The 144,179-nt window shown below is 45.1% G+C and overlaps 1 protein-coding gene across 1 annotated transcript; it reads left to right on the forward strand.

Annotated features, from left to right (window-relative positions):
- The first annotated feature begins 9,319 nt into the window (after positions 1 to 9,319).
- On the forward strand, positions 9,320 to 109,432 carry LOC124802622 (uncharacterized transmembrane protein DDB_G0289901-like). The gene is made up of 3 exons (XM_047263511.1): positions 9,320 to 9,428; positions 92,777 to 93,079; positions 109,054 to 109,432. The coding sequence occupies exons 2-3, from the start codon at positions 92,812 to 92,814 to the stop codon at positions 109,167 to 109,169; spliced, it is 384 nt and encodes a 127-aa protein (XP_047119467.1). The 5' UTR covers positions 9,320 to 9,428; positions 92,777 to 92,811; the 3' UTR covers positions 109,170 to 109,432.
- The last annotated feature ends 34,747 nt before the right edge of the window (positions 109,433 to 144,179 follow it).

Below are 144,179 nucleotides of genomic sequence, written 5' to 3' on the forward strand. Positions count from 1 at the left end.
CCAACAGGGTGGCCACCGGTGCCTTTATCTTGGCCTTTGAGGGTGATGTCTTGCCCGAGAAGGTCAAGGTGATGGTTTACCGTTGCGACGTCAAGCCATACGTGCCTCCCCCGATGCGGTGCTTCCAGTGCTGGAAGTTTGGGCATATGTCCTCCCGTTGCCCATCCAGCGCTACATGTCGAGATTGCGGACGCCCCTCTCATCCTGATTCTCCATGTGCACCTCCGCCTGTATGTGTTAACTGTGGGGAGCCCCACTCTCCATGCTCGCCGGATTGCCCCGTTCTTCATAAGGAGCGGAAGATCATGGAATTTAAGACCCTGGACCGGCTTACTTATCGAGAGGCTAAACAGAAATATGAAAGGTTGTACCCTGCTTCCCTTCGAACATCTTATGCTGCAGCCACGTTATCGTCGCCCGCACGGGCGACGGTTGTCGCTTCATCTGTGCCGCCTTCAGTGGGCCCTCGGGGCCATGTATCTCTGTCTGCCCCCCTCGTGCCTGGGGGCAAGCCTTCGTCTCTTGCCCCCTTAGCAGTTGGGGGCAAACCCTCTTCTGTCGCTCCCCCCAAGCTTACTTCGGGAGTGACATCTGCTCCACAACCGGGAGGCTCGATTCCTCCCCCTCCTTCTCCGGCGGCGTTGCCTCCGCCGGTTCCTCTCTCACGGAAGGGGTCCCTCGGGGCTCTCCCTTCCTCCGTTTCTTCTCCTTCCCAGCCAGATGTCAGCCAGTGGCTGAAGGTTCCGCCACCTGCTGGTCGTAGGGCTTCTGCGTCGTCGTCAGCCTCCGACGCTCCTTCAGAGAAGCTCTCCCAGCCCTCTCACCCTAAGGGCAGACGCGAGAAGAAGGAACGGAATGTGTCCAAGAAGAAGGACGTTCCGGCGGTTTCAGCACCGCCTGCTGTACATAGTCCTGGCTCCGGGGATGAGGTGGAGATCCTCGCCTCTGCCGCGGATCTCGCCCTCACGGAACCCTTGGGGGCCTCTCCTATGGACTCAGCTGACTCTCCCCCAGTGGCGGCGGTTGGCTCTGAAGCGCTGTCTGCCTCTTAGTCGCATTCACGCCCTCCCAGTCCCTTCCTGCTTCCATTCTCCAATGGAACTGCGGCGGTTATTTCCGCCACCTGCCAGAGCTCCGGATGCTTCTGAGTGATTCCCCTGTTCTCTGCATTGCTCTGCAGGAAACTTGGTTTCCTGCACTGCGGACCCCCGCCCTTCGCGGTTATCGGGGATACTATAAGAACCGTGCTGCCTGTCAACGAGCGTCAGGTGGGGTTTGCCTCTTTGTTCACCACTCTGTCTGTAGCTCGCCAGTACACCTTCAGACGCCTTTAGAGGCAGTTGCTGCCAGGGTTGAGCTCTCGCCGGCTATTACTGTATGCTCTGTTTACATTCCTCCGGATGGGGAGCTCCCCCGCCATGTCTTGGCTGCGCTGCTGGCTCAACTCCCGCCACCATTGCTGCTTCTGGGCGATTTCAATGCCCACAATCCTCTATGGGGTGGGACTGTCTCCGATGATCGCGGTCGGGCCGTGGAGCATGTGTTGGCTCAGCTCGACCTTAGCCTCTTGAACACCGGTGCTCCCACACATTTCAGTGTGGCCCATGGCTCGTTCTCGGCCATCGATCTCTCTATTTGCAGCCCTGGACTTGTCCCATCCCTCCACTGGAGGGTACATCCTGACCTGTGTGGCAGTGACCATTTTCCCATCTATTTGTCACTGCCACAGTGTCATTCTTCTGGGCGCTTGCCCCGCTGGGCTCTCCACAGGGCTGACTGGCCAGCTTTTACTTCCGCTGTAACCATTGCGTCTCCCCCACAGGGTGACATTGACGAGGTGGTCCGTGTTTTCACCACGTCCATCATTTCGGCGGCCGAGGCTGCCATCCCCCGTTCCTCTGGCCTCCCTCGGCGGAAGGCTGTCCCCTGGTGGTCGCCGGAGATTGCTGAGGCTATTCGCGACCGTAGGCGGGCTCTCCAGCGTCATAGGCGGCACCCGTCTCTGGAGACCCTCATCGCCTTTAAGAGGCTCCGTGCCTTCGCCCGTCGTCTTATTGCACGGCGTAAGCAAGAGTGCTGGGAGAGGTACGTCTCCTCCCTGGGCTCCCGTGTCTCGTCCTCGCACGTGTGGTCCCGGATCCGGCGGATTTATGGCTCCCAGACCCCTATGGGTGTCCCTGGGCTCTCCTTGGACGGCGCTGTCTGCACGGACGCTGCCGCCATTGCTGAACGGCTAGCCGCGCACTTTGCTCAGAGCTCTGCTACTGCATCCTATCCCGCCGCCTTTCGCTCTCTAAAGGAGCGAGCCGAGCTGACGCCGTTCTCATTCCACACGCGTCGTTTTGCAACATACAATGCTCCTTTCAGCGAGAGGGAATTCCTCGCCGCCCTCGCCGATTGCCCTGATACAGCACCAGGCCCAGACTGCATCCACGCGCAGATGCTGAAGCATCTCTCCAGGGACTGCCAGAGACACGTTCTCGCGATATTTAATCGCATTTGGAGCGAAGGCGTGTTCCCGTCGCAATGGCGGGAGGGCGTTATTGTCCCCATCTTGAAACCCGGTGCGGACCCACTGGCGGTGGACAGCTATCGTCCCATTACCCTCACCAACGTTTTGTGCAAATTGCTCGAACGTATGGTGGGGCGGCGTTTGTGTTGGGTCCTTGAGTCGCGCGGTCTCCTCGCTCCATCCCAGGGTGGCTTCCGTCGGGGCCGGTCTGCCGTGGACAATTTGGTGCGGCTGGAATCTGCTGTCCGTATGGCTTTTGCCCGACGTCAGCATCTTGTTGCTGTATTTTTCGATCTGCGGAAGGCGTATGACACCACATGGCGGCATCACATCCTCGCCACGTTGCATGGGTGGGGTCTTCGTGGTCGGCTCCCGGCTTTTCTTCAAAGCTTTTTATTGCGCCGCTCTTTCCGGGTGCAAGTCGGTGCCACCTCTAGTTCCTCTTATATACAGGAAAATGGGGTCCCGCAGGGCTCGGTGTTGAGCGTCTCGTTATTTCTAGTGGCCATTAATGGTCTGGCTGCAGCAGTGGGGTCGTCGGTGTCTCCTTCTTTGTATGCCGACGACTTCTGCATCTCATTTAGCTCCACAACTACGGGAGTCGCCGAACGCAGGTTGCAAGTCGCCGTTCGCAAGGCAGCATCATGGGCTCTGGCTCATGGTTTTCAGTTCTCTGCTGCCAAGACTCGGGTTATGCACTTCTGCAGGCGTCGGACGGTCCACCCTCATCCTGACCTTTACCTCGACGGCCACCTGCTTGAAGTGGTGGACACTTGCCGCTTCTTGGGACTCGTGTTTGATGCCCGGCTCACATGGGTTCCTCATGTTACTCAGCTGAAGCAAAAATGCTGGCGGCACCTCAACGCCCTCCGCTGCCTTAGCCACACGTCTTGGGGTGCAGATCGCTGCACGCTACTGCAATTGTACAGAGCCCTTGTGCAGTCCCGGCTTGATTATGGGAGCCTGGCCTATGGGTCTGCGTCACCCTCAGTGTTGCAGTTGTTAGACCCCATACATCACTGTGGGGTTCGGCTTGCAACTGGCGCTTTTCGCACCAGCCCCGTGGACAGTCTACTGGTGGAGGCCGGGATTCCCCCGCTGCGGATTCGCCGCCATCGTCTGCTCGCCGACTATGCTGTCCACGTACATTGCTCGCCAGGCCATCCCAACCGTCGCCTGCTTTTCCCTGCCTTGGTCCACCACCTGCCCGAACGGCGACCTCGGTCTGGGCTTTCCGTAGCTGCCCGTGTCCAGTCCCTGCTGTCAGAACTGGGGTCATTCCCTCTTCTGCCTCCCTTCCGGGTCCGTACACCTACGCCTCCCTGGTGTTTGTCCCGGCCGTCCGTCCATCTGGATTTGGCACAGGGACCTAAGGACTCGGTTCCGCCTGTGGCCCTCCGTCGCCGTTTTCTTGCGCTCCTCGACTCCTTTCCGGGCTGTGAGCCTGTCTACACTGATGGTTCCCTGGTTGATGGTCGCACTGCCTACGCTTTTGCTCACGCTGCCCATGTTGAGCAACGCTCCTTGCCGGCTGGCAGCAGTATTTTTACTGCAGAGCTGGTGGCCATCTTGCGAGCTCTTGAGCATATGCGTTCCTTCTCAGATGCGTCCGTCGTCATCTGCAGTGACTCCCTGAGCAGCATTCTGGCCATCGACCGCTGCTATCACTTGTCTCCTCTGGTGTCCTCCATTCAGGAATCTGTTTCCGCCATTGCCCGTTCTGGTCGTTCGGTGGTCCTGGTTTGGACGCCCGGTCATGTTGGCATCCCAGGGAACGAACGTGTAGACAGGCTGGCCAAAGGGGCGATCGACGCCCCGGCTTTGGAGATCGGCCTTACGGCTCGCGACCAGCAGCTGGTGTTGCGCCGTAAGCTGAGTGGGATGTGGGCTGCTGAGTGGCGTGGCATGACAGCCCCAAATAAACTGCGGGCTGTCAAGGAGACGACCGATGTGTGGCGTTCCTCCTTGCGGGCTTCTCGCAGGGACTCGGTAGTCCTGTGTCGGCTGCGCATCGGCCATACCTACCTGACGCACGGCCATCTGTTGCGTCAGGAGGATCCCCCCTTGTGTCGGTGTGGGTCCCGGCTGACGGTCGGCCACATTTTGCTGGAGTGTCCTCGACTGCGCACACTCCGGCAATCTTTTAATCTCCCGGGCACTTTGGCTTTGGTTTTATCTGACGATGCCTCCATGGCTGATGACGTTTTAAATTTTATCCGTGGTAGTCCGTTTTATGGTTCGATTTAGGGAGGTCCTGCGCCTTTCCCTTTCTGTGTCTTTTGTCCTTGTGTCTGTTGCTGTTCTGGTGTGCCGTGAGATGGTTGGCTCTTTCCCCTTTTTGTTCTCGTGGTCAGTCAACTAGTCTCCGGCCATCTTCCTTTCTTCTGTTTCTTTCTGCCTGGTGTTCCTCTGTCCTGTTCTTGTCTTTAGTGTTTGTTGCTGCATTTGTGTTCTTTTAGCGCCTGGGGGGACGTCTCCTCCCCCTTTGGTTTTTATCTGCTCCTTAGCTTTTCGGCTCGCCTGATTTTGGAATGGGGGACTGATGACCTTCGCTGTTTAGTCCCCCTTAAACATACCAACAACCACCACCACCACCACCATCAGCGACCTTGGCGGGTTAATGTATGGTGCGGCATTGTGGGAGGAAGGATAATTGGCCCCCATTTTATCGATGGAAATCTAAATGGTGCAATGTATGCTGATTTCCTACATAATGTTCTACCGATGTTACTACAAGATGTTTCTCTACATAACAGAATGGCGATGTACTTCCATAATGATAGATGTCCGGCACATAGCTCGCGTGCTGTTGAAGCGGTGTTGAATAACATATTTCAAGGCAGGTGGATTGGTCGTCGAAGTACCATACCGAATTTCTTCCTGTGGGGAAAGTTGAAGGATATTTGCTATGGTGGTCCACCGACAACGCCTGACAACATGCGTCAGTGCATTGTCAAAGCATGTGCGAACATTACGGAAGGCGAACTACTCGATGTTCAGAGGAATGTCGTTATACGTATTGCCAAATGCATTTAGGTTGACGGACATCATTTTGAGCATTTATTGCATTAATGTGGAATTTACAGGTAATCACGCTGTAACAGCATGCGTTCTCAGAAATGATAAGTTCACAAAGGTACACGTATCACATTGTAACAACCGAAATAAAATGTTCAAACGTACCTACGTCCTGTATTTTAATTTAAAAAACTCACCTGTTACCAACTGTTCGTCTAAAATTGTGAGTCATATGTTGTGACTATTTCACCGCCGTCTATCATATAGCGAAAAAATTGGTGCAACTAAAACGTTCATATTTCTTTACCTACTACACGAGTATGCAATAAAAATGGGGGTTCCTATTTAAAAAAAGAAACGCAGTTGATATCCGTTTGACTTATGGCAGCGCCATCTAGCGGGCCAACCATAGCGCCATCTGGTTTCCCCCTTCAAGCTAGACAAGTTTCGTTGTTTGTAGTTTTTTCGTTTGACGGTTATTGATGTTTGGCCCGGTCACGATCAATGGACCACCATATATATATATATATATATATATATATATATATATATATATATATATATATATATATATATATATTTCTGTCTCAGTGACCTCCGTTCTTCGTCTTCCCTCTCAATTAGTTTTCGGTTTAGAAAGTGTAACGATGGACGAAAATTTTTGATGTAATGTAGAACCAATGCAGCAGCAAGAGCGAAGCTTTTGTCTACAACGCACTTATTGAGTTCTGAGGACGCTTATAGCATACTTAGATAAACTTTTGGGTCACAGAACCATCCGAGCACACAGTTTTTGCTCGACTTCAACAGAAATAGTGGCCTTAACGCAACTGTAATTACTTTTGTACAGCGAGTATCGACGATTTGTGAGATGGGTGCAATAACGAAGGATCTGTAGCAGCTGCAAATAGAAAAAACTATCCGGGGGTATGGAATGTTCTTCCTCGTATTAAGACGAGCCGGCGAAACAAAAATTCTGGCGTAGACATACAAATACTTGTGCGCTGCACATACGCATAAATAAAATGCGTTCATAAGTGACACGGTACAATAATGATGTTGCAGATGTTACCAAAATTAATTTAATTTCTTTCTAAACAGGTTTATAGTTGGAAATTTCCAGGAGGCCCAACGTAAATTCATCAGCGAGGACATTTTTCGTTACACAAGCAAAACAGTTTCACACTTCTTATGGTATTATTATTATTATTTTTTTTTTTTTTTTTTTTGTCGGAATACTTTTATGTTTTCACGATAAAATACGTGTCGCATGCATCTATGTTCATTTTTTTTGTTCAATAGTTTAGAGGTTCTGTTTTTACACTGGTTGAAGTAACAAAATTATTTTTCTTGAAAATTTCTTGTAATTTGGAAATTCGTGGTAAGGTCTTATGGGACCAAACTGTTGAGGTTATCGGTCCCTAAGCCCACACACTACTTAATCTGGCGCGGCCAAAATTTCTTGTAACCTTAGTCTTTTTTTCGTAAGAACTGGCAACAATTCCCTTTTTGAAAGTACTGCATCATATTCTAGACTAAAAATGAGATATATGATATTTCTTCGGAAGTTTTAATAACGTTTGAAATTATCACTAATAGGCGCTGCTGTAAGACGGTGCGATGTCCGTCCTTCATTTGCCAATCTTCGTGCCGTCCGCTGTAGTCGTCACTGGGTAATCCACGGCTAAAGCGGAAAGAGCGGATTCCGAGAACGTGCTGACAAGGGACTTGGGGCCAGGGCTGTTACGAGTGCGGAGCTTTCGATTCCAAGAAGGTTATCAGCGCTCGCGTTTGTCACACAGCCTCCTGAACTATGTTAAGAGCTAGCAACTAAGCAGTAAGGGTCGCATCTGTTCTACATCTACATCTACATTTATACTCCGCAAGCCACCCAACGGTGTGTGGCGGAGGGCACTTTACGTGCCACTGTCAGTACCTCCCTTTCCTGTTCCAGTCACGTATGGTTCGCGGGAGAAACGACTGCCGGAAAGCCTCCGTGCGCGCTCGAATCTCTCTATTTTTACATTCGTGATCTCCTCGGGAATTATAAGTAGGGGGAAGCAATATGTTCGATACCTCATCCAGAAATGCACCCTCTCGAAACCCGAACAGCAAGCTACACCGCGATGCAGAGCGCCTCTCTTTCAGAGTCTGCCACTTGAGTTTGCTAAACATCTCTGTAGCGCTATCACGCTTACCAAATAACCCTGTGACGAAACGCGCCGCTCTTCTTTGCATCTTCTCTATCTCCTCTGTCAATCAGACCTGGTACGGATCTCACACTGATGAGCAATACTCAAGAATAGGTCGAACGAGTGTTTTGTAAGCCACCTCCTTTGGTGATGGACTACATTTTCTAAGGACTCTCCCAATGAATCTCAACCTGGCACCCGCCTTACCAACAATTAATTTTATATGATCATTCCACTTCAAATCGTTCCATACGCATACTTCCAGATATTTTACAGAAGTAACTGCTACCAGTGTTTTGTTCCGCTATCATATAATCATACAATAAAGGATCCTTCTTTCTGTGTATTCTCAATACATTACATTTGTCTATGTTAAGGGTCAGTTGCCACTCCCTGCACCAAGTGCCTATCCGCTGCATATCTTCCTGCAATTCGCTGCAATTTTCTAATGCTGCAACTTCTCTGTATACTACAGCATCATCCGCGAAAAGCCGCATGGAACTTCCGACACTATCTACTAGGTCATTTATATATATTGTGAAGCAATGGTCCCATAACACTCACCTGTGGAACGCCAGAGGTTACTTACACTCACCTGTGGAACGCCAGAGGTTACCATAACGTCTGTAGACGTCTCTCCATTGAGAACAACATGCTGTGTTCTGTTTGCTAAAAACTCTTCAATCCAGCCACACAGCTGGTCTGGTATTCCGTAGGCTCTTACTTTGTTTATCAGGCGACAGTGCGGAACTGTATGGAACGCCTTCCGGAAGTCAAGGAAAATGGCATCTACTTGGGAGCCTGTATCTAATATTTTCTGGGTCTCATGAACAAATAAAGCGAGTTGGGTCTCACACGGTCGCTGTTTGCGGAATCAATGTTGACTCCTACAGAGTAGACTCTGGATTTCCGGAAATGACATGATACGCGAGCAATAAACATGTTCTAAAATTCTACAACAGATCGATGTCAGAGATATAGGCCTATAGTTTTGCACATCTGCTCGACGACCCTTCTTGAAAACTGGAACTACCTGTGCTCTTTTCCAATCATTTGGAACCTTCCGTTCCTCTAGAGACTTGCGGTACACGGCTGTTAGAAGGGGGGCTAGTTCTTTCGCGTACTCTGTGTAGAATCGAATTGGTATCCCGTCAGGTCCAGTGGGGTTTTCGTCTGTTGAGTGATTTCAGTTGCTTTTCTCTTCTTTGGACATTTATTTTGATGTCAACCATATCTTCGTTCGTGCGAGGATTTAGAGAAGGAACTGCAGTGCGGTCTTCTTCTGTCAAACAGCTTTGGAAAAAGGTGTTTAGAATTTCAGCTTTACGCGTGTCATCGAAGGCCGGGCCATGCTGAGGTCATCTGACGTGTCACGTCGCCTCCGTCAGGCGTGGTTTAGGTACCAATATGAGGTACTGTTGTTGTTGTTGTTGTTGTTGTTATTGTTATGAGGTGGGTGTTGTGATGCGGTCTGCATGCGACGGTTACTTCATACTGATTCCTAAACCCGGCCTGAGGGAGGCGACGTGACGCGTCACATGACCTCAGCACGGCCCGACCTTGATGCGTGACGTCGCTATCTGTGACATTCCGCTACGCCGACGCCAGCTGGCGCAGCAGCACGGCACAACGCAGTAGCAACCAGGACTGCAGCGCTGGTGGGTCGTGCTGCAACGTGAGAGCCGCCGTGTTTGGGTGCTAGCGAGGCAAGTGTATAAATTATCTTCTGTCTTACTAGCTGCCTGCTACCTCTTTGTGTCGCGTCTCACTGTAGATTGTTGTGTTCTGCGGTGAGGAAAGAGACCCGAAACGTCACGATCAGAATTCATGGTGTGTTGTCGCGCCAGGAACTCGTGCTCGTTCCGGTACTCCGAAAACAGCTCTTGAAACTGTGTGCAAAAAAATTGGGTTCAAATGGCTCTGAGCACTATGGGACTTAACATCTATGGTCAACAGTCCCCTAGAACTTAGAACTACTTAAACCTAACAAACGTATGGACATCACACACATCCATGCCCGAGGCAGGAATCGAACCTGCGACCGTAGAAATCTGAAATTGGTGCAGAATATGAACATTCAGAAATTCCCGCGATTTGTGATTGACACGACTCATCTTGTGATAGGTTTATTATTTGATTGCTCCTTACAGAAGTTGCTCCAGTAGTGGCAGTAAAATATGCTGTTAATTTTGGTAACTTTTCAGTTAATTCCTTCTGAGATACAGCTTTTTTTCCTTTTTGCGGATCCACTAGGATATGACCGTTTCGACATTTAGTATTGTAATTCAGTATTTATTTTTACACCGAAAAAAGTCGCTAATACAAAACAAATCAGGCAAACGACGATTTAATCAAAGAATAACTCAGAGCACAGTCAGTAATAACTACAAACAAAACAAACGTCACAACACCGCAAAAATGCAGTAGAACTCCCGATCGTCGAGTCGGTTTATTTAAATCGGTCGGTCACGTTTAATTTTACGTCGCTATTCGCTCCGTGCAGAACTGTGCACTGTGCAACGCTAATAAGCAACTAGGTATTGTAGTCAGTCATTATTCCGCGACTTTCGAAATAAATTTCCTTTTCGATAATAAATATCGGTTATCGTTTGTTGATCCGGAAAGAACTACGGGGCCCCTATCGATCGTGGGGCTCTGGACACGTGCCCCTGCCCAGTGAGGAAGAGAGACCTGAGAATGACCTCCTCAATGCCAACCAGCACTGGATACTGAGAACATTATTTATATGAAACGAGACTTGCGCTTTTCTTACATATATCTTGAAGGGCACAGATCAAAGTAATTGTGTAGATGCACTATTACTTGATTTACGAAAAGCGCAGAAGATAATTAAAAAAAGTATGATCATATGGAGTTTCAGGCAAAATTTTAGCCGGATTGAAGATTTCGTGGTAGGGAGGACGCAGCATGTTATCTCGGATGATGAGTCGTCGACAGAAGTGTAAGTAACTTCAGACATGCCGTAGAGAAATGGGTTGAGATCCTTGTTGTCCATGTTGTATAATAAGGCTATTGGTTCATTAACACAACGAGAAATCCAGAAAAATTTGTCAGTTTTCTAAATGGTGTAGCTCAAAGAATAGGAGTTGTAAGCCCATGTAATGCTTACCGTTTTTCAGCACATCTTTTGGGAACAATTTGAAGTATGAACCACAGCTTTTGCTCCCACACTTTTTTCTGAGTTGCATTTTGTGCTGCAAGTGAAGTGCAGCATGTTAATTATTATGTACGGCGTATATATCTCTATATATTTCTCGAAATAAAATCAAAGTAGAAGCTTCATTTTTTTCTGGAAGTTCTTTACACTAGTATGTTAAAAAGACGTAGCTACCATAAATTATAGTTAAAATTTTTTTTAGTAATGATTATCAAAAATATCAGTAATTAATCATAGTTTTTCTTTAAAAACTCTTTAATTTTCAAATGTAAGCCACAAGAATAGCCCATGTTTTAGCTACGAATGTTTTAATACATTATACAAAACTTCCAGCCCTCTATCTTTAATAGTTTTCAATTGAAGTATACCAGAATATTAAATACGTGAACTTCTGGGAAATTCGAGTTAAAGTTAGTTTGTTTCTCTGCCTGCCCTGCATAACACTAATGCATTCAAGAGCAATATTCATCTTGTTGCTGGTGCTGTTCTCCCTCCCTTTTGTTTATCAGACTACGTTTTACCCTCGCTTTTGTGGTGGCTTCTATCACTGATTTCCCTGCTTCGGTGTCGATTGTGGTCAATGGTAATTATAGTTCTTTGCGTATTTAGTCCACCAGGCACTCCCATTAATTCCATAATCTTGAATCCTGACACCACCATCATTGATACATGGCAGAACCTCTGGCACACCTATTTTCAAAGTATTTAGTACTACCAGAACAGTTTTTGGAATCAATTTCCATATACAGTTGTTAAAAACTGTTATTTGGGTTTTGAGTCCTACTGTGTAAATGCTTCTCTAATAATCACGTGTCGCTAAGACATTATAGACTAAAAATTCATAAAAAATGAGAACAAAACTCTGTTTTTGAACGGTGTTGTCTGTTGGACATGGGGGCATCGTCATGTGCGCAGATAATTTTAAATTCCTGTAATTTTGGGTATTTATTCGGTACAATTTTCTCGAAGTAAACATTTTCTTGTTCAGAAAACTACAGATAATATTTTAAGACAAAAATTAAAAATCGATTTTTCGACACTTAGTCACTTACTAGTCCCCTTAACAGTAACCTCCGACTTTTTTCAGATGTTAGTTATTTATAATGCAGTAATAGCTGAATGAAGCTGTAAGAATATCAAGTCAGCTCCAGTCAGTAGCATCCGTTGAGTCGTAGATGGAGTTATTCGACTATTATAAATTCCATAGTGTGGGGTAGGGATATCAAATAGAATGATAACATAGGCTTGGCCGTAGGTAAAGTAGGTCTCAGTCTTCGGTTCATTGGCATAATATCCGGAAAATTCAGTCCACAAAGGAGACGGGTTGCAAATTACTTGTTTATGTCATTTTAGAATAGTGCTCAGGTGTGTAGGACTTGTACCAGATAGGACTAACAGGAGATGGTTCAAATGGCTCTGAGCACAATGGGACTTAACATCTATGGTCATCAGTCCCCTAGAACTTAGAACTACTTAAACCTAACTAATCACACAACACCCAGCCATCACGAGGCAGAGAAAATCCCTGACCCCGCCGGGAATCGAACCCGGGAACCCGGGCGTGGGAAGCGAGAACGCTACCGCACGACCACGAGATGCTGACTAACAGGAGATAGTGAACGTATAAAAAGTAGCACGGTATTGATGATCACAGGTTTATTTGACTCAGGTGTGAGTGTCACGACTGTGGTTGAGGGAATTGACTTGGCAAATGCTTGAAAAGACAGATGGAAGCTACTTCGTGTAAAAGCCTAGTCACAAAGTTTCAACGATCAGTAGTAAGTGATCAGTAGTAAGTGAAAAATCTAGAAATTTGCTTCAACCCCCTTTCTGTCACTACCGTATATATCGTGAAGACAAAAATAATTACAGCACGGCCAGAGGCATTTGAGCATTGATTCTTCCCCCGCTCCATACGCGACTGGAACGGCAAGAAACCCTAACGCGTAGTATTGTGTTGACGTAAGTACTATGTATCATGCATTTCACACCAGTTAGCGGAGTATGTATTTAGATGTAGACGTTGAATCGGCCAACACAATGGCAGCGGACCAGAAGTTTATTACAAACGGAATCCTTAAATTACATACTCGTCTCCAATTGTTTCCTTCGCTGTTTAAAATATTTTCGCATCTCTGTTACGTTGTGCAGGAACACCGTCGTTTCTGTCTTACAGAAGAGAACAAGTACGAGTTTCGGGTAAACCGTGCGTCCACTGCCAGTGAGCAGATGGATTATAACGATACGTCACAGCGAAAGGATACATTTCGTGATCGGAAAAACTGTTGCACACTAATACGTCACAACAAGCAACTACTTTATAATGAGTGCAGTATTATTAGTTTCGTGTATGAGGCAAATACTAGCTAATATCGAAGCCGGTCGCTAGTTCTCTTCCGCCCCCTCTCTCTCTCTCGCTACAGCCAACACGATATCTCCATTTTACTTGATATCACTGAACACTGTTCAGTCTTGGTAGTGTGTGTGATGTGACTAACCTAATTTGTGACTCACTCGTCAGGATGTTAATGATTCGTGAAACACAGAATCTCACATTTCTGTAAATAAAGTACGAATTGCCTCTCTTTGCACAAGGTTCGAAATTTGTACTGACACTATTGGATATTACTACAGTTATTATGATAGATAAATCGATATTCAGCGATCACAGGCCCTGCAGACCACGCGCTGCTTCCACAAACTGCCTCCATTCCTTCCTGTTTTGTGCCCGGTTCCTCCAAGAGTCTTCAGTTCCCAGGGCTGCTAGGTCCTTCGCCAGGTCGTCCATCCAGCGCTGTCTTGGTCTTCCAATGGGGCATTTCGTGTTTGGTTTCCCCACTAGTGCCATCTTCGCCTGTCTTCCATCTGGCATACGGGCTACATGGCCCACCCATTGTATTCTTTTGCTCTTTATCTTCTGTAGGGTAGTTGGTTGTCGCATCAGAAGGTAGATTTCCTCGTTTTTCCTCCTCCATTCTCCGGTATCTGAAACTGGTCCCCATATCTTCCTCATTAGTCTTCTTTCAAATATTAATAGTTTGTCCCTTTCTCGCTTAGTCATGCTCCATGTTTCTGAACCGTACATTACTGCTAGGCACTTCACTGTGTTGTAGATTTTCATCTTAGTGTTCACTGAGATCGATTTAGAACCAAGCGTCTCTCTGAGGGAATGCATGCATTTCGTTCCCACTGCTATTCTTTCCTTGAAGTCTATTTTTATGCTGTTGTCCGTGGTAAACCAAGGTCCCAAGTATATGAACTGGTGTACTCTCTTGAACGTCACCACCTGCGGTCAGTTGCCTTGCAACAGCCACTGCCGGTCCCAAGCCCGGGTAAAGGAGGAGGGTTAGGCTTTGGGCTAACAACCCAATTCTGTAAAAAACTCTTTGTTACGAAAAACAAACTTGCCTCGGACGTGGTTGGATGCAGTTATTATACGCTTTATTATTTACTTTAACGACGGCGGTGCCTGGATAGCTTACATCAATGAGATATGAGTGGAAACGTTTCTCTTAGGCACCGTCGTAAAGTTGCCATCATTAATCGAAGGTAACAAAGTGTAGGACGATATGAATGGACGACTATGTGAGTCCGGATGTTTTCTAACGCAGTCACTCACATCACGTCCAGAGTGGCGAAATCCCTGCTCGGCCGGGCAAATCTTGCGCAATCCGGTCAACCGTGCAGCTACGTAGTCGGCGCAGGAACGAGAGGAGAACAAAAATATATTCTTTCAGCCGCTGCAGACCGGTTCTGTCAGTCGGCAGCTCAGTGGGGTTCTACTGTCGTAAGGTAGGAGTTCGATCTCTGTCGCTGTCTGAATGTTTTATGAAATGAGACAGACATTCACAAAGCACAGTGGCGAGGCTTCCTGGAGGAAAGGTCACAATACCTCGCATTAAAAATAAAGTGCTAAGTTCGCAACAAGGTAGGAGATTCAAGAAGGTGATTCGAACCATTCTTCTCGCAAATAAAATGCTAGGCTTCACAACAGCTCCACCTCATTGGTCTGAATGCATTCGTGATTACCAAATTGTGTAATTCTCCCTGGCCTCGTGTAAGATACTAAATTTCAGAAAATATATCACATTTTCCGTAGCGGCTCACATTTCTAGAGGAACAGCTTCCGTATAGATGCTCCATGTAAACTCGTAATACACTACTTGCCATTAAACTTGCTAAACCAAGAAGAAACGCAGGTGATAAACGGGTATTCATTGGACAAATATATTATACTAGAACTGATATGTGATTACATTTTGCCGGCCGCGGTGGCCGTGCGGTTCTGGCGCTGCAGTCCGGAACCGCGGGACTGCTACGGTCGCAGGTTCGAATCCTGCCTCGGGCATGGGTGTGTGTGATGTCCTTAGGTTAGTTAGGTTTAAGTAGTTCTAAGTTCTAGGGGACTTATGACCTAAGATGTTGACTCCCATAGTACTCAGAGCCATTTGAACCATTTTTTGATTACATTTTCACAAAATTTGAGTGCATGTTGTTGTTGTGGTCTTCAGTCCTGAGACTGGTTTGATGCAGCTCTCCATGCTACTCTATCCTGTGCAAGCTTCTTCATCTCCCAGTACTTACTGCAGCCTACATCCTTCTGAATCTGCTTAGTGTATTCATCTCTTGGTCTCCCTCTATGATTTTTACACTACACGCTGCCCTCCAATACTAAATTGGTAATCCCTCGATGTCTCAGAACATGTTTTACCAACCGATCCCTTTTTCTAGTCAAGTTGTGCCACAAGCTCCTCTTCTCCCCAATTCTATTCAATACCTCCTCATTAGTTATGTGATCTACCCATCTAACCTTCAGCATTCTTCTGTAGCACCACATTTCGAAAGCTTCTATTCTCTTCTTGTCTAAACTATTTATCGTCCATGTTTCACTGCCATGCATGGCTACACTCCATACAAATACTTTCAGAAACGACTTCCAGACATACAAATCTATACTCGCTGTTAACAAATTTTTCTTCTTCAGAAACGCTTTCCTTGCCATTGCCAGTCTAGATATCCTCTCTACTTCGACCATCATCAGTTATTTTGCTCCCCAAATAGCAAAACTCCTTTACTACGTTAAGTGTCTCATTTCCTAATCTAATTCCCTCAGCATCACCCGACTTAATTCGACTACATTCCATTATCCTCGTTTTGTTTTTGTTGATGTTCATCTTATACCCTCCTTTCAAGACACTGTCCATTCCGTTCAACTGCTCTTCCAAGTCCTTTGCTGTCTCTGAGAGAATTACAATGTCATCGGCGAACCTCAAAGTTTTTATTTCTTCTCCATGGATTTTAATATCTACTCCGAACTTTTCTTTTGTTTCCTTTATTGCTTGCTCAATATACAGATTGAATAACATCGGGGACAGGCTACAACCCTGTCTCACTCCCTTCCCAACCACTGCTTCCAATTCATGCCCTTCGACTCTTATAACTGCCATCTGGTTTCTGTACAAATTGTAAATAGCTTTTCGCTCCCTGTATTTTACCCCTGCCACCTTCAGAATTTGAAAGAGAGTATTCCAATCAACATTGTCAAAAGCTTTCTCTAAGTCTACAAATGCTAGAAACGTAGGTTTGCCTTTCCTTAATCTTTCTTCTAATTAAGTCGTAAGGTCAGTATTGCCTCACGTGTTCCAATATTTCTACAGAATCCAAACTGGTCTTCCCCGAGGTCGGCTTCTATCAGTTTTTACATTCGTCTGTAAAGAATTCGCGTTAGTATTTTGCAGCTGTGACTTATTAAACTGATAGTTCGGTAATTTTCACATCTGTCAACAACTGCTTTCTTTGGGATTGGAATTATTATATTCCTCTTGAAGTCTGAGGGTATTTCGCCTGTCTCATACATCTTGCTCACCAGGTGGTAGAGTTTTGTCAGGACTGGCTCTCCCAAGGCTGTCAGTAGTTCTAATGGAATGTTGTCTACCCCGGGGGCCTTGTATCGACTTAGGTCTTTCAGTGCTCTGTCAAACTCTTCACGCAGTATCATATCTCCCATTTCATCTTCAGCTACATCCTCTTCCATTTCCACAATATTGTCCTCAAGTACGTCGCCGTCGCCCTTGTATAGACCCCCTATATACTCCTTCCACCTTTCTGCTTTCCCTTCTTTGCTTAGAACTGGGTTTCCATCAAAGCTCTTGATATTCATACAAGTGGCTCTCTTTTCTCCAAATGTCTCTATAATTTTCCTGTAAGCAGTATATATATTACCCCTAGTGAGATAAGCCTCTACATCCTTACATTTGTCCTCTAGCCATCCCTGCTTAGCCATTTTGCACTTCCTGTCGATCTCATTTTTGAGACGTTTGTATTCCATTTCGCCTACTTGATTTACTGCATTTTTATATTTTCTCCTTTCATCAATTAAATTCAACATTTCTTCTGTTACCCAAGGGTTTCTACTAGCCCTCGTCTTTTTACCTATTTGATCCTCTGCTGCCTTCACTATTTCATCCCTCAAAGCTACCCATTCTTCTTCTACTGTATTTCTTTCCCCCATTCCTGTCAATTGTTCCCTTATGCTCTCCCTGAAACTCTGTACAACCTCTGGTTATTTCAGTTTATCCAGGTCCCATCTCCTTAAATTCCCACCTTTTTGCAGTTTCTTCAGTTTTAATCTACAGTTCATAACCAATAGATTGTGGTCAGAGTCCACATCTGCCCCTGGAAATGTCTTACAATTTAAAACCTGGTTCCTAAATCTCTGTCTTACCATTATATAATCTATCTGATACCTTTTAGTATCTCCAGGGTTCTTCCATGTATACAACCTTCTTTCATGATTCTTGAACCAAGTGTTAGCTATGATTAAGCTATGCTCTGCGCAAAATTCTACCAGACGATTTCCTCTTTCATTTCTTAGCCCCAATCCATATTCACCTATTATGTTCCCTTCTCTCCCTTTTCCTACTACCGAATTCCAGTCACCCATGACTATTAAATTTTCGTCTCCCTTCACTACCTGAATAATTTCTTTTATCTCATCATATATTTTATCAATTTCTTCATCATCTGCAGAGCTAGTTGGCATATAAACTTGTACTATTGTAGTAGGCATTGGCTTTGTGTCTATCTTGGCCACAATAATGCGTTCACTATGCTGTTTGTAGTAGCTTACCCGCACTCCTATTTTTTTTATTCATTATTAAACCGACTCCTGCATTACCCCTATTTGCTTTTGTATTTATAACCCTGTATTCACCTGACCAAAAGTCTTGTTCCTCCTGCCACCAAACTTCACTGATTCCCACTATATCTAACTTTAACCTATCCATTTCCCTTTTTAAATTTTCTTACCTACCTGCACGATTAAGGGATCTGACATTCCACGCTCCGATCCGTATAACGCCAGTTTTCTTTCTCCTGATAACGACGTCCTCCTGAGTAGTCCCTGCCCGGAGATCCGAATGGGGGACTATTTTACCTCCGGAATATTTTACCCAAGAGGACGCCATCATCATTTAATCATACAGTAAAGCTGCATGCCCTCGGGAAAAATTACGGCTGTAGTTTCCCCTTGCTTTCAGCCGTTCGCAGTACCAGAACAATAAGGCCATTTTGGTTAGTGTTACAAGGCCAGATCAGTCAATCATCCAGACTGTCGCTCCTGCAACTACTGAAAGGGCTGCTGCCCCTCTTCAGGAACCACACGTTTGTCTGGCCTCTCAACAGATACCCCTCCGTTGTGGTTGCACCTACGATACGGCTATCTGTATCGCTGAGGCACGCAAGCCTCCCCACCAACGGCAAGGTCCATGTTTCATGGGGGGAGGGTTGGGTGCATAGATCCTGAGAAATTAGTACCCAGAACAAACACCTCTGGCCGTAATAACGGCCTTGATACGCCTGGGCATTGAGTCAAACAGAGCTTGGGTGGCGTGTACAGGTACAGCTGCCCATGCAGCTTCAACACGGTACCACAGTTCATCGAGAGTAGTGACTGGCGTATTGTGACGAGCCAGTTGCTCGGCCACCATTTTCCAGACGTTTTCAATTGCGAGAGATCTGGAGAATGTGCTGGCCAGGGCAGCAGTCGAACATTTTCTGTATCCAGAAAGGCCCGTACAGGACCTGCAACATGCTGTCGTGCATTATCCTGCTGAAATGTAGGGTTTCTCAGGGATAGAATGAAGGGTAGAGCCACGGGTCGTAACACATCTTAAATGTAACGTCCACTGTTCAAAGTGCCATCAATGCAAAGAAGAGGTGACCGAGACGTGTAACCAATGGCACCCAATACCATCACGCCAGGTGATACGCCAGTATGGCAATGACGAATACAAGCTTCCAATGTGCGTTCACCGCGATGTCGCCAAACACGGATGCGACCATCATGATGCTATAAACAGAACCTGGGTTCATCCGAAAAAATGACGTTTCGCCATTCGTGCACCCAGGTTCGTCGTTGAGTACACCATCGCAGGCGCTCCTGTCTGTGATGCAGCGTCAAGGGTAACCGCAGCCGTGGTCTCCGAGCTGATAGTCCATGCTGCTGCAAACGTCGTCGAACTGTTCGTGCAGATGGTTGTTGTCTTGCAAACGTCCCCATCTGTTGACTCAGGGATCGAGACGTGGCTGCACGATCCGTTACAGCCATGCGTATAAGATGCCTGTCATGTCGACTGCTAGTGATGCGAGGCCGTTGGGATCCAGCACGGCGTTCCGTATTACCCACCTGAGCCCAACGATTCCATACTCTGCTAACAGTCATTGGATCTCAACCAACGCGAGCTACAATGTCGCCACACGATAAACGGCAATCGCGATAGGCTGCGATCCGACCTTTATCAAAGTCGGAAACGTTATGGTACGCATTTCTCCTCCTTACACGAGGCATCAGAATAATGTTTCACGAGGCAACGCCGGTCAACTGCTGTTTGTGTATGAGAAATCGGTTGGAAACTTTCCTCATGTTAGCACTTTGTAGGTGTCGCCACTGGCGCCAACCTCGTGTGTATGCTCTGAAAAGCTAATTATTTGCATATCACAGCATCTTCTTCCTGTCGGTTTAATTTCGTGTCTGTAGCGCGTCATCTTCGTGGTGTAGCAATTTTAATGGCCAATAGTGTAAGATTCTTCGGTTAATATGAAAGATTCAATTTGCTGTATCTACTACGAAGATTACACTCATGTGCTGTTTTTCACTTCAGGGACTGAATTGCTATTCATACATGTAATCATGTGAAATGAATTAAATGGTGTAGTAATTTGTGTCGATTACATGCCGATACTTTCTGTTAATTAGAGGAGGAAAGAAACGGGAAGGATAGGAAGCGGGGGTCCCACCTTCCGCGAAACCCAGGTGAGCGTAACAGGCTGGTGCGTGGCTAACTACAGACAAAATAGGAAATTGCGACACCGCCTCTTCTTTGAGCGGTGACTGGAAACGGGAAACTCGCCGCTATGCCGATAACTCACAACCTGTTGCGCGATGTTGGCTCGTCACGTGCTTCCTGCCTCTATTGTCACGACCAGTACGGCCACGTGATGCAGCGTTATGCGAGTTACGCTGTTGGAGTTATGTGCGCTGCGATGCACAGCGATCATACTACAGTTTAAAGCTGCGTCTACATCTACTTCTACATCAATACTCCGCAAGCCACCTGACGGTGTGTGGCGGAGGGTACCTTGAGTACCTCTATCGGTTCTCCCTTCTATTCCATTCTCGTATTGTTCGTGGAAAGAAGGATTGTCGGTATGCCTCTGTGTGGGCTCTAATCTCTCTGATTTTATCCTCATGGTCTCTTCGCGAGATATACGTAGGAGGGAGCAATATACTGCTTGACTCTTCGGTGAAGGTATGTTCTCGAAACTTTGACAAAAGCCCGTACCGAGCTACTGAGCGTCTCTCCTGCAGAGTCTTCCACTGGAGTTTATCTATCATCTCCGTAACGCTTTCGCGATTACTAAATGATCCTGTAACGAAGCGCGCTGCTCTCCGTTGGATCTTCTCTATATCTTCTATCAACCCTATCTGGCACGGATCCCACACTGCTGAGCAGTATTCAAGCAGTGGGCGAACAAGCGTACTGTAACCTACTTCCTTTGTTTTCGGATTGCATTTCCTTAGGATTCCTCCAATGAATCTCAGTCTAGCATCTGCTTTACCGACGATCAAAATTATATGATCATTCCATTTCAAATCACTCCTAATGCGTACTCCCAGATAATTTATGGTATTAACTGCTTCCAGTTGCTGACCTGCTATTTTGTAGCTAAATGATAAAGGATCTATCTTTCTGTGTATTCGCAGCACATTACACTTGTCTACATTGAGATTCAATTGCCATTCCCTGCACCATGCGTCAATTCGCTGCAGATCCTCCTGCATTTCAGTACAATTTTCCATTGTTACAACCTCTCGGTACACCACAGCATCATCCGCAAAAAGCCTCAGTGAACTTCCGATGTCATCCACAAGGTCATTTATGTATATTGTGAATAGCAACGGTCCTATGACACTCCCCTGCGGCACACCTGAAATCACTCTTACTTCGGAAGACTTCTCTCCATTGAGAATGACATGCTGCGTCCTGTTATCTAGGAACTCCTCAATCCAATCACACAATTGGTCTGATAGTCCATATGCTCTTACTTTGTTCATTAAACGACTGTGGGGAACTGCATCGAACGCCTTGCGGAAGTCAAGAAACACGGCATCTACCTGTGAACCCGTATCTATGGCCCTCTGAGTCTCGTGGACGAATAGCGCGAGCTGGGTTTCACATGACCGTCTTTTTCGAAACCCCTACAGAGTAGATTTCTAGTCTCCAGAAAAGTCATTATACTTGAACACAATACGTGTTCCAAAATTCTACAACTGATCGACGTTAGAGATATAGGTCTATAGTTCTGCACATCTGCTCGACGTCCCTTCCTGAAAACGGGGATGACCTGTGCCCTTTTCCAATCCTTTGGAACGCTACGCTCTTCTAGAGACCTACGGTACACCGCTGCAAGAAGGGGGGCAAGTTCCTTCGCGTACTCTGTGTAAAATTGAACTGGTATCCCATCAGGTCCAGAGGCCTTTCCTCTTTTGAGCGATCTTAATTGTTTCTCTATCCCTCTGTCGTCTATTTCGATATCTACCATTTTGTCATCTGTGCGACAATCTAGAGAAAGAACTACAGTGCAATCTTCATCTGTGAAACAACTTTGGAAAAAGACATTTAGTATTTCGGCCTTTAGTCTGTCATCCTCTGTTTCAGTACCATTTTGGTCACAGAGTGTCTGGACATTTTGTTTTGATCCACTTACCGCTTTGACATAAGACCAAAATTTCTTAGGATTTTCTGCCAAGTCAGTATATAGAACTTTACTTTCGAATTCATTGAACGCCTCTCGCATAGCCCTCCTCACACTACATTTCGCTTCGCGTAATTTTTGTTTGTCTGCAAGGCTTCGGCTATGTTTATGTTTGCTGTGAAGTTCCCTTTGCTTCCGCAGCAGTTTTCTAACTCGGTTGTTGTACCACGGTGGCTCTTTTCCATCTCTTACGATCTTGCTTGGCACATACTCATCTAACGCATATTGTACGATGGTTTTGAACTTTGTCCACTGATCCTCAACACTATCTGTACTTGAGACAAAACTTTTGTGTTGAGCCAACAGGTACTCTGAAATCTGCTTTTTGTCACTTTTTCTAAACAGAAGAATCTTCCTACCCTTTTTAATATTCCTATTTACGGCTGAAATCACCGATGCCGTAACCGCTTTATGATCGCTGATTCCCTGTTCTGCGTTAACTTTTTCAAATAGTTCGGGTCTGCGTCGTCAGTATCAGTAATCAGAGAGAGGTACAACAACCTAATTCGAGGTCCAACAGCTACGATTGTTTTAAAAGTGTTTTCGGAAGAAAGAAAGAGAAGAACAGGAACAGAGTGCGAATGCTGGCAGCAATGCAGTAAACTCAAAATGCCGCGATGGAAAAGTACTTGTGGGAAGTTTTACCACTAACTGTTAACCACCGATGGCGAGGACATTCGTATGTAAAACTGTACTTTGTATAAAGACAAATGGTTCAAATGGCTCTGAGCACTATAGGACTTAACATCTGAGGTCATCAGTCCCCTAGAACTCAGAACTACTTCAACCTAACTAACCTAAGGACATCACACACATCCATGCCCGAGGCAGGATTCGAACCTGCGACCGTAGCGGTAGCGCGGTGCCAGACTGAAGCGCCTAGAACCGCTCGGCCGCATCGGCCGGCTGTATAAAGACATTTTGTATGAAATTCTGAAGACAGACTTCGCTCAAAACGCGTCAAGTGTAATTTGTTGAACAACGAGTGACTTGTTCATTTCAGCAGTAATATAACAAGTACTCTCGAGTCGTAGTCTTTGATTTGCCTTACCTACAGGTGAGTCCAAAGGATGGTTCCACTTGATATTTCTACACGTTTTTACTTCCACATAGTGTATGACTCCACTATTGCTCTTCCTCGTTACTAGCATTTCTCGCTCTCGATCCACTAACCTCGTAAGGGATTCATTGATTACATATCTGTAACTTTGATTTTAGCTGTTGTTTCATAGCTTGTAAACTTGACATTGGTCACTAGTGTACTCGTCCCGATTTCATTGCTTTTATCCCGCAGTTGACACAGATGGGAGGCGGGGCACATGAAGTGTTGGGATGGGTAGGACATCCACAATCTCGACAGGCGGCGCTGGAAGTACAGCGGGAAGACATATACCGACTTTCCAGCACTTAAGGCGCCGCATCGGGGGAGGGATATATGGCTTGACATCACAGCGTTAGACCATCACCTTGACCTTCTCGGGTAATGTGTCACCCTCGAAGGCCAAGATAAAGGCACCGCTGGCAACCTGATTATCCCTCAGACCCCAATGGATGCGCCGGACGAAGTGAACACCTCGTCGGTCAAAATTGGCGCGCAGCTCGTCATCAGACTGTTAATGAAGGTCCCAATTGAATGTAATACCCTTGATCATATTTAAGCAAACAGAAACATCCCCCAGCTTGTCAGAGACGAGTAGTGCCCGTGACTGGGCAGATGATGCTGTTTTTATTAAGGCTGACCCAGAGAGCATTTTGGACAAGCCCTCCACCTCCCCAAACTTGCCCTCTAAATGCTCCACAAAAAACTGAGGCTTCGTTGACATGAAAGATTCCCCAACTCTCGAACAGACGAGGTACTGGGGTGAATAAGCTTCACTGCCATCCTTAGCCATGTGTTCCTCCCATGGTGTGGCCAGCGAGGGGAACAATTTTGGGTTGTAGTTTCTTGCACTGAAGTTAGACCTCGATCACTTAGAGACTGCTGGTGGAGGTCCACCAGCTGAAGATCACATACTACATCGCATGTCATCCGCCCTGATGCCACCCGCTCCGACCAGGAGCCCTTCCCAATGGCGCCACCCAGCCCCAGTAAGGGCCACCTGGCAGGGTGGCCATTGCCGGGAGTCCCGATGCCCCAGGGTGATGGACATCTACTACTTGGCATACGTGGGGAGTTAACGGCGCAGGCATCAGCAGAGCGATCCCTGTGTTGTCAGGGTGCTACAACCAACAGGGTACATGGCGGCCCCACCACAACGGACTGGCTACCGCACTGGATATTAGGTGCAAATAAGTCCATCGTCATCGTCGGCGCAGAAAACGACACTGCATATTGGATGGAGGAAAACGCACCCAGGAAGGTGTCCTCACCCAAGAGGTGGAGAATGAGCGGGACTGCAGTGCCACGACGAGAAAGTGGGCTAATGATCTCAATGCACGATGGACACGATGCACCATGTAATGCGCCCTTCCCCAATTGGCTCACTCTTCAGAAAAATTTGGAAATATGAAGGTCAAACCCTACAGGGTACCATCGCATAAAGGCCAAAACGCGTGAGACTTATTTTAGTCGCCTCTTACTACAGGCAGGAATACTTCGGGCCCATTCTAATCCCCGGACCTGCAGGGGGTAACACGTGTGGTTTCCAGTAGTACATATAAGTTACGTTGCTTCCTTTAATTTTTTGCAGGAGGCCTGTGTTAAATCCTAAGCAAGGGAGACACGAAAGTAAAGCGGTACTTCTTGATTTGATATTTTAAGAGTCGCTGTTGCCAGGATTGTGTATTCCAGAGAAATTTTTCTGGCTTCACAGACTATCCCTTAACATTGCTTAAATATCCGAATATTATGGATGGACCCCGCAGCAATAAACTGGCAAGCCACTAGTGAATGACTGATTTATCTACAACTACCGACCAGTATAGGGCTTCTGAGTACAATAGGTCTCAGAACCATCTACAGATTTTGTGAACACGAGTAATTGTTAAACCATAGTTTTTAATCAGGACATGAAAAGACACATCTGCATCGAAGATGTTACGCAGCCCTGCAGAAACAGATGAAATGATTTTCTCAATAATTGTGAATATGTTGCATTAAGAAATAAGGTCGTGGATACTCTTAAACGAGGTGGTATTACTGTTATTAAAATATTTCTGGTTATTATATCGTGGAGTATTTTATGGCGCACTAAATGTGACTGTTGCTGCTGGCTGTAGCAGGGAACTGGAATTCTTTTATTCGTGGCAGCTTAGTTCCTGCTGGCGGAACTCTGACCCGAGACGACGTCACGTGAGGTGCGGTAAACGAAGGGCAATGAGGTCACGCCCACAAGGGCTGGCGGCGGCAGAAAAGACACTCGAAAACAGTCGGAGCAGCTTTTCCGTGCGTCAACGAAGTCGGGAAAGACAATGTGTTTGACACATAATAGTATAAATTTCACGGAAGGTGCTGGGGGACTAAGAGCAGAGAAAAATCTAGTGAACAAATCTTGTTAACTTCGGGATAACAGCCCCTTGAACAGTTATGACATAGACTGACTTGCATAATGAGGAGCTAGAAGATAATTTTATTTGGAACAGGATGTCTATGTGTACAGTTTGATGTTTGTTACCTGCTGCGTCAGTCTGATACGCCATCGATTTGATTTGGAGAGGTGAATACTTGTTGTCTGCACATGACAATGCCACAGTACACAAATTCAGAACTGGCGTGTGTGTTGTAGTGTAGTTCCGTGTGCTACTAGTCCATTCTTGGGTGGTACCTTTAAAGGCCGTGTTGGGCTAGTAGAACGACCATAGCGATCACTATGCCGATTCTTTCTTGTCATTTGTACCAAGCTTCCGAAAGCCAAATTGTAAATTTTATTTACTTCTGAGAAAATGTCAGAGTTTAGACACAATAGACATAAGATACTGCATGCTTAAAAGCGTTATTAGACACAGGGTGTCACAGAATGAAACCGGTAATGTAGTATCGTAAGATGACTACTCTGAGTTGTGGAATTAATGATGGAAATGAATGTTTAGTTTTTTAACTGATCTTGTGAAAAGAATGTAAGATCAGAGCAGCTATTCAAAGTTAAAGCCTCCCGTCTCACTGCATTCATTGCATTGCTAAGCTGTGCAATGAATCCATATCGTTCTTCATGTGGTAAAGCGTTAAAAGAGGTTTTTTTAAATGCGAGAGAATTAGTGGTAGACTGGAGACATGTTGAGTCCCAACTTTCGTTACCCAGCTACATCACAAAGAACACTTACCGCGATGTTACACAATGTTACATAGGACTTTCCAAGAATCAGGGGCTCACTGATCGCAGACACATCGACGAAGTGTTTATTTTCAACTATACTGAAGCCCCAAGGAAACTGGTACAGGCATGCGTATTCAAATACAGAGATGTGTAAACAGGCAGAATACGGCACCGCTGTCGGCACCCCTATATAAGACAAGTGTCTAGCGCAGTTGTTAGATCGGTTACTGCTGGTACAATGGCAGGTTATCAAGATTTAAATGATTTTGAACGTGGTATTATAGTCGGCACACGAACGATGGGACATGGCATCTCATGCAGCGATGAAGTGGTGATATTCCCGTACGACCATTTCACGAGTGTGCCGTGAATATCAGGAATCCGGAAAAACATCAAATCTCCGACACCGCTGCGGCCGGAAAAAGATCCTGCAAGAACGGGACCAACGACGACTGAAGAGAAACCTTCAACGTGACAGAAATGTAATCCTTCCGCAAATTGCCGCAGATTTAGATGCTGGGCCATTAACAAGCGTCAGCGTGTGAACCGTTCAACGAAACATCATCGATATGGGCTTTCAGAGCCGAAGGCCCATTCGTGTGCCCTTGATGATTGCACGACATAGAGCTTTACGCCTCGCCTGGGCCCGTCGACACAGACATTGGACTGTTGATGACTGGAAACATGTTGTCTGGTCGGACGAGTCTCGTTTCAAATTGTATCGAGCGGATAGACGTGTACGGGTATGGAGACAACCTCATGAATCCATGGACGCTGCTTATCAGCAGGGGACTGTTCAAGCTGGTGGAGCTCTGTAATGATGTGGGGCGTGTGCAGATGGAGCGATATGGGATCCCTGATACATCTAGATACGACTTTGACAGGTGAAACATATGTAAGCATCCTGTCTGATCACCTGCGTCCATTCATGTCCATTGTGCATTCCGACGGACTTGAGCAATTCCAGCAGGACAGTGCGACACTCCACATGTTCAGAATTGCTACAGAGTGGCTCCAGGAACACTCTTCTGAGTTTAAATAGGAACGCTGGCCACTAAACTCCCCAGACGTGAACATTATTGAGCATATCTTGGATGCTTTGCAACGTATTATTCAGAAGAGATCACAACCACCTCTTACTCTTACGGATTTATGGACAGCCCTGCAGGATTCATGGTATGAATTCCCTCCAGCACTACTTCAGACATTAGCCGAATCCATTCCACATCGTGTTGCGGCACTTCTGCTTCCTCCCGGGAGCTGTACACAATATTAGGCAGGTGTACTAGTTTCTTTAGCTCTTCAGTATCAATGCATTAACACGATACAGAATGCAGACTGATGTAGTTTACTTTCAAATATTAACAGTGTAGAGAAAATTCATTGAAACGAAAGTCATAAGACTGACAATTTTTGACGTATGATTCATTGTTTAATAAATACATTGAACGTAATGCCTGTCCATGTGAACTCTTAATCTTCCATTGTCTCCTCCTTAACGAATGGTTGTATTTCGTTTTCAGCAGCATATAATGCTATTAATTTAAAGAATTTGAGACTGCTCTACGTTTTCAAAAATATTTGGTGTCAGTGAGAGATGTAACAGGAGAGATGTAACATGTTTCAGATTCTTTTGTATATATGAGGTGGGACAATAAAGTAATGAGGACTGATTTTCTTTGCAAGATGTGGCAACCCTGCAGGATTGTGTAGGCACAATATCTTTGACCTTGGTCTATAAGCTGCTTCTAGTCCAAGCAGCACATCGATGCAACTGCTCAGACATGAGTTTTATTGTAATAAATTAACAAGTGCTTGTGTGTCTCGTCACGGAAATGGGAATGCATAATATTGCACAACAGTATGCCATTTCTTTTTGCATTAACTTGGGTGAAAACGCGACAACTTATGGTAAGCTTCAGAAGGCTTTTGGAAAGGAGGTTATGTCAATAGTTCAAGTTTTTCATTGGCATAAAATGTTTAGTGAAGGCAGAACAAATGTTTAAGATGAAGACCGCAGTGGACAACCATCAACCTCACGGACGGATGTCAACTTGGCCAGGATGCGAGAACTCGTATTATCTGATTAAAGATTATCCATGCAAATGATTGCAGAAGAACTGAACATCAATCGAGAAACGGTTCGTCTAATAATGACTGAAGAGCTTGGTATGAGAATTATTTGTACAAAACTGGTCCCCAAAAATCTCACACCACAACAGCGAGCCGGCCGGGGTGGCCGTGCGGTTCTAGGCACTACAGTCTGGAACCGCGTGACCGCTACGGTCGCAGGTTCGAATCCCGCCTCGGGCATGGATGTGTGTGATGTCATTAGGTTAGTTAGGTTTAAGTGGTTCTAAGTTCTAGGGGACTGATGACCTTAGAAGTTAAGTCCCATAGTGCTCAGAGCCATTTGAACAACAGCGAGAAACACGGAAAAATGTGGCAGCCAATCTGTTAGAGCAAACGGAAATCAATCCAGAATTGTTGAGCCGTGTTATCACTGGTGATGAAAGTTGGTTTTTTCAGTACGATCCAGAGACAAAACGCCAAAGTTCGCAATGGTGCTCAAAGGGATCACCCAGAACAAATAAAGCTCGCATGTCAAAGTCAAAAGTGAAATTCATGCTTGTGTGCTTCTTTGATTCCAAGGGAATAGTTCATAAAGCCCCCCCCCAATAACCATTGACCTTGGCGTTGATGGGGAGGCTTGCATGCGTCAGCAATACAGATAGCCGTACCGTAGGTGCAACCAAAACGGAGGGGTATCTGTTGAGAGGTCAGACAAACATGTGGTTCCTGAAGAGGGGCAGCAGCCCTTTCAGTAGTTGCAGGGGCAACAGTCTGGATGATTGACTGATGTGGCCTTGTAACACTAAACAAAACGGCCTTGCTGTGCTGGTACTGCGAACGGCTGAAAGCAAGGGGAAACTACAGCCGTAATTTTTCCAGAAGGCATGCAGCTTTACTGTATGTTTAAATGACGATGGCGTCCTCTTGGGTAAAATATTCCGGAGGTAAAATAGTCCCCCATTCGGATCTCCGGGCGGGGACTACTCAGGAGGACATCGTCATCAGGAGAAAGAAAACTGGCGTTCTACGGATCGGAGCATGGAATGTCAGATCCCTTAATCGGGCAGGTAAGTTAGAAAATTTAAAAAGGAAAATGGATAGGTTAAAGTTAGATATAGTGGGAATTAGTGAAGTTCGGTGGCAGGAGGAACAAGACTTTTGGTCGTGTGACAACAGGGTTATAAATACAAAGTCAAATAGGGGTAATGCAGGAGTCGGTTTAATAATGAATAGAAAAATAGGAGTGCGGATAAGGTACTACAAACAGCATAGTGAACGCATTATTGTGGCCAAGATAGATACGAAGCCCACGCCTACGACAGTAGTACAAGTTTATATGCCAACTAGCTCTGCAGATGATTAAGAAATTGAAGAGATGTATGATGAATTAAAAGAAATTATTCAGGTAGTGAAGGGAGACGAAAATTTAATAGTCATGGGTGACTGGAATTCGGTAGTAGGAAAAGGGAGAGAAGGAAACGTAGTGGGTGAATATGGATTGGGGCTAAGAAATGAAAGAGGAAGCCGCTTGATAGAATTCTGCACAGAGCACAACTTAATCATAGATAACAGTTGGTTCAAGAATCATGAAGGAAGGTTGTATACATGGAAGAAGCCTGGAGATTCTGACAGGCTTCCGCACTACTCGTTGCACTTCTAGCTACGTATTTAGCCATGCTTCATGTCGGTTTTTTGGACGTAGCCACACTTCCATAACTACCGTCAAGTATCAAGTCACGACACCAAGTTGCGTGATAAACAACTAGAACAATTCCAAATAGTTTTTAGTACACTGGCATGTTCAGTTAAGATGCACGCAACCCACCGAAGCAACTCGACGACTCCCATTCATTCGGCCTGTGTAGCTTGTAACAGACTCGAAGGAATTTGTCCTTCCAACCTCTATGAAAACCAAATCACCATGGGCAATGGATCGGCGTTGCACGATCAACACGCCGTAGCGGCTGGCCACGCTCCTTCGTCGTGCCGACTCGGCCTCTCCGCGTGCTGCCTGGATTGCATGTACGTTATAATATTGATATTGTTAAACTTCAGTAGCTTGTAGCCGTACGGTTCACTAAACGGGTGCGTTACGTGACGATCCATTGTTCATGACTTCTCTTGGGTGGACTATGAGTCTCCTTCTGGCTGGGTGCTCGTCACCGGCGACAATTCCCCTATCCCAGGGTCGAGAACGTTTTGAGTCGGAAGAGTCAGAAAATATAATTTATAAAATTTCAAGGTTTTTAAAGAGCCACAAAAAGTTTTCTTGCCAACAATAAATAGTACTTGCATTAATAAAGTTTTTTGACGAAAAAACTAATCTATTCAATCATAAGAAATATATATTCATATACTATAAGTAGTGTTTTTTCACAACAAATTATATATATGTGTGTGTGTGTGTGTGTGTGTGTGTGTGTGTGTGGTATTATTACATAATCACTTATTACTCAAGTAAATATGAAAACAAACGTTCACTTACAACACTAACTTGTACTTCAATAACAAACAATTGAGCAAACAAATTCAATGGGAGCGATGGCTTTGCATGGTTATTTTAGTAGAAAATTTGAACTTTACTAAAAAATGTAACATGTACTTAAAAATGAAAAAAAAGCATAACATACATTCGAGCGAAGAAATTCAATGGGAGCATTGGCTTCGCATGGTTTTAGAAAGTTTAGATAAATTTGCCTCATAACTTGTTTTAAGTTTCAAACACGACTCTAAATTTTCATTCGTTAGTAGGCTCCTTACTTTACTTTTAATTGTATTCGTGCAAAAGAACGCTTGCTGGCGCGAATATGTCGATCCAAAGATAGTTAGCACTCCAAATGCAAACTTCTTCACCTCACTGTAGCAATCTGGAAGACTATTCCATGCGTCGAATATGACTGCCTCAGCTCGCGGCATTTCTTTTAAAGCTGTCCACTTTCGTTGCGTTACGTACATACATTTCTGGACTTTAAATAAACTCTTCCAACTCTGTGAATTTTCCACTCCACAAAGCTTTACTTTTTAAATCGATCGACTGCATTTCTAGAGATCCACTATCAACTCCAAATGGCTCAATGTGGATTTCGTTACTATTTGTGTTAAGAGGATTTACTATGAATGCTAGAGTGGATTTGTTGGCTTTGAATTGCTGAAATCTGTCAGCAAATTCATCTTTCATTTTTTAATAACTGTGCTGAAGTAACTCGAGTCAACAGTTGCACTGGTTTTATCGCGATATTGCTTTAGAAATTGAAAATGAAGTAATTTACCGCTCTGAATATCTTCTGCAAAAATAATTAATTTTTCTTCGAAACAAACCAATTCTTCTACAAAAATATAGGCTCGGTTTCCCTTTCCTTGCAGTTTTAAATTCAGCTCATTTAATTTCGCCGTCATATCCACCATAAAGCAAAATTTTTGCAGCCAATCGTTGTTTTCTAATTCAGAGTGATTTATGCCTTTTTCATTGAGGAATGTATTTACTTCATTCAAGCACAAAGCAAAACATTTCAACACTTTACCCTTGGAAAGCCATCGCACTTTATTGTGAAGGAGGAGGTCGGAATACTGAGTCTCCATTTAGTTTAAGAATTCTTTAAACTGACGATGCTAGAGTGCTTTTGATAAGATGCTGTTAACAGTCTTGATTACCAAATTCATGACAACTATTTCGGCCGGAAATGTTTGCGCACAAAGCGCTTCTTGGTGTATTATGCAGTGAAACGTAAGAATTTGGTGGTTTATTTTGCTCTGAAGTATCGTTGTTTGTCCCAAGAGCGGCAGCAATCCTAGAAGTTCTTCTTTCGGACCTTGGGAAGACATATACCTCACAAAAAGGGCAACTTGTGCCGTGTCTTTTATATCGCAAGACTCATCGATAGCAAGCGATAAGGCAGAAGCCAGTTGAGTGTCTTCCATATGCAAATGTGTTACATTTGAAGACATTTTACTTATCCTATCTTGTACTGTTTTGGCGGATGGTAGCAGATCTTTGATTTTTTTTTCAAGATTTCTGGTTTGTTTTTGAAATCACGAAATAGTTCTTCAGATGCACGTATGAAGCAATCTTTGACATACCCGCCATCTGTAAATGGTTTGCCTTTTTTTGCAATATATAGTGATACCACGAACCTTGCCAGATTAACATTACTTGTAGATTGCGTCCAGTTACTTAACGTGGATCTTGATTGCTGTACTTGTTTCTGGAGCTCATCGACAGCTATTTTTCGTTCCTCGCCGGCTAGATACTTACTAGCAAACTGTGTACGTTTTGTAATGAAGTGTTTCTCTAAATTTGATTTCTTATTGTGTGCGAGTTTTTCGTGGAAAATGAGACAAGTCGGAAGGCCATCTGAGTTGCATATGAAAGCGAAAGACTCCTTCCAATCCCGATTGAATTCTCGATGCTCTTCTTCAGTTTTCTCTCTCTCTCTCTCTCTCTCTCTCTCTCTCTCTCTCTCTCTTATTTTTTTTTTAGCTGCCATGCTTGCGGTGAACCTGCGATAAGGAATTTTTTAATCATTATTCAGGTATCCAAAACAGCAGATGAGAAGTTTTGCAATTACTTACTATGTCAACGTATACCTACGTAAATGCATACGAAAAGTTGGGCATTAAAACGTAATGTATAAAAAAACATTTTAGATCGATACTTCGCAATTAAAAATACTTACCTTGGTAGAATAAATAATTCTCCAATAACTGAATTTTTAAAGTGAATAATTCAGACACGAAGCACTGTTTGTCTCAATCTGTGGTCGCCTCCCGTGTGCGATGATCGCCGACTGGCATGAACGGACACGTCAGAACTCAGAACGTGCTTATCGCGGTGCGACAGTGACGAGTGTCACGGGGGAGGGGTGCGGTGGAAAGCGAGAACAATGGGCTGATTGTAAGGGACAGAAATGGTGCCTAATCCTCGTTAATGGATTCAGAACAATTTATTTTTTTCTTGTAAAATATGCGTATGGAACTAAAGAGCCGCAGCTTCACATCCAAAGAGCCGCATGTGGCTCGCGAGCCGCAGGTTGCCGACCTCGGCCCTATCCGAACGCGAGAGCACTGCGACTAATGGTAGGTGCATGACGTAAGCACGACGGAAGTAGGGCGAGCGTCCTCGGGGCCGGCAGGTCGTGTGCCAGTTGGCGCTGTCGCCGCTGTGAGGAATCTGTGGGCGGAGCATGCCCAACATTTTGCGCAGGATTCGTTTCCCACTGGAAAACAGGAAGAAGTTGTGTGGAAATATGAAAAAAATAAGCAAAATATACAAACTGAGTAGTTGATGTGCAAGATAGTCAACATCAAGGAGACGGTGAGCTCAGGAACGTCGTGGTCCCGTGGTTAGCGTGAGCAGCTGCGCAACGAGAGGTCCTTGGTTCAAGTCTTCCCTCGAGTGTAAAGTTTAGTTTCTTTATTTTCGCAAAGTTATGTCCGTTCGTTCATTGACGTCTCTGTTCACTGTAATAACTTTAGTTTCTGTGTTTTGCGACCGCATCCCAAAACCGTGTGATTAGTGGACGAAAGGACGTGCCTCTCCAATGGGAACCGAAAACATTTGATCGCAAGGTCATAGGTCAACCGATTCCTCCACAGGAAAACACGTCTGATATATTCAATACGACACTGGTGACGGCATGTGCGTCACATGACAGGAATATGTTGTCGACCCACGTAACTTGTAAACTTGGCGAATGGGTAAAAAGATTCTTCTACCTTGCCCGACGTAGGTATTCTTGTGGATGTGATAATCACTCCCAAAAAAGTCATGAAAACATAAGAGTTTGTCACATAAACTGCAACAAATGAATGCAACAGTTTCACAGTCGTTAGCAGGAATACTCCCTCGTCCGTGCGCTGTAGTCGACTGACGTCGTGTGTTTCGATGTTTGTTTAGGTGTAGCGTCCCCATACTACGGCGCACTTACCTCACATCGGACGGACGGACGGACAGATAATAATTGTCGGAAAATAAAAAATTAAACTTTTCACTCGGGGGAAGACTTGAACCAAGGACCTCTCGTTGCGCAGCTGCTCACGCTAACCACGCGACCACGGCGCTCCAGAGCTCACGCTATCCTTAATGTTGCCTATCTTGCGCAAGGGCTACTCACTGTGTATATTTTGCTTTTTTTTCATATTTCCACACAACTTCTTCCTGTTTTCTCGATTGATCTGTGTTCAGTTTTTCAAGGCCTATCCCCTGTGCCAACTTATAACTAAATCTGAGTGGGGTGCGATGGGGAGGTTCCCTTGTGAGTATGCTTGTGGTGCTGCAGACCTGACGCTACACGTTCTACAAGCACCCATCACAATCGTCCACTCACTTGACACTTCATAATAGATCAGAGGTAACAGTGTGTGGCACGGTGTTTTTTTTTTTTTTTTTTTAACAAAAGGACGGGGCCCCTTCACGCCCACACCAACGTGGTGACCAAACCAAAAGTTCTACTGTCGCCTCCGTACAACATGTGAGTTTTTTTTTTTTTATCAGGAGTCACAGGATGCGGGCTGTGATGTAATCCACGCGTCTGGGTAAGATTACTCATTAACATGGTCCATCAGGAGATAGAAGGTGGACGAAAGCGATCGAAGGGTAGCGGTTGTAAGGGCAGAGGAAAAAAAATGGTACAAATGGCTCTGAGCACTATGCGACTTAACTGCTGAGGTCATCAGTCGCCTAGAACTTAGAACTAATTAAACCTAACTAACCTAAGGACATCACACACATCCACGCCCGAGGCAGGATTCGAACCTGCGACCGTAGCAGTCCCGCGGTTCCGGACTGAGCGCCTAGAACCGCTAGACCACCGCGGCCGGTAGGAAAAAAAAAGTGCTAAGGCAAGCGCCAAGGAAAATAAAAACCTCTGCAACAGTAGGACCGGTAGTAAGGGCAGTAGCGGCTTGCTGCGACAGTGCATGCAAAGTGTGGTTACGTTAGTGCGAGGTATCGTGCATCGTTACCTTTGTCATTGCGCAGGCTCGTCGCGGGGCTTGCTGCAGTTGCTGCGTCCCTGCAACAGTTCAAGGTCGTTATACATTAGTGGGCGATCGGTCATAGATCGGCTCACAGACAGTGTAGGGTGTGTGTGTGGCTGGTTTGCGTGCTGTGTGCAGTACAGTTTCCATGCGGTTGCCTGTTTTTCGGCGGGTCGAGCATCTGGGGTTTCCAGTAGTAGCTGTGTTGCAGGGGCTCGCCAGTACCGTCGTGTTAGCGTACTATGGACCATAGATGTTTAGTTCCTTGCCAATAGTGTCTTTGGTCTGTTATGCTTCCATCTATGGTTGTGGTCGTAGTCTCCCAGAGAAAGGATAAACGGGTTGCGCGAGTGTTTCGTGTTATTGTACAGTCGTGTGGAGAGTTTTTGGAATACCTGCAAGATGGTATCTAGCCGATATTCCCGGTGAAGGTCTGCGATGCGTGTGTAGCGCGGAGCGTTGCTTATGATTTTGAGTACTTTGTTCTGTACGAGCTGCAGACGGCGCAGGCGTATGGGCGCAGCGTATCCCGAGACAGGGGCTGCGTACGTCATCAGGGGTCGAATAAGTGTCATGTACACTCTTTGACATAAAACTCGACCGGCGGCCGGCCGCTGCAGAGGCTAAGTCCGCGCCGATCGCGACGTGGGACAAATAAACTGGCCAACTCGCTAATTCTCTAAGTCCGGCTATCTGCACAATCTGGCAACACTGTAGACTGCGGCACTTCCTGGAGGAAGTCTTGTCCCATGTTAGTCAAAAGGTAGCATATGTACGCTCGTGGTCTAGCATTCGCGGCAGCGCTAGGAGGGCTGGCGTAAACAGCGGCTGTGTGGCTGTTACGAAGGTCAGTAGAGCGCTTTGTTTACTTTGCATCTTTCAGTGATTTAAAATGACAAAATGAACGAAATTAACTGTGGAAGAAGAGATACGGTTAGATTCACTTTTGATTGGACCGGTAAAAGACCAAAGGCTTTTGAGATCAAAAGGTGGCTTTCAGAAACAGTTAAGATCACAGGAGACGAAATTATTGGCGTTCATCTTTCTTTTGTTTCCAATTCTGTCTTTTTGAAATTGATTTCCTCTGATTTATGCTCCTCGATAGTTGACAAGTGTGGTGGCAAAATGAAATTTAATCATGCAGACGGAACCGTTAGTGCCGTTCTTGTTTCCCATGCTGGGCTAGGCACTCGAACAGTGAGAGTTTTCGAACTGCCGTTCGAGGTCCCTGCCGGAGCAATCAATGCCGCTCTTCAGCCCTATGGTAGGGTTATATCTAATATTGCAGAAAAATGGTCGGAGCAATACATGTGTCCGGTTTTGAATGGAGTTAGACAGATTAAGATTGAGCTCTTACGACATATCCCATCTTACTTGAATATTTGTGGCCATCGCGCTCTCATAATTTATGATGGGCAGCCACGGACTTGTGCGTTATGTAACGCCCCAGGGCACGTCAGAAGTGAGTGCAGTAGAAGGCGTGTTCCTCAGTTACCGACTAACGAGGCGAATGTCCCAGGACAAGTTGTTAGCATGCAAGTGACGTACGCTGCCGCGGCAGCTAGCCGGGCCCCCTATCAACAGAATATCGCCGAGCAGACGGGACCTTCCGACGCGCGCACGGAAACGGGAAACACCGCGGAGTTGACTAACGATGACAATCAGAATCTGGCCAGTAATGACGTCACTGAGGACGCACCGCGCTTGCCCTCTGAGTCTGACAACTCTTCCAACGAGCGACAAGCTTCATCGATAATACCTGATGTAGACATGGCAGAGTACGAAGCGGTAGTTACACACGAAAGGGCCAACATCCCAGAGGGAACTACAGTGGATGGACATAAAGAGGAAGTGATACAACAGAAAACTGACAACCACACAGATGACAGGACACCACAGACAGGTTCAGGAAACGTCAAAGGAAAAGGAGGGGCGCAAGAAGACGAACCAATGACACCACCCGTCTCACGTGTCGTAGAAACAGCAGCAACGGCCGACTCCGAAATTAACGGAGCTCAAAAATCATCCGCCACGAGGGCGGGACAGGTGACTTCTCCTCGGCCTTCCATGGAGTCGCCAGGAAGTTCACCAAATGTTTCACCGACGATTTCACCGAAATCATCAAAAAATAAAAAGAGTCGCGGAGCACATCAAGCTGCAGAGAATTTGGCCCCTCCTTTAAGAGAGCGGCTGAGGAAGATACAGGAGACCGAAAAGGACGAAGATACACAAAAGGAAGCGGTCGGCGAGTCTTCGGATCGGAACAAGGGACAAGAACGGGCTGACACGCCACACGGAACATATGAACCCTTGCATGACAATACGACATCAGATATGGACAATGAAACCAGACTTGGACATGGACGTGGACACGACATCACCGAGCCACGATTTAACTGGGCGGACGAAAAGGAGGATCAGACCGATGCAATGGGGGCGGAAGGGGTTTTTGAGGAAGAATTTTTTTATTAAAAATTGTCACACCGAACTCTAAGAAGAAAGAAAAAAAAGAAAAAAGAAGGAAAACCGTCAATGGAATAAAAGTAAAATAAAATAACACTATATATATCTAACACGAAGTTATTGTACGCGGCTCCAATACCGTGTCCTCTGTTTACTGTCTCGTAGCGTCTCACAGTGGAACAAACATATAACGTGACCACCTTAAACATAAACAAAGTTCAGAGTCAAGCAAAGGTAGCTGCACTGAAGGACTTTCTGTATCAGTCAGATACAGATATCGCCTTCCTGCAGGAAGTTAATGTCAAAGAATTGTATGGTTCAGGGTACAAAGAGGTGTTGAATGTGGCTCCAGAAAACGCGTGTGGAACAGCCATCCTTGCTAAAGAAGGGATCGAGATGACAAAAGTGTGCCTTTTAGAGTCGGGGAGGGGAATTAGCTGCAAAAATTTTAACACCACTTTTATAAACCTATACGCACCTTCAGGCAACAATGCGAGACGAGAGAGGGCAGCCTTTTTTAAAAGTGACATTTTATTTCTACTCCAAGAAAACCCTGCAGAAATTGTCATTGGTGGAGATTTTAATTGCGTTTTAAATAAAATGGATCAGCGACCAAATTTTAACTTCTCGCAAGAACTGCAGGCTTTGGTCACCAACATGAAGTGGTTTGACGCGTGGGAAATAAAATATCCGACGCTGGTTCGCTTCACATATATCACTGGTGCTACACAGAGCAGAATCGACAGAATATATGTCACCCCCACTTTAGACACTAAAGCCAGTAGTATCGATATACTGCCTTCTCTGGCCACCTCGGAGTGAGGTGCAGCATCAAATTAACCAGGCAAAAGACATATTGGGGTCGCCCACTATGGAAATTAAATATCAATACCCTCTCTGAAAACGCTCTAGCCTTAAAGATGCAAGAAACTTGGCAGTCTGTTTTAAGGATGCGTACTAAATATAGAACAACTATTGAATGGTGGACTATGGCCGCTAAGAAAAAGATAAGAGCAGCGCTGATATCTTACGGCAAAAGAAGGAGCAATGTGGTCAAGACACACAATGGAGTTTTACTGCTCTTGCTTAAGAGACCTTTACGATCAACCAATGTCTCAAGACGTCTTTATCAATATTAAAAACGTTAAAGCCAAAATGATAAGTATGAAGAGGGTACATTTGGAGGGATTACAAGTCAAATCACACACTAGGACGACGGTGGAGGCAGAAAACACCTCCATCTACCACTTGATACAACACACAAAAAACAGAAGAAGAAATTTTATTGCCAGCCTCAGAACGGAAGATAACAGAGTCCTGACAGAACAAAGGGATATCTTAACTGAAGCACATAGATTTTTTCAGAAATTATATTCTGGAAATGCTACTGACGACAACTCAGTACAAGAGTTTTTACAGAACTCCGGAATAGAGGCAGTTGTTACAGAGGAGGAGAACAGAGGTTTAGCATTAGAAATTACGAATGACGAGGTTTTTGATATACTCAAATCTTCACCTTCACGTAAGTCTCCAGGCCCAGACGGCCTGCCTGTGGGGTTTTATAGGACCTTTTGGCACCTAATAGGTTCCCAATTCACGGAAGTAGTTAATGACGTTTTGAGGGAAGAGGAAATTCCTGCTGCTTTCAAGGAAAGTGTAACTGTACCACTTCCAAAGGGAAGGAGTACGGACACGAAAGATATTACTAAAATGAGGCCGATCAGTCTAATGAACTCAGATTACAAGGTAGTTGCACGCGTAATTAAAGAACGAATGATACTGAGTTTAGAAAAAGTCATTGGATGCCACCAGACGTGTCTCCCTCGACGTACCATTTTTAAGACTGTATGTGAATATCGAGACATTATTTCTATTTTCTCATCATCGTTAGCGAATGGAGGCATTGCCTTCATTGATTTTGCTAAAGCGTTTGAGAAAGTCAACTACGGATATCTGTTCAGAATCTTGAAACACATAGATTTCAATGATGGCAACTTAGCGGTTTTAATGAACATCGTCGGAGGCATACGAACCAAAATCTCGATCAATGGACAATATACTAATGAAGTATTGATATCTAGTGGAGTTCCTCAGGGAAGTCCCCTATCCATGTTGTTTTATGTGGCTTCTCTGGAACCCCTTTTACGGCTTTTGAACACAACCTTAGAAGGCATGACAATAGCTGGGCTGAAGACGGTTGCAAATGCATACGCTGACGATGTGGGAGTTCTAGTAAGGAGCGATGATGAGTGTGCCCAGCTAACAGACAAGTTATTGCTTTATAGCACGGCCACTGGTGCGAGGATAACTGAAACGAAAAGTTCCTTTTTAAATTTACAGGGTTTTGACAATGTGCAGCTACCGTGGGCAAACAGGGTGGAGCGTCACACTGCTTTGGGCATAATTTTTTACAGTTGCCCATTAAGAACAACGGCTGCTAATTGGAAACAGGTGTTAGGAAAAATCAGAGGCAGCTTAATACTGCATGAAACGAGAGACTTAAATATCAAGCAAAGAATTAAACTAATAAACTCTGCAGTTCTTTCGAAAGTTGCATATGTCGCTCAGATTTTACCAACACCTCCAGACATAGTGAAATCTATAATGAGCACAATCTGTCGATACGTATGGAAAGGCCATATTTTTAGAGTAGCAGTAGGAACGACTACATCGAGACCCGAAAACGGAGGCCTAGGGCTGACAGACCTTCGGAGGAAAAACACTGCCCTCTTCATTAAAAGAACGCTAAAACGTATATAGACACAGCCGAACAGCATAACTGCCGCTCTATTTGACCTTCTCAAACCCGGAAGCATGCAGTCGCCAGTAGATGTTCACAACATAAATTACAACCTGAAGCATATTAAGTATTTTTATGTAGAATTAAGCTACTTGACATGCATTTTAACAGACAAAAATAAGAGGACAAGTAGATATATAGTAGAGAAGTTACGATCACGCGAAAACCAAATTAAAATGGAGCTGAAGTATCCCAACAAAAACTGGGAAAAAATATGGACTAATATAAATAACAAAACACTGACTACGGAAGTGCAAGTGTCATGGTACAGAGTTGTCAACAACATTATTAGTACCAATGAAAAACTGTATTCAATAGGACTACAAGCAACCAATGTGTGACAAAAATGTCACAATTTGGACTCCTTAAAGCATCGCTTCATCTGTAATGGATACAAGAATATTTGGAATGACATTGTATTGCAAGTCGCTTTTCTCGAACGGACCGATGGAAGAGAAATCACATTAAACGGTATACTCTTCCCAAAAGAAATTCCCTTTCCACCACAAAAAAACAATGTCATCTTGTGGATATTCGGAAATTTTGTCAATTATGTTGTTAACAACAAAGGCAATGATAATCTACAAGAATATCGAGAATATATGAAAGACGAATACTTCAAAATATACCGGAACAAAGACCATAAAAAGAAGTTCGGAAATATGATGCAAATTTTGTTTCAGAAACAAGGCATCGGTTAATACCTAAATAATATGAAATCGACCGAACAAGATAGACTGCCAAAGTAGTGGATTGCTGTTGAGGGTGAAGTACGGTGGGGACTTCGTGTGCCCCGGGACCGATACGGTAGCCGCGAAGGTCTCAACAGAACCCCGAAAAAGCAAGTTTTCCCAAGAAGTAACAGGAGCCATGCCACAGCACAAGAATAGTAAGGAAAAACTATTCTCATGCAAAAGACGTGCATCACTGAAGAAGTTTAATTTCCTATCTTACTTTTTATTTTTGCTTCTCCCTCACTTTTGTTTAAATTCTAATGGAAGAATATTTTGCGTTCCGTTAATGCAGTCAATAGTATTATAGAGAGAGTTATTTTCACCGTAATCAATTCGGATTACAGTTTACAATTTTCTAACATTGTCTTCAAGATGCAATTCAGTTTCATAACCCATTAAAAACAAACAAAAAACAAAAAAGTGGGGCATTGAAGCTCGCCGAAGAAGGCGCATGTTATAGCCTCTTCTCTCTGAATGCTGAAGACGTGAACGTAATGGTAGCACAGATTCAATCTATTTCACTTTCTGACACACCGATAACAAAATTTTATCCAGTAACAATTTTGCGGCATATTTATTGCAGACTGTTCCCTCTGGTCGCCGTATGCGGCAAAGCTCCGGGATCCATTTGCTGGCTACAGGCAGCGGCCGTGGCGACCCATTCTGTATCGAAAGCGCCTGCTACCGCGCATGGCTTTTGATAATTGAAAACGCTTTATTATTAAATGTTGCTCCACAGAAAATTTCTACGATTTCCATTCTCGCTCCAAAGCAACGCATACAGACGGCCCGATTAGTAGTTGGGTACTATATTATATTAATCTTCAAAATATGTCGCACATAAGGACAATGAGGAAGTCTGCGTCTTCATACGTTCCGTCCTTGAAATATGTATGGCCAGAAATTAATTTTATAGACTGGGTCGAAATCAAATCACCTCACTACATTCGATGGTAGGCGAATGTGAGAATACTATGTCGCGACCGCAAAAGTAACTTGAAAGCTAACGGAATTTGATATTTCGTTTGAGTAATCCGGCGAACGGTAAAGTGTTAGAATTCAGTTGTAAGGAAGGTAACGACGCAAATAGGATGCTTGTGACGAACCATTATAGCCTAAAGACCTGGCACTGACCACAAAGGCCTGATGAAGAAAATGATGAAGAGTGGATGACTGAGTGCTAGGAACCATTACTTCATAAGTAGGAATGTGTTGATTTACCATAATTCTTTTTAGTAATAGTCAATTTACATTCATGATTTTGGTTAGTTTGTTTCAAAATCTGATCTGAAAGTGTAGGAAAATACTATCTCGTGGCTTTAACTGATCGAGCTGCTAACAGAAATTCGTGGTAGAAAGTAATGCTCTTAATTTTGATTTGAAAGAATTAGTTTTCAAAGAAGTCATTTGTAGCTTTCGTGTGTTTCAATTTGTAATTTGACGAGTTTCTGAAATTCATGGATAAAGGCAAGGTTGCTAATTTAATATGAAAGATTAAGAAGTCACCTTTTGTGAAATGAGTCAGTAGAAATTTACGTGTGACGCTGATTCTTAGAACAACGGGATTTGAAAGATACGTAGGAATCAGTGAGATCGCTTTCCTGAATTTAATAATGGGGAAACAGCATAATAGTAATTCGTATAGCCATACTATGCACGCTATACAAGAACTGTAAGTATTGTGAAATGTTCTGTGTGTGTATTTAAGTATCTTTTGGACTGGTGGTTCTGGATGGTATATTATTTAATGGTTCAGAGGTATGATTATGAAATCAGTATAGGTAAATTGTGGAGGTTTTTTTTTTCAGTTGCAATAACGTGCCGCGCACGAATATGAGGGGAACGTAAATTTCGGAGTCGCGACCGCGCGAACTTTCCAACCACGCGAGAGTTAGTTAACGTCGAGGCACGTCAATAAATGAGATGTGTTTTTAGGATCAGACAGTGATTGAAGAAGTTACAGCTACGGTCGCAGGTTCGAATCCTGCCTCGGGCATTGATGTTTGTGATGTCCTTAGGTTAGTTAGGTTTCACTAGTTCTAAGTTCTAGGGGACTAATGACCTCAGCAGTTGAGTCCCATAGTGCTCAGAGCCATTTGAACCATTTTTGAAGAAGTTACAGAATACCATCATTGCTTTGCCCAATGGTAATAAGAGTGATAGTGTGTTGCTGTGACGTAATGAATCAAGCATTGTGGGCTATCCTTCATTCCTTCTCGTGGGTGAGTTTATCTTCGTAAGAGACCATAGAAAGTAGAAATATCTTTATATGTGCTGTTACAAGATCAGCTGTTAGGCAATTTTATCCTGTATGTTACTGGTAATACCGTTAGTATGTTTTGAGAGATGAAAGTAAGACAGAATGAAAAAAAAAGAGAAGAAATAGCTTACAGAACGGAGGAGGAGTTATTATGCAGGCACAATTACAATTCCAGTTACTTACTCATTTTCTTGAAACACAGTCGGGTGATTAGCAGTGTACGAAATTTGGGGTTAACATTTCAAAATCAAAGATTTATCCGTTGCGCATACATTTGTTTACTTCTTTGAGTAAAGAATTTAATTATTAGTTACTATGTGTAACATCCACGCAGTGACACATTTAATGAGAATACACAGGGACCATTTAGCTTCAGTAGGTTTCCGGAACACTTTAGGCCCTCACAACTGGTTTGGCCTTTATTTTTCTTTCTATACCCTACCCATCCTCCCTCGTTTTCTATAATTGCTCGAAGGCGTCGGCGAAGTGAGAGAGATTGTGATGATCGTTTATCTCCCACCATGTATTCTCTATATTTTCCCACAGAGTTTCTGAATTCCTTGACCCAGGTGGTAACGACCCCGTAACCGCCGCCCACACATTTTCAATGGGGTTGAGGTCCGGTGATTTTGGCACGGAAGGAAGAAGTTTTATTCTCTGCTGACCTTGGAGCCAGTTCTGGACGGCTCTGCTATTATGAATCGGGCTATGGTCCTGTAAAGAAATGATCATCCATTAACACAGAAATTAAATACTTCCCACTAATACTATGAAAACATAATTTCCATACTGTGAAAAAATTCGACAACTGCAATGGCTCTGTAGTCTAAGCTACAGGTTTATAAATTATTCGGAGAATTCCACATTCCAAAATACTTTGCTAATAGCTGTTGACAAGAATCTACATTGACAAGGGGAGGGTGCTGGGACGGAGATCAGAATACAGAGTGAATGGTAATATAGTTTAAGTCGCCAGTTATAACACACAGGTAGGCCTTCTTTCAGAATATACCGTCCTCCTATGCTTTGGTAATGATGAGGTGGGGTGTAAGTTGATCAATACAGTGCAGCAGTCTGTTGAACTGTTATGCTCTGTTGCATGGTTGTAAAGCTAATTTGCTTCGCTTATTCAAAACGATTGCTAGCCTTCACTATACATTTCTTTTTTCTATCTTTCCACTGACAAAGATATATAGAAGAAACAAGTCTGTTTTGTAGCGAGATATTCTCTACGGACTTTACACGTGCTCCTTCGCTCAGTGTGTTGCATTTACCGAAGGCGACCGTGGCCGCTGACGTTGTCTGTCCGCACCACGTGTCTACGCGGCCCCGCGCTTGGCGTAGACGCCTACAGTTGAGATAAATAGCTGATTTCAGGAATGTAATGAAATAAGTCTTCCCTTCGCATTAGTGAGAACTAAATACCACTACGAGAACGTATCTTCATGTAATGCTCATTGATCAAGAACAATTCGTGTATGCAACGTTGCTGTTATGACTAGGATCATAAAATCTGTAAATCTTAACCCAGTTCATATATTTGCATGCGTCTATGGAATATTAATCATGAAAACTGTTGTGACTTGGCAAGACAGCCAAGCCACTATGAGATAGCCGAAAGGCACGCGTTTAAGCTCACGGAGGCTGGCGTGAGGTCTGGAACAGTTAAAGGAGTTGAGTCTAGTAAAAAAAAGTACGTAGCTTCTGGAATACTTAACTTTAATCCATAATTGGTTAACATCGGTCTGACGGTACATGCATCACAAGATAAATAGCAAATGATAATGGCGCCTTGCTAGGTCGTAGCAAATGACGTAGCTGAAGGCTATGCTAACTATCGTCTCGGCAAATGAGAGCGTAATTTGTTAGTGAACCATCGCTAGCAAAGTCGGCTGTACAACTGGGGCAAGTGCTAGGACGTCTCTCAAGACCTGCCGTGTGGCGGCGCTCGGTCTGCAATCACTGATAGTGGCGACACGCGGGTCCGACGTATACTACCGGACCGCGGCCGATTTAAAGGCTACCACCTAGCAAGTGTGGTGTCTGGCGGTGACACCACAAAAACAATTTGTTTCTTTGTCATATAATTTTTAATCAAGGCAATGCAGGCAGTTGTCAGATGATATCAAAATTGTATGTAAAGGAGGAATAGAGAAAAAGATATACGAGAAACAAATCTCGAACCCATGAACAACCGTGTACTATCCTGGCAACGTGCTGATGCGGCTATCTTACAATTTCAAAGGATGAGAAAGCCATCCTGTCCACTTTCCGAGGACGATATTTCCTGACAGAAACCACACCAGGGTGAACGACTTTAGGTTGAGACACGGGGAACCTCAAACTACGCCACCAGTACGTTCATTCTCTGATTCCTTGCCCCGTCATCAAGCACTTCCCACGTCAAAGTAGCTGGCAGAAACGAGCGCGAACGACCTGCGATTAGGTGATACAGACCTACATCGATTTAATATTTTCTTGTCATATCGATCACATATTGAGAGTAATCACCACAGGAGGAGTGGTTTTGAGTTAGGAAACGTATTTCAGTTCAAAATGGTCGCTTCATGCAAAAGGTGGCCATATACGTCAGCTACGATTACGGTAAGGGCAGTGTTTACTCCTGTGCGAACAAGGCACTGCTGCAGTAAAGTGCTCAGTTTATATAACTACAGATGTTTTCTTCATTAGTTCCAGTTTTTCTGCAAAAGCTTTATCTTATCAATTCCTTCCGCTACTGCTCTTTTTTAAGTTCTAATGCCTAAGGGACCAAACTGCTAGGGTTGCCGTCTGGCAGCGCAGCTCCATTAGGGCTGACACAAACAGGCTGTGGATAGCAGTGGGGCCTTTCTGATCTGTCCAATGTTTTCTTCATATTGCTACTGTTTTTGGTACTTGGAAGACGTTTTGAAAGTGTTTGGCATACCTGTGCTCATTCACTCTCTTTCAGTACTGGTGCCGAGGGACCATGCTCAATTCCCATAACATTAACTTTTCACATTGACGAGTAATCTGGATAGTCGTCACGTTCATGTGCCACCTACATCGCAGATTTAATATTACGGTCCTAGGAACTACCCTGCAATACAATACGTTTTGTGTTTCATAATCGGAACTATCTGCATTAACGGTCATCAGAACAATGTCAGGGAACAGATTGCAGCATTGCCTTGGTAGCTACTTGGGGAAAGGGTAGTTGCTGGTTAACATTATATTACACTAGCGAGAAAGTCCGCCCCAGTAGCTGAGTGGTCAGCGTGACGGATTGCCGTCCTCTGGGCCCGGGTTCGATTCCCGGCTGGGTCGGAGATTTTCTCCGCTCAGGGACTGGGTGTTGTGTTGTGTTCATCATCATTTCATCCCCATCCGGCGTGCAGGTCGCCCAATGTGGCGCCGAATGTAATAAGACCTGCGATATGGCGGCCGGACCTGCCCCGCGAGGGGCCTCCCGGCCAATGACGCCAAACGCTCATTTCCATTTCCACTAGCGAGAAGTACCGAATTTTCCTTTTTCTCTGCAAACTTCCAGAACTAAAGCAGCAAAATGCTAAGAAGATATTTGCATTGTGCCAACTCAACGATCAACCTATTTTTATAGATTTTTATTTTCACAGCCATTCTCGTTCTGCATTGCAATAAACTTCATTCATTATTTGCTTGTTCTCGTTGCGATTATAATGGTCATCCTCTCACCCGCAAGAGTTTTCACATCCCTATTTGGTATCGATGCACATGAAGAGTTCCTATGAATGAAGGGAATACTGAATGTTACGTCATGCAGAATACACTCATTTACTTCGGCACCTCGTGATCAACGCTACAGGAGGTGTGAGATTTTTAAAGTTGACAATGGGAGGTCAGATATGGTGGCACAACTGTGCAACTACTCCTGTTGATTTAACACAGTGTTACCAGATAAACTGATGCTCCGGAATCGAAAATGTAGTACGGACTTTGCCACAGTAGCAGAGAGCTGCTAATTTCGGACCATGACAGCGGATTACTCTTGGGTTAGCTGCTTATTAGAGTGTTGCAACTGTAAATGCAAGGCTTTGTTTGATAGTCTTGTGCTGATGCTGACTGAATAAATAATGCCAGTGGATGAAAAACGGTTTAGTTTTGAGACCTAACCCTCGAGGAGGGGGGAGGGGGGGGGGGGGAGGCACAGTGGTCTGCTTCATGAATTCCAAGCAAAAAAACACAAAAAACAACGCAGGAAGTGTTCGAACAACTACTTTCATGCAGAGACATGCATTTGGAATCTGTTCATCGTTTAAGGGGCCAAACAAGATGGTAACATTACGGGAACAATGATCAGGGTACTTAGTATATAATAGAGCATACAGATTCCAAGGAGGAAACGTATGAAGACGCAGACTTCTTCATTATCCATATGTGCGGAATATCTTTCGTGTTAACGAAAGTAATATCTCGCTTTCTCTCTTCTTAAATCTCAAATGAAATGAATGCCATGAGGAATCGAATATTTGTTGATTTCATCTCTTCTTGCTTCCATCCCTACCAACATATTTCTTCATTCTCGTGGTAATCATGACATTCTATATGTATGATGCAAAGGATTGCAGGTGGACACATTCGACATCGATGTGCAAAGCGTTTGATATCTTACATTATATTCAATTCGAATAAGCTTTCGATGTATTTTTACTTCCTTTGTATTTTGAGATGATTATGAACGTTACGGAAAATTATCTCACGTGCTTTATGCTGAGTGAGAAACAGTGAATCATCCGTTTTGCTTTCCCTACGTTGAAATGATATAATGTCGGCGTCACAGCCTTCTTCCACGCCAGAAGCTGAAACTTAGATCATTCTGGATTAATGATAATTGAATGCCTCAGATGTATACATAGCCGACAAGGCGACGTCAGAAACTATCAGGGGAGAACGCCGCAAAGAAACCAAACGTGCGCGCGCATCTCTCCTCTGAACAACCGTATCGGACAATCACGACAAGCACTTCGCTAAAGATCTGTCTTGTAAGAGAGCTGAGAATTAGCAGCGTCTTAGCAAGTATTTGTCAACACTGTGAGAGTGCATTTACTTCCGGGTGTAGCCCGGCATTACGTCGCTAAATTCACTTGGCATTAGTTTTTGACGTCGAAGACTCATACGATATAATCCACTGGAAGATGAGACTCTAAGAACGGCTTTCTTCACATAAGGAACACCTATTTGTGTGTTTAATGTTGCGTTTTGAGGCTCAGGCAATATCGCAATGACTATAGTCCACCTGTTACCGCCAGTGTGTCGTTAACTCAGTCGTTCCCTTATGAGTTGCGGTGTTAGTGCTATATCAGATGGCAGTTCCAACTTCGGTGAAAGCCGCTGAACGTAACCTTTTATTTTCCATTTTAATTAATGGAGTTGCAAACTGCTAGTAAAAATTCCTTAGAAGACATCTCAAGAATGCCTTTACACATAAATCTTCGTACAATTTCGAATTATGTTAATATCATGGATGTCTGCTTTATAAATGCCAAGGTGCTTTGTTCGTCATATAGGTCTAACATGTCAGGAGGTTGTTTATTAAGTGAACATGTTGAGTAATATAGTTCCTCTCTTCTAAATTTTTGCAATAGCATTTAACTGTAGACGTTTTATGACGCCGGCGTTAGCAATTCCTTTCCGTTTTGTGAAACCTCAAAAACGATAAATTTTTCTGGTTTAAATATGATGGCCTTAACTGTCGCTTCTGATCAACGTTAAATACCTTTTGAATCCATACATGGAACTCCAAAGGTTCAGTGTTCCTGCACTGCTACAGAGCATGCATTGCAAGGTATTCACACAGTTTATCGCATAGACTTACCATAAGGAATGAAACAAAAACTGTAATACACTTTACACCACAGACGCTCACTCTGGCTTGACGAAAGCATCCGAATATTGGCCAAAAGTTGCACAAATAATTGACTTTGAAAGGAAAAGAAGCAAGATAGGAAGCATTTATAAATTCATAGAATGTAGTGAGGTGGTTTGATTTCGTCCCAGTCTATAAAATTAATTTCGGGCCATACTCAATGCCGATTAATGTGATATAGTACCCAACTACTAATCAGGGCGTCTGTATCCGTTGCTTTCGAGCGAGAATGGAAATTGTAGAAATTTTCTGTGGAGCAACATTTAATAATAAAGCGTTTTAAATCATCAAAAGCGATGAGCGGTAGCAGGCGCTTTCGATACAGAACGGGTCGCCACGGCCGCTGCCTGTAGCCAGAAAGTGGATCCCGGAGCTTTGCCGCATACGGCGACCAGAGGATAACAGTTGCAAGAAATATGCCGCAAAATTGTTACTAGATAAAACTTTGCTATCGGTGTGTCAGAAAGTGAAATAGATTGAATCTGCGCTACCATTACATTCACGTCTTCAGCATTCAGAGAGAAGAGGCTATAAAAAATTTGTGCGACAGCTGGTCTCGATCCACAGACATTGTAGACAGACACAACGGATGCTACCGCTAGACCACGGGCGTATATAGTCTACCCTTTGACTAACATGGGACAAGACTTCCTCCAGGAAGGGCCGCAGTCTACTGTGTTTCCAGATTGTGGAGATAGCCGGACTTAGAAAATTAGCGAGTTGGCCAGTTTATTTGTCCCATGTCGCGATCGGCGCGGACTTAGCCTCTGCAGCGGCCGGCCACCGGTCGAGTTTTATGTCAAAGAGTGTACGTGGACCTAGACACCCTCCTATTCAGTGCGCTACGCCTGTTAAGCATAGGGTAGAGTTGTTTGAGCCTCGCGATTGCTTTATTGGTTACGTGTTGAATGTGGTCCCCCCAGAGTAGTTTTCTGTCCAGCCAGACACCGAGGTATTTGACCTTCTCGCTGAAACGTATTGGGCGTGCATGTAGTGTTATTGGGTTGCAGTGCTGATGTTTGCCCAGTAGCTTCGGTTTTCTAGTGAAAAGAACGGCTTCGCATTTGTCGACGTTTACTCTAACACGCCATTTCACCAGCCCTTCTGCCGCTCTGAGTGCAATCTGTAGTCGTGAGTTAATGTTAGACGGCTTCCAATCTTGCGCAAGGATGGCAGTGTCATCCGCGTAGATTGCCACCGCCGTGTTGTGTGTAGCTGGGAGGTCGTTAATGCAGAGGTTAAACAGTAAGGGCCCTGGGATGCTTCCTTGGGGTACTCCTGCCTGGATACCATGTCGTGTCGATTGTTTGCCCTGCACGTCGGTGTTGAAACTCCTGTCCGTGAGATATGGGTGTATGAGACGTACGAGCCCGTCGGGGAACCCTGCGTCGCTGAGTTTGCGTATTAGGCCGTTGTGCTATAGACGATCGAAAGCCTTTTCGATGTCCAGGAACACCGCCCCAGTTGCTTTGTTTGTTTTGTTTCCGTGTGTTATGTATTCAACTACTCGGAGGAGTTGTTGTGTTGTTGAGTGGTGATTCCTGAAACCGAATTGCTCCAGTCTCAGGGTGTCGTTTGTGATATAGTGCCTGGTGAGTCGTTTTAGTACTACCTTCTCAACGATCTTGCTGAGCGCGCTCAGCATACTGATGGGTCGGTAATTTTGTGGGAGGGAGTGGTCTTTCCCCGGCTTCCTGAACATCAGGACCTTGGCCGTCTTCCAAAAGACGGGGAAGTGTTGGTGTTTGAGTATGGCATTCGTTATGTGTGTTAGGTAGTCTACTGCTTTATCTGTGAACTCCTGGAGGACACAGTTTTGGATGTCAGCGTGACCAGGGGCCTTCCTAGCGGTGGTATGCATGATGGTCCATTTGACTTCAGCTGTACTAGCTTGTCGGATGATGTTGCGCACTGGTTGGGCCAGGATGCGTGTGACCTCCTGGTCGGTAGCAAGTGTGAACGCTGGGTCTGAGGGATCCAGGTTCGGTGTGAATGACGCTGCGAGTGTGAGGGCCATCAGTTCCGCTTTTTCTTCCGCAGAATATGCTGATCCGTCGGGCCCTTGTAGCGCGGGGGTGTACAGTTTCTCTCTGGTGAAGTGTCAGGCCATCTGCCGCACGTCAGGTGGCGTGTTGTCCAGCCCTTCGAGTTTCTGGTCCTACTGTTGTGTCTTAAATGTTTGTGTTTTGTCCCGGATTACACCCTGGAGCCTGTTCATGTGCTGTTTGAAGTGCTGGCGCCTGGTACGCTGCCAATGTCTCCTGAGGCGGTTCCTCATTGAGATAAGGCCCAGGATCTCCTGGGGCAGGGCAGCACTGTGTTGTTGTGGTGTGCGGATCGGCATGGTGTCGATTATTGCGTCTTGGACGGCGCTGGTGACGGTTTCAACTGCCTCATCAATTTGAGCTGTCTCGTTAATCGTGTGGGTGGGCGGGATCCGACTGTCAAGCGTTTCCTTGAACAGCGTCTAATTCGCGTGCCTGTAGTTTAACATCCTGCGTTGTTCCATGTGCTGCAGTGTTTCTTCAATGTACAGTATAACTGGTTGGTGATTTGAGGGCAGATTGTTTTCAACGGCAACGTTGTGTCGTTGTTATGCCCTTGATGAGGGCCATGTCTAACACGTCTGGCCTGTGTCCCCTGCGGTATCACTGCGTATGCGCTACTTAACACATCAGGGATGGTGTCACCATGGGAGGAGGGGGGGGGGATTGGGGGGGGGACACCGAACATTGTGCTCCAAGGTCGATACCGTAGTGCCTCGCACCAATCCTGTTAACGCAGCGTGTGTAGAGGGAGATGCTTTGGGCACCTAATGCAGAATGGCCATTTACGGCCAGCCCATTGTGTTTCGAAGCTTTGCACCTGTTCGTATAGCAGTGCAGAACCTTACTCCTGCGGTGCGATTATTAAATAATTTGGGCACTCATAACCCTCGTGCCTCTAGTAGACCGATGGAGCGTTTTGCAACTTATCCTCTTCACTCTGCCTCATCGTCTGCTCCCCATGCACTTTAATTACGGCTAGTTAAATGACCTAATAGGTGTTCCCTCTCACAGGCCAGAGAGTTAATTGGTTCGTCGTCGTCCTGAATGCAAGTTCAGCTCCACCTCTCACCATCTCGCTAGGCCCCTTCCGACAATAATTCCACTTGAGTTCTGAAGTACAGTCGCAACAATCTCACAATTAAAATCTGCCTGTAAGTACTAGCTGTTATAATTAAGTCTCTGGTTTATGGACTTGCGCAGAGATTTCGACAATTCTATAAATTTTACGCTGCAGGTTACTACCAAATGAGGTACTATAGTATAGTAGTTAAGGCACTGCAGGGTGGCCAAGCGGTTCTAGGCGCTGCAGTCTGGAACCGCGCGACCGCTACGGTCGCAGGTTCGAATCCTGCTTCGGGCATGGATGTGTGTGATGTCCTTAGTTTGGTTAGGTTTAAGTAGTTCTAAGTTCTAGGGGACTGATGACCGCAGAAGATAAGTCCCATTGTGCTCAGAGCCATTTGAACCATTTTTTTAAGGCACTGTACTAGCACTCCGGGGGAGTACGTTCAAATACCCCTCCAGGAACACTAGCTTGTCTAGAACAAGTTTCGGTAGCAAAGCAAGGAGTACGAAAGCGGCACTCAGTCCTTTATTTTTATTTTTTTCCTGGTCTTATCACGCATCTTCAGGAAGTCAGCATGTTAATCTGTTGTCCATGTTTGTAGTAGAGAGTAGCCGGATTCCCATCTTGTTACCGACCTTTCCTCTCAGGGAGGGAATTTGTGTCCCCCGTCTGCTTGCGTCCTCGTCCCATGTAGAGGTGTGAAACATTATCTAAATGTTTGCGAATGGTGTAACTGAGGCGGGACGTGGATAATAGCAGTTTACTCGCGTAGCGGGACGTGGGAAACTACCTAAAAATCCGAAAGACGGATTCGATCCGGCCAGTACGCCTCCCGAATCGCGGACGTGACGCGCTGACGCTAGTGCTACTCGATTAAGTGAAACAAAACACTCTTTAAAAGTGTACACCTCACCTCAAATTACTTCACTCTCGTGAAAACGACAAGAAAATTACTACTCCCTGCCGTGCGAACCACGGTACGCAGTGCACCAGAACCATTTCGCACTCTGGCTGCTCCATTTACGGATGGTAAATGAGAAGAGAAATTGCAATTACTGTCGATGACACCAGAATTTCACCATTTGTACTTTCATGCTCACTGCACGAGATGCATTTTTGGATGAAGAACTTTTGTTGTTTGATTCGTATTGGAACGTTGTGTCTCATGTATTGAAATCAGCTGTGTCAGAAAAGTAAAACGTCACTCTTGCAGTGCTATTGGAGTTCCCGAAGCTTTTCAGTGATGCTTCCACATTAACCAGATGATCCCGTAGCGAAGTGCACAATTCTTATTTCAGTCTCCTTAATCATTTACGTCAATACAACTTTGTGAAGGACGAGACCGAAGAACAGTACTCAACAATAGATAGAACGAATAAGTTTTAAGTAATATCCCTCATTGATGAATTACATTTCATTATACAGTAATGATAAACCACTGCCTGCCTCCTGCCTTCTCCATGATGCACGTACGTACTTCTAAGCGTTTATTATTTTCTCAACAAATGCGCCTATGCAACTAACAACTACTTCTTATCGTTCGTTCAAAAATGATTCAAATGGCTCTGAGTACTATGGGACTTAACATCTTAGGTCATCAGTCCCCTAGAACTTAGAACTACTCAAACCTAACTAACCTAAGGACATCACACACATCAATGCCCGAGACAGGATTCGGATCTGCGACTGTAGCAGCAGCGCGGTTCTGGACTGCAGCGCCTAGAACCGCACGGCCACCGCGGCCGGATCTTATCGTTCGTCGCAGAGGCAAGAGATACTGAGCAGCTTATGTGCGTAAGCTTGCGTTTATTACGGGATGAATACGTTTTGTTCTAGCTGTCTCATAAACTTGATCGTAAACCCGACTACAACTGCGATCTGTTGACATCTAATTTACGGCTTTCTACCAGTTCGTCTTTGCTAAGGTGGCGTACAAGTATTAATCAGAACTGCAGGTACCTCTCTGCTGCCACCGACGGGAACAGTGTTTTCATCCCCTTTGAGGAGATTACGCACTTCTGGACTCTTCCGAGGCAGTCCAATGCATCAGTGTTATGCAACTTTTCCATTTGGTGCATAGAGTGCAGCCATAATACTGCTGGCGAGTTCGGAGCGTTGAACCTATACCTGGGACATCAAAACAGATTTACAAACTTTCGAAGCCGTTCAACCTTTATAACCCCCATCACTGTCAATCTGCCGGCCGCGGTGGCAGTGCGGTTCTAGGCACTTCATTCCGGAACCGCGTGACTGCTACGGTCGCAGGTTCGAATCCTGCCTCGGGCATGGATGTGTGTGATGTCCTTACGTTAGTTAGGTTTAAGTAGTTCTAAGTTCTAGGGGACTGATGACCTCAGATGTTGAGTCCCATAGTGCTCAGAGCCATTTGAACTGCCAATCTTCGCCGAATGACATCGCCTCTCTGGGTCCTGAAGTGACAAAAACCGTGGGATACCTCTTTACATCGCGTCGGACTTCCTCTTGCCCGGCTTAGTGTAACAACTCGACGTGGCATGTACTCAACATGTCGTTGGAAGTCCCCTGCAGAATACTGAGCCGTGCTACCTCTATAGTCGTCCATAACTGCGAAAGGATTGCCGGTGCAGAATTTGATGTACGAACTGGCCTCTAATTAAATCTCCTAAATGTTCGATCGGATTCATGGCAAGCGATCTGGATGGCCGTATCGTTTGCTCGACTTGTTCAGAATGTTCTTCGAACCAGTCATGAACAATTGTGGCCCTGTGACATGGTGCACTGTCATCTATTAAAACTCCATAGGCGTTTGGGAACGTGAAGTCCATAAATGGCAGCAGATGGTCGCCAGGTAGCCGAACATAGCCATTTCCAGTCAATGATTGGTCCAGGTGGACGAAAGGACCCATTCCATTTCATGCAATAGCCCACGCCATTATGTAGCCACCCTCAGCATGCACAGTGCCTTGTTGACAACTTGGGTCTTGGGTTCGTGGAGCCTGCTCCACACTCACCCCCACTATCAGACTTTCCCAACTGAAATCGGGACTCATCTGATGAGGCCACGGTTTGCCAGTCGTCTAGGGTCCAATCGATATGATCACGAGCCCTGGAGAGGCGATGTTGTGCTATTAGCAAAGGCACTCTCGTCGGTCGTCAGTTCGCAAAGCCCCTTAACGTCAAATTTCGCAGCACTTTCCTAAGGCTGGTAGTACACTATCAAATTTCGTTGTCCAATATCTTTGTCAAATATCTTTGTCAAAGAAATTTGATGGTGTAATGGGGAACTTTTTCAAATGTCGTCAAATATTTGATCAAATCTGGGGTCTCGCTGTAGATTTGATCAAAGAAGTCGCTTGTCTTCTGTTCACTGCAGTGTGACATGTTACCACGCGGAGCGCAAGCATCGCTGCAGCGTTCTGTCATCTGTAGTGTTTTTATAAACATTGCTGGTAAATACAGTTGGTGTACACCGACAACTACAAAATTAATAGAGATGTATGAAGCTGAATAGGCACCTTGGCTCTGAGCACTATGGGACTCAACTGCTGAGGTCATTAGTCCCCTAGAACTTAGAACTAGTTAAACCTAACTAACCTAAGGACATCACGAACATCCATGCCCGAGGCAGGATTCGAACCTGCGACCGTAGCGGTCTTGCGGTTCCAGACTGCAGCGCCTTTAACCGCACGGCCACTTCGCCCGGCCAATAGGCACCTTGCAACGTGAGGCACCCTGAATACAAAAATAGATCAAGAAGATTGGAGACCTTACCTAACCTAGTCAAACCTCTCTCTCTCCTGTAACAAGGAAACGGAGTCTTACAGTGAGCCTGTCTTCTGCAGGTATAGTAGTTCTTAAGTGAGTACTGTGCTTTGTCATATGAGGATACACTTCACTGAGCCGGCCGCGGTGGCCGTGCGGTTCTGGCGCTGCAGTCCGGAACCGCGAGGCTGCTACGGTCGCAGGTTCGAATCCTGCCTCGGGCATGGGTGTGTGTGATGTCCTTAGGTTAGTTAGGTTTAAGTAGTTCTAAGTTCTAGGGGACTTATGACCTAAGATGTTGAGTCCCATAGTGCTCAGAGCCATTTGAACCATTTGAACACTTCACTGAGCACGTACATAAATGTATTCTCATCCATTCTTAAGTAATTTAAGACTTAATGTCCTCCACTACAAGCTCACATAACAAGTTGGTGTTGAATGCTTTTATCGTCTTGTCGCAAAACCCACAGCTTCACCCAGGTACGTTTCCTTTTTTCCCCGCTTCTCTTCCACATGTGCACACAGTGCAATAGTGGTACATGCAACTGCTGCGGTTAATAACAAGTTGTTGTGTCAGCCATCTTGAACTTTGACGAAAAATATGATGACAGTGTAATACCCCTTTTTAGCGCCACGTCAAAGATCTTTGTCAAATATATTTGACGAATATTTGATCACATCTTTGATCAAATCTTTGACAAAGAAATTTGATAGTGTAATACCGGCCTAACGGGAAGTTCCCTAACGAAAAGTTCGTCATATGGCCCACATTGATTTCTACGGTTATTCCACACAGTGTTGCTTGTGCGTCAGCACCGAAAACTCTACGCAAATGCCGCTGCTCTCCGTCGTTAAGTGAAGGCCATCGGCCACTGCGTTGTTCGTAGTCAGAGATAGTGCCTGAAATTCGGTATGCTTGCACTCTCTTGACACTGTGGATCTCGGAATATTGAATTGCCAAACGATTTCCGAAATTGAATGCGTCTGACTCCAGGTACCATTTCCCTTTCTGTTAATTCCCGACGTGCGGCTATAATCACGTTGGAAACCTTTTCACCAGAATCACGTGAGAACCAACGACAGCTCCGCCAATGCCCTACCCTTTTACACCTTGTGTACGCGATACTACCGTCATCTGTATGCAGGGTGTTTCCGGAAGTGCGTGCAAAAACGTAACAGGACTTAGAGCATGCTTTACTGAACAATTTGAGCCGACCATTGTGGCCGAGCGGTTCTAGGCGCTTCAGTCTGGAACCGCGGGACCGCTACGGTCGCAGGTTCGAATCCTGCCTCGGGCATGGATGTGTGTGATATCCTTAGGTTAGTTGGGTTTAAGTTGTTATAAGTTCTAGGGAACTGATGACCTCAGATGTTAAGTCCCTTAGTGCTCAGAGCTATTTGAACCATTTGAACAATTTGAGATAGGGAACCTTGATCAGAGAAGCCAGCTTAAGCAGATAGGGAAGTAAACTCGGTTACCGCTTTGTGTAACATTACTGTTTTCCAGCTTAAATACAACAAACATGCGTACACGTTTACATGTACTGTGCTGTTTATTTACATTGCCATTCTTCGTCTCTCGCAAGGAAACAAGAAGGACGAGCCTTATTACTAGGAAATCATGATGCGGGTTTTGTTTACTTTACTTGTCCGTAAGGTGGCTCTGTTGTATCGCATTTACATTGTACCATGACAGAACGTGCTATGAATCAACCACAGAGCCATTCATTAAGCAGTACAAAACGATGGAGCAGTACCAGTGCAGTTTCGCAGAACTGGGTGACATGCACCTTGTGTATGAGGACGTACGTTGCAACGGTCTCGCTGCTGAAATGCTGTACAGGGAAAGATTTCCTAACGGACATCATCCGTCACGACTTATGTTTGTTTGTCTCGATCATTGTGTCAGTGATGGTATTTCCAGTTAACTGCAACTAATGTAAATAAAAAAAGTACGCAGTAATGTGATTTTATTCACATCATCTCCTTGAGATGCTTTCTCCTACCGTAGATTCCCTACCTTAAATTGTTCAGTGGAGCATTGTGACGTCCCTTCCCTCCTTCTTCACTCGCCGGGAGGAGACGCTACTCGTAACGATGTTCGTCCCCGTCGGTATGACGTGGAACAGCACCTGTAACTCTCGTAAGCACACAACTCCTCGCGTGGTTTAGAAATATTCTGTTATCTGTCTGCAACAGTCTTCTCAGCTTGTGCGAACTTGTAAACTGCAATCGTTTATTTTTATTTTTATGCCCGGTTACTTCAGTGTTGAAGTAAAATCTTGATTCTTGAATTCACCATTACCGTCGTTTTTCACATCATACATAGCGAGGGTGAAATTTTGCTGTCTACTATTCCGTTGCTATGCCGTTACTACGTCAAGTTATTAACAACGGTCCGACGTAACTCCAGAGATAACTTACGTTGGAGTAAATGTATTTTTTTCTAATACGCCGTAATACTGGTTTAAACTAATCACTTTTCACTGTCCATTATTCATGTACTCACTTAGTCACTTAAAATGTTTAAAGAGTTAACCAACTTGCATTAATACACATTGTACGAGGTGCATTCAAGTTCTAAGGCCTCCGATTTTTTTTCTCCGGACTGGAAAGAGATAGAAACATGCGCATTGTTTTAAAATGAGGCCGCGTTCATAGTCAATACGTCCCAGAGATGGCAGCACCGTACGGCACATGGAATTTTACCGCCAGCGGCGAGAATGAGAACTGTTTTAAATACTTAAAATGGCGGCGTTTTCCTTACTTGAACAGCGTGCAATCATTCGTTTTCTGAATTTGCGTGGTGTGAAACCAATTGAAATTCATTGACAGTTGATAGAGACATGTGGTGATGGAGTTATGGATGTGTCGAAAGTGCGTTCGTGGGTGTGACAGTTTAATGAAGGCAGAACATCGTGTGACAACAAACCGAAACAACCTCGGGCTCGCACAAGCCGGTCTCACGACATGATCGAGAAAGTCGAGAGAATTGTTTTGGGGGATCACCAAATGACTGTTAAACAGATCGCCACCAGAGTTGGCATTTCTGTGGGTTCTGTGCACACAATCCTGCATGATGACCTGAAAATGCGAAAAGTGTCATCCAGGTGGGTGCCACGAATGCTGACGGACGACCACATGGCTGCCCACGTGGCATGTTGCCAAGCAATGTTGACGTGCAGCGACAACATGAATGGGACTTTCTTTTCGTCGGTTGTGACAATGGATGAGACGTGGATGCCATTTTTCAATCCAGAAACAAAGCGCCAGTCAGCTCAATGGAAGCACACAGATTCACTGCCACCAAAGAAAATTATGGTGTCCATGTTCTGGGACAGCGAGGGTGTAATCCTTACCTATTGCGTTCCAAAGGGCACTACGGTAACAGGTGCATCCTACGAAAATGTTTTGAAGAACAAATTCCTTCCTGCACTGCAACAAAAACGTCCGGGAAGGGCTGCGCATTTGCTGTTACACCAAGACAACGCACCCGCACATCGAGCTAACGTTACGCAACAGTTTCTTCGTGATAACAACTTTGAAGTGATTCCTCATGCTCCCTACTCACCTGACCTGGCTCCTAGTGACTATTGGCTTTTTCCAACAATGAAAGACACTCTCCGTGGCCGCACATTCACCAGCCATTCTGCTATTGCCTCAGCGATTTTCCAGTGGTCAAAACAGACTCCTAAAGAAGCCTTCGCCGCTGCCATGGAATCATGGCGTCAGCGTTGTGAAAAATGTGTACGTCTGCAGGGCGATTACGTCGAGAAGTAAAGCCAGTTTCATCGATTTCGGGTGAGTAGTTAATTAGAAAAAAAATTGGAGGCCTTAGAACTTGAATGCACCTCGTATTGTCCGTTTAATGAGTTAGCCGACACTAATCGTTCATATGTGTGTGAAATCTTATGGGACTTAACTGCTAAGGTCATCAGTCCCTAAGCTTACACACTACTTAACCTAAATTATCCTAAGGACAAACACACACACCCATGCCCGAGGGAGGACTCGAATCTCCACCGGGATCAGCCGCACAGTCCGTGACTGCAGCGCCATAGACCGCTCGTAGCCGACACTAAGATTTATCTTTTGACTCAGATTTTATTGTTCTTTCTGTTCCTACAACACACGCACATCGATATATCATCCAAGATAAACCTCTGTTCAGTTCGGTAATCGTGACGCTGACGACAACTTTTGACTAATCGGCGTACTTGTCTTTCTTCGTGAATTCGTTTTATTGTGTCCTGCTCAAGACTACAATTGTTTTTCTGTCGTTGATCCATTGCTCTCAAGGTTTGTAACTGTTCATCAGTACGAAGACTAAGTCCGATAAACCAATATCACTCAATTGAAGTCTAACTCTCGTCTTACTATACCGTCACGTTGAGAGCGGTAAAAGATTAACTTTCGTCAGTCGAATGACAGCAATACTTCAGTCTCTACCTCACGAATTATCAAACTTCCAAAACTGAAACAATCTAATAGCGTTTGCATCCAGACAACTATCGCAAAAATACTCTACGGCGACTCAAGAGCAACTAACTGAATATTTCCATATCCGAATTGCATTGTAGTCGGATTGAAATTCCTTTTCGATGCGCCTACAACTCTCTTCCATAGTAAATGTTATCTTTGACTGAATTACTTTCTTGGATTTAACCTTAGTTCATATGATTTTGAATTTATTCTATAGATGTTTGATATAGAATCTATGATAATCCTTTCCTTTTATCTCCCCTTTTTGTATGCTATTCTCAGTATTTGAATGATATAGGTGTTAGTCAAAACATTACCACTGCAGATTTTATCTTCAATAGTTGCCGTCACTGTCAAGATGACTCACTTCCCTACTTTAAGTTTCCACAAAGTTTGTGAATTGGGGTTTTCTGTCCTTGGGGCGTTACAGCATCCTTTATGTCTTGTTAAATTTTTGCTCACTGTTACGGAAGCACCCTGCATGTGCATATTGCTATCTCTTTACTTGTGTGACGTCCAGCGTAAACTACAGACACACGGCGCGCCGTGTCAGAGACTAGTTTTCGTGTGGAAAGTTCGCCTATCACAAGAAGCAGCTTCAGTTTCAGGCCGGTCGCTGGTGGCCGAGCGGTTCTGGCGCTATAGTCTGGAACCGCGCGACCGCTACGGTCGCAGGTTGGAATCCTGCCTCGGGCATGGATGTGTGTGTTGTCCTTAGGTTAGTTAGGTTTAAGTAGTTCTAAGTTCTAGGGGACTTATGACCTCAGCAGTTGAGTCCCATAGTGCTCAGAGCCATTTGAACCATTTTTTTTTTCAGTTTCAGATGGACAAAACAATGAGTGCTGCGACTGATCTATTGGTTCTGATTTTATACCCAGTGTAGCTATCAGTCATAGTGACATGACCATGAATCGATACTGCGAGAGAGATTCAAATACATGCAGAGCAATGACGTTTGGATTTTCTGTGTTTTCAAAGTTTTAAAAAGTCATCAAACATTATTAATGTTCAACAATAGTATTTATTTTATATTTTGTCCAAACCGACTTTCTAATAGGGAAACAACTTAAGACTGAAGTTTATTTGGTCTTTGGGGAACACGTTTAATATCATAAGAACTGAATTTACTAAGAACAAGCAGGTGAAGAGTAAGAAAGAATGAATTCACCTGGGTGCTCTATGCTCTGAATGAATATGTTAATTAACCTTAAGATATACCGATAACCTGCAGCACTTAAAAGTGGAAATATATATAGTACACCACACTTGGAAACCACTTCATGTTAAGTGAATCACTACTTTACTGGCATAAAACGCCAGTAAGCAGTAATAATAATTTGTAGACAACCAATGACAACCTACCACAAAAAGATCAATTACAGTAGTTATAAGCATATAAAATATTCACTTGAACAAATCATTTTCTGAGATTATAATATATGCCTAAAATTTCCAATAAAGATTTTGTCTATTTGAGATTTCAATCCATAGATTCCGGACTGTATCCCGGTTGTGATATTTTCATCCTCAGGATGCCACAGACTCACTCACAAAGTGATTTGAATTTCACATATTGTCGTGCGAAGTCTGTACGTTCTGGAGACAGGATCGGCTATAGTGTGGCCGCGCACGTAGCGGCGTACTAGTTTGAAAAGATCGGCCGTCTCCGGCCGTTGTCGGTCGTCGGCGTAATCCGCCGACATCGGAGCCACTGTGATCGCAGCTTTAGGTGTGCGCAGGATTGCCTGTTCAGAGGCGGCGCTTGCAAGCTCCGCGCTCCATCGTGGCAGGAGCTATTCGAAAAAAAAGTAGACTCAGAACACGAATGGCCAAATCACATGCCGTCTTGGCCTCTCTGGCTTCCCATCTCAATTTGGGGCTGTGCTCACGTTCTTCCCTCGCTGTCAGTCGTAGGGCAGCCCCGAAACGCTCTTCCAATTACAGCGAATTACAGTGAACTTTTGCCTCTCACCAGAATGGTGCCTCTGGACCAACCAATCAGCAACTTCTGAACAAAGCAGCAGCCGGGTAGTCCGACTTCCACGGTGCGACGGTGGTTCGGCCTGCTCGTAAGATTTCTGGAAAGAGAAACGGAAAATTTTAACGGTCTTCGTTTACATGGAACGCTCTCAATCGGAATATAGCGGAGTATTGTCGAGGCTACAGTATTTTGACTAGAGAGTGGTGTACAGCTGCCTTCCAGCAGAATGTTTGTTTGCTCTTCAGGTCAGCTGTCTCTTACTCCACTTTTGCTCTGATTAATCGGGATCGCTCGTTTCGACCGGCCTCGCTATTGTGGGGAACGCATTTCACCGAAACTGGGATCAAAGGTCCACTTTGTTTCCGCTTTTCAGTGGCTTGACCTTGATCCGGTGAGCGCCAGACTCTTGTGTCTGTCCCGGAGATCACCTGCGAAAGGATGTTATGAAGGTCCACCTGTGTCACAACCTATCAGAACACCAAGTTCAGAGGTCCCCACACGGAGCACCAAAAACTGTTCCCATAAGGAGAAATGTTAGATAGAGGAAAGAATGTAGTACTGAAAACATGTTAAAGAAGGATGTAAGCAAGATAAAGCTAAGTACAGCACCTATCGAATTTCACAACCACTCTTGTTTCACGTCCTCATTAAAACTGGAATGCAAGATTGAAATATTTACACGTGATGTCGTTCTACGTTGATTAAAAAATTTGAGTAAAAGGCCAACACCAGACCTACGCCTCACAACGTTAAAACACCAGTTCGGTTATGCTTCATTAACCATCAAGTTTTCGACTAATATGATGCTCTTGTGACCGTATTTTCACATCCGATTTAACTATGTTCTTCAAGATATTTGATCCCGTCTTGCTGAAAAATGATGCAACAGCTTCAACACTATTTCAGGCGCTTTCCCTTTCCGTATGAGCGTCAATGCACTTGTCCATAAAAAACCGTTTAAGGAAAGGATGTAATGGTCAATCGAATTTAAATGTATTCTTTTTGGTGTATTTAATCAAGTGGTGCTATGGCGAGTGCTAAGCTACTTGGATGGATAAAAATTTTGTTTTGGAATTAGACACACGCAGGTAAAAATTAGGTACAGTTTACTTTCAATATCCTCGCGTGGTCAAATTAAGATTGATCTTAATTTCAGGAAAAGAAAAACGGTGTGTGGTGTCATTTTCCCCTTCCCCCTTAATCGCTCCTTCCATATTTTCTTTCCCGAGTGAAACGCATTCGTGTCGATGTTCGTGCTGTTTTATAATCTTTCTTTTATTCCTTTTTTTTTGTTTTTAGTCATCAGTCTTGTGACTGATTTGATGCGGACCGCCATGAAATTCAGCTCAGAGTAGCATTCACACCTTACGTCCTCAATTTCTATCTTTCTCTATTAGTTTTAGCTACCACAACCCCCTCTCGTAATTAGAACGTTATTTATTGATGTCGTAACAAATGTCCTATCATCTTGTCCCTTCTTCTTGTCAGTGTCTTCCGTATGACTTCACCGATTCTGCAGAGAACCTCCTCATTCCCGATCTTATCAGACTACCTTGCTTTCAACGTTTTTCGGTAGCATCATATTTCAAACGCTTCGATTCTGTTTCGGTTTTCTCACTGTCAAATTTAACTCCTATAGTCTCTCACGTGCCGATTCCGTTCTTAATTTTTTTAACTTGTGTCAGTATTTATCTACACTGCGCACGGTCTGTGTGTGTGTGTGTGTGTGTGTGTGTGTGTGTGTGTGAACTTCAACTTCTGAGTCGTGATCGTAGAGCTCATGCGGAGATCCACCGGGGTGAAGCGAGTGGAATATATTCAGAACGTGTGCTGCGCGGTAAATGAACGCACTCCTATGGCGCAAGGGGAGGATGCGGTAGTCCACACACGGCCGAACGTCTGCGGCTGCGGAATTCCTCCGTTTGCCAGCGCCATGGCGGAAATAGCACAGCGGCAGCCGCAGTGCAGTGGACCACGAGGATCAGTTGGCCAGTTCAAACAGTCGGTGCGGCAAGTGTGCGAAGAGTGGTCAGCGGACAACAGTCAATGCTGGGACCGGATCGGAGTGGCCAGCTGACAGACAAAGGGCAGTGCTGTGTTCTCCGTGGCTTCTGTATGTGTGTGTGTGTGTGGGGGGGGGGGCTACAAAGCGTTTTCCCCAACGTGTCCTGTTCATCTACATCTACGTGATTACTCTGCTATTCACAATAAAGTGCCTGGCAGAGGGTTCAATGAACCACCTTCAAGCTGTCTCTCTACCGTTCCACTCTCGAACGGCACGCGGGGAAAATGAGCACGTAAATTTTCCTATGCGAGCCCTGATTTCTTTTATTTTATCGTGATGATAATTTCTCCCTATGTGGGTGGGTGTCAACAGAATGTTTTCGCAATCGGAGGAGAAAACGCCTTTGTTTTAATGATTGCCACTCCAATTCACGTATCATGTCTGTGAGACTATCTCCTTTATTTCGCGATAATACAAAACGAGCTGCCCTTCTTTGTACTTTTTCGATGTCAACCGTCAGTCCCACCTGATACGGATCCCACACCGCACAGCAATACTCCAGAATAGGGCGGACAAACGTGGTGTAAGTAGTCTCTGTAGTAGACCTGTTGCACCTTCTAAGTGTTCTGCCAATGGCCGGCCGGTGTGGGCGAGCGGTTCTAGGCGCTACAGTCTGGAACAGCGCGACCGCTACGCTCGCAGGTTCGAATCCTGCCTCGGGCATGGATGTGTGTGATGTCTTTAGGTCAGTTAGGTTTAAGTAGTTCTAAATTCTAGGGGACTGATGACCTCAGATGTTAAGTCCCGTAGTGCTCAGAACATTTTTTTTTTTTTTTTTTTTTTTTTTTTTTTGTTCTGCCAATGAATCGCAGTCTTTGGTTTGCTCTACCACAACATTATCTATGTGATCGTTCCAATTTAGGTTATTTGTAATTGTAATCCATAAGTATTTAGTTGAATTTACAGCCTTCATATTTATATGACTTGTCGCGTAATTGAAATTTAGATGATTTCTTTTAATATTCATGTGAATAACTTCACACTTTTCTTTATTTAGGGTCAATTGCCACTATTCGCATCATACAGATATTTTATCCAAATCATTTTGCAAGTCTTTTTGATCATCTGATGACTTTACAAGACGGTAAATGACAGCATCATCTGCAAACAATCTAAGACGGCTACTCAAAAAAAATGGTTCAAATGGCTCTGAGCACTACGGGACTTAACTTCTGAGGTCATCAGTCCCCTAGAACTTAGAAGTACTTAAACCTAATTAACCTAAGGACATCACACACATCCATGCCCGAGGCAGGATTCGAACCTGCGACCGTAGCGGTCGCGCGGTTCCAGACTGTAGCGCCTAGAACCGCTCGGCCACTCCGGCCGGCACGGCTACTCAGATTGCCTCCTATGTTGTTAATATAGGTAAGGAACAATAGAGGGCCTATAGCACTTCCCTGGGGAACGCCGGATATTACTTCTATTTTACTCGATGACTTTCCGTCTATTACGACGAATTGTGACTTTTCTGACAGGAAATCACAAATCCAGTCGCACAACTGAGGCGATACTCCGTAGGCACGCTGTTTGGTTAGAAGACGCTTGTGAGGAACGGTGTCGATAGCCTTCTGGAAAACTAAAATTACGGAATCAACTTGATATCCCCTGTCGATAGCACTTATTACTTCATGAGTATAAAGAGCTAGTTGTGTTTCACACGAACGATATTTTCTGAATCCGTGCTGACTATGTATCAATAAATCGTTTTCTTCGAGGTACTTCATAATGTTCGAATACAGTATATGTTCCAAAACCCTACTGCAAATCGACGTTAGTGATATAGGCCTGTAATTCAGCGGATTACTCCTACTTCCCTTTTTGGGTATTGGTGTGACTTGAGCAATTTTCCAGTCTTTAGGTACGGATCTTTCTGTGAGCGAGTGTTTGTATATAATTGCTAAATATGGAGCTATTTTATCAGCTTACTCTGAGAGGAACCTGACTGGTATACAATCTGGACCGGAGGCCTTGCCTTTATTAAGTAATTTAAGCTGCTTTGTTACACCGAGGATATCTACTTCTATGTTTCTCGTCTTCGCAGTTGTTCTTGATTGGAATTCAGGAATATTTACTTCGTCTTCTTTGGTGAAGGAGTTTCGGAAAACCGTGTTTAATAACTCCGCTTTAGTGGCACTGCCACCGTTGTTATCGCGCAGTGAAGTTATTGATTGTTACTCTGGGTTATAATATCAGCCGGAATCACAAAAGAATTAGCGTTATAGTATCCCGAAAAGTGTTACCCATTTACATTTAGAAATTCGTTAAAGTGACAGGTTTTGAGAAACTAAATTTTTCTTGATGCTAGCATGTTACATCTTGCTGCTTCCGACACCATCTAGCAGAAATACTAATCAGCACCAGTTATGATGGAATCCTGTAACGAGATTTAAAAGCAAAGAAATAGAAAACTAAGGGCAATGCAGATAAAATATTCAAGAAAATTCGCATTAGTGTTATTTCTGACGCACTGATCGGTGGCTGGATACTGGGAAACATGACTAATATACATATTGTTAGCGTGAAGATACAGGTCTAATTTGTAAATTATTTTATACTAAAAATGCACAATAAATGCAATGAATGAACGTTAATAATCAAGCATGGATGGCTGTATGCATTAGAGTTTCTTAGAAGGTGTGCCAAAGACTACTGTTCCCACTCTTGGTCCGGTCAGCAGTAATGGTATCGATTCCTTTGCCTCTTATGAATTAAGTCACATGATTGTCTTGGAAAATTACGTTATTGGACAGAGTGATACATGACTAAAAATAGAACATGAAACATTCCACTTTTAGTAAACAATGCTCCAAAACGGATTTCTGGAGAGAGTAATAAAGAGCCAACAGTAACAGATTAGTTTTTTATTATCTCTCAGGTAAATTTACAGGTACAGCTACCGACAATAGCAATCAAATTAATAAAACTGTACGTATAAAGGAAAATGATTACGAATGCTCTTATTCTGTTTCATGTAAAACATCAAATTTTGCTGTTTTTCCAAGTACTTTACCAGCATTTACTAAAGAATTAGCAATTACATCTCTGTTTACTATTGTTGACACATTTGTTGTTCTTACATCTAAGTTTGTGGCAGACTCACATCAAAAATGGTTCAAATGGCTGTAAGCAGTATGGGACTTAGCATCTGAGGTCATCAGTCCCCTAGACTTAGACTTAATTAAACCTAACTAACCTAAGGACATCACACACATCCAAGCCCGAGGCAGGATTCGAACCTGCGACCGAACAACAGCGCGGCTCCGGACTGAGGCGCCTAGAACCGCTCGGCGCCAACGGCCGGCAGACTCATATCCTTTAACAGTAAATATGTCCTGAATTTGATGCCCATCTCTTAAATATACGCAGTTATGCAGAACACGACATGATTTTGTCATGCCAACAGCAAAATGGGATTTCGCGTTTATTTGACAATATTCCGAAGGAACATTCACCGTACCTACTAGCCACTGGCAAACGGTAGTGAAAATTCTTTTGTCACGCGCAACATTCTACCTACACGTGACAGTAGTAGGTGTTCTGAGAGCCAAAATGCTTCCTCACCAACAAACACATTCGGCGTAATTATCTCACTAGTATTTCGTAAGTCAGAGGTCTCAGTATGTAAAGTGTATTTACGTTCAGACGTTTTCGACAAACAGTCATTTTTTAAACACTGTTCCTTCTGAATCTTTTTCAAACGAACCATTGTTGACAAAAACGAATCTGTAAACTTGGTCACTATTAGAAAAAAATGGAAAAGAAGACGTTTTAATTGTAAAACAATAACCCACTCGTATTTCGTTTCACCAGTCGTATGTGTTTATCATGGATTGTCCCTACGCAGTTCGGGACATTCGCAGGTTTTGGAATCCGTTTGCAATGCTCTTCCAGCCGTCCTCTGTCGGCTGAGGCAGACACTTTTCACTCACGCAGCCCAAAATCGAACATTACTCGCTTCTCACTATGTCACTGGCTGTGGCCGGGTTGTGTGACCGAACGGTTCTAGGCGCTTCAGTCTGGAACCGCGCGACCGCTACGGTCGCAGGTTCGAATCCTGCCTCAGGCATGGATGTGTGTGATGTCCTTAGGATAAGTTAGGTTTAAGTAGTTCTAAGTTCTAGGGGACTGATGGCCTCAGCTGTTAAATCCCATACTTCTCTGAGCCATTTGAACCATCACTCGCTGTTGACTCGCCAATTCTTTACGTACAGTACAGCTCAACAAAGTAACAACAAGTAGCCAAATAACCTTAAACCAAAGAGATATGTAAAACTTGTGATCAACATTTATCATTATTTAACGATGTTACAGATTTTAACGTTGATTGTTGTGGTTGGCAGGACACCGTGTTACTAGAGGAGGCCGAAAGGCACGCGTTTTAGCTCACGCAGGCTGGCGTGAGGTCTGGAACAGGACAAGGAAATTAGAATTCAGAAAAACGGACGTAGCTGGTGGAATACTTAACATTAATCCATTAATGATGAACGTCGGTCTTGACGGTACATGATTCTCAATATCAATAGTAACTGAATATGGCGCCTTGCTAGGTCGTAGCAAATGACGTAGCTGAAGGCTATGCTAAACTACCGTCTCGGCAAATGAGAGCGTATTTTGTCAGTGAACCATCGCTAGCAAAGTCGGTTGTACAACTGGGGCGAGTGCTATTAAGTCTCTCTAGACCTGCCGTGTGGCGGCGCTCTGTCTGCAATCACTGATAGTGGCGACACGCGCGTCGGACGTATACTGCCGGACCGCGGCGGATTTAAAGGCTACCACCTAGCAAGTGTGGTGTCTGGCGGTGACACCACATTGATGTTGATTTTCCGTTTCGTTTTTTTATCCTGTAGACCAGGAGGTTCAACAAAAGTGACGAAACATTAGGGACTGTTGGTGCAAATACACAAAGAAAGTGAAGATATATTTTTCAGAAGCAGTGAAAAGATTGAAGTAGGTGTACGCAACTAACTGGGTTCTTGGCACTTGTTTTAGAAGAGACACAACACCACACGGTAAGTGGCGATAGACTCAAGTGTGGTGCGTCGTAGTCCGTTGCGGCCAAAAACCGTTGGTACGCCGCATTATATAGTCTAAAAAGCACCAAACGTAAATTGGCCAGCGACAACAATTTCAAAATAAGCGCTGTGTCTTATTTTCTTCGACGAATCATAGTAATTATGGGCAATAACGAATAGAAAGCCAGTTTATTATCAAGCTGCGTCGTAAGACTATAAGATTCATAGAGACATAGTTTCCTCACAATGGAACGAGGAAGACTGCATAGCACAGAAAACGCGCTAGTCCAAGAACCTTGCCTTATAATTTTTTACGCGTAAAATAAAGGTTTTAATGAGCAACTGACTACACAGTCTGATACAGCGTTGATATTTTACATAAGACAATTTTTTGAGAAGCATAGCATATGACTCGAAGTTTAGCCATCCGCATTCCATTCCGCAGCTTCTCGTGTGGCTGCAGAAACTCCGTCTGCAAGAACGCAGCGGCCGTGTGGCCCCAGCCTCGTTGGCCTTTGCCGGCTTACACAGAAGTAGGCGAGGCGGTGACGTCACAGGTGTAATCGTACCGGACGTGCTCGGCTGTGTCCCCGTGGAACCACTCGCGTGGAGCACTCTGTTTTTCCACTTATACGCCTTCTCCGCTTTCTCGCAGTGGACGTACATGCAATTCGGCACGTAACATCATTTCTCCCTCCCTCCTCGATGAAACAACACTTCTTTCCGTACCACATTTTCTCCAAACTCAGCATCGTCAATGTCAAGATTAAACAGACCCTTCACATTCATATTCACCAGTGATCAGTTATTCTTTCTATTAACTCCCGATTATCCATAATTTCGTAGTCGGTTTGCGAATTAAAAATTTCATTTTAGAGTTTAATTTGAAATTGCGCCAGTTTTCTAATGTTTTTGTTTCCATCGCGCGACAACCTTCTCCAAATAGATACCAGTTACAAACTACAAACAGTAAATTGCTCCCCTGGATGAATGTTGATCGACTGAGTTTCTGACCCCCTGCGGGTTCGGGGGTAAGAATAGGCCCGCGGTATTCCTGCCTGTCGTAAGAGGCGACTAAAAGGAGTCTCAAACGTTTCGGCCTTATGTGATGGTCCCCTGTCCGGTTTGACCTCCATATCTCCAAATTTTTCCGAAGAGCGAGCCGATTGGGGAAGGGCGCCTTACTTGGTGCATTGTGTCCATGTTGTGTTGAGACCTTTCGCCATCTTATTCGTCGTTGCATTGCAGTCCTGCCCGCTCTCCATCCCTTGGGCATGGATGCGCTCCTGCGTGCACTTTCTGCCAAGCACTGTGCAGGGCCATTTTCTGCACTGACGACGCCCATGGACCACATGTCACCTAACATCCAGCACGGTAGCCAGTCCGTTGTGGTGGGGCCGCCATGTACCCTCTTGGTTGTAGCCCCCTGACAACACAGGGATCGCTCTACTGATGCCTGCGCCGTTCACTCCCCACGTATGCCAAGGAGTAGATGCCCATCTCCCTGGGGCATCAGGACTCCCAGCAATGGCCATCCTGCCAGGTGGCTATTGCTGTGGCTGGGTGGCGCCCGTGGGGAGGGCCCTTGGTCGGAGTAGGTGGCATCAGGGCGGATGACCCGCAATGAAGCGTGGTACTTCATCTATCGCTGGTGGGCCTCCACCAGCAGTCTAAGCGATCGAGGTCTAACCTCAACGGGAAGAAATTGGATCAGAGATCTTTTCCCTCCCTAGCTACTCCATGGGAGGAACGTCTTGCTAAAGAAGGCAGTGGCGAATATTCACACCGGTACGTTGTGTGTACGCGGGTTGATGGAGAATCGTTTGTGTCGACCAAGCCCCAGTTTTTTGTGGAGCATTTAGAGGACAAGTTCGGGGAGGTGGAGGGCTTGTCCAAGATGCGCTCTGGCTCTGTGCTCATCAAAACGGCATCCTCTGCCCAGTCACGGAGGTTGCTCCATTGTGACAAGTTGGGGAATGTTTCAGTTACCATCACGCCGCATAAGAGTCTCAACATGGTCCAGGGTATTATATTCCACAGGGATCTTCTTCTGCAGTCCGACGATGAATTACGCGCCAACCTCGAACGACGAGGTGTTCACTTCGTCCGGCGCGTCCATCGGGGTCCGAGGGATAATCAGGTAGCCACCGGTGCCTTCATCTTGGCCTTTGAGGGTGATGTCTTACCCGAAAAGGTTAAGGTGATGGTTTACCGTTGTGATGTGAAACCATATATCCCTCCTCCGATGCAGTGTTTTAAATGCTGGAAGTTCGGGCACATGTCATCTCGCTGTACTTCCAGCATCACGTGTCGGGATTGCGGACGTCCTTCGCATCCTGATACTCCATGTGCTCCGCCTCCCGTCTGTGTTAACTGTGGAGAACACCATTCCCCCTGCTCACCGGACTGTCGGATCTTCCAGAAGGAAAGGAAGATAATGGAATATAAGACCCTGGACCGCCTGACCTACATCGAGGCAAGGCGGAAATATGAGCGGCTACATCCTGTGCCCATGACATCCACCTATGCCGCTGCTGCAACAGCGGTCCGATCCTCTCCCGTGTCGTCACGTACTGTTGCCTCTCAGCTATGTCAAAATGACCCGGCCCCCTTGGTTGTTGGGAGCACTTCGCCCTCTGTTGCTCCATCTACTCCAGGAGCGACACCACCCCAACCATCGGGGACATTTGTCCCCCCTTCCCAGCCGGAGAAGCGTAGGGCTTCTTCGGCTACTCTAGCCAGGAAGGGGTCCCTTGGGGCCCTCCCTTCCCAGGCTTTGCCCAGTGTCAAAGCGGATACCCGCAAAGTTTTGAAGCAACAACCGGTCGCTGGTCATAGGGCTTCACTGTCGTCGTCCGTCCCTGAGACTGACCCAGTGGGGCCCTCCCAGCCAGACCCTCCCAAGGCACAGCGTGCGAAGCAGTTGAAGAAAAAGGCTCCCAAGCATCCGGACATTGCGGTGGCACCTGTCCCACCGCAACCTTCAAACTCTGCGTCTGAGGACGAGGTGGAGATCCTGGCGTCCACTGAGGACCTCGATCTCGCCAGTCCCTCCGACGCCATGGAAAGCACTGGCACAGGTGCTCACTTGGAGGCAGCAGGTGACCCAGCGGCGTAATCTGCCTTCCCCGTCCCGTCACGCCTTTCCCAGCAATGGCCAGTACCATCCTCCAGTGGAACTGCAGCGGTTTCTTCCACCATTTAGCTGAGCTCCGCCAACTTATCAGCCTTCGCCCTTTCTTCTGCATTGCTCTCCAGGAAACTTGGTTTCCAGCGATGCGAACCCCCGCCCTCCGTGGCTATCGGGGTTATTTTAAGAACCGGGCAGCTTATGCAAGGGTGTCTGGTGGCGTCTGCATTTGTGTCCTGAACTCTCTTCACAGCGAGTTTGTACCTCTACAAACAGCTTTAGAGGCTGTCGCTGTTCGGGTGTGGACGCCACAGGCTATCACTGTCTGCAGTATTTACCTTCCACCTGATGGTGCTGTCGCGCAGCATGTCCTGGCTGCTCTGATAGCACAACTGCCGCCACCTTTTTTGCTGCTGGGCGATTTCAATGCCCACAATCCTCTATGGGGTGGGACTGTCTCCGATGATCGTGGTCGGGCCGTGGAGCATGTGTTGGCTCAGCTCGACCTTAGCCTCTTGAACACCGGTGCTCCCACGCATTTCAGTGTGGCCCATGGCTCGTTCTCGGCCATCGATCTCTCTATTTGCAGCCCTGGACTTGTCCCATCCCTCCACTGGAGGGTGCATCCTGACCTGTGTGGTAGTGACCATTTTCCCATGTATTTGTCACTGCCACAGTGTCATTCTTCTGGGCGCTTGCCCCGCTGGGCTCTCCACAGGGCTGACTGGCCAGCTTTTACTTCCGCTGTAACCATTGCGTCTCCCCCACAGGGTGACATTGACGAGGTGGTCCGTGTTTTCACCACGTCCATCATTTCAGCGGCCGAGGCTGCCATCCCCCGTTCCTCTGGCCTCCCTCGGCGGAAGGCTGTCCCCTGGTGGTCGCCGGAGATTGCTGAGGCTATTCACGACCGTAGGCGGGCTCTCCAGCGTCATAGGCGGCACCCGTCTCTGGAGACCCTCATCGCCTTTAAGAGGCTCCGTGCCTTCGCCCGTCGTCTTATTGCACGGCGTAAGCAGGAGTGCTGGGAGAGGTACGTCTCCTCCCTGGGCTCCCGTGTCTCGTCCTCGCACGTGTGGTCCCGGATCCGGCGGATTTATGGCTCCCAGACCCCTGTGGGCGTCCCTGGGCTCTCCTTGGACGGCGCTGTCTGCACGAACGCTGCCGCCATTGCTGAACGGCTAGCCCCGCACTTTGCTCAGAGCTCTGCGACTGCATCCTATGCCCCCGCCTTTCGCTCTCTAAAGGAGCGAGCTGAGCGGACGCCGTTCTCATTCCACACGCGTCATTATGAAACATACAATGCTCCTTTCAGCGAGAGGGAACTCCTCGCTGCCCTCGCCGATTGCCCTGATACAGCACCAGGACCGGACTGCATCCACGCGCAGATGCTGAAGCATCTCTCCAGGGACTGCCAGAGACACATCCTCACCATCTTTAACCGCATTTGGAGCGAGGGCGTGTTCCCGTCGCAATGGCGAGAGTGTCTTATTGTCCCCATCGTGAAGCCCGGTGCGGACCCACTGGCGGTGGACAGCTATCGTCCCATTACCCTCACCAACGTTTTGTGCAAATTGCTCGAACGTATGGTGGGGCGGCGTTTGTGTTGGGTCCTTGAGTCGCGCGGTCTCCTCGCTCCATCCCAGGGTGGCTTCCGTCGGGGCCGGTCTGCAGTGGACAATTTGGTGCGGCTGGAATCTGCTGTCCGTATGGCTTTTGCCCGACGTCAGCATCTTGTTGCTGTATTTTTCGATCTGCGGAAGGCGTATGACACCACATGGAGGCATCACATCCTCGCCACGTTGCATGGGTGGGGTCTTCATGGTCGGCTCCCGGCTTTTCTTCAAAGCTTTTTATTGCGCCGCTCTTTCCGGGTGCAAGTCGGTGCCACCTCTAGTTCCTCTTATATACAGGAAAATGGGGTCCCGCAGGGCTCGGTGTTGAGCGTCTCCTTATTTTTAGTGGCCATTAATGGTTTGGCTGCAGCAGTGGGGTCGTCGGTGTCTCCTTCTTTGTATGCCGACGACTTCTGCATCTCATTTAGCTCCACGACTACGGGAGTCGCCGAACGCAGGCTGCAAGTCGCCGTTCGCAAGGCAGCATCATGGGCTCTGACTCATGGTTTTCAGTTCTCTGCTGCCAAGACTCGGGTTATGCACTTCTGCAGGCGGTCCACCCTCATCCTGAACTTTACCTCGACGGCCACCTGCTTGAAGTGGTGGACACTTGCCGCTTCTTGGGACTCGTGTTTGATGCCCGGCTCACATGGGTTCCTCATATTACTCAGCTGAAGCAAAAATGCTGGCGGCACCTCAACGCCCTCCGCTGCCTTAGCCACACATCTTGGGGTGCGGATCGCTGCACGCTGCTGCGATTGTACAGAGACCTTGTGCAGTCTCGGCTTGATTATGGGAGCCTGGCCTATGGGTCTGCATCACCCTCAGTGTTGAAGTTGTTAGACCCCATACACCACTGTGGGGTCCGGCTTGCAACTGGCGCTTTTCGTACGAGCCCCGTGGATAGTCTACTGGTGGAGGCCGGGGTTCCCCCGCTGCGGATTCGCCGCCATCGACTGCTCGCCGACTATGCTGTCCACGTGCATTGCTCGCCAGGCCATCCCAATCGTCGCCTGCTTTTCCCTGCCATGGTCCTCCATCTGCCCGAACGGCGACCTAGGTCTGGGCTTTCCGTCGCTGTCCGCGTTCAGTCCCTGCTGTCGGAATTGGGTTCATTCCCTCTTCCGCCTCCCTTCCGGGTCCGTGCACCTACGCCTCCCTGGTGTTTGTCCCGGCCGTCCGTCCGTCTGGACTTGGCACAGGGACCCAAGGACTCGGTTCCGCCTGTGGCCCTCCGTCGCCCTTTTCTTGCTCTCCTCGCCTCATTTTCAGACTGGGAGACTGTCTACCCTGATGGTTCCCTGGTTGATGGTCGCACTGCCTACTCTTTTGCTCATGGTGCCCATGTTGAGCAGCGCTCCTTGCCGGCTGGCAGCAGTATTTTTACTGCAGAGCTGGTGGCCATATTGCGTGCTCTTGAGCATATGCGTTTCTGCTCAGGTAGGTCCGTCGTGATCTGCAGTGACTCCCTGAGCAGCCTTCAGGCCATCGACCGCTGCTATCCCTCCTCTCCTCTGGTGTCCTCCATTCAGGAGTCTGTTTCCGCCATTGCCCATTCTGGTCGTTCGGTGGTCCTGGTTTGGACGCCCGGTCATGTTGGCATCCCAGGGAACGAACGTGTAGACAGGCTGGCCAAAGGGGCGATCGACGCCCCGGCTTTGGAGATCGGCCTTACGGCTTGCGACCAGCAGCTGGTGTTGCGCCGTAAGCTGATTGGGATGTGGGCTGCTGAGTGGCGTGGCATGACAGCCCCGAATAAACTGCGGGCTGTCAAGGAGACGACCGATGTGTGGCGGTCCTCCCTGCGGGCTTCTCGCAGGGACTCAGTAGTCCTGTGTTGGCTACGCATCGGCCATACATACCTGACGCACGGCCATCTGTTGCGTCAGGAGGATCCCCCCTTGTGTCGGTGTGGGTCCCGGCTGACGGTCGGCCACATTTTGCTGGAGTGTCCTCGACTGCGCACACTCCGGCAATCTTTTAATCTCCCGGGCACTTTGGCTTTGGTTTTATCCGACGATGCCTCCATGGCTGACACTGTTTTACATTTTATCCGTCGTAGTCCTTTTTATGGTTCGATTTAGGGAGGTCCTGCGCCTTTCCCTTTCTGTGTCTTTTGTCCTTGTGTCTGTTGCTGTTCTGGTGTGCCGTCAGATGGTTGACTCTTTCCTTTTTTTTTCTCATGGTCAGTCAACCAGTCTCCGGCCATCCTCCTTTCTTCTGTTTCTTTCTGTCTGGTGTTACTCTGTCCTGTTCTTGTCTGTAGTGTTTCTTGCTGCATTTGTGTTCTTTTAGCGCCTGGGGGGACATCTCCTCCCCCTTTGGTTTTTATCTGCTCCGTAGGTTTTCGGCTCGCCTGATTTTGGAATGGGGGACTGATGACCTTCGCTGTTTAGTCCCCCTTAAACATACCAACAACCACCACCACTGAGTTTCTGACAAGTGCTACACAGCTCCCACTACAGTTTTTACCATGCACACTTCCCTCCAATATTAGGCTGATCAAAAATGGTTCAGAATGTGTACTACCAACTGAATTCTTCTTTCAGGCAAGCTATAGCAAAAATCTGTTTTCATCCACTCCTATTCACTACTTTCTCATTAGTTGTGCAATCTACCCAACTTATGTTCAGCGTAATTGCCGTTTCGTTTCTGTACAAATTGTATACAAGGTGTGATTCAGAAGTTTAAAGACTGATTCATTTCTGAGTAGGGGAGCACGCGCGAACCGGTTCCGTCATGTGGGGGAAGTAGTGGGGGTCTCACGGAACGAACTGACGCTGCACCAGTTGCCTCCGGAACCCTGGAGAGTGTGCATGGCTTGCAGCCTGAGAGCCGGCTGGTGTGGCCGTGCGGTTCTAGGCGCTACAGTCTGGAACCGCACGACCGCAACGGTCGCAGGTTCGAATCCTGCCTCGGGCATGGATGTGTGTGACGTCCTTAGGTTAGTCAGGTTTAAGAAGTTCTAAGTTCTAGGGGACTGATGGCCTCAGCAGTTAAGTTCCATAGTGCTCAGAGCCATTTGAACCATTTGCAGCCTGAGTACGTGTCATTGACCTCGGTCGAAAAATGGGAGAGGCGAAAATGGACCAGCACTTGGAGCAGCGTTATGCGATTCAGTTTTGCGTGTGAGTGAACAAAACCGCCACGGAGACTCTCTGTATGATTCGAGGAGCCTCTAAGGAAGAAGCCATGTCCGTGCAATGGTCTTCATGTGGCACAAACGTTTCAAAGATGGCCGCGGGAATGTTGAAGACGACGACCGCTCTGGGAGGCCATCATTAAGCCGAACGGATCAAAATGTGGAGAGAGTGCGGGAACTTTCAAACAACGACCGTCGCCTTACTACTAGACTAATTGCCGATGAACTGGGACTCAGTCAGAGTACGGTGTTGAGGATTGTGTCGGAGAATTTGATGATGCGAAAAGTGTGTGCCAAACTGGTGCCAAAAGTTTGTCGGTGGATCACAAGAAATGGCAACCCATAAGACGTTGGGTGCACAGCCCCGCTACTCAACAGTAAGTAGCATGCAAGATCTTGGTGCACCATGGACAAACAAAAAACACCACATAAGGCGTCCTTCCCCAAATGACACGACCTATCAACAGAAATTTGGAAAAGGTGGAGGTCAAACCCGAGAGGGGACCATCACTGAAATTCCAAAATGTTGGAGACTCCTTTTAGTCACCTCTTATGACAGGCAGGAATACCGCAGGTCAGTTCCAACCCCGAACCCGCAGGGGGGGGGGGGGGGGGGAATCTACTCCTTGGCATAGTCAGGGAGTTAACAGTGCAGTCATCAGTAGAGCGATCCTTGTGTGGTCAGGGGGCTAGAACCAACAGGGTACATGGCGGCCCCACCACAACAGACTGGCTACTGCGCTGCATATCAGGTGCAAACGAGGTAAGAAGTCCAATATCGTCGTCAGTGCAGAAAGTGATACTGCTCACTGGAAAGAAGAAAACTCTCTCAGGAGGGTGACCTCACTCAACGGCTGGAGAATGAGCGAAAATGCAGAGCCACATCGACGAAGGATGCGAGATGGACACGATGCACCATGTAAGGCGCCCTTCCCCAGTTGGCTCGCTCTTTGGAAAAATTTGGAAGTGTGGAGGTCAGACCCTACAGGGGACCATCACATAAAGGCCAAAGCGTGTGAGACTCCTTTTAGTCGCCTCTTACGACAGGCAGGAATATCTCAGGTCTATTCTAACCCCAGGGCCTGCAGGGGGAGAGGAGTGTTCAATAAGTAATGCAACGCATATTTTCGTCTGAAAGAATGTTGGTTTTATTCAGGATTCCAATAACCTTATTATGCCCCACTGTTTTGGCTACAAAACCCTATTTTTCAACATAATCTCCTTTCACTGCAACGATCTAACGCCACCTTACTGGGAGGGCCTATATTCCCTCACGGTATAACTCTACTGGTCGATGCCAGAGCCAACAATAACCTCCCCTTCATCGACCTACTGCTTCTCCCGGAGTTCATTGAGGCAAAGAGATGGAATCGGAAAGTGCGAGGTCGGTGCCTGTAGAATGGATCAGGAAGGATAGTCCAATGAAGTTTTGTGAGTTCCTCTCGGGTGTGCAGCCTTGTGTGAGGCGTTGCGTTGTCATGGAGTAGAAGTTTGCATTTCGTGGCTTCAGTTTCCGAAGGTAGCGCAATACACTTTACAGTTGATCGTTGCACCAAATGGGAGCAAATCAATCAGAATAACCCCTCCAGAGTCCCAGGAGACCGTCGCCGTGACTCCACCGGCTGAAGGTGCGGCTTTGAACTTTTCCTTCGGAGGAGAGGTGGTGTAGCGCCACTCCACGAATGATTTTGTTTCCGGTACGAAGTGATGAACGCTTGTTTCTTCGCCTGTGACGATGTTCGACCAAAAATTGTCTCGATCAGCCGCGTAACACGCAAGCAATTCCTCCTTTGCTACAAGAGTGTCACAACTACCAAGAGAGACGTCCAGTTGAGCAGCGAAGTATTAATTTTGATCCGACGATCACCTAAAACGTCAGCGTCCACTCGTTCCAATATTGTAGTAGTCACAGCTGTGGGCGGCCATCCGGCACGTGGGATTTCGGATAGGTTTTCGTGACCTACTTGCTATGATGACAGACGCCTCGCTCAACGACTCACCGTGCTTTTGTTCCCTGCTAGGTCTCCGTAAACGTTCTGCAAGCGGCCATGAATGTCTGCCGTGCTCTGGTCTTCCGACAAAAGAAACTCAGTGGCAACTCTCTGCTTGGAATGCACCTCCGTTACAGACGCATTTTGAAGACTACGTATTGCGCCGGCACCTGTCGGAAATTTATGAAACTATAGAGCAGGGGTCTCCAAACTGCGGCCCACGGGCCGAAACCGGCCCGCGAGGGCCGGCAAACCGTCCTGCGTTAGCTGGCCGGTCAACCGCGGTATCCGGCCCGCCAAATATTTGGCAACAATTGAGTTTTCGAGGTCTATCGCGACCAATACACCGCGACATTGTCGGAGCTCTATCTTGACAAAGCGGAAGGTCATGGTTAAAATTGTGGCTATCCACAATAAACAGACAGACCATTCTCCGTGCGATAGTGAAAAAAAAGAACGGTTAACAGACTAGTTTGGCGAAAACATTTTAAGTAAAAAAGTTCTTTGCATTTTATTCTATTCACGAGTCTGGTGCAGTCTTTTAAAATGGACGCCACTTCGGCGACTAGCCTTATTAATCAATCATTATGGAAGATGCTTCTTAAGCAAGGTTTCACTTTCTTTTGATTACGTTGTAAAATACATACAGAAAGTGCAGTGACTTACTTTTCTGTCGGTGAAATTCGCCAGAATAAAATACGCCAGAATTTCTGTCAGGTACGTCCACCAATCAAAATTATGTAATTAAATAAAAATCGTAGTTTGTTTCAGCGCTAGCTATTCCCACAACCTTAGATTTTTGCGATTTCATCTTTCCTTTAGCCTTACATTACGGTGATCATGGAGTGCTTGGGTGCTTTAATCCCACTAGGTAGATCTTGGCCCTTATGACTTCGTGGAGGAGTCAATGAGGCCCGCGGACTAAAAAGTATGGAGACCCTTGCTATAGAGGATGAAGCGGGAAATTTCCACGATGTGCCACAACAAATTCAGTATTTTTTCAACCGACACTGGCCGAGAAAAAATGTTTTGCATTACTTATTGAACGCCCCTAGTATTTATTTGTACTGAAACACCCTTCATCTATAGGCGCATTTTCTTCATCCGTATTGTAGTTTTCTACCCTCATCTATCACTTTTCCGTAATCTCAATGTTTTTGAAGTGTTGGCAGAAGAGCCAACACTGTGTTGCTAGAGGAGGCCGAAATGCACGCGTTTAATTACACGCAGACTGGCGTGAGGTCTGGAACAGGTCATAGAAATAAGACTAGCAAAGCAGGAGGTAACTGGTATAATACTTAACTTTAATCCATAATCGGTGTACATCGCTCTTGTACAGATATAATCTCCATTTCAATATACACTGGTAATGGCGCCTTGCTAGGTCGTAGCCAATGACAGCTGAAGGCTATGCTAACTATCGTCTCGGCAAATGAGAGCGTATTGGTCAGTGTAGCTTCGCTAGCTACGTCGGCTGTACAACTGGGGCGAGTGCTAGTAAGTCTCTCTAGGCCTGCCGTGTGGTGGCGCTCGGTCTGCTATCACTGACAGTGGCGACACACGGGTCCGACGCATATAATGGACCGCGCCCGATTTAAAGGCTACCACCTAGCAAGTGTGGTGTCTGGCGGTGACACCACAGTTTTCATTGTTATCCATCCGTCATTGTGATTCATCTGCATAAAGTAATTAAAGAAATTGAGGAATGGTTGATCAATTTTTTCTGTATTGTTCCAAATTAAATGAGTGATTATTGTGTGTACTGTCTACCGAACATAACTTCAGATTACAGCGCATTACTGAGACGTTTCTGAAGCTTTGGTATACTAGCGAAGTATTAGTTTCTTTGGTTTTCATTTAAGAGTTTAGAGATAGATGTCCTGAACTATCTTGTTCAATAATTACCACGCTATCGCTCTTTTATGGGGGAGCAGAAAGTAGCTGAAGAGTAAGGCAGATAACATATCAGAGAAGACAGAGTTAACATCAAAAGCGGAAGAGTTTTTTTTTTTTTCTTCCAGCACGGTAAGCAATCCCTGCTGCAGATCTCTCCCTGAGCGCTTTGTGCCCAGCCGATGGGCGTCTGAGACACGTAAAGGGTCTGGAGGCAGACCTCAAAGGCGGCGAGAGGCGGTCGATAAGCTCTGTGGAGAGGAGGACAGGATCGGCTGCGGACTAGGGAGTGGGTTTCCGTGTAGCGCAGCAGCTGCCAGTTTCCGACACCTCTCCTCACCTCTTGTAACACAGCGCCGTCTGCTGTATGGACCCCACTGTGTTGTAGCAGCCCCCCCCCCCTTTCCCCCTCCACACCCGTCACCATTTCCATCTCCCGCAACCCAACTCGGCTGCTTGACTGTCGTAAGCCGTCACACGCGGGACCACGAACGGTTTCCAGATCAGCGACCACACACGACTGCCACAGCCTGGGATAACAAGATTCCGGCTGACGTGTCTGATGTACTGTCTTGAATTACTTTCATCACTTTCCGAAATTCCATTCAATCCTGTGACGGGAAGCCATTTTCAAATCATCGATGCAGACATCAGTCCCTCATTGGATGGGAATCCTCGAATGTGATAAATTATTAACACTCTTGAAATCACGCCCTTTCCAGCGAAGTTCTTATCAGCAAGAAGGTATATTTCGCTGAGATTCTTTTTGTCTGACCTGCTATAAGACTTATTTCTCCGAATGTAAGCAACAAGGTGGTTACAATTAAACTGTTGCCACTTGAGCCAGTGTAGACGGGAAACTATTTACCGCATGGATATTTATTTATTTATTTATTTCATTAACAGTACAGAGTAACCCACCGCCTTGAAATGTAAGGTGTATCGGATGCTTCTAAATCTAACAGTAAAGACTTTTCGTTGTTACAATCTAATTGGTATGCAGTTGTTAATGCATTTTTTAAATATAATACACTACTGGCCATTAAAGTTGCTACACCACGAAGATGACGTGCTACAGACGCGATATAATAACCGACAGGAAGCAGATGCTGTGATATGCAAATGATCAGCTTTTCAGAGCATTCACACAAGGTTGGCGCCGGTGGCGACACCTACAATGTGCTAACATGAGGAAAGGTTCCAATGGTTCAAATGGCTCTGAGCACTATGGGACTCAACTGCTGAGGTCATTAGTCTCCTAGAACTTAGAACTAGTTAAACCTAACTAACCTAAGGACATCACACACATCCATGCCCGATGCAGGATTCGAACCTGCGACCGTAGCGGTCTCGCGGTGCCAGACTGCAGCGCCAGAACCGCGCGGCCACTTCGGCCGGCTCATGAGGAAAGTTTCCAACCAATTTCTCATACACAAACAGCAGGTGACCGGCGTTGCCTGGTGAAACGTTGATGTGATGCCTCATGTAAGGAGGAGAAATGCGTTCCATTACGTTACGACTCTGAATAAGGTCGGGTTGAAGCCTATCGGGATTGCGGTTTATCGTATCGCGACATTCCTGCTCGCCTTGGTCGAGATCCAATGACTGTTAGCAGGATATGGGATCGGTGGGTTCAGGAGGGTAATACGGAACGCCGTGCTGGATCCCAACGGCCTCGTATCACTAGCAGTCGAGATGACAGGCATCTTATCCGCAAGGCTGTAACGGATCGTGCAGCCACGTCTCGATCCCTGAGTCAACAGATGGGGACGTTTGCAAGACAACAACCATTTGCACGAACAGTTCAACGACGTTTGCAGCAGCATGGACTATCAGCTCGGAGACCGTGGCTGCGGTTACCCTTGACGCTGCATCACAAACAGGAGCGCCTGCGATGGTGTACTCAACGACGAACCTGGGTGCACAAGTCGCGAAACGTCATTTTTTCGGATGAATCCAGGTTCTGTTTAAAGCATCATGATGGTTGCATGCGTGTTTGGCGACATCGCGGTGAACGCACATTGGAAGCCTGTATTCGTCATCGCCATACTGGCGTATCACCCGGCGTGACGGTATGGGGTGCCATTGGTTACATGTCTCGGTCACCTCTTGTTCACATTGACGGCACTTTGAACAGTGGACGTTACATTTCAGATGTGTTACGACCCTTGGCTCTACTCTTCGTTCGATCCCTGCGAAACCCTACATTTCTGCAGGATAATGCACGACCGCATGTTGCAGGTACTGTACTGGCCTTTCTGGATACAGAAAATGGTCGACTGCTGCCCTGGCCAGCACATTCTCCAGATCTCTCACCAACTGAAAACGTCTGGTCAATGGTGGCCGAGCAACTGGCTCGTCACAATACGCCAGTCACTACTCTTGATGAACTGTGGTATCGTGTTGAAGCTGCATGGGCATCTGTACCTGTACACGCCATCCAAGCTCTGTTTGACTCAATGCCCAGGCGTATCAAGGCCGTTATTACGGCCAGAGGTGGTTGTTCTGGGTACTGAATTCTCAGGATGTATGCACTCAAATTACGTGAAAATGTAATCACATGTCAGTTGTAGTATAATACATTTGTCCAATGAATACTCGTTTATCATCTCAGTTCTATTTGGTGTAGCAATTTTAATGGCCATTAGTGTATAAAGAGCATAATATATAAATATTTCTCTAAGGTTACAGCGAATTGAATGCTCAACAATTGTTAAAGTGGTTCTATATAATTTGTTTCTGTCTAGTTGATGAGAATATAATTTACATAATGCAAATGTCTAAGAAAAATAAAAAAAAAAGATAATGTAATACAATGGGTTCCCAACTTTATACGGATGGTCTTCAGACTGTGCGCTGCAGGATTTGCGTCGTTAGTAATTTTAACGTTATTACCTGCCGTTAGGCGCCAGCACTGGAACGGAGACGTAGGGTTGAAGCGCATGCATCATTTCCCTGCACACAGGAACAGTAGTGGCGGCCAGTGCCTGTAGCCACTGCAGGGGCTGGGGCAGTAGGCTTACACACGAAGACAGTGATGGCTTCCAGTCAAATTGTTCCAGTGGCAGCCAGTAGCTAGCGTGTGTGAGGACGTGGTGAGTGCAACATTGTTCGACGATGTGTGAGATCGTGGAGGAGGATGATGAAGAATCTGTTATTGAGGTTGGTTACGTTAAGAGCTTCAGGAAACATTAACAAAAAATTGGTGGTGCTGCGATAAAGACTAGGTGTGTCTTAGAGTTCACCAGGAGCTTTGTCTGCAGTACTTCGAGGACCCTCTAGAGAACCTATATGAGAATAAGTTGTGTGGCAATTCAGCGAACTGTATAACTTACCTGAACACAAAATATCAAAACCAGATACGCAGATGAGAAAATCAAGTTCTGCCCATTCAAAACAATACGGGGCCTTATGATATTTAGTCAGTGGAGACAGTTACGAAACTCACATTCAAGAGGTCACCAGTGTACGTTGCGTTTATAGCCTTTATAGGAGCTCCAAAAAAAGTACATACTGAGAACCGTGGCCCCTAGTCCCACAGAGTTACTCTTTAAATTCATCGCCGGCCGCGGTGGCCGAGCGGTTCTAGGCACTTCAGTCCGGAACCGCGCTGCTGCTACGTCGCGGGTTCGAATCCTGCCTCGGGCATGGATGTGTGTGATGTCCTCAGGTTAGTTAGTGCTAAGTCTAGGGGACTGATGACCTTAGATGTTAAGTCCCATAGTGCTTAGAGCCATTTGAATTTTAAATTCATCACAGAACTCTCCCACTTCGCCTTGTTGCCATAATCATAATTACGTATGTTCCATAATAGTTGATAGTTTACCTAAATTTCTAAACATATAAGTATATTGTCGGAATTCTATTTTAACTAGCAATTGGTTTTGACTGTGCTTCGTCAGATACTGAAGACAAATGGTTCAAATGGCTATGAGCACTATGGGACTTAGCTTCTGAGGTAATCAGTCCCCTAGAACTTAGAACTACTTAAACCTAACTAACCTAAGGACATCACTCACACCCATGCTCGAGGCAGGATTCGAACCTGCGACCGTAGCGGTCGCGCGGTTCCAGACTGTAGTGCCTAGAACCGCCGGCCACTCCGGCCGGCTACTGAAGACATTTTACAAGGAAAGTATAATAAGCGTAACAGTAGTTCCTCCATCAACAGTTTAGCACAGCAGGAACTACCAACTTTGTAATTAGGACTCTAAAAGCCATTTACAGTAGGTGGGTCTAATGGGCTGGTTAACTTTACGAAATTCAATTTGGGAGTGTTGGGTAGGCCTATATGGATTCGTCACATTAAGCCTTTTCTTACTGAATTGTGATTCAAATAAGAAATGAGACTCTTTCACATCCTTATTAAGGTTATTATGGCTATTATTAAACTTACGCAACGGATTATTTGTTACTTTACAAATGCCATCGGATTTCACAAAATCTAAGGTTTTACTGATATTATCTCAATCGTACATCAACACAATGGGTTGCCCTCTTCAGCCTTAATACCAAATACTTTATTCTCATGTAACTTAACATTATGATTGCTCAGTGTTGCACCAGTAACATTTTGAGTACCAGCTCTACACCTGTCTTTTTGGACGACCTACGAAGTCTTCGCTGCAGTTTCTGTTTGTAAGAACTTCGAGATGTTGCTTTGTTTATAGGCACTTGTGACTTCAGTTATTGTTATTGTTACTTCATTACTACTACCACACGCACTTCATGGCACATCAAAATTAATATCTGAAAGTTTCTCTTTCAAACTGTAATCCAATATGTGATCCAAAAACTCAACGCCAGTTAAGACTACAGTGTCGAAAACTTCCATTCACAGATACGTAGCTCAGTGACGAAGAAAATATGATGAGTACAGGGAGTATGGATCACTGACGATTGAGAAAAAAATATCGAATGAGCGATTTTGTGGCGGCGTTCGTAGCGACAAGCAATTCGCTGTAGAAACGGCTTACGAAGTCACCGCCACACTTTTAATAGCGGGCCGACAGGTCCGCTGGAACAGTGAACAGAAAGATGAAAACCCAAACACTCTGATTAAATAAAAGTCGGTACTTATCCTTATTAACGAAGATACAGAAACACAGTAGTGAACTCCGTGTCTACAGAAATCTGTCTAGTTCGAGTCGGAGCGGCTAGGTCAGCGTCGGCTGACGACAAACAACAACTCTGCTGCGATGAACACACAACTGACTAGCAAGTACACAATTCGGTGGCGAGTATACCACTGAGCGGCGAATACAGAACTGTCCTAGCGCTCGCGACTCCAGCGCTTAAGAAACCAGAAGCCAGCGGTGGCGCGCGCAGACTTGCGGCGATTTCCTGTCTCGCTGGCGCTGCTTATGCGGACGGCGTCCGGACTTTGATGCTGCCAACCTTTTTGGCAGCGGGCTCGGGTGGCATTACTGGCTAGGATATAACAAGCGAGGTCTACATAACTTACCACTGCAGCGCATATTTGCCTGTGCAGACTCGTGTTCATTTGTGCATCGCTTAAAGTGGCTTTGTAGCTGTGGATAAATTTCATATAATGTCACGCAGACTTTGTGGTGGTGGCAGTTACTTTGAACAGTTATAAACATAAATTCCTGTTGCAGATTTAAGTTGTTTATGTGGATAAAAACCTAAATATTCATTTCCGACAGTTACTCCTTTCTTCACAGCAGTCAGTATCTACAATTCTAGTTCTGATTCGTTGGTTCAAATGGCTCTGAGCACTATGGGACTTAACAAAATGGCTCTGAGCACTATGCGACTTAACTTCTGAGGTCATCAGTCGCCTAGAACTTAGAACTAATCAAACCTAACTAACCTAAGGACATCACACACATCCATGCCCGAGGCAGGATTCGAACCTGCGACCGTAGCGGTCGCTCGGTTCCAGACTGTAGCGCCTAGAACCGCACGGCCACTCCGGCCGGCTGGGACTTAACATCTGAGGTCATCAGTCCCCTAGAACTTAGAATTACTTAAACCTAACTAACCTAAGGACAGCACACACATCCATGCCCGAGGCAGGATTCTAACCTGCGACCGTAGCGGCGCGCGGTTCCAGACTGAAGCGCCTAGAACCGCTCGGCCACAATCATAGGTGCTGATTTGCATGACGTATGATGTTTTGTGATACTATTCGCGAATGATGCTGTTGCATAAAATGCTGTCACAAAGCCTAAAAACTGTAGCGAAACGTAGCATACCTGCAGAGAAATGACACTTGGAGGAACTGACAGTTGGTCCTCAACAAAAACGAATATAACATGTCTTGCATACATAGCAGAAAGGTCGATTACTGTTTGAGTACTCGATTAGTGATAAATCACTGAAAATCACATTCGTTAAATATCTAGGAGCTTACAGCAGGAACGGCCTGAAGTTGTAGGACGACATAAATCTAGGTGCAGTAAAGGTAGTTTCCAGTCCGTGATTGATTAATAGTTTATTAAGGTAATGTGTTTCACCTACGAAGTACGAAGCAAACAAATCCAGCGTTCGATGGATTCTTGAGTCTTGGTGGTCACTCTGGGATCTGGCTCGTCATCAGAGCATCACGGAGATATCCAGCCAGCTCAAAGAAACAAGAAGAGAGGAACTGTATATTTCGAGAATATCTGCTGCTAAAATTCCAACAGCGTAAGTTCCGAGGTCACACAGTACATTACGTCCTCCAACATGCGCCCTGCAGAATGATGATGAAGATAAATGAGATCAATTGAGCTACTTCGAATGCTTAACGGACGTTCACACGAAATACAGTGACACACATAGACACATCAACACTCATACAGATATATACATGCAGGGTGATCCATTGATCTTGACCGGGCCAAATATCTCATGAAATAAGCGTCAAATGAAAAAACTACAAAGAACGAAACTTGTCTAGGTGGAAGGGGGAAACCAGATGGCGCTATGGTTGGCCCACTAGATGGCGCTGCCATAGGTCAAATGGGTATTAACTGCGTTTTTTTAAAAATATGAATCCCCATTTTTATTACATATTCGTGTAGTAAGTAAAGAATTATGAATGCTTTAGCTGCATCACTTTTTCCGCTTTGTGATAGATGGCGCTGTAATAGTCACAAACATATGGGTCACAATTTTAGGCGAACAGTTGGTAACAGGTAGGTTTTTTAAATTAAAATACAGAACGAAGGTACGTTTGAACATTTTATTTCGGTTGTTCCAATGTGATACATGTACCTCTGTGACCTTATCATTTCTGAGAACGCATGCTGTTTCAGCGTGATTAACTATAAATACCACATTAATGCAATAAATGCTCAAAATGATGTCCGTCAACCTCAATGCATTTGGCAATACGTGTAACGACATTCCTCTCAACAGCGAGTAGTTCGCCTTCTGTAATGTTCGCATGTGCATTGCCAATGCGCTGACGCATGTTGTCATGCGTTGTCGGTGGATCACGATTGCAAATATCCTTCAACTTTCCCCACAGAAAGAAACCCGGGGACGTCAGATCCGGTGAACGTGCGGGCCGTGGTATCGTGCTTCGACGACAGATCCACCTGTCATGAAATATGCTATTCAGTACCCCTTCAACCGCACTCGAGCTATGTGCCGGACATCCATCATATTGGAAGTACATCGCCATTCTGTCATGCAGTGAAACATCTTGTAGTAACATCGGTAGAATATTACGTAGAAAATGAGAATACACTGCACCATTTAGATTGCCATCGATAAAATGGGGGCCAATTATCCTTCCTCCCATAATGCCGCACCATACATTAACCCGCCAAGGTCGCTGATGTTCCACTTGTCGCAGCCATCTCGGATTTTTCCGTTGCCCAATTGTGCATATTAAGCCGGTTTACGTTACCTCTGTTGGGGTGAATGACGCTTCGTCGCTAAATAGAACGCGTGCAAAAACTCTGTCATCGTACCGTAATTTCTCTTGTGCCCAGTGGAAGAACTGTACACGACGTTCAAAGTCGTTGCCATGCAATTCCTGGTGCATAGAAATATCGTACGGGTGCAATCGATGTTGATGTAGCATTCTCAACACCGACGTTTCTAAGATTCCCGATTCTCGCGCAATTTGTCTGCTACTGATGTGCGGATTAGTCGCTATAGCAGCTAAAACACCTACTTGGGCATCATCATTTGTTGCAGGTCGTGGTTGACGTTTCACATGTGGCTAAACACTTCCTGTTTCCTTAAATAACGTAACTATCCGGCGAACAGTCCGGACACTTGGATGATGTCGTCCAGGATACCGAGCAGCATACATAGCACACGCGTGTTGGGCATTTTGATCACAATAGCCATACATCAACACGATATCGACCTTTTCCGCAATTGGTAAACGGTCCAGTTTACCACGGGTACTGTATCACGAAGCAAATACAGTCCGAACTGGCGGAATGTTACGTGATACCACGTACTTATACGTTTGTGACTATTACAGCGCCATCTATCACAAAATGAAACAAGTGATCCAATTAAAACATTCATGTTTCTTTATGTACTACACGAATACGTAATAAAAAATGGGGGCTCCTTTTTAAAAAAACACAGTTGATAGCCGTTTGACCTGTGGCAGCGCCATCTAGCGGGCCAACCATAGCGCCATCTGGTTTCCCCCTTGAAGCTAGACGAGTTTCGTTCTTTGTAGTTTTTCGTTTGATGCTTATTTCGTGAGATATTTGGCCCAGTCACTATCAATGGACCTCCCTGTATATTCAACGACGGAAAAAATATCGCAACACAAAAAAAAAAATCAATTTAGAGTAATGAAATTTCTGGAATGCACTTATCTGGGTAACATATTTAAGTCATTAACATTGCAAGATTACAAGTTAAAGTTCGCGTGCGACAAGCCATTGTAAATGTGTAATGCTGGTACATTAAAAACCGGTGTAACCGCCAGAACGATGACTGAAGACATGCAAACGTGCAAGCATTGTGTTTTCAGGCGCCGTATGCCACTTTGTGGGACTGAGTTCGATGCCTGTTGCTCTTGGTCGGTCAATACAGGGACGGCCAATAGTGTTTGTGAATGTCGCAGGGTGTGTTCCGATGATGTCGCACACATGCTGAACTGGAGACAGATCTGGTGATCGAGCAGGCCGAGGCAACGTGTTGACTTACAACAGCGTTATGTGGGCGAGGTCAATCTTGTTGGGAATTACCCCCTGGAATGCTGCACATGAATGGAATGCCAGCACAACAGGTGGAATCACCAAATTGCTGTACGAATTTGCAGTCAGGGTGCGTGGGATAACCCCGAGAGTGCTGCTGCTGTCATACAAAATCACACCAATTCCAGGGGTAGCCCCAGTGTGAGTAACACGCAGACAGATTGGATGCAGGCCCTCTCCTAACCAACACACGGCCATCACTGGCATCGAGGCAGAAGTAGCCTTCATCAGAAATAACAATAGACCTCAAATCAGCCCTCCAGTGAGCCCCTGTTTGACACCACTGCAACCACAAATGGCGGCGTATTGGGGTCAGTGTAACGTACGCTACAGGGCGTATGGCTCGGAGGTGTCCTTGAAGTAACCGATTTTTTAACAGCTCGTTGTGTCTCTGTGGTGTCAACCGCTGCTCAGATTGCTGCTTCAGATGCAGTACGTTGTGCCAGAGCCATACGCCGAACACAATGATCTTCCCTCTCTGTAGTACCGTTTGGGTTGGCTCTGAGCGCTATGGGACTCAACATCTTAGGTCATAAGTCCCCTAGAACTTAGAACTTCTTAAACCCAACCAACCCAAGGACACCACACACACCCACGCCCGAGTCAGGACTCGAACCTGCGACCGCAGCAGCCCCGCGGCTCCGGACTGCAGCGCCAGAACCGCACGGCCACCGCGGCCGGCACCGTTTGGGCCCAGTCTTATTGCGACCGCACATTTCCGGTACCACCGCTGCAAGAAATCATGTACAGTTCTACAGTCTTGCCAATTCTTTGTGCAATATCACAGAAGGAACATCCAGTTCTCGTAGCCCTATTACACGATCTGGTTCAAACTCAGAGGTTGATAATTGCGTCTTTGTCTCCTTAAAGGAATTCTTGACTAACATCAACTCATCATGTAGAATCTCAAAGGTATTTAAATCAGACCTGATTTGCGTCCTCATTGTGGACGTATGTTGCAAGTGCTACTCTTAACGTGAAGAGGTTGGTACAGTAGAGGAATTCATGGTGGGCCGCACCAAACCAGTCAGAACACCACTCTTATGCAACTGGTGAGAAATTTGGATAGACATCATCTTCCCTATGTAGAAACATGCCTACCAATTTTAGTTTGAGTTGCACCGTTCCTCCTTGGTGTTGCGTTTTTTTTTTGTTTTTTTTTCATCAATGTACGTACATACAGGTAAACGTAAGTTTAATTTTTTCTGGGATAATGGACAGTACTGTCGCAGAAATGTATTAAAATAGGTATAGTTCTCCGGATTCAACGAAGATCTTCAGGAGGGTTCTCTGTTTATCAGGTGACTCTGGAACTGGAAATACCCTCACAAATACCACCACTCGGGAACCCCACTTCCAGGCTTGACTGAAAAAAAGTTCTACAACGTCCCGGCCAGCTCTCGTGTATCGGAAATCAGAGACTTAAAAAAAAGTTTGCTTTTTCTGTATTCTCTTTGCGAATTTTGAATGGGAAGGTAAATTGGACTCGTACACGAAATGCCATTGACAGCACACTTTTCTTTGCTTCTGAATGTAGTCGTAGAATCATTTTATAACGTTGTGCATCCTTTCCAAAAAAAAAAAAAAAACACTTTGTTGTTGTTGTTGTCTTCAGTCCTGAGACTGGTTTGATGCAGCTCTCCATGCTACTCTATCTTGTGCAAGCTTCTTCATCTCCCAGTACTTACTGCAGCACACATCCTTCTGAATCTGCTTAACTGTATTCATCTCTTGGTCTCTTATACTATGTTTTCTGCCCTTTTCAGGTTATTGCTGAGATCACTTTGCAGTCAGCAGCTCGATGAGTGACGGTTGTGACAGTGGCGGTGGGGACACCGGCGGAGGTTGCGACAGTGGGGGTGGCTTCTCCGGAGGCGGAGACTCCTCCTGGAGCGGTGGGGGCGGCGGTGGAGACCACGGCAGCAGCGACAGTCACCACCACTCGTCCAGCCACTGGGGCGGTGGCGACCACAGCTCCAACCACTGGGGCAGCGACAACAAGACCGAGTCCAGCACCGACAACAACGACTGGTGGAAGTCGTATGGGGCTGGAGCCGGAGCTGACACAGGTGAACTGAGCTGTCTAATGTGAGCGTCATTTATGACGGCGGCCGAGTTTAGGTTCGTTCTGCGCATCTGACGTCACAAAATACAGTCAGCCAACGACGTTGCCAGAGCTCGACTGCAGTGCAGAGCACGGACGAGTGTCCTCAGTTTTAGAAACGTTCAGTCATAAATAAATTCAACAAAAGCAATGTCTTGATAGCAGACTTTCTTTTATAGAAAGTTTGGAAAAAGCATTCTTTATACCAATTGCTTCATACTCTATTAATTAATTAAACCAAACAAGCAACAAGCCTCCTAATTCAGGTGATAGCAAGGAAAGGTGTTTGTATCATTCTCACTAACCGCTTTTTCGCAATAAAGAAGAGCGGTAATTGTTTATTTCCTATTGTACTTCGATGAAACGTGAATAATTCATAATCATACCAACAGTGTTTGTCGGTGTTTTGCGTAATGTTTTAAAGTCCTCCGGTAGTAATATTGAATGACGAGCTGCGTTAGCGTAATGGTTGAAGTGCATGGCTGCGAAGCAAAGGGTTCTGAGTTCAAACTTTGATCAGTGCTTAATATCTTTTTTATTTTAAAAACAATATCGAAGTGTCTTACTCCATGAATTTTATTCGTTTGAATGTAATTTTTTGAAATTTCTAGTGGCAACTAAAATCGACTATACGGAAAGTATACGCTATGGACTTTTGCCTTTGCAAACGCTTCAAAATCTCGTGCAATGGTTTACTACATCTACTGCTGCACAATAACTGCGTTGAACATCGAAACAAAATTAAGTCATTTATGGGGGGAAGTTATCAGTCAAGAAGATGTGTAAAAATCAAATTTTTGGGCCAAGTAGTTTTTGTGAAATCGAACGATAAAGTGTGTCAAAGCAGTCGGAACACCATGTGTCTGCACAGGCGAGCAGTGCAATGATGACAAAATCGCGCACATCGCGGAATGCGGGGAGCACGTCTCTGTAGCAGCGAAAGGGTTAATGCGGCCGTGGTGGCTTTACTTCATAAACAGCGCGCTCCCCCCTAAACGTAAGTTTGCGAACTATATTATGGCGCTGCTTCTCTTGGCACGTACAACTGGCAACGCAGCAATTTCCCGCGTCTGGGCGAGCATGCGTGAACCGCCAAGATAAAAGAATTGAACTATAATAGAATCACGGGAAGGGCGGGGCGGGAGCCACGTGGAAAGCGACCACATCCCACGTGACCTGTGGTCCCTGCTCCACTAGACTGCGGCTGCTAAATACAGAAGGGTCCAAAAAAATGTATCCACTGTTTAAAAGTCCATAACTGGCAAACTAATTGACGAAGTTGTCTCATCTTTAGTAGTGTAATAGTTTGTAGTTCCGGCAATAGCCACACAAACGTTGTTTTGCGTTGTTTTGTTTAGTCAGATGACACACGCCAGAGAGTCAGTGTTTTCTTCTTAGTTGCACGTAGCCGGCCGGCCGGTGTGGCCGAGCGGTTTTAGGCGCTTCAGTCTGGAACCGCCCAACCACTACGGTCGCAGGTTCGAATCCTGCCTCGGGTATGGACGTGTGTGTTGTCCTTAGGTTAGTTAGGTTTAAGTAGTTCTAAGTCTAGGGGACTGATGACCTCAGATGTGAAGTCCCATAGTACTCAGAGCCAGTTGAACCATTTTTTTGCACCTAGTTACTCGAGTAAACATGGCTGGCGCAAGACTTACATTCGACGGAAGGAAGTCAGTTTTGAAGTGGTGTTTTAAGTACGAAAACATTAATGAGATTCAACGGCAATGGCGAAATGACTATCAAACAGAGCCACCGACACGTTTAACGATTCATCGCATTCGAGACAAATTTGAAACCGAAGGCTGTGTTAAAGATGTACACAAACAACGATCTGGACGACCTGTAACAGTAACAACTCCAGCTAACTCCCCTCGTGTGTTACAACAATTCACTCGCTCACCACAGAAGTCTCCGAGACAATGTGCCCGTAAAACTGGAGTGAGTCGCTCAAGTGTTCGGCAAATTTCGAAGACAGCAAAGTGGAAGTGCCACATCCCACGATTGCTACACGCAATGAACGAGGACGACCCAGATCGTAGAATGGAGCACTGCGAGTGGTTTACTAACATGGTGCTCAAGGATGAAGAGTTTGCAGAGATGATTGTGTGGTCTGATGAGGCACAGTTCAAACTCAGTGGTACAGTAAATCGCCACAATTGCATCTACTGGGCCGCCGAAAATCCGAACGTCCATGTAGACAAAGCCGTGAATTTTCCAGTAGTAAATGTGTGGTGTGGGTTGTCTTACCGGGGCTTGATTGGGCCATTCTTCTTTGACGGCACAGTTACCGGTGAGGTGTACCTTCAGAAGCTTCAGACATCCATTTTACCTGCCATCCAAGACTTGTATGGAGACGGAAGAGTTTACTTTCCACAAGATGGTGCCCCAGCCCACTACCAAAAACGTGTTAGGGCGTATCTCGACGAAAATCTACCAGGAAGATGGATAGGCCGTAGAGGTGCTGTGGAGTATCCACCACATTCCCCAGACCTAACCCATCTGGACTTTTACTTGTGGGGAGCACTAAAGGACGTCGTTTATCGAAAAAAGCCACGCACATGGAAAGAACTTCGAGAATCCATCGTACATTCATGTGCAAATATCCAACTGAACACGTTGCAGTCAGTAGTTCGTGCTGCAGTGCGGCGGCATCGTTTGTGTATGGATGTTAATGGTGACCGTTTCGAACACCTACAGTGATATCTTTAAGTTGGCCTTTAAGCTACACTTTCACCAAAAATGAGACAACTCCGTCAATTCGTTTGCAAGTTATGGACTTTTAAACAGTGGATACATTTTTTTAGACCCCTCTGTATTACCTGTAGAGTTAGAAGTTCCTGTACACTCCGCGCTCAGGGGATGTACTACAACCCCCTATGTATCGCTCACACGGGGATGGTGAGGATAAGACTAGAATAATTACTGCACGCACAGAGGCCTTCAATCATTCTTCCCACGCTCCATACATGAATGGAACACGAAGAGAACCTAATAACTCATCCAATGGGACGTATCCTCTGCCATGCACCTCATGGTGGTGTGCAGACTACATGGGAGATGCAAATGTAGATGAAGGGGCAACAGATCCTTCAACTTGGCCAGATCAGCCGTGTTCATATTGATGAAGTGCCGTGGAATGTGTAAAAAAGAAGCATTCATATGGTGTGCTGGATGCTATGAAAATTATTGGTTTTCATGTTTCTATGACGTTTATAACTCTGGCTAGTGTGAGACCACATCTGTGGTATAAAATACCCGATAGTCTAAATAAAGGGTATTTGAAATTCGTTTTTGCCCTAATAATTCAATTCGTTATGTTTTATTCACTTAAACAACCTTTACTTACAGTCGATCATTAAGAATTCATATTTGCAATGAATACTGGAATTCTGCGTGCAGTGCATAATTAGAAACAATGTGAATTTTTCATAACAATGATGCTTAGATATGTGTCAGTTAGCATAAATTTGATGAATTTTATATTTAAAAGATGTAGGTGTTCCGAAGAGAACGAAAAAAAGGAAGATCGAAGTGAGATTTGAACCATCGATCCACGGAATGTATCATAACGCTACTGGTTCAGCTACGAATCCTTAACTGTAGTAATGCAGTTGCTTGGGAAGCTTCAAAGCCGAATTCTTCTGTAAACTTGAGAAAAACAATGAGAACTTCCACGCATGTTTTTCACTACGGAGCACGAAGCAGCGTCAACCATTTTCACACAGCGCGACACTCAGAACACAGCAGAACAGAGACTGTGACTGTAAACGATTCTTGAAATAAAAACCACGTAGCTAACGCATGATCGAGAAAAACTTTAATGGCTGTTAATACATTATAATATCTTAAATTTCATTTAGCTTTACTCAGTAATAAGATGTCTAATACATAAGTAGGACCTACTTACAACAGCGTAACAATACCAGTGTACCTGTACTACGGCTGCTGATCAATCATCACGTTTGTGTTTGTTTATGTTATGTTGATTCTTATAATGAACAATGCATAATTCAAAACAGTGTATTGTGTATTGGAGTATTTACATGTAAAAATCACAGATCCAGCGTACCTGTGTGCTCACCAACGTGCGTTTCTCGCAGACCTATTCATCTCCGTGTCCTCCATGACATTGTGCGGAGCATCTGAGGATTTACGATTCCAAAGGCTTTTTCGATGCTTCAGAAATTTGATATGCAAATGGTGTCGTCTCATATTGGCCCCAAAATATAGGAATCTGAAACATACGAATGACTGAAAATGAGGCTCTCCTCTTATGCTCTCAGCCTAATCCTGATCAGACTCGGTGCCTGATGTAGTCTATTTTCCTGACGCTCGGCGCCTGTTGCCTGTGCTAATTGTCTTGCAGAGGTGCGGTCTGTTTAATATTTGGCGATCGGAAAGAGAAGTGCAGAGGGTGCTTAAATATTCGAGCATCGGACCGCGAGGAAGGTCTATTCGACATGGAAGTTAAACTGTACCTTACACTATCCTCCAGGGCGCTGAAATTCCCGTCATTTCATCTTTCAATTAGCGAGCTCAATTTGTTACCCCCCCCCCCCCCCCCCAAATCACGTTGTGTAACCACGCCTCCCAGTCTTCGTACAGGGTGAAAATTTACGAACTTGCAGCGGCTGACGTGTAACTTGGAAACTCCCCCTTCACTCCCTGGTATAGCATCTTTAGAAAGAACGCACACCAAGTTTCATCCATATTGGTCTATTTCTTTGTGTTTGGCATTCGTGTGAATCAGGGAAGTCGAGTGAGTGTCAAAAAATGGACGAAGAAGAATTTTGTGTGGTGATTAAACATTACTTAATGAAAGGCAAAATGCCTCAGGAGACTAAAGAGAAGCTTGATAAACATTACGATGACTCTGCACCTTCGATTAGAACAGTTTATAAGTGGTTTCAAAATTTTCGGAGTGGCAATATGGGCACAAGTGATGCTGAACGTTCTGGACGCCCTGTGGAGATTACGACTCCAGAAGTCATTGATAAAATCCATGATATGGTGGTGGATGACGGAAGAGTTAAGGTGCATGAGGTTGCTAGTGCTGTGGGCATCTCGATTCAACGGGTACATAATATTTAGCATAAACATTTGGACATGAGAAAGCTATCCGCAAGATGGGTTCCGCGATGGCTCGCGCTTGACCAAAAACGGAATCGTGTGAAGTGTTGCAAGGATGGTTCGTAGCTGTTCAGGAAGAATCCACAGGACTTTAAGCGTCGTTTCGTCACTGTGGATGGAACATGGATACATTTCTATACTCCTCAGACCAAACAAAAATCTAAATAATGGGTTACCAAGGGAGAATCTGCACCAAAAAAAGGCGAAGACCAGTCCTTCGGCCGGAAAGGTTATGGCGACTGTCTTTTGTGATTCGCAAGCGATAATCTTCATTACTATCTGGAAAAGGGTAAAACTGTTACAGGTGCAAATTATTCATTGTTATTGGGCGGTTTGAAAACCGAGCTGCAAGAAAAACGCCGGTGATTGGACCGCAAAAAAGTGGCCCTCTTGCTATCTGTCAGACTTTAGACTGGATAGCCTTTTCTGAACACTTAAATCTGTTAAGTTTCACATACAGGTTGCAGGTGAAGCGTCCTCTCTTATTTTGAGCACCTGGTCGCGAAGAATTATAGATCTTTTGTACAATTCTTCATTAGTCTTGTACCGAGGTTAAGTCACATGGAACTAAATCATTCCCCATATTGAGCTGTCTGGTGAGGTAAGGTCTGAACATCGTGTTGGTCGTCTCAGTGGGTGTAGAGGGTCTTATGAACACGCTCCATCCCGCAGCCTAAAAATTATCCATTAAGGAACTCACACACATGTTTTGTGAAGTTTACTGAAGCTCAGTCTTGTTGTAATCATATGTGATCCGTGACTTCCTTGTCTTTGAGCTAAGGCATTAACCACGTTTGCATTTCCAAATAAGAATTACCATTCACATACCCGTAAAAAAATTTGGTCAGAAAGGGTGTTACGACTACATCCAAGCCCATATAATAACATGAAATGAGTTATTTCGCAACGTAACATTACACACACTATCCTATTGTGACTAAATATGAGTGTACATAGAAAGTGACGAATACACTTCATGCCGTGAAATTTGCCACCAGAAAGTGAATGTGAGCCAAGTATAACAGATACTGACGATTTCACTAACGATAGGAGATGGCAAACTTACTCAAAGCGCAACAAAAGTGGAAAATTACTTGAAAGTGACACAATTAAATTTGAACACGTTCGTGACACAGTTAACTATATACAACACGACCACCAAGTGTTCTAAATCGGAGCTCCGAGTGTTATAAATCGCACCTTATAAGTCAGATTTCTCCAGAGAGAAAAGCCTTTGCCATCTGTAAAATAATTTGCCTAATAAATCATAAATATTTAGCCTGTGTGGTGAAACCAATGGTCCACGTAGTCTCAGCAGCAAGAAATCTCTGAATAACTGCATCCTCTTTAACTTTACAAAATTTTATAAAACGAGAAATTCTAACGGAAAACGCATGTACATTGTAATCTTCAGTTCAGCTCCAAGCAAAGGCAATAAGCACACCACTCCTTCAAAGTGCATGAGAATCCTAACTTACAGCCAACTAAAGCACACCATCTCTTGAAAGTATATGAGAATGCTACCATGGAGCCAACTATATGTGGCTGAAATTAGTCTTAAATTGGTAATACGAGGAAAAGGCATGAATTAATAAATTTGTGAAATCTAATTGCAATAAATAAACAGTGTAATATACCAGTAGTTCGTTAATTCAACTTCGTCATGGTGGTGACGAATAATTATCGACTAAGAATAGTTAACATGTTTTCTAACAACATCTCTGATTACCAAAGACATAATGTCACAAAGCGCGTGGAACCTTGGCAATGAGTGGAAAAATACTATTAAGTCACTTGAGTTTACAGAGTCCTAATACGGCGAGGGAATCCGGTCACCGTTTGTTCTGAATGGAGTAAAATGCGAACGCAGACAAAATATTTTGCAAAAACACGCGAACCGGTGTCTTTACCTAACGTGATGCCTACCGCAATTTCTAGTCGTATGAAGGCAATCACAATGCTTGCGGCTGGCTGTAATCTCACCACAATACCGATCCTTGGTGTTCGAAAGTCTTCATTTGCACTCTAGATAAATGTCTGCGAAACTACTTGCTACAGCGTGCTGCACCGGACGACGAGCAGAATAGCATGACGGGACAGAATCGAAATCTACCGTCTAGCGTTCCCATTGGCTCAGATGACTCTAAGCACTATGGGACTTAACATCTGAGGTCATCAGTCCCCTAGACTTAGAACTACTTAAACCTAACTAACCTAAGGAGCAACAGCGCGGTTCCGGACTGAAGCACCTAGAACCGCTCGGCCACAGCGGCCAGCTGCTGGGGAGAGATTCGCCGATTATTGTGTATGTAAACTGACGAGCGAGCAGTTCTGGAGGTGGGGTAACTGACCTTTACCCAGGAGAAAGTCAAAACAGTCATACAGGATGACTAGCAGAGCAAGGCAGTGTGCGGAGATTTACGTAGACTCTCTTCATACATATGTGTAGCCTCATTAGTCACTAATTTCTGTATTCCAATTAGGGTTAACACATTTTGTGGAAAATAAATACTTCCTAGATGCGTCTGTGTACAACGCATTTTGTGGAAAATAAACACTCTCGAGGTGTGTCTGCACAGTGAAACACTAATGATTTGCAAGGCGTGCTGCGGAAGAGTCGTTATGATTTTGAAATACACTCCTGGAAATGGAAAAAAGAACACATTGACACCGGTGTGTCAGACCCACCATACTTGCTCCGGACACTGCGAGAGGGCTGTACAAGCAATGATCACACGCACGTCACAGCGGACACACCAGGAACCGCGGTGTTGGCCGTAGAATGGCGCTAGCTGCGCAGCATTTGTGCACCGTCGCCGTCAGTGTCAGCCAGTTTGCCGTGGCATACGGAGCTCCATCGCAGTCTTTAACACTGGTAGCATGCCGCGACAGCGTGGACGTGAACCGTATGTGCAGTTGACGGACTTTGAGCGAGGGCGTATAGTGGGCATGCGGGAGGCCGGGTGGACGTACCGCCGAATTGCTCAACACGTGGGGCGTGAGGTCTCCACAGTACATCGATGTTGTCGCCAGTGGTCGGCGGAAGGTGCGCGTGCCCGTCGACCTGGGACCGGACCGCAGCGACGCACGGATGCACGCCAAGACCGTAGGATCCTACGCAGTGCCGTAGGGGACCGCACCGCCACTTCCCAGCAAATTAGGGACACTGTTGCTCCTGGGGTATCGGAGAGGACCATTCGCAACCGTCTCCATGAAGCTGGGCTACGGTCCCGCACACCGTTAGGCCGTCTTCCGCTCACGCCCCAACATCGTGCAGCCCGCCTCCAGTGGTGTCGCGACAGGCGTGAATGGAGGGACGAATGGAGACGTGTCGTCTTCAGCGATGAGAGTCGCTTCTGCCTTGGTGCCAATGATGGTCGTATGCGTGTTTGGCTCCGTGCAGGTGAGCGCCACAATCAGGACTGCATACGACCGAGGCACACAGGGCCAACACCCGGCATCGGTGTGGGGAGCGATCTCCTACACTGGCCGTACACCACTGGTGATCGTCGAGGGGACACTGAATAGTGCACGGTACATCTAAACCGTCATCGAACCCATCGTTCTACCATTCCTAGACCGGCAAGGGAACTTGCTGTTCCAACAGGACAATGCATGTCCGCATGTATCCCGTGCCACCCAACGTGCTCTAGAAGGTGTAAGTCAACTACCCTGGCCAGCAAGATCTCCGGATCTGTCCCCCATTGAGCATGTTTGGGACTGGATGAAGCGTAGTCTCACGCGGTCTGCACGTCCAGCACGAACGCTGGTCCAAATGAGGCGCCAGGTGGAAATGGCATGGCAAGCCGATCCACAGGACTACATCCAGCATCTCTACGATCGTCTCCATGGGAGAATAGCAGCCTGCATTGCTGCGAAAGGTGGATATACACTGTACTAGTGCCGACATTGTGCATGCTCTGTTGCCTGTGTCTATGTGCCTGTGGTTCTGTCAGTGTGATCATGTGATGTATCTGACCCCAGGAATGTGTCAATAAAGTTTCCCCTTCCTGGGACAATGAATTCACGGTGTTCTTATTTCAATTTCCAGGAGTGTAGTATGTAGTAGCTTCCCATGACATAGTGAAGTAGAGAGAATAGGGACATGGTTTCTCACTCTCCATTTTGCAGACACACAAATGAGCGAAGTTAGTCATCTCATTCTGGCGATCTCCCTTCCCTCACATTTCTACCCTCCACCGCCACTCCTTTCCAACACTAGCAGTCACAGCCCAAGAACACAATTTATACCTCAGTGGGAGGGATATTGTACAGTCTTGAATAGTCGTGCGGGTGTCACCCAGCGATTTTCTTTCTGTTATGTTGTTGCCTGTACGGGTTTTCCACAGATGTGAATTTGTAAAGCTTCGAGTTCCACTTTAAAGGTCAGTATTTCACTATTGATGTTTGAACGTGGCTATTGTTAGGGAGTGTAAAAATACGTTTATCCACATTGTGTGCTATTGTTGTCAATTATCACCAACACAACCATTGGTGTTACCACTTCCGCTTCTATGTCAATAGCTAAGTTATTTATTTTTCAAATTTTTATTCAGTAAAAATGGAGATAAAGCCATGAAAATAACTACTTTCCTAACCAATAATGAATAGGAACTTACAAAACCCCTGATATAAAGGAGATATCAAGCACCACAGGTACCTAAGATCAGGAGGCATGGCCTTGCATTGCATGGAACGGAGAAGACTGTAAACATGACACAAGAGTTTAATATAATAGTGCTTCCGTCCAAGATCAAAGCAGGATATGAAATTATCACAGTCCGGCTGTGTATTCTGAACCCAATGCACTGCTACTAGTATCATCACCCAGCCAAATGTGTCACCTGTGGTAGGGATGCACACAAGGGCGATTGTCCGCCTCCTTTTCCCCACTGTATCAACTGAAATGGCGGCCATGCCACCTCCTCACGGGATTGTCCCTTGTATCTTTATGAGCGAGCTGTACAAGAAATCCGGGTAAAGTAAAAAGTGCCCTACCCAGTAGCTTGTAAGTTACTGGCTAGTTGCAAACCATGCATTCTCCCATCTGGCACATATAGTCCTTTTCTTGTTATCTTTCGCTCCATGAAGGACATGGCCACACAAACATGCCACCTCAAATTCATCTCTGAGGTTGTGAAGTCGCCCAGTGTCAAGGTAGCATCTTCATCCCCTGTCCAGCTGTGCAACAAGCCGTCAAACTCTGGCCTCAAGGGCCGAAACCACCAGCTACACAACCAGTAGGCCGGTAAGGACAGAAGGAGTACTCCCTTGAAGTTCCTTTGTCCCTCCAGCCAAACAACACCCGAGTCATCCCCTAACCGGTAAGGCTCGAAGAAGTCCACCAAAGGCAAACGGTCTTCTCATTCGCCAACTCGAAGATCCCCTTTGACAGTGTCGCCACATGATACCTTAGCCCGGCTGGCCTCCATGTCGTCTGTTCGCACCACCAACCGTTTTTCAGCGTTGCATTCCACAGAACAACAGGCCAGGCAAGCCAATGTGTCCGTGCACCCCATGGAGCAGGATCTTCCTGCTTCTGTGCCCTGCAGTAGTGATTCTTCACTGGCTGTCACTCAGCAGCCGCTGAGGTGACACCCCTACATCTCTTCCTCATCATGACTCTCCTCCAATGGAACTTTCATGGCCTTCGGTCCCACAAAGAGGTTTACGGCTGCTTTTAGCATTGCAGCATCCCCTTGTAAATTGGAAATTTGTGAAAGGACGATGGGACCAAACTGCTGAGCTCTACTTAATCGAACTTAAACTAACTTATGCTAAGGACAACACTCTCACCCATGCTCGAGGGAGGACTCGAATCTCCGATGGGAGAGCCACGCGAACTGTGACAAGATGCCCTAGACCGCGCGTCTACCCTGCACTGCCATCCCCTTGTACTCTGCCTTCAGGAAACGAAATTGCACCCTCACGACCACTTTGCACTTTCACATTTCCTACTGATTCGTTTTGGCCGTCCCCCTAAGGTCGGCTTTCCGTCTCTGGGGGGAATCATGCTGCTCATACGGGATGACAATCATAGTCAACCCATCTCCCTGACTACCTGTTTTATAGCTGTTGCAATTCGCCTTTTCCTTCCCCACCTGACTTTTTCCCTGTGTACCATATATGTCCATCAATCAGTGTCACGAGGGCGGACTTCTTTCAGCTTATTGGGTAGCTACCCCCCCCCCCCCAATTTTACTGCTCGGTGACTTTAATATGCATCATCCCCTTTGCAGTTTCCCACGACCTGACAGAGAGGTGCCCTCTTGGTTAACCTTCTTAACCAACCTAACCTCTTCTGCCTTAACACTGGAGACCCTACTTTCCTTTCCGACTCCTTGCACGTCTATTCCCATTTGGACTTATCCTTCTGCACTGCCCAGCTTGCCCATCGTCTTGAGTGGTCCGTTCTTTCTGACACATACTCGAGCCACGATTTCCTATGTGCTAACAGTTTGCTGACTCCTACGCCATCTGTGTGCACGCCCAAATGGCAGCTTACTAAGGCTCACTGGCAGCTTTACTCTTCCCTGGCTACCTTTGACGAACAAGATTTCCCCACTTGTGATGACCAGGTGGAATATCTCACAAACCTTTTTCTTACTGCTGCAGAACGTTCCATTCCTCACACTTCCTCTTTACCACGTCGTGTCCCAGTCCCTTGGTGGACTGACGCATGCCACGACACAGTTCGCTCACGGAGACATGCTCTCCACGTTTTTAACCGTCATCCTACGATGGCGAAGTGCATTCATTATAAACAGATGCTTGCAAAGCGTCGTCACGTTCCACGGGACAGCAAAAAAGCTAGCTGGATTTCATTCACTAGTTTTTTTTTACCAGTTCCACCACTTCCTCTGTCGTATGGGTCAACCTCCGACAGCTCTATGGGACCAAGATCCGTTCGCCAGTTTCCGGCCTGACAGTAGCAGAGTCGTCGTGTACCCTATTGCTATCTCCAACACATTGGTCCGACATTTTGCGGAGGTTTCGAGCTCTTCCCACTATCACCCTGTCTTCCTCCATTGGAAACGAGTGGAGGAGGCTCAGGCTGTATCCTTTTCTTCTCTGAATCGTGAGTGCTACAATGCCGCCTTTACTATGAGCGAGCTAGATCATGCTCTCAGTCCATCCCAATCCTCCGCCCCAGGGCCAGACGCCATCCACATTCAAATGTTGCAGCATCTTTCTCTTGTGGGCAAGCACTTTCTGTTTAATACAAACAACCACATCTGGACAGAGGTCACATTTCCCGGACAATCCACCGTCATACCCATACCTAAGCCCGGTAAGGAAAAAAAAGTTCCTTCTAGCTACCGCCCTATCTCTTTTACCAGCTGCGTTTGCAAGGTGATGGAACGTATGATTCATGCCCAGCTTGTATGGTGGCTCGAGTCTCGCAATTTACTGACGAATGCACAGTGTGGATGTCGCGTGCAGCGTTCTGCAGTTGACCATCTCGTTACTTTTTCCACCCATGTCATGAATGGTTTCCTGCGGAAATCCCAGACTGTAGCCACGTTTTCGATTTGGAGAAAGCCTACAACACCTGCTGGAGAACTGCTATCCTCCATACTCTTTACACGTGGGGCTTCTGTGGGCGCCTGCCGTGTTTCCTTCAGGCATTTTTAAAAGACCGAGTTTTCAAGGTGCACGTGGGTTCTGCCTTGTCGGACACCTTTATCCAGGAAATGGTAAACGTCAGGGTTCCATCCTGAGCGTCTTTCTCTTTGCTATCACCATAAACCCTATAACAACCTGTCTCCCGCTGGGCATCTCCAGCTCCCTTATTGTTGACGATTTTGCCATCTATTGCAGTTCTCCACGGACCTGTCTCACTGAGCGGCGTCTTCAGCGATGTACTGATCGTCTTCACTCCTGGAGCACCGACAATGGCTTTCGCTTTTCCACTGACAAAGCCGTCTGTATGAATTTCTGGCGACGTAATTGGTTTCTCGCACCATCCTTACATCATGTGCCGTTGCCCTTCCACTCGTTGAAACTACAAAATTCCTGGTGTTCATACTCGATAGGAAACTCTCTTGGTCCTCCCATGTGTCTTACCTGGCAGTCCACTGTACGCAGTTCCTCAGTGTCCTACGTGTCCTCAATGGTACTTCATTGGGTGCCGATCGAACCACCCTCCTCCGTTCGAAACTCGACTATGGGTGCTTTGTTTATGCGTCTGCACGTCCATCCATCTTACACTGTCTCAACACTATCCACCATCGTGGCATCTGTTTGGCAATGGGCACCTTTTACACTAGCCTGGTTGAGAGTCTGTTTGCTGAAGCTGCCGAACGACCACTGTCCTACCGCTTTGGCTTTCTTCTCAGCAGGTATGCATGCTGTTTGTCTGCCATGCATGGCCACCCATTTTATGCCTCCTTCTTTGATGATTCCTTTGATCGCCAGTATCGGGTGCGTCCCGCTTCTCTGTTACCTCTTGGAGTCCGTTTTCGACACTTGCTACGGCAGCTTAACTTCACACTACCTGCACCTTTCCTGGTGGGTGTGAACCCTTCATCACCTTGGCTTCGTGAAGCGGCCCATGTTAACATTGGCCTTCATTCGCTTCCTAAGGACACCACTCCAACCTCAGCCTATCGCCTTCAGTTTCATGACCTTCACATGGAACTTCGCGACAGTACCTTTGCATACACTCATGGCTCTCATACTGACATGGGTTCGGGTGTGCCTTCGTCATTGGCACCCTTGTCTTTCTATATCGGCTTCCAGCACACTGCTCAGTATCTACAGCTGAGCTCTACGCCCTGTATCAGGCCACGGAGTACATCTGGCGACACAGTCTTTTCCATTGTGTCCTCTGCTCAGACTCATTCAGTGCCCTTCAAAGTCTATGTGTGCTGTACACCGCCCATCCCTTAGTGCAGCGGGTCCAGGAAAATTGCACTTCCTCATTCTTGGTAGAGCCAGTGTGATGTTTGTGGGTTCCTGGTCATGTCGGTCTGCCAGGAAACGAGGCCGCTGACGTTGCTGCCAAGGCTTTAGTCCTTGTACCTCAGCCCACGAGTCCTTATATTCCCTCTGATGATCTCTGTGTTGCCGTCTCACAGGAGGTGGTGTCCCTTTGGTATCGCCAATGGTCCTCACTTCACGGGAATAAACTCTGGCTTATTAAGCCTCTCCCAGTGGCTTGGACGACGTCCTCTCGGCCCTCCCGCTGGGAGGAAGTCATTTCCAGTAGGCTTCATATTGGGCACTGCCTTTTTAGCCATTGTCATTTGATAAGTGGCTCTACCGCACCACTTTGTGCACATTGCGCCCAAGATTTAACTGTCTGCCACTCCCTGACGGACCACCCATTTTTAACCGTTTACGTTCACGTTTGTGGTTACCGGTTGAGCTGTCAGCCGTTTTAGCAAATGACGCGCGGGCTGTCGACCGCGTTTTACTTTTTATCCGCCACAGCAATATGGCGAGGGCCATTTAACTTTTAGTCTTGGACCTCCGTTTCTGTATGGTGTCTTTTGTTAGCCCTTTTTCCTCTAACGTATTTTTAGCTGTCTTCTATTTACGTCATTTGGGACCGACGTACAGTCGTTTTTTAACTACTCTCTGTCTTCGTATTCTATGGTCTTGACTTGGGCGTGTATGACTCCAGTGGTTTTTTGCGCCCTAAAGCAAAAGAAGAACCAAAAACAAAAACCACAAGAGGAAAGAAAGGGCAAAAGAGGAAGGTGTTACGAGTGTGGTCGGGCATGGGGTAAATAAATCAGGAAGTGGTGTGTTAGGTGTGATAAATGGACATGCCCTGATCAGTTGAAGGGTGTTTGCTTCAAATGTTTGGACATTGTGGACTGATATAATATATGTGTCAAAAAGTAATTTTCGGAATACTGATTTAACTGTTGTATTACTGAGCTCGTATAAAAGTTCAGTAACTACACTTCTTATTCAGTTTTACTGCAATGTAAGTTCATTATTGTCTGTTTTCATTAAAATAGGTTATTTGTGGATATTATGATACATATAGCACATTCATGTGTGGAGTTGAGTAATTAATTGAATTATGGATTTATATATTCAATTTTGTTTTCTTAGTTGTTAAAATAACGGTGTAGACAGTGGTGGGTGACACCCACACAACCAGTAATGTTGCAGAAATTCACGTGACTACTGGATGGTTAATATTTAGTCTTAACACTTCATTTAACTGTAAACATTAATTTCTACCATTAAATGACAAATTTCAATAATATGCGATTTTCCCATTCCCTGCAATGTAGAAACTATTAGTCCAAGGAAAAAAAATAGAGTAAGGCCTTTCTTGTAGATAATTTAATGTAGTTTAATTTTGTACTAGGAAATATTTTCGATAGAAGTCGCTGTTTTCGAAATATTAAAGAAAAACATGAAGCAGTGATCTTTAAACGCCCCCCCCCCCCCCTCCCCTTGCCCCCAAAGTGAGATTTTCAGTATGTCGTTCTTGACACTCGTCCTACCACTGTACAAAAATAACGAGTACACGATTTTGACCCATATTCGCCCTTTTTTACTCTTGTTGACTGGACTACCTCGCGCCCTCTCTCGAACTACCCCCAAATCATGGCCAGCTGAATTCTACCCAAGATCGCGAACCAGCCCACAAGCAATATATCGATTCAAGTGCCATGGCTCAGCAGCCCTCTCAGGAGGCGACAGTCTAATTATAACCACCCTGTATCCATTCTATGCATAATTAGACGTTTGAAGCTTGTTGTAGTGAAAAGTTTCCAGTGTTAATGAGTGGCTCCAGTGCACATCTAAGTAGCAGCACTCGAACATCTGTTCTTCTGTTGTCAGGAACTGCTGACAACGCCAACTGGTCGAGCACCACCAACTACAACGATGACAGCAGCCAACGCAAGCGTGATAATCGTAGGGGAGGGGGAGGCGGTGACTGCTGCAACCTGTTATAGCACCAGCAGCAGTCTCAACCCCACTGGACAGCAGCGCCAAAGGATGTCATCAGCGCTAACCAACTCCTGTTCTTGGGAGTTTTGATTTTGCCACATCGAGACATGGAATATGTGGCTGGGTCCGTTTATAAACTTTCGTCTCCGATTAGGGAGACAGAACAATTTTATACAAATATTTCGTCTGTGGACAGTCGAATTAACATAGAACATGCGTAGCATTTGTCTAGGTTTGGGAATTCAAATTAACTACAGCAAAAACAAAGGACCAAATTTGAAACTTCCTGGCAGATTAAAACTGTGTGCCCGACCGAGACTCGAACTCGGGACCTTTTGCCTTTCGCAGGCAAGTGCTCTACCATCTGGCAGAAGCAAAGCTGTGCGTACCGGGCGTGAGTCGTGCTTCGGTAGCTCAGTTGGTAGAGCACTTGCCCGCGAAAGGCAAAAGGTCCCGAGTTCGAGTCTCGGTTGGGCACACAGTTTTAATCTGCCAGGAAGTTTCATATCAGCGCACACTCCGCTGCAGAGTGAAAATCTCATTCTGGAAAGGACCAAATTATTTTAATAAAAAAGAGCTGGTGGTCACCAGATTAATAGAAATGAGTTGTTTTGTATTCAGAATCACTTAATCCATCCATTGTGATATTAGACTTCTTCAATAGCAATGTCACTTTCTTCAAGCAAGTAGTTTAACTTGCTACAGACCAGGCACTAATCACCATCCTTGGTCAGCTCAGACTGACTTCCTCAGTCTGTGAAGACTTGCTCTGTGCCTGTACTGATTAAGATTTGTGTCTGTGATGGCAAAGTTAGCTGAGTGGCTGTCAAGTAACCTGCTACAGTCATGGTTTATATTTCTGTTTCTTCGTGAGGGTAAGTGCTGTGTTCATTTATGCTGTAACCAGCCAAAATATGTACAGTGATTTGTGGAACTTATGAAGTAAGCTATATTTCATGCTAGCTTTTAGTGGTAATCTCCGCTGTCAAAGTTTTCTGTCCTTACTGTAGTTTGTCACTTGGCTTCATTCAGAACAAAAAAAAAGTTCATTTAAGCGCAGATCATCAGTGTTATGACATTAAAGCTGTTGGAGGCTCATAACTGACAGAACAATTAGTCTGTTTCAGTTTTCGTCTGGCGTTTTTGTGCTTCGTCTTTGCACAGAGATGTGTGACTACTGTCTACTGTGATCAGTCTCAAAGAAAGAACAATCCTTTCTGTCATCACCATATGTAATAATTCCAAGTTTCCTAGTAGCTTGTCAGATATTATCATTTCGAAGGAACTAGACCAGACATGATAATTACGAAATTTGGAAGTTGAATTCCTTGTACGAAACTAAAAAAAAAATGCGCTTTGATCCTGCTGTGGTCCACTCTGAAATATTAATTTTTTTCTGAGAAAATTAGCTGTAGTTATACAGTTATATTAATGACCAATGTGTTTCACTCCTTTTGAAGAAAGAAAGTTGTCTGGAATCATCAATATAGCGAAAATTTGACTCTTTCGTTCAACAGCAACATGAACTAGTTAAGACACAATATTTTTGAAGCATGACACTGGCAGTATTTTTCTCATAATGAGATTGTTTTCACTTTACTATGTAGCTATAATGTGATTTGTATGAAATCATGTAATTCTTGCCGAAGTACCAGTCCAAGAAAGTGAGTATGATAATGGTGTGGAAGCTCCAGGTGACTGTACACTTATTTCAGGAAGTTTATCATTAGCTGTCGTGGTACCTGTCGCTTTTCATAACCTCAACAAACTCTTTTGCTTTTATTGTCATAGATTATAGATAGATGTTTGATCTAATCACTGTGAAAGTAATATTGTAAGACAAGAAAAAGTGCATTGGTGTTTGTATTTATGTATTTTTTGTGTATCTAACAGTATTCTTTTACATGTACTACATGATATCTTCGTGAATGCTCATCTTTCATACACTAAATTCATGTAATGTGTCAATTTGCATCAGCAGCTGAGCGAATGTACACAGTATGTCACTCGCTTGTAGCTGGAACATGTATATCAGTATCGGTGTTTGACTGAATTGTTCAACCTAGTGCACCTTCAATGTATGAATTTACAATGATTTATTATAAATGTTCTAATTGGCAATGTCAAAATATAAGAATATACAAATGATTTTTATTCTGAATCAAAGTTAGGTTCTGCACTGTCTTTATACTCTGCTGAATTTACCTTCATCCTGCTGTCTGGAGTTTGGACCAGTGTAAGCCAACGTCTATGCTTGTTATTGCTTGCATTTCACTTATCTTTGGCTAATGTACTACCACAGAATGTGCATTATTTTAAAGTCATACACTCTGGTTTACACGTTATGTGCTTTAACGAAATAAAGTGCTGCAACTATTAAACTACCATCTGAAATATTGTTCTCTGAATTAGACTTCATTAGATAGTGAAAGGCAGCTCTTACTGTTTATTAAACGATTTGTTCTGAATATCATGAGCTGCACTTGAAATATTTACATGCCAAATCAGTATTTGGGTGTATACCCACCATCAGTGGAATCTAATACGGAGTGACAGACAACTCCATGTACATTAATTTCTACGATGTGACAACTGTACACATAATAGCAGAAATGCAAGTCTACTTACATCATATATCTGTATACCAGTGGCATACGTGCCAGTTATAAATTTTAGGATGTTCAGCTTGATGTGCATCTAGAAAGCTAAGAACCATATATATACCTAGAACCCAGTTACAACAATATAAGTGTTAATATGATAGGATATGAATTTCATCCTACCTCGTGGTACACAGATTATCATGTATGCTAATGCTGTAAAATCTTACAGTAGTAATTCCTGATCACATGTAACATAAGTATCATATCATGTAAACATGGAACTGACAGATCAAAGAATCTATATTACCTGTTTTTTATTCTTTTTGAGATCATTTTTTTATTTATTTGGCCTCAGGGAGCTAATGGCCACTCAGCCAGTTAAAAGTTAAATAAGAGACATGTATTACAAACCATAAATTGATGACATAAATTGATACATGTAAAACAACATTAACAATTAACACTGTTGTAGTGCCACAGATATATATATATATATATATATATATATATATATATATATATATATATATATATATATATATATATACACTTATGGAAAGTGTTGAACATGCTGCGTATAGACTTTACATGGCACCACAAGTTAATGGATGAAATGAAAAAAATAGGAGCACAATAAATACAAATATTCAGAAACTAAACTGACATAATTTTACATAAAAATATATATTAACATATCAGTTAACATAGTTCCCAGTGATCGTATTTCTATACATATTTATCCTGGGTGAATCAGAAACACTTTCACTGCAAATATTGTGGAAGTGGAAAGTGCTATTGTGTATGGTTTTCACAGAACGAATTGGTAGTCAGGCACCCCATATTTTTAGCCATTAAACAGATTGTAATACTACTTAGGAAGTCTATTTTCTGTGCAAACATACACATTTTTAAATGGAACAATGTCTATTGGCATTAGCAGACTAAAATTAGGATAAATAAGAATGTCAGTAGTGTTTGTTGCAGGATTCTAGTATGATTGTTTCATGAGATATATTCTGAAAAGTCCCCACACTACCACTTGTACAATACCTGTGGTAGTACACACTAAAGCAATGACCAGTAACTAGACAATTGATCATCACATGTTGTGTTCAAAATGACACTGGCAGTGGCAGTGGCAATATGTCCTTCCAGTATGGTAAGGACGACTGGTGCACATGGCACATTTCAGCGGAGATGTCCAAGCAGGTTGCAGTAATACATCGTAGCAAATCACTGGGTGTAGTTGGTATTGTCTTGTAGACAGCGTCTTCCAGCTTTTCCCACGGAAAAAAATCTACAGCCATCAAATACAGGGAATCGGCCAGCCAAGGTACACGTCCTATGTCTCCAATCCAACGAGCTGGAAACAATCATGAAGATATGCTGTTGTACTTAGTGCACTATGGAAGGGGTGGCCATCATGTTGGCACCATAGGTAGCCTGCAGAGGAACATGTAGCATCTGTGGGAAATGGTCTGTTAGGAGGCTGTGGTAATTGTGCATGATCAGTGTTCTGTCTGTAAAAAATCAAACTATGAGCTGATGGTTCGCTATCCCGCACCACACTCCATGGACACTGATTGCACCTGAGGAAGCCAATGGGGACCGTCAACAGACCAGTAGCGCATGTTTCAATGGTTTACCTGGCCATGGTTGGTAAATGTCGCTTCACCACTAAACAAGAGACATGTTGTTGTTACTGCTACATCTGGAGATCGCTCCATATAGCGGTCATCAGCACTGACTGCGTGAGGCGAATGGGGCTATAATACACAAAATGAGGATAGCTTAATATACAACATAATACCACATATGCTCCCTTGTAATCTTTTTTTTACAGGAACACACGCGACTCCTCTGAATGGTACAGTGGAGCAAGCAAGACAAGGCAGACCATTACGAACAATGGTATCTGATCTGGACAGCCACTAACAGACAAGTCTAGAAAATAATTTCAGCGGATTATAAAAATAGTAAAGGGATGAGACAGTCGTCTCTAACATACTAAAAGCGTCGACCTAAGAGCTTAGGTAGAGGTGAAAAGAGAACACAGGCTCGTAACACATGCCACTTTCAACTCATTATCACCTAAAATTGAGGGCAGGTCTGCCAGTAGACCAGCATTATATAATATATAGTCGATTAAAATTTTTTTCGAGGAGGGGCGATCTGGAACCAGCATTGTCATACCGGTCTCTATGCACAGTAGCGGTAACAGGAAAAAGAAGGACGTAAATTTACGAATGTTGATCTAGAAATGTATTGACTTCAAAGGTCTGTTGATATCAGTGCCAGTTAAAGTTCACTCAGGATATGTGTACCTTCCAATTTCTTTCTGATTATTTTAATTATTCAAGTAGCAATTATTAATCATTTTCCATTATATATTAATTTTTATCCTCGCCCCCCTATTCTTGCCACTATTGCATAGCGACCGTTTAAAGGAGCGGAATATGAACAGACCTTTCAATTGTAGTGATAAAAATTTTTTTTGAAATTAATGATCCATTTTACCGTTGCAATAAACTAATGAGACATTTGTTACATGTCCATGAAATTGGGTCCAATAAAATCTTGAAGGAGCAAATTAAAATCAGATTCTGCCTACAAGCGAGACGCGGTGATTTCAGCGGTTAAGATAGGAAGCTGCTAAGCTGTATGCTTATATGACCGCGCTTGGCGCCGTCTCTCTCCCAGTAAATAATCTCTTTTCCTTCCAATTAATATCCTTTACGGAAAGTGCATGTCTATAGGAAAGACGAAAATTTGTGTAAAGTCAACATTAAAGTGCAAAATAATTCATTCAGAGTCACTAAGACTGTGTCAGAGAATAACCAGATTCATTAATGAATACACACATATAACTGTCTTAATTGAAAAGTACCGATACAAATAAAATTTCGTGTTTGACAATTTTTTTTTCATAATTCTGTTAAACGCTGTCCACGATGGAGTCAAAGAAAATGGCCATTGTTGAAAACTCATTACAGAATGCAATGTGCCAAGATTTCGGATGTCCGAGCTTGGCAACAGTTGAAAGTGACGCGCCAACTCGTGAACTGGCTGACGGCTACCAAAACAACCAGGTCGGCGTCAAACTACTAAAAAATGATGACACTGGTAATATAACTAATCATGATATCACTTTTATGACGATCGATGAGGCAGTTTCTCAGTTCTCACCGGGAAAGATATTTTCAAATAGTGAAACTGAAGCGCGCTGCAGCGAAAATTCCTTTGATTATTTGCTCACGACGTCGGGAACGCAAGAACAGGAAACAGTTCATACAAGCAATGCAAATACTACCGAGACACACAATTTGACACAACTCATGCAACTAATAACACAACAGTTAACACAGCAAGATCAGGCATTTAACGATTTCAAGAATAGTATGTCAACATTTCAGTTAGGTGAGCAAAACTATACGCACTGAATTATCTGACGAATTATCCAAGAAGTTCACAGAGCTCGGTAAACAACTAAAACAAGAAATAATTACCGACATGTCCTACAGTATAAATACGCTAACGGAAAAAGTAACATCCGGAGACTATAACTGGAACAACTTGCAGGTGAGTTACAAAACCTTAGTGAAGCATATTCTCAAATTCAGCAGACGCAATCCCAAGTGGATGCGTCGGTAAAAAATGTGAGGAACGCAGTCAGCGAGCTGCAAGACGTACGCAAAAACGTAAGTACAGAAATACACAAGTTGAGTCTAAGAGTAGACCAGTTAAGATTAGAGTCACAATTTGCCAGAAAACAAAGAGATAAGTTATGAGCAGATGTAAAGGAAATAACAGAAAAAGCTGAAGATGGGATGTTGAATAAGGACAGTACCCTTGCTGAAAAGGTAGTGTCAGAGTGCAAAATTTATGTAGATACTGTAGAAGCAGCTCTAAAAGAGAAAGAAAGCTAACTTCCATCTAAAATAGATTCGGGTTTAAACGAAGCAGAGGAAAGGTTGCGAGACAATGTTGCTAAAACTACTGACATTCCTAAACAACATATGACAGAAAACATACCCATGCTTTTGGAGAAGTTAGATACCTTCACTGGTTACCCACAATACGGGGCTATCCCGTCGAAGGAAAATACGTAGCAGTGGTGTCGATGCCACCGCTGTGCATTGATTCTTGGGGGGTCTTTTTCTTTTTTGTTACCCCCCGTGTTCCTTAGGTTTTTCCAGCTGGGAGGGCTTCACTGATTGAGTGTTAGGGACTGAGCTGGACCTGAAGCCCCACGACCAGCTACCTGTGGGTGTTTCAGCCACAGCCGGGTGTCTGCTTTGCTACTGGGAGGAACCTGCAAAGGGAGTGACCCATGGGGCCCCTTCCCAGCGAGACTAGCTGAAGAAGACGTACGCTTCTCTGGCTGAGAAGGTGGGACTGATGTCCCCGATGGTTTGGCGGGTGTTGCTCCCAAAGTAGGTGGTGCAGGAGCAAAAGCGAGCAAGTGTAGTTAAATGGTTCTGAGAGCCGACTGGAATTGGCTGAACTATTGGGGCGATAATTGTTCTCGTAGTAGCGGCATACGAAGATTTCATAGGCACAGGATGTAGGCATTCAAATTTCATCTTAGCCTCAGTGTAGGTCAGTCGGTCAAGACCTTGTATTCCATTATTTTCCTTCATTTCTAGAGAATCCTACAGTCCAGTGAGCGAGGTGAATGGTGTTTTCCGCAGTTGACACAGATGGGAGGCGGGGCACATGAAGTATTGGTATTTGATGGATGTCCACAGTTACAATATATATCGCTGAGAGTACAGTGGGAAGACATGTTCCTGAACTTCTACTTATAGCACTTAAAGCAATGCAGTGGGGGAGGGATATATGTCTTGGCATCACAGTGGTAGACCATCATCTTGACCTTCTTGGGTAAGGCACTGGTGGCAACCTGATTATCCCTTGGACCCTGATGGACACTTCAGACGAAATGAACACCTTGCCACTCTAAATAGGCATGCAGCTCATCGTCAGACTGCAAAAGAAGGTCCCTGTGGAATATAATACCCTGGACCAATTTAAGCTCTTACGTGCCTTGATGACAACAGAAACACCCCCCAGCTTGTCACAAGCGAGTAATGCCCATGACTGGGCAGAGGATGCTGTTTTTATCAAGGCTGACCCTGAGCGCATTTTGCACAACCCCTCCATCTCCCCAAACTTGTCCTCTAAATGCTCTACAAAAATCTGAGGCTTCACCACCACAAAGGATTTCACATCAGGTCTCATACATACTAGGTACGGAGGCAAATAAGATTCGCTGGCATGCTTGCATGCTTAGCCTGGCATTCCTCCCAAGACGAAGCCGGGGGGGTGGGGTGAGAGGGGGGGCGGAACGATTTGGGATCATACTTCCATGCATTAAATTCAGCCCTTGAACGCTTGGAGACTGCTGGTGCTATACGTGGATGACGTACGACGCTTCATGGCGTGTCATCCACCCTGATGCCACCAACACCGACCAGGGGCCCACCCCATGGGCGCCACCTAGCGGCAACCAAGGCCACCTGGCAAGATGGCCATTTCCAGGAGTCCTGATGCCCCAGGGTCACGGGCATCTACTCCTTGGCATACATGGGGAGATAACGGCGTCCGGCATCAGCAGAGTGATCCCTGTGTAGTCAGGGAGCTACAACCAACAGGGTACATGGCGGCCCTACCACAATGGACTGGCTACCGTGCTCGATATCAGGCGCAGATGAGCCAGGAAGTCCATTATCGCCGACAGCGCAGAAAGCGATACTGCACAGAGGATGGAGGAAAACGTACCCAGGAGCGTGACCTCACCCAGCAGCTGGAGAATGAGCGGAAGCGCAGATCCACGTCGACGAAGACAGAGACAGGTCGAGGATATAGAATCTACATCTACATTTATACTCCGCAAGCCACCCAACGGTGTGTGGTGCAGGGCACTTTACGTGCCACTGTCATTACCTCCCTTTCCTGTTCCAGTCGCGTATGGTTCGCGGGAAGAACAACTGTCTGAAAGCCTCCGCGCGCGCTCTAATCTCTCTAATTTTACATTCGTGATCTCCTCGGGAGGTATAAGTAGGGGGAAGCAATATATTCGATACCTCATCCAGAAACGCACCCTCTCGAAACATGGCGAGCAAGCTACACCGCGATGCAGAGCGCCTCTCTTGCAGAGTCTGCCACTTGAGTTTATTAAACATCTCCGTAACGCTATCACGGTTACCAAATAACCCTGTGACGAAACGCGCCGATCTTCTTTGGGTCTTCTCTATCTCCTCCGTCAAACCGATCTGGTACGGATGCCACACTGATGAGCAATACTCAAGTATATGTCGAACGAGTGTTTTGTAAGCCACCTCCTTTGTTGATGGACTACATTTTCTAAGCACTCTCGCAATCAGTGCGTAGTGGGAATGTCCGTGTTACTGATAAGTCATGTATATGTACAATATTTAATAATCACTTTCTGAATATAGCAGGTGAACTAATTAGAAAACAGGGAATCACATAGTGCTCTTAGAAAAAAGTGTTGCGAGACTGTTACCTGAAATGCTCCTCCATGATACTGACAAGAGGGAGATTGAGTTAATAATTAAATCACTAAAGACCAAGAACTCTCATGGGTATGACAGGGTATCTAGTAGAATACTGAAGTATTGTTCTATGTATGTTAGCCCGGTACTTAGCCATATCTGTAACTTTTCCTTTAGGACTGGTCGGTTTCCTGACCGATTAAAGTACTCGGTAGTAAGCCACTTTATAAAAATGGAGACAGGGATAATGTTGACAATTTTAGACCTATTTCTATGCCATCGGTGTTTGCTAAAGTTATCGAGAAGGTTGTATATACAAGGTTACTTGAGCATTTAAATTCACATAATTTTCTGTCAAATGTACAGTTTGGTTTTATAAATGGTTCAACAACTAAAAATGCTATATTCTCTTTGTCTGAGGGGTTTTGGGTGGGTTAAATAAAAGGTTGCGAACGCTAGGTGTTTTCTTTGATTTAAAGAAGGCTTTTGACTGTGTTGACCACAAAATATTACTGCAGCAGTTGGACCATTATGGAATAAGGGGAGTAGCTTACAATTGGTTCGCCTCTTACTTTAAGAACAGAAAGCAGAAGGTAATTCTCCGCAATATTGAGAGTGGTAGTGATGTTCAGTCCCAATGGGGCACTGTTAAGTGGGGCGTTCCCCAAGGGTCGGTGCTGGGGCCACTGCTGCTTCTTTTTTATATAAATGATATGCCTTCTAGTATTACAGGTGATTCAAAAATATTTCTGTTTGCTGATGACACCAGCTTGGTAGTGAAGGATCTTGTGTGTATTATTGAAACATTATCAAATAATGTAGTTCATGAAATAAGTTCGTGGCTTGTGGAAAATAATTTGATGCTAAATCACAGTAAGACTCAGTTTTTACAGTTTCTAACTCACAATTCCACAAGAACCGATATTTTGATCAGACAGAATGGGCATATTATAAGCGAGACGGAACAGTTCAAGTTCCTAGGCGTTCGGATAGATAGTAAGCTGTTGCGGAAAGCCCACGTCCAGGATCTTGTTCAGAAACTAAATGCTGCTTTATTTACCATTAGAACAGTATCTGAAATAAGTGACAGTTCAACACGAAAAGTAGTCTACTTCGCATATTTTCATACACTTATGTCGTATGGTATTATTTTTTGGGGTAATTCTTCGATTCAAAATGGGTATTTTTGGCTCAAAAACGGGCTGTTCGAGCTATATGTGTTGTAAGTTCGAGAACCTCTTGTCGACCCCTATTCAATAGTCTGGGAATTCTGACATTGCCCTCACAGTATATATTTTCTTTAATATTAGCCTATTCCCAAGAGTTAGCAGCTTTCACTCAGTTAATACTAGGCAGAAATCAAATCTGCATGTGGAATGCTCTTCCTTGACTCTCGTGCAGAAAGGAGTGCAGTATTCTGCTGCATCCATTTTCAATAAGCTACCACAAGAACTCAAAAATCTTAGCAGTAGCCCGAACTCTTTTAAGTCTAAACTGAAGAGTTTCCTCATGGCTCACTCCTTCTATTCTGTCGAGGAGCTCCTGGAAGAGCTAAAAAAATTAAGCGGGTTCCAGTGTTACATTGTTGATTTTCTTTATTTAAATTTAAGACTTATCGCCTGAATATGTTTTTTTTATATTTCATTTTATATGTTTCTACTATCCGTGTGAGACTCCCTTTAGTCGCCTCTTACAACAGGCATGAGTACCTCAGGCCTCTTCTAACTCCTGGACCCACAGGGGGCAGGAGAATGGGAAGGCCGGCACGAAAGTCCTATTCATGTTGCTGACAAAGTATATTATGTGTCTCCATGTAGTGTCGCGTGTCATTTCAATGTCAAAAATATGGGCATTACATGCTGTTTCTGTAGGAACACCTCCAGTATATCCGCCTCCAGTAGGGTGAGGTTATCAAGAGTGGAATGATTTCTTCTATATTCACACTGGAAACGACTGAGGAGATTTCGAGATTCCAGAGTCCAGACTAGGCGGGAGTTGATCACCCATTCTAGTGTCATTCCTACACAGCTGGCAAGAGCGACATTCCGTTAGCTGTCTGGGAGTGTGCGATCCTTCCATGGTTTAAGAAAGGGGACCATTACTGATTCCTGCCAATGGACAGGATATTCCCCATCTCTCCATAACTTGTTAAAGAAAGCAAGTAAGATTTCTATAGATGCAGCGTTAAGGTGCGTAACATACCATAATTTACAAAGTCTGGCCCGGGAGCTGTCTCGCGACCTGCAGCCAATGCTGTGCCCAATTCCCACATGAAGAACAAGAGGTTAAAGGCCTCATCATTCTTGCAGTTGAAAGCAAGATGTCTCCTCTCCCCAACTTTGTGACAGGCGTGGAAACCTAGACCTGGACTAATGGATGATATTACATCGTAGAAGTACCGCACCATGGTGTTAGTGATATCCGTGAGCATTTCTTTCATGACTCCATTGTCCTTTATGACAACCAATGGACAGGATATCCTTTTCCCAAATTTCTTACTTACAGATTCAAATACTGCAGTGGCAGAAGTTGACCAATTAATTGACTTCAGAAACTCGTGCCATGATTGCTTCTTGCTCTCCATCAGTGTCGTTCGGGCTTTGGTTCTCACTAAGCAAAAGGCTCGAAGGTTCTCTGCAGTTGGACTATGCCGGAACCCGTGCAGTGCTGCCCGCCTGTCGAGTATAGCGCAACGACTCTGATCATTCCACCAAGGAACAGATTGCCTTTTGTGATGGACTGACGATTTAGGTATAGATGCATCAGCGGCAGTGTGGATTACATCAGTGACCCACCCAGTCGTGGACTCTGTCGCTGGGCTCAAGCACAGAAAGCTGGCTATAAAGCGTCCAGTTCGCCATGGATAACAGCCACTTGGGTGGTCCCTCAGAGTCTATTCGTTGTAAAACACAGACAGCAATAGGAATGTGGTCATTGGAGTGGAGGTCGTCTGGCACTTCCCAGTCGACAGAGTCTGTGAGAGGAGGAGGGCAAATTGTCAAATCAGTGGCGGAGAATATCCCTGTTGGTGCGCAAAAATGTATCATGGAGCCCATATTCAGGAGACATGCGGTGTCAGATCGTAATATACTTTCAACCACTCGTCCGCTCAGGTAGGTGGAGAGATTACCCCACAGAATATTATGGGCATTAAAACCCCCTAAGAGCACAAACGGAGGCGGAAGCCGGTCGATAAGCTCGGAAAGTGCCTCGCCATCAAGAGGTGCCTGTGGCGGAAGGTAGAGGGAACAGAAGGTTACCTGAAAGGACGCAAAATGCACAGTGATAGCAACTGCCTTTAATGTGGTTGTTGTTGTTTTTGAGGAAGGAGACCAGACAGCGAGGTCATCAGTCATCGGATTAGGGAAAGAAGTCGGCCTTGCCCTTTCAAAGGAACCATCCCGGCGTTTGCTTGGAGCGATTTAGGGTAATCACGGGAAAAAGAAATCGGGATGGCCGTACGCGGGATTGAACCGTCGTCCTCACGAATTCGAGTTCAGTGTGCTAATCACTGCGCCATCTCGCTCAGTCTGTAATGTGGTGATTAGGGCTACAGGGGAGGAGTAAATTGTGTCATGGACGAACATTGCCACTCCTCCCTGAGTTCCGTCACTTTGAAGATCATTCTTCTGATATAGACGATAACCCCTAAACAGAGCGGTATCATGGATTCATTAAAATATGTTTGCTGAAGACACACACACACACACTCACACACACACATACACACTGGCCTGGACTGCGTGAGGAACTTAGTTTATCCATGTGAGCTCTGAAGCCATTTAAATTACAATGCAGGATGTCCATTATCTACTGGAACTTTTGTCTTCACTTTCTCTTTCCACCTTGGAGGGGAATGAGAGGTCATTGGTGGTGGACTAGTAGGACTAAGTTGGTCGCCTATTGGAAACACATCCATTGCCAAAACGTCAATAGCAGCAGCAGCAGCCAGTTTCACTGCTGGTGCTTTAAGGACTGTTCCACTGAACTTTGACATGGTCTTTGTGGCAGCTTTCCCTTGTTGAACTGAAACAGCAGAATGTCCCTGCATGAGTGTACCAGTCAGCATCAGTGGAACAGTTGCTGGTGGGGGTAATGGGTCCGCGTTGTCAGTCTGTGATGTTTGTGTATTTGAGTCTGTGGCAAGTGCAGTGTTACCAGAGCCTGGCTGTTGGCGTGCACAGCTACAGGAACACGTGTTGGTAGTGGCAGTCGCCACTTCCGTTTGTGTCGTCCCACTAACTTTCACTATGGGTTGTTTCATAGCTGATGCACTGATTTAAACAGATTTTTCCTTCAGCATATGACATGTAACGATTAGCTTTAAGTTCTAGAATTTTCCTTTCCTCCCTATAGATGGGACACATTAGTAGTAGGACAAGGGGGTGCGTCCCAACATCCCATTGTTGCCAAATTTATTCAAGATAGCGACGATTACGTCATCCAAGATGGCGGCTTGTAGACTTGGCAACAGCGCATGACGTCATCCAAGATGGCAGATTTTGGCGGGAAAATAGGCCAATTGGGCTACGGCCACTAACCTAACCCTTGAGAAAAAATGGCGGGAATGTTTAATTTTGGCGGGAAAATAGACCAATCGAGCTACGTCCACTAACCCAAGCCTCCAGAAGAAAAAATGGCTGCGAAGTTTGAATTCCAACAGGGTAAGACATGCAAAACCGTACTTGTCTTTATTATCATTTATTATCATTCATTATCATTTATTATCATTCATTATCATTTATTATCATTTATTATCGTATATTATTATTTATTATTATTGACCTGCCTCCACTAGAAAATTCCCTCCAAATTCAAATTCCAACAGGATAATGCATGCAAAACCTTACTTTTCTTTATTATTCATTATCGTTTATTAACATTCATTATCATTTATTGTCATTTATTATCATTCATTGTCATTTATTATTATTTATTATTACTGACCTGCCTTCACTAGAAAATTGCCTTCAAATTCAAATTCCAGCACGATAATGGCTGCAAAACCTTTCTTTTCTTTATTATTATTGATTATTATTCATTATCATTTATCATTTATTATTATTATTATTATTATTATTATTATTATTATTATTTATTATTACTGGCCTAGCTCCACTAGAAAATTGCGCGAAATTCAAATTCCAACACGATAAAGTACAGAAACCTGTACTTCTACTTATTATTTTGATTTATTATTTATTCAAGATGTCCGATTCTCTCGGCGAGAAAGCCATTTGCCTTACATCCATAACAAAAATCTATCGCAAGTTCAAATCCCAACACCATAATCGATCACACGTACAAACTTTCACTGTCACTTGTCTTTTCTCACTGGTAACCTATCAGAATCGTGTCAAATAATTAAGTACACTTATACTAACCTAAGTCATGTCCTTTGATTTTGCAGTGGGTAAAGGGACTGAAGTCTTTATTTCAAGCAATACTGTGTTCAATTGCTCTCCAACACAATCAGTGCACATCGTCGAGATCCTAGTACAGTCGCCCCGACGTCCACGCTATAAGTGAATTAGTTGAAATCGTCGCCGCGCCTGGCCTCGTCCCCCAGGCACCACAGTCGCCGAGTGAGCGGCTGCATAGCCCCGCATGCCACGGGTATAAGGAAGCTCTGGCCCCACCATCCAGCGCGCATGATGTGTCCTACGGCAATGGGCTGGGGGCAGCCCACACTAGTCGCTGGACGGGTGATCGCTCCCACGTTGTAAACATGTTTTCGCTGGATACGCTGGAACTTGCCGAGTTTGACATCACAGCAGTCCCTTGTCCACTCACCACGCCTCTGCACGTTTCCCGCCAAAATTGTTTTCCTCCGAGCTGAATCACACAACTGTCAGCCATTCCCTGCCACACTTTTGGCGCCAAAGTTGTTTTCCTGGGCACGTTCAAACCTGTCAATGCCGTCCGCCCACCACGTGTCCTTGTCTGACTGAGAATGCATTGCTACACTTTTGGCGCCAAAGTTTGCTCGACAGTGGAATCCGCCATGACTGTATAACAGCACGTTTGGTCAGCACTAGAACACTCGCTAATTGACTCTCTCTCGTGCGCGTGTTGTAACTGGACACTTGTCGCTCCGCCGCACCACTTACGTCACACACCCTCCATACACGTGACGGACATAGTCTTCTGTAAATATGCTAACTCCCACATCACTCATCTAACCTATCAATTACCTAAGTACTTAATTCCATTTCAGTTTTAATCATATTAAATTATTCAATGTACAATTTCATATATGTATGCAAACGTGTTCAACTACCTGATTTCAACTACTTTTCGAGGACCAGACAGCCACCTCTTCCTAGGAACCAGCGCCGAGTTTGAATTCTGGCTGTAAAGAAAGGTCACTTCCGCTTTCTCTACCAACCTAAGAAAATTGTTGGAAAGAAAGAGCACTTGTACTAACCTCAGCCACCCGACCGCCACTTCCTCCTAGGAACCAGTGCCAAGTTTGAATTCTGCCAGTAAACAAAGCTCACTTGCGCTTCTGCCACCAACCTAAGAATATTGTTGCTAACTAAGCTCATCACCACTATACTAAGCCACCAGGACTCAACCTCTTCCTACGCATTTTGTGTAAAAGGACTCACCCTGCACTAGGCCCATGGATGGAGGAACGAATTTACTTTATTTATTTATTTATTTATTTATTTTACCTGCCAAGATTAGGGCCTTCAGGCCCTGTCTTACACCTAACCAGGCATACTCAGATTCAACAAATTTCAGTTTCTACAGAACACTAAGGACATATAACATGTTATACAGTATTAATGTTAAAGAAAAAAATTGAGATTATAAAAGCAGTACAATGATAATTATAACAATCAAAAAATAATTATAACAATCAAGAATAATAATAATAGTAATGACTATGTATATGAAAGTAAACATATTTTTCTTTTATGAATGTCAGTCCTATTGCTAGTTGGGAATTTTCTCGTTATATTCTTGCAGCTTGTGAGTTATTCTCATCAAGCAGGGACATAAGAAGATAGAAAGGGGTGAAAGAGATGTAGAAGAGGTAGATAGGTTAGAGGAAGAGAAATAGAATGGTAATAATTCGAAGCTATGATGGAGAGGAGAAAGAAAGAGATGAGGGGGGCACAACAATGGTGGCTATACCGTCCCTAATATGTAAGTCTTGAGTTCCCTCTTGAATGTTGAGTGGTTCTGGATCAGACGCAGATCACAGGGGAGCGCGTTCCATAGTCGTATGGCTGAGATGGAGAATGACACGGAGAAAGATTTTGTGTTATGTAAAGGTACAGCCAAGATGCTAGACGTATCCGATCTAGTATTGCGGTTGTGAAATGATGATAGGTGTTTAATGTGAGAAGATAAGTATTGGGGGCACCAATGGCTAAGAAATCGATGAAGTAAGCACATCGTGTGGAGATTGCGTGCCTTATGTGGGCGTATCCAACCTAGCTGGGAGTATGAAGGACTGATATAATCATACAACCGTATACTTCATACGTATCTAACACAAGCATTCATCACTAGCTGGAGGCATCTCGAATTTTCACTATTTGTACCGTGTTGAACTACATCACAGTAGTAAAGATTAGGCAAGACTAGTGTTTGGACTAATTTTTGTTTAACATGGGTTGGAAATATTTTTCTAAATTTTTGAATTGCATGTAGGGAGGAGAGCGATTTCCGACAAGCTGTGACTGTTTGTTCTTCCCAGTTTAGGTGTTCGTACAAGATTATTCCAAGGTCTTTTACTGTTTTTTGGTATGGTAGTTGGGTACCATTGAGGAGTATTTGAGGGACTGTTTCGCGAAAGTACCGGCTGATTAACTTTGGATGAGATATAAGTATGACCTGGGATTTCTTGGGGTTTAGTTTCAGACCTAGTTTCTGCGCCCATTGAGAAACAGAGCAAAGATCTGCGTTCATACTCGCTACTGCGTCAGCAATGTTCTTGGGGCTTGCACTTATTTACAGTTGGATTTCGTCGGCATATAGATGGTAGTTGCAGGAGTGAATCACTGAAGAAATACCATTAATGTACAGTGAGAAGAGTAATGGACCAGGGACGGAGCCTTGGGGAACTCCAGAGTGCACGTTTTTCCATGATGACTGTTCCGACCCACAAATGACTTGTTGACTTCTGTTTTTGAGGTAGCTGTCGAACCAGTGTATTGCGCTGTTTGAGAAATTCAGCTGCTTCATTTTAATTAGTAATATATCAAAGTCAACTGTATCAAAAGCCTTGCTAAAGTCAAGCAGTGTTAGGATGGTAGCTTCACGTCTGTCCATAGCATGTTTAATGTCATCAGTTACTTTGATTAATGCAGTTGCTGTACTGTGGTGCTTTCGAAAGCCTGGCTGATATTTGTCGTGGATGGTATGAGTTTTGAGGTAATCCGTCAGCTGTCCATGGACGATGTATTCTAGGGCTTTAGATATTGCAGGTAGTATGCTGATCGGCCTGTAGTCACCTGGCGACTTAGGGTTGTCAGTCTTGGGTATAGGTTGAATTAAACTTTGCTTCCACTCAGTAGGATATGTACTACTGACAAGAGACAGGTTGAAGATGTCTGTGATAACTGGAGTAATAGTGTCTACGACGTTCTTAATCATGCCAATGCTCACTCCATCATTTCCTACTGCCTCGAAAGAGATTCTCATAATTGCCTTGTGTACTGTGCTGGTAGTGACATGTTTTAGGAAAAACTTGTCTCTCGAGAGATTGATATCTTGGGGCTGGTAATTTGTCGCTGCGTGTCAGTTTACAGATGTTGAGAAGAAATCGTTTAATTCTTCTGCAGACGCTTGATAAACAGCGTCAGATCTTCGTTTCCCTACACCGAAACTGCGCAGCTTTTTCCACAGTGCAGCAGGTTTTGATATGCCGCATACGACAGAGCGGGCATGTCTGATTTTGGCATTCCTCACGCTTTGCTTGGTTCTATTTCGGAGTTTCCTATAAGTTTCGTACGCCTCGGGAGTTGGGTTACGCTTGAAGGCCCTATGTGCAGCATCACGTTTATTCATTAACTGGGGCAATGCAGTGATGAGCCACGGAGCGGGAGCTCTCTTTACCTTGACAGTGCGTTGAGGAGCATGTTTATCATACAGTGCAATAATTTTGCGACATAATTCCCGAATTTTTCCGTCTAAAGTCGGTTCATTGCTTATACCATGCCAGGGGATGTCTGAGCAATCCTTTTGAAGAGCGTCATGGTTAACATTTTTTAGGTTTCTGTAGGTTACCAGGTGAGATTTTTCTTTGGTAGTATGCACTGAGTAATTTAAGAATATCACGTCATGAGCAGAGAGTCCCGGAGCGGATGTCTGATTGGCGCGAATTATTTTATCTGGTCGCTTTGTTGCTACACTCCTGGAAATGGAAAAAAGAACACATTGACACCGGTGTGTCAGACCCACCATACTTGCTCCGGACACTGCGAGAGGGCTGTACAAGCAATGATCACACGCACGGCACAGCGGACACACCAGGAACCGCGGTGTTGGCCGTCGAATGGCGCTAGCTGCGCAGCATTTGTGCACCGCCGCCGTCAGTGTCAGCCAGTTTTCCGTGGCATACGGAGCTCCATCGCAGTCTTTAACACTGGTAGCATGCCGCGACAGCGTGGACGTGAACCGTATGTGCAGTTGACGGACTTTGAGCGAGGGCGTATAGTGGGCATGCGGGAGGCCGGGTGGACGTACCGCCGTATTGCTCAACACGTGGGGCGTGAGGTCTCCACAGTACATCGATGTTGTCGCCAGTGGTCGGCGGAAGGTGCACGTGCCCGTCGACCTGGGACCGGACCGCAGCGACGCACGGATGCACGCCAAGACCGTAGGATCCTACGCAGTGCCGTAGGGGACCGCACCGCCACTTCCCAGCAAATTAGGGACACTGTTGCTCCTGGGGTATCGGCGAGGACCATTCGCAACCGTCTCCATGAAGCTGGGCTACGGTCCCGCACACCGTTAGGCCGTCTTCCGCTCACGCCCCAACATCGTGCAGCCCGCCTCCAGTGGTGTCGCGACAGGCGTGAATGGAGGGACGAATGGAGACGTGTCGTCTTCAGCGATGAGAGTCGCTTCTGCCTTGGTGCCAATGATGGTCGTATGCGTGTTTGGCGCCGTGCAGGTGAGCGCCACAATCAGGACTGCATACGACCGAGGCACACAGGGCCAACACCCGGCATCATGGTGTGGGGAGCGATCTCCTACACTGGCCGTACACCACTGGTGATCGTCGAGGGGACACTGAATAGTGCACGGTACATCCAAACCGTCATCGAACCCATCGTTCTTCCATTCCTAGACCGGCAAAGGAACTTGCTGTTCCAACAGGACAATGCACGTCCGCATGTATCCCGTGCCACCCAACGTGCTCTAGAAGGTGTAAGTCAACTACCCTGGCCAGCAAGATCTCCGGATCTGTCCCCCATTGAGCATGTTTGGCACTGGATGAAGCGTCGTCTCACGCGGTCTGCACGTCCAGCACGAACGCTGGTCCAACTGAGGTGCCAGGTGGAAATGGCATGGCAAGCCATTCCACAGGACTACATCCAGCATCTCTACGATCGTCTCCATGGGAGAATAGCAGCCTGCATTGCTGCGAAAGGTGGATATACACTGTACTAGTGCCGACATTGTGCATGCTCTGTTGCCTGTGTCTATGTGCCTGTGGTTCTGTCAGTGTGATCATGTGATGTATCTGACCCCAGGAATGTGTCAATAAAGTTTCCCCTTCCTGGGACAATGAATTCACGGTGTTCTTATTTCAATTTCCAGGAGTGTATTATATCTATGAGTGTATGGCTGTGTGGCGTGTGATGAGTTGGGTCCAGCGGTGTTAAACTCATATCATTGGAGTGGAACAGTGTCCTTAGTTTTTCTGCAGAGGGAGATTTTAACTGTAAGTCGATGTTTGTGTCGCCCATAATGATTATGTGTTCATACAGTGTCACAAGCGAGGACAGGGCAGACTGAAAGGAGGACATAGCACCGACGTTTGGAGGTTTATAGATTACTCCAATTAGCAGTTTCTGATTTGATGTATTTATTTCGAAAAACAAGAACTCTGCTTCTCCTTCGACTTTTGCATGCGATGTGCATAGTATAGTAGGTCACAGATCAGAGCGAACATAGGCACCCACACCACCCCTGCGTCGTGTTTCGCGATCTGCCCTTAGGAGAGAGTAACCAGTGATTCGGATAGCGTCGGAAGAAATGTTTGGTTTCAACCAAGTTTCAGAGACGAGGATAATATGGAACAGCGATTGGCAGAACAGGTCACAGAACTCGTCGAAGTGAGCCGTTAGCGACTGAGCGTTCGCGTGGGCCACAAAGAGCCCACCGCCGGAACCGGTCCGTCCCATTATGGCCGCCTGTAGGACCGAGCGCGCTCCGTTTACCTGCTGGCCGGAAGAGGGACAAAGACTGGATTTCGCGGGGGAAGACATATTTACAGGTGTGTCCAAGGTCGTGACTGACTCAAGCGTCTGTGAGCTAAAGGTGAAAGACAAGCTGGAGGTATCGGAGAAGGGAGCGAAAAGAAAGATGGAGAGTGGCAGTAGAGGTTACGAAAAAGATAATAGTAGTAGAAGTGGTAGTGACGAGGATGAAAATAACAGATATAGAAAGGCGGTTTTAAGGAGATTCCTGTTAATGGAGAATGTTAATTCCCGTTTGACTGACAATATGAATATACATGATCACTTATGATAGAAAAATAAAGAAGCAATATTTATGTGAAACAATTGACTGATTTTAAACAGAGTACTTATGGTACTTATAGAAATAACGAAGCAACATTTACGTAAAAAAATGAAAAGAAAGAATAAAAATTAACTTATATTAGACAGAGTACAATATGAGACTTTGTGTCTCGCGAGATTTTGCTCAGTCTTTCAGTTCGGACATGTTCGTCACCGTTTTCCTCCCTCCTTCCGTCTTGACTACAATCCTGCCATCCCGTGTCCATACATTTTGAAGGCCGAACTGTGTGATCGCAGTGTTCAAAACTTTTAGTCTTTCGCGCGTCAGATCTTCCCTCAGGGTAACCCACTCTTGGTGAGTTTTCTTTTCTGAGCAAACACTTCAGCTCTTTTCCGGTATGACACAAATTTAATTATTATGGGCCTGGGTTTCATGGCACCTGGTATCCTGCGCCCAACACGGTGGCTTCTGTCAATATCGGCCACGTCGATCTGCACGCCAAGTTTTTCACGCACGAGGCTAATGGCCAGGTCGTCGGTGTTTTCAGGATCGTTTTCAGCTACCCCGAACAAGCGCAAGCTGATCCTTCGCTGATACTGCTCAATTTCATCGGTGGCCGCAGACAGTTTAGCTTCTAGGTCGGCGGCTTTTTTCTCTCGTGCGGCCAGGGACTTTTTAAGAGACTGGATTTCGGTGCTGTTGCGCCCGACAGACTCTTGCAGTTTGTCCATGACCGCGGCCGTCACAGAGTCCGTGATGGATTGCACGATTACGCCTAGCGTGTCTTTACTGCGCAGCGCCGCACTCACCTGGGACCGGACGAGCTCCCCGATGTCGGGAAGCGAGGCCTCACCTGCCGCCGGAGACCGGGCGCCCGCGCTGGCTGCGCCCCTGTAGCCTCGCCTGCTGCCGCTTACTCGTGCTCTTCCTATTTTTCACTCACTTATCACTTATCACTTGTGGTAATCAACGGAGAACAACACACCACGGCAAGTAACACTTGTTTAGTCGGATGCACACGTTGTGGATTGCCGCACTTCTCTATAACACCTTCAATGAGCGGAAAAACTCGCGAGCCAAAGAAACGCGCGTCACTCAGTGGCCGCCATCATTTATCAATGGAGTATATGTATCACACCGACATGTCCCACACCATACAGACCCACAAAACACTCCTACATAACTCATTTACAATGCTCTAGACACACACTTGCTAATTGTAAACAGTTAAAAATAACGCATAGCACAGACTACAGAAATGCGAACCGCTCGTAAATAATGCAAAACATTTACGTCCAAATAGCCAAACAGCTCCTAATTTTCGGAAATAATTTCAGTGCATAGGCTGATGGAAGGAGGAAGGAGTGTACTTTGTTTATTTGGTACATATCTTTTTGAAACTTTTGCTTATCATAGGTTTCGATATGTAAGGCAGGTTCTGAACTTCAGTAGTGCACTACACTTGTCCAGTTATTTGTCGACTCACTCACAGTCTGACCAGATTGCCATTATTGCGCAAAAACCGCTCAGACTGCGCTGTGCTGCTCGGGGAAGTAAGGAAGGACTGCACTCTATTTATTTCAAACCCTTTTATTCAGTCGTGGAGTATATTTGTCACAAAACACCCGCACTGATCCGACTGTGGTCATCTGACACAGGCCACAAACACGTAAACAACTCCTAATTTCACCACAAAATAGCAAACTGCTCTTAAAGAATGCAGTACACAATATCCGCAGATGAGCTCCGTACTCTTAAACTCTCTAAATAAAGCACAGTACAGTGCACAGACATGCTCGCAAAATAGTGCAACAGACGCGCCCAAACACCCCAGCTGCCAAACCGACCAAAAGTTTCTGCTCGGCCTCCCCCAAACATGACCACAACACAGTCGCATTCGCGCCTAACACCGGAGAAATTGATATCGCCTATGTGCCTTAGATTACGCTCCAAGAGTTTCTATACAGGCTGCAGAAGGTAATAGATATGTCTTTCTCCGACTTAAATTGCAGATATCAGATGGGTGAAGATAAATGCATACTCATCTATGCTTAGAAAGGGAGAATGCTTTTTTATTATTAAGTGAGTTTTGGCAGGAGCGAATATGGTTTTATATATGCGAGTGTTTAAGATTTGTGAGTGGAAATTGTCAGCGAAGGGAGAATGACGTCGGGTTCGCCGGCTGGGGGACACACTGTTTACATGTCCTGTTGGAGATGCAAGGGGGGGATAGAGATCTACGCTATTCAGGAATCCATTTGTGCACTGTATGTCGTTAGACAATAGCTGAAGAGCAGGTATAGAGAGGGCCCACTTCAGTATGCTGGTCCTGGGGCTGAGTGGACGGCTGTTTAGATGGACAGATATGTCGCTTTGACATGCCGTCGGCGGCGCTCAGACGCTCGCTTTGTAAGGCGCTATGGGACTAGTTTGAGCAGTTAGTACTTGTTTTAGTGGTTATTGGATTAAGAACTGTAATATTGAAGGTCATGTCCTCAGTGGGACCGCTGTGTAATTGAGTAAGAGTGTTTACGTATTTGAAGATATTTTTCGCGATTGGTGAAGTTACGTTAATGGCGGTCAGGTGGCTGAGGTTAGTACAAGTGCCCTTTCTTTCCAACAATTTTCTTAGGTTGGTAGAGAAAGCGGAAGTGACCTTTCTTTATAGCCAGAATTCAAACTCGGCACTGGTTCCTAGGAAGAGGTGGCTGTCTGGTGCTTGAAAAGTAGTTGGAATTAGGTAGTTGAACACGTTTGCATACATATATGAAATTGTACATTGAATTATTTAATCTGATTAAAATTGAAATGGAATTAAGTACTTAGGTAATTGATAGGTTAGATGAGCGATGTGGGAGTTATCATATTTACAGAAGACTATGCCCGTCACGTGTACGGAGGGTGTGTGACGTAAGTGGTGTGGCGGTGTGGCAAATGTCCAGTTACAACACACGCACGAGAGAGAGTCAATTAGCGAGTGTTCTAGTGCTGACCAAACGTGCTGTTATACAGTCATGGCGGATTCCACTGTCGAGCAAACTTTGGCGCCAAAAGTGTAGCAATGCATTCTCAGTCAGACAAGGACACGTGGTGGGCGGACGGCATTGACAGGTTTGAACGTGCCCAGGAAAACAACTTTGGCGCCAAAAGTGTGGCAGGGAATGGCTGACAGTTGTGTGATTCAGCTCGGAGGAAAACAATTTTGGCAGGAAACGTGCGAAGGCGTGGTGAGTGGACAAGGGACTGCTGTGACATCAAACTCGGCAAGTTCCAGCGTACCCAGCGAAAACATGTTTACGATGTGGGAGCGATCGCTGGTCCAGTGGCTAGTGCAGGCTGCCCCCAGCCCATCGCCGTAGGCCACGTCATGCGCGCTGTTTGGCAGAGCCAGAGCTCCCTTATACCCGTGGCACGCAGGGCTATGCAACTGCTCGCTCGGCGACTGTGGTGCCTGGGGGACGGGGCCAGGTGCGGCGACGATTTCAACTAATTCCCTTGTAGCGTGGACGTCGGGGCGACTGCACTAGGATTTCGACTATGTGTACTGATTGTGTTGGAGAACAATTGAACACAGTACTGCTTGAAATAAAGACTTCAGTCCCTTTACCCACTGCAAAATCAAAGGACGTGACTTAGTTAGTATAAGTGTACTTAATTATTTGACGTGTTTCTGATAGGTTACCAGTGAGAAAAGATAAGTGACAGCGAAAGTTCATACGTGTTATCGATTATGGTGTTGGGATTTGAACTTGCGATAGATTTTTGTTATGGATGTAAGGCAAATGGCTTTCTCGCCGAGAGAATCGGACATCTTGAATAAATAATAAATCATAATAATAAGTAGAAGTACAGTTTTCGAGACATTATCCTGTTGGAATTTGAATTTGGCGCTATTTTCTAGTGGAGCTAGGCCAATAATAATAAATAATAATAATAATAATAATAAATGATGAATGATAATGGATAATAATCAGTAATAATAAAGAAAAGAACGGTTTTGCAGCCATTATCGTGCTAGAATTTGAAGGCAAATTTTCTAGTGGAGGCAAGTCAATAATAATAAATAATAATAAATGATAATAAATGATAATAAATGATAATGAATGATAATAAATGATAATGAATGATAATAAATGATAATAAAGACAAGTACGGTTTTGCATGTGTTATCCTGTTGGAATTCAAACTTCGCGCCATTTTTTATTCTGGAGGCCTGGGTTAGTAGACGTGGCCCAATTAGTCTATTTTCCCTCCAAAATTCAAAATTCCCGCCATTTTTTCTGGAGGGTTAGGTTAGTGGACATAGCCCAATTGGCCTATTTTCCCGCTAAAATCCACCATCTTTGATGACGTCATGCGCTGTTCCCAAGTCTACAAGCCGCCATCTTGGATGACGTAATCGTCACCATCTTGAATAAATTTGGCAACAATGGGATGTTGGGCCGCACCCCCCTTGTCCTACTACTCACATTCTACTCCAGACTGGATGTGAGTTTGAGCAATTAAGACACACTGAAGGAGACGAACATTCCACACCTGGTTCATGAACTGCTTTACCACAGTTCACACAGGCAGCACAACCATTACATGCACTTGTGTGACCAAATCTTTGACACTTGAAACATCGCAAGGGTTTCGGAAAAAAGGGCGAACTGGAAAGCGAAGTCTTAACGTGGCTCGGCAGGTCTTGCGTATTGAAAGTTAGAATGAATGTCGGTGTTGGTTCAAGCTGCCCATTCACTCTCTTCTTCACATTTTTAACTTGTGTAACACCATCGTCTGCCTGTTCCCATTTCAAGACATTGATGTCCTCATCCATGAATCGTCACATGTTACCACCCTACAGTTTGAATTTCAGGTTTTATGCCATTCGACAGTAATAGGATATTCACCCAGTCCAGTTGCTTTTAGAAGACTCTGTACTTGCCCTGAAGTGGTCATTTCACTCAAAAATGTACTATTACAAAGCCATTTAACTGTCTTCAGACCACTCTTAACTCCATCTAAACCTTTCTGGATGTAGAATGGGGACACCTTAGCAAAGGTTCCCTCGGTTCTTTTAACAATCAAAAAACGCATTTTGACACATCTGTGCCTTGTTAGTATAGTTGATTCAGCATTTCTGAGGAGTGTGATGATGATGATGACGATGGTTTATGGCGGAGGGCGCTAAACAGCGAGGTCATCAACGCCCCTGTGTTAATGATATACTGAAGAAAATTGGGAAGATCTATTGAGAAAGATCAATAAACTGGAAAATTAAGTTTCATCCCCCCACAATAATCGCAAAGAAACCCAACGAGACACAGAAGAATAACTAAGTAAAATGATTATAAAATATCTGTAAAGAAGCTGTTGAAAAAGGGACAGACAACTGTGACTGGATGACTTTTGCTAACAGAATGCCCATCTGGTAATGAAGAATGAATAAAAATATTGTCTATGGCTGTGCTACTGTTCCCCTGCACCCTAGTTGGAAAAAACACAGTCTGCATCAGATCATATGAATTTAGGAGATCTACCAACATCCTTTTTCTTGCACCATAATATACAAAATTTATATTGAAGTCACCACATATAACTAATTTCTGGTACTTCCTACAAAGTGAATCAAGAATCGTCTCTAGCTTGAGCAGAAATGCTCTGAAGTCAGAGTTAGGGGACCTATAAACAACAATTAGAAGTTTAGTTTCACTAAATTCAACGCCCCTGAACAACCTTCAAATATATGTTCAGTGCTGTGCCATGATATGTCTATGGACTCAAATGGAATACTATTTTTTACATACATAACCACTCCCCCACCCTGCAAGGAACACCTTGAAAAACAGTCAGCTAATCTACATCCTGGTAAGGGAAGCCTCTGAATTGTCAAATTATTTAAATGGTGCTCCGAGATACCAATAATTACAGAGTCAACATCTATAAGCAGTTCACTAACTTTATCTCTAATACGTCTTATATTTTGATGAAATATGCTAATTCCTTCTCTACTTGGAAACATGACATCCTCTGAAGGTGAGCCCTTAGTTAGAGGGATTTCCTTTAAGCAGGTATACCTCTCAGCTGACTCTAATCTAAAAAAGGTGCAACTCTAACACCAACTACTACAGGAATTTTTCCGTGAGTGACCCAACCACCACCCACTATACTGTCACCTATAATCTTTGCCAGCCTCCCCTTCCCATACCCATTGAGGTGCAAGCTATGCCTAGTGAAACTCGAACTACTGATAGACTCAACTGGCACCACTGAAATGTGACCCATGCCCTCTGCCAACAGCGCTTTCTTCAGCCCCATGTTAACACGCCTAACAGCCGCATTAAGATGAGGCCGATCATGACGCTGAAACAGTTGCACGAAATGCACATTAATGCCACCAGTTTGAGTAGCTATCTGTACCAGGTCACCACTGACATCATATTCTCCGTCCCCATCAAGACTGTTCCCTGCTCCACCCACTATCACTTCCTGATCCTCCTTCGTAAAATTTCTGCATAACTACCCTATGCTGCCAGTCAACTGAGCCAACCCTGCACTAGACTTCACAATGCTGGTGATCTGGTACTCACTCCCAAACACTTCCTGCAACTGCTGGCCCCCACCTCTACCGTGCAAACTAACTAGCAGCAGAACCTTCTTCTTTCTGTTAGACTTTGCAACTGACCTAGGCGTCCTAACTGCTGAGAACTGCTGCATGATCCCTACCTCTACAACTACAAGAGGCTCCTCTCCACTCAACTCTGACAGTTGGTCTGATCTATTGCATATACGAAAAAAATGGTTCAAATGGCTCTGAGCACTATGGGACTCAACTGCTGAGGTCATTAGTCCCCTAGAACTTAGAACTAGTTAAACCTAACTAACCTAAAGACATCACACACATCCATACCCGAGGCAGGATTCGAACCTGCGACCGTAGCGGTCTCGCGGTTCCAGACTGCAGCGCCAGAACCGCGCGGCCACTTCGGCCGGCTATTGCATATACGCAAAGTTCAAATGTCTGTATGCCTCCTCCTCCTAGCTGCCTTCTTGCCAGCTGCCAGTTACCATTCCCCACCACCCTTAACTCTCCTCGCCCTATCTAGTTCCTCCTTTGCGCGTTGTAACTGCACCTGAAGGGCACATGTCTTACGCTCCTGCTCCTCTATCAACTACAGACCCTGCATTACTAGGAGAGGATCTCGTTAGAATGCCCACCGGCTTCCCCACTGCATTCCCCCAATGAAAATACTTTGAACAAATGCCACACCATAACCCACTACTCACAGACCTACGACAGAGCCCACATTTCTCACCCATGGTAAAATTTTACAGTTACTGAAAAAAACTATACACGTTACCTAAGTTCAGTTACACAAGCAGAAGTATTTATAGAACTAACAATAACGCTCTCGAAATTCTCTGTCTACTATAAAAGCAACCACTTTTATTAATACTAGGACACCGCAACTAATACCAATACCAACAAAATTTCACAAAATTATTAGCTAAATTCAAAAATTCAAGCGGCCACTGGAACACTCAACGAAGTTAAAACACTGAATGAAAATTTTAGTGAAATATTTCACTAGAAACAATAAGAAACGTCAGCTGAAAACTAAAGCACGACTTCAACCCACAGAAAACTGAAAAACACGGCGAGCGAACGTTTCCAAAAGTTTATTAAATCGTTATTTCGCCACAAACAGCACGAAACACAGCTGAAAACTATTACATTTGATAACTGTATAACAGTGCACAAATAACTTTGTCAGCACTTAGCTTTATAACGGCTACGGCTGCAACTGCACGCCGCAAAATATAAACACACTTTGTCTACTGGGTATGTCACTTTTTTGTCAGGTATTGTATAAAGTAGACTAATGTCATTCCTACGAGAGCAGCTTCCAGTTAATGGAAAATAACACAGGAAAACATAATGAAACAATACCCAGGAAGGCATATTCAAGATTACAAAAAAGGCTTTTAAATTACCGACTGCCTCGGGCTAGAATTCTTGTAGAGAACAAATTCGGTATTAGAGCTTCGGCATTTCGTGTAATCCGGAAACATATGCTGCTGCAACCAGAGAAGGCGCAAACAGTCACGATTACAGCTGTGTGTCTGTACGGTTTTTTAAGGAGAAAATCTCAAGCAAGAAAGCAATATACGGCACAAGGAAACTTCGATTCGTATAATTGAAACACACGTGAGATGATCTCAGGCACTTCGAGATGCAACGATACTGCATGGATTGTTACTGCCTCCCAAAATATGCCACAGAAAGCTTCTAACAAACAAACAAATCAAGACCTAGTTTGCTGATTGTTTTTTATACCCACAAGGAAGTTCACTGTGGCAAAATAACTGTGGGTAAATGTTGCTGTACACTACAAAATACACATAAATACAAGCAAGCATAGATTTTGTACCTCTTTCTCCACAGTGTCTGCAGTTTCTTATGGCTCATGAAGGTCATCGAGAAACTTCAAAAGTGGGTAACCAAACCACGTAGGTGTCTGCGCCACTTCCCGATAGTTTTTTGACACTACCTACTCTGATCCCGTAGATACGCGACAAGCGACCGTTTTCTCTCTCTCTCTGTCTCTCTCTCTCTCTCTCTATGCCTTTGCTGTCTGTTCTGAGTGTAGCAGAGCATCATTTTGGTTGCAATAATATCTTCGTCCTGCTTGCTTCGTACGTTCCACAACCATTCCTCAGACTGGTACAGCCTGCTGACTCGTCCAAAACAACACAACCCGACCACGATATTATTGCACTTGGCCTCCCGTTGCCGTTATCAGAAACACGCAGTGCCAATTACAGTAAACAAGTGCAGTGGTGGCTAAAGAAAACGCTTCGTATGATTTCAAGAAAGTTGTGCATTTACTATCAAGTGGTTCAGGCTGGCCTCGTGGAAAATCACAACAACAACCTACTATAAGCCGACCATAGTGCCCTCATTTCTAGGTGCAATAAGGATCAAGGCAATCAGCTAGATGCTGTACTTCTTGATTTTCGAAAAGCATTTCACTCAGTACCACACCTACGCTTATTGTGAAAAGTACGATCATCAAGTGAAATCTGTGACTGGATTGAGGACTTTTTTGTAGGGAGGGCACAGCGTCTTATCTTAGATGGAAAGTCATCGTCACATGTAGAAATAAATGGAAATGAGCGTTTGCGTCATTGGCCGGGATGCCCCTTACGGGGTAGGTCCGGCCGCCTTGGTGCAGGTCTCATTACATTCGACGCCACGCCACATTGGGCGACCTGCGCGCCAGATGGGGATGAAATGGCGATGAAGACAACACAACACCCAGTCCCTGAGTGGAGAAAATCCCCGACCCAGCCGGGAATCTAACCCGGGCCACCTATGACGGCAGTCCGTCACGCTGACCATTCAGCTGTCAGGGCGGACACGTGTAGAGAAGTGTGTTGGGACTCATGCTATTCACGTTATATATAATCACCTTGTAGATAATATCAATAGTAAAATCAGGCTTTTCGCAGATATTGCAGTTATCTGTAATGAAGTCCTATCTGAAAGAAGCTGCGTAAATATTCAGTCAGATCTTGATAATACTTCTGTCTGGTGTAGAGACTGGCAAATTATATTAAACGTTCATAAATGTAAAATTTTGCATTTCCGAAACGAGAAAACGTAGTGTCCCATGACTAATATTTTAAGTTACTGTTGGGATCGGCCAACTCATACAAATACCTGGGTGTAACAGTTTGTAGGGCTATGAAATGGAATGATCATATAATTTCAGTCGTGAGTAAAGCAGGTGGTAGACTCCAATTCATTGCAGAAGTGCAATCAGTCTACAAAGGAGATTGCTTACAAATCACTCGTGCGGCCCGTTCTACAGCATTACTCAAGTGTGTGAGTCCTATACCAGACAGACTTAACAGGGGCTATTGAACGTATGCAGAGAAGAGCAGCACAGGTGTTTTTTAATGCACCACAGAGATTCTGAAGGAACTGAACTGGAAGACTCTTGGAGATCGATGTAAACTATACTACTGGCCATTAAAATTGCTACACCACGAAGATGACGTGCTACAGACGCGAAATTTAACCGACAAGAAGAAGATGCTGTGATATGCAAATGATTAGCTTTTCAGAGCATTCACACAAGGTTGGCGCCGGTGGCGACACCTACAACGTGCTGTCATGAAGAAAGTTTCCAATCGATTTCTCATACACAAACAGCAGTTGACCGGCGTTGCCTGGTGAAACGTTGTTGTGATGCCTCGTGTAAGGAGGAGAAATGCGTACCATCACGTTTCCGACTTTGATAAAGGTCGGATTGTAGACTATCGCGATTGCGGGTTATCGTATCGCGACATTGCTGCTCGCGTTGGTCGAGATCCAATGACTGTTAGCAGAATATGGAATCGGTGGGTTCAGGAGGGTAATACGGAACGCCGTGCTGGATACCAACGGCCTCGTATCACTAGCAGTCGAGATGACAGACATCTTATCCGCATGGCTGTAACGGATCGTGCAGACACGTCTCGATCCCTGAGTCAACAGATGGGGACGTTTGCAAGACACCAACCATCTGCACGAACAGTTCGACGACGTTTGCAGCAGCATGGACTATCAGCTCGGAGACCATGGCTGCATCACAGACAGGAGCGCCTGCGATGGTGTACTCAACGACTAACCTGGGTGCACGAATGGCAAAACGTCATTTTTTCGGATGAATCCAGGATCTGTTTACAGCATCATTATGGTCGCATCCGTGTTTGGCGATATCGCGGTGAACGCACATTGGAATCGTGTATTCGTCATCGCCATACTGGCGTATCACCCGGCGTGGTGGTATGGGGTGCCATTGGATACACGCTTCGGTCATCTATTGTTCGCAATGACGGGACTTTGAACAGTGAACGTTACATTTCAGATGTGTTACGACCCGTGGCTCTACCCTCCATTCGATCCCTGCGAAACCCTACATTTCAGCAGGATAATGCACGACCGCATGTTGCAGGTCCTGTACGGGTCTTTCTGGACACAGACAATGTTCGACTGCTGCCCTGACCAGCACATTCTCCAGATCTCTCACCAATTGAAAACGTCTGGTCAATGGTGGCCGAGCAACTGGTTCGTCACAATACGCCAGTAACTACTCTTGATGAACTGTGGTATCGTGTTGAGGCTGCATGGGCAGCTGTACCTGTACACGCCATCCAAGCTCTGTTTGACTCAATGCCCAGGCGTATCAAGGCCGTTATTACTTCTAGAGGTGTTTGTTCTGGGTACCGATTTCTCAGGATCTATGTACCCAAATTGCGTGAAAATGTAATCACATGTCAGTTCTAGTATAACATATTTGTCCAATGAATACCCGTTTATCATCTGCATTTCTTCTTTATGTGGCAATTTTAATGGCCAGTAGTGTATTAACAAAATTTCAAGAACCGGCTTTAAACGATTGTTCTAGGAATTACTACAACCCCCTACGTATCGCTCACATGGTGATCGTGAGGATAAGATTAGAATAATTACTGCACGCACAGAGGCATTCAAACGATCATACGTGAACGGTACAGCAAGAAACCCTAATAACTGGTACAATGCGACATTCCATCTGCCGTGCACCTCACGGTGGTCTGCTGAATATAGACGTAGATGTTGATGTAGATGCAGGCTGTGGTTTACTAATGCACTAGACTCTTGCTAATCCGTCCATTCCTTGTGCATATGAGTGCCGGACTAGCGATAGCGCCGGATTATGAAGAGTGTCTTAAATTTTGTGTAAACACATAGGGATTATATTTAATTGAATCCGAAGATACATTCATTTTCATGACAAACTTAGTCCTTGAGTGAGTACATATACAGTAGTATCACTCACTATGGAAGACTTTTTTAGTTGTCGGAATGATGATAGGCGACGGCAGTTTGTTTTATCATACAACAGCTTTACGAGCATTACATCGGTACTGCATGCTTACGATTGTTGCATAATGTACTCAAGGAAGTTGCCTGCAATTTCAACACCAGCAGCGAGAGATATCTTCATGTTCTCCCCTCTTCTTTATCACTTTTATCGTAACTTTCCTGTATACTTTTGATCATCTCTTCGTCTGTTAAAATTTGGTCATAAACTGATGCTCGTCCATCACTGCACTCAGCAGCAATGGCTTTCTCTGAAGAACCTTAGTTCAGCTTATCTTTAATTTCCACTTTTTGCTTGAAGTAATGCATAAGATGTTTCCTTTTAGAAGCCATGATACCGAACCGTAAAGAAAGGCACAATTTCAAACATGTATAGCATTGTTTAACATTATAGTTAACTACAATGCTCCACGCGAGAATTCGTTATTGTGTGCGTCATCTCTGCTTGAACGACTAGAGGCTGGATGTGGGACGGATTACTAGGAGGCCGGAGTACTGAGGGTCGGATTAGCTAGAGTTTAGAGTACTACTCTAAACAACAGATGACTCAACGCTACATACAAACATATGCTAGCGCCGGGCAGCGGAGGCATGTCGTAGCTGGCAACACTGTTTCATTTGAGCTGCACGGTCACTACTACGGGTGCATGTTTCCCAGTTTCGAAACATGTTTCCAAACGGTGTCCACATCAAGCAAGCTTCAGATAACAGATGATTAATTGTAATATGTTGTAAATAAAGTCGCCATTCCGTCACAATATAGCAAAACGATTGTGATGCGCTATGCTGTAGATTTCAGTCGTAATACAGTTAAAACGTTCACGAGTACATTTAACTCACAAGTGTTTTACTTAATCTATCAGGCTTTCTACATTGCTGGGTGGATTGTAGTATAGTTTTATCAACATGTTGTTACTGTTGTGGTCTTCAGTCCTGAGACTGGTTTGATGCAGCTCTCCATGCTACTCTATCCTGTGCAAGCTTCTTCATCTCCCAGTACCTACTGTGACCCACATCCATCTGAGTCTGCTTAGTGTATTCATCTCTTGGTCTCCCTCTACGATTTTTACCCTCCACGCTGCCCTCCAATACTAAATTGGTGATCCCTTGATGCCTCAGAACATGTCCTACCAACCGACCCCTTCTTCTAGTCAAGTTGTGCCACAAACTCCTCTTCTCCCAAGTTCTATTCAATACCTCCTCATTAGTTATGTGATCTACCCATCTAATCTTCAGCATTCTTCTGTAGCACCACATTTCGAAAGCTTCTATTCTCTTCTTGTCTAAACTATTTATCATCCACGTTTCACTTCCATACATGGCTACACTTCGTAGAAAAACCTCCAAAAGCAACTTCCTGACAAATCTATACTCGATGTTAACAAATTTCTCTTCTTCAGAAACGCTTTCCTTGCCATTGCCAGTCTGCATTTTATATCCTCTCTACTTCGACCAGCATCAGTTACTTTGCTCCCCAATTAGCAAAACTCCTTTACTACTTTAAGCGTCTCATTTCCTAATCTAATTCCCACAGCATCACCCGATTTAATTCGACTACATTCCATTATCCTCGTTTTGTTTTTGTTGATGTTCATCTTATATCCTCCTTTCAAGACACTGTCCATTCCGTTCAACTGCTCTTCCAAGTCCTTAGCTGTCTCTGACAGAATTACAACGTCATCGGCGAACCTCAAAGTTTCTATTTCTTCTCCATGGATTTTAATACCTACTCCGAATTTTTCTTTCGTTTCCTTTACTGCTTGGTCAATATACAGATTGAATAACATCGGGGAGAGGCTACAACCCTGTCTCACTCCCTTCCCAACCACTGCTTTCCTTTCATGTCCCTCTACTCTTATAGCTGTCATCTGGTATCTGTACAAATTGTAAATAGCCTTTCGCTCCCTGTATTTTACCCCTGCCACCTTTAGAATTTGAAAGAGAGTATTCGAGTCAACATTGTCGAAAGGTTTCTCTAAGTCTACAAATGCTAGAAACGTAGGTTTGCCTTTCCTTAATCTAGCTTCTAAGATAAATTGTAGGGTCAGTATTGCCTCACGTGTTGCAAGATTTCTACGGAATCCAAACTGATCTTCTCCAAAATATTCGCGGTAGTATTTTGCAGCTGTGACTTATTAAACTGATAGTTCGGTAATTTTCACATCTGTCAACACCTGCTTTCTTTGGGATTGGAATTATGTTTATGATATTGTAGCAGAGTACGTCCAACATCATGGAAGTCGATGGTTTTCGCGGACTAAAGACGCGATTGAGATGTTTTGTTTCTTT

This window comes from Schistocerca piceifrons, chromosome 6 (assembly GCF_021461385.2).
Source record: "Schistocerca piceifrons isolate TAMUIC-IGC-003096 chromosome 6, iqSchPice1.1, whole genome shotgun sequence".
Classification (NCBI taxonomy): Eukaryota; Metazoa; Arthropoda; class Insecta; order Orthoptera; family Acrididae; genus Schistocerca; species Schistocerca piceifrons.

Excerpts from the sequence above, each read along its gene's own strand:
- LOC124802622 (XM_047263511.1), top strand. The coding sequence starts at position 92,812 with ATGAGTGACGGTTGTGACAGTGGCGGTGGGGACACCGGCGGAGGTTGC. Across the intron at positions 93,080-109,053 it reads TGGAGCCGGAGCTGACACAG|GAACTGCTGACAACGCCAAC; the intron begins GTGAACTGAGCT and ends TTCTGTTGTCAG.